Source organism: Monodelphis domestica, chromosome 7, assembly GCF_027887165.1.
Source record: "Monodelphis domestica isolate mMonDom1 chromosome 7, mMonDom1.pri, whole genome shotgun sequence".
NCBI lineage: Eukaryota > Metazoa > Chordata > Mammalia > Didelphimorphia > Didelphidae > Monodelphis > Monodelphis domestica.
In genome coordinates, this window is record NC_077233.1 from 288,437,602 (window position 1) to 288,581,780 (window position 144,179).

At 38.6% G+C, this 144,179-nt stretch overlaps 1 protein-coding gene across 1 annotated transcript; it reads left to right on the top strand.

The window, feature by feature from the left end:
• Nucleotides 1-10,407: 10,407 nt before the first annotated feature.
• On the top strand, nt 10,408-85,794 carry ZNF474 (zinc finger protein 474). The gene is given in 11 exon segments (XM_056803952.1): nt 10,408-10,426; nt 18,058-19,235; nt 23,804-24,175; nt 26,778-27,149; nt 30,409-30,780; nt 33,378-33,749; nt 36,587-36,958; nt 38,900-39,247; nt 83,138-83,293; nt 83,295-83,319; nt 85,630-85,794. Coding segments are annotated over 10 exon segments (3,510 nt in total). The 5' UTR covers nt 10,408-10,426; nt 18,058-18,266; the 3' UTR covers nt 85,782-85,794.
• Nucleotides 85,795-144,179: the final 58,385 nt, after the last annotated feature.

The window sequence follows — 144,179 nt, forward strand, 5'->3', positions numbered from 1 at the left end:
TACTTTCATGGCTCCTGATATGGGGAAGTTTAGCATTGCAAGGATCATGAATAGCCACAATGAAACAGGATCATTTGCTCCAAAGCACAAAAGAAAGTGCTATTGAAAATGAAGCACAACACCAAGAAATGACAAGCCATTTTTGCAAAAGAGCCTAATTCATCCCCAGACACAACAGAACACTTGCAGAGGTAACTGATATTTGAAGGGGTTCTTATTCATTCTGCTCCAGGACTGCATTGACTTCCAGTCATTGGACCTATTCTTTGCTTCTCTCTGATCGCCCTCTTTTTGTTTCTACTCGGCTTTTGGGGGTGACAGTCCACACTTTCATTCATTCAAGAGGTCTGGTTCTGAAAGGGTTAAATTCCCCTAAGACGACGGAAAAGAAACTTCAAGAAGCCTTTGCAATTGTCTCCTCCACCTTTATCTCTCTCCTTCAGTTCTCTTCCCGTTTCTTCTGTATGAAAGTTTTGTAACCAGAGCTTTGTGCTCCTAAACCCTTCCCTCTTCCACCGCCTTGTCCCTTGGGCTCCAGACTCCATTCCAGTAAATCTCTTTCTTTCCCCCAAAGTTTAGTGGCTGGTCTGACTCACAGGTTTCATGGGATTCCTCTTGAGACACTTCAGTGGTATTCTCCTTTAAAGTCTGTGTCCCAAACTGAGGTATACACAAGGAATTCAGTGTAAAACTGGAAATAATGTGGGCGTATCAAGGGGCTGCTAAACTAACTGGTCCTTAGTCCTTTTTTCTACATGAATTATTGTGTGGTGGCTTCTTTCACTTTTTTCTCTTCTATCATCATTGCTTGCGTCTCATTTTGGTGTGTTTTTCTTTTTGAGTTGATGTGATGGAAGAGGCAAGATTCCCAGGTACAGTCAGTTCTATCATAATGTGTTCTAAAAATGTGAATTCATTCCAACGTGATTGATATAGTAAGGAACAACTTGACCATAGTTAAACTTTCAGGTTTGCTTATGCTAAATTTATTGCTCAAAAAACAGCAAGAAAACTATCTCCACACTGCAATCCACTCATGCAAGCACTCATGTCCACAAGCAATCTTCAGTTCTTTGTCAAGATGAAATGTAACAGTGAGCAGAAAAGAACTGGTTCCTCCAAACCCTTCCTCCATTCCATCTAGCCTCCAAGTCTGAAGCTGTAGCAGGCTGCCCAACTTGCTTGTGAAGCCTCGGCTAGACCACTTTTTATTATAGTAGTGTGATTGATTTTACTAGGATAAAATCTTTCTTTACTGTGACGTTGACAACGCTTTTGAACATTGTGCTCTGAACACCATTTCCCCCATAATCCCTTGTGTTTTTGTTATGTAGTTTTGTGTAATGATGCTTTTGGGGAATAAATCTTTCATCATAGCAGAATTGCTTATATTCTTTTAGGATGCAAATAGAGTTCAGCAAGAAAAAATCATAAGAAATAAATGAACTAGAATAGGATTGCTAGAAAAATAAGATATTGAAGATTTTTTTTTCAAAATGATAGGAAAAATCATGATTTATTTTCTACCCACATGCCTCTATATTGAATGTTTTCAGTGGGAGCTCATGGTCTTCCAATTCTGAGAATGTTTTAAAATAAAAATATTTAACTGCTTTTCTGTTTACCAAAAGTGAAATTTTTTAAAAGGCAGCTCATGATATGCTCTCATTTGTAGCCTCAAGTTCATTAATTTTCCTTTTTTGATAGCTGAAGGCATATCCCAAATTTTTAATAAATATTAAGCAACTACAAAACTTTGGCTAGAAATAATAGTCAGGGTTAAGAGATTACAAATAAAATGCTGTCGCCATGGTTCACATTTTGTTTGAGGGACACTGAGGACCAGCATGTTCCTTCTAATCGGCAGCAGACCAACACTTCATTTATGCCTGTACAAGATAAACACTTAGATTAATTTGACATCATGGGATTTTCCTACAGGGGATTTTATGAAAAACGCAGACTTTATTTAGATGGAGGCTTCTGAACTGTCAGCCAATTCCAATTTCTAGCGAATGAAAAAATAAACTTTTTCACAGGATTCCAATGTATCAGATAGGAGTGACAACAGCTTTTTGAGGAGGTTTTTTTGTTTTTTCCATAGGAGAATCCAGAAAGATATAAAGGTTCATTGTTCAGGAAAAAGCTTTGGACTAATGGGGAATGCACGTTTCCAAAGCACCACCAAAGAAGTCATGATGAACATGCAAAAACAGATTAGCATCAATTAAAGGAAGGCCCAAAACACTAATATCAGCACTCTGAGTTCTGCCCTATTTGACCTCCCTTTTAGCATTATGCTGGTGAAACAGCTCAGGGTAGAAAAGAGTTATTAATGAAGAGCGTTGATATCATTGAGGCAAAGTGTAACGAAGATCAATTAACATGGTTGCCAGGCTCCGGGTGGCCCTGACCTTGGGATGGGATGAGTGATGTAAGACTCACAGACTTTGGGACCAACATGCCATGAAGTTGGCTGTAGTTCAAAATGTTCTCCCAGTTTACAGAGGCTCCTTCTCTTCTGTCAGTTAAGTCTTGCCAACACAACCCTCCTGAACCCTGGGCATGAAGCTCGATGTTCCATTCCTATTCCCTGGCCTCCCTTGGTCTCCTGACTATATCTCTGACACTGCCAGTCTGAAATTTGGAATTTAGAGCTGGTGGCTTAGGGTGTAATAAGAATGAACAGATAGAACTCTAAAATAGGGAAAATTTAGAGAATGAGTATCATGTAGCTGGACTAGGTTAAAAAAAAAGGATACTCGTTTGACTCTTTCCAGTTCGAGAAAAACGCTTTAGGGGGATTGCTGAGGGGCTATTTTTAAAGCGTCTTTCATCATAATGAATAAATTCTAGGCACTCGATTCACATTCAATCTTTTATCCAATGTTGAAAGCGAGTCGCTGAACCATTCCTATATATTTTTGGTTTTTACTGATTTATAGGTGTTGTCCAACAACTTGGCAGAAAGAAAAGTCAACCAAGTAGTGTAATTCCCAAAAGGAAAGACAATTCAGTTATGAAGTATTTCCAGTCCCAATCTTGGAAATCCAACAATAGGCTGTGTTGTTAATAGCTTGCTTAAGGCTTCTTTTATTGACTGATTCATTCTTTCAACTAATAGTTTGAGTCACCCAACATTCTTCATGTGGAGAATCAGTGACTATTTAATGGAGAACCAAGGTCCATTCGCAGAGGGGAAGGATAACACTTGGTATATAACAGATTTATAATTAGATTATTATATGTATTATATTTCTATGTACATTACATGTTTATATAATATATGGAATTATAAGTATATAAGGGTATATAACGGATTTATAATTAGATTATTATATGTATTATATTTATATGTACATTACATGTTTATATAATATATGGAATTATAAGTATATAAGGGTATATAACTGATTTATAATTAGATTATTATATGTATTATATTTATATGTACATTACATGTTTATATAATATATGGAATTATAAGTATATAAGGGTATATAACTGATTTATAATTAGATTATTATATGTATTATATTTATATGTATATTATATGTTTATATAATATATGGAATTATAAGTATATAAGGGTATATAACTGATTTATAATTAGAACACCTCCAAAAGGCTACCTGAGGTATTTCCTTCCCCTCTGTTCCCACCCCATCATCTTTCTATGCTTTATCATAAAATAGTGGCTACTGAAATGCTTATTTGTTCCAGTGCAAAGATGCACGACCTGAGATCTGCTATTAAATACACACACATACACAGAGTGATATAGTTATATATATTCACATATACACATGCATATACTTACACATATGTACATTTACATATAGAGGTGTATATGTACATATATTGATGTAGTGGAGCCTTGGATATATGCATATATATATATGCTTTTGTATATATGTTTTAAATATAATATCTACGTATGGATATAGATATAGATATAGGTATAGATGTAACAGGTCCTTTGGAGCATGCCCTGATTGCCTAGCATGGAAGCATGCTGTTTCTCAGTGTTCCCTTACCACATGGGTGAGTCTAGTCTTCTTTGATTAGCTGCAGTTAGATTTTTTAAACTGTTTTTTCAAATTTACTTTTACTTTAAAACAAACTATGTTTTTTAAAACTGCCTAGAATTGTCTTCCTACACACTCTTTTCCCATCATGTGAAGTGAAAATGACATTTTGCTTACAATTCAAGTGCCATAAACTGAACCAGGAAGAGGACTTCCCTTCTTTGCTCTCCCTTTAATTGATTGTCTCTGAAAAAAACAAAACAAAACTCTAAGGCAGTGATGGCGAACGTTTTAAAAGAGACCAAATGCCCAAACTGCAACCTTTATGCCATAGATTTGCCAACAGAGATCTAGCATGTGTATTTCGATTGCACCACTGGTCTTCAGTTTCAGGAGCTGGTCGCAATTCCCACTGGAACATGAAGTTGCATTCATAGTGACCTTGGAGTCAGGATTTGAAGGGGGATATTTCAGCCAGGAAGCCTGACAGGGAAGGACAAATAATGGAAAAGAAACAGAACAGAGGCCCTTTTCTCAGAACCAAGCAATAAAAGGGAGAGTAAGGGAACGAAATACTTCTGTCACCATTTTCAACCTGTTCCAAAAAAAAACCCACTCATGTGGTAAGGACACAGGAAGTTTCTCTTCCCCAGAACACAGTTCTATGACCTAGACATGCTCTAAAGACCTACAACCCTATCATATCAATAAGCAGTTTTCATCATAATTGGTTTCTGTGCATTTTTAAAAACATTATTTTGAGAAGGAGGCAAGGACTTCACTAAAGATTAAAAATCCTAATATCTCCAGGTGATCCTTTCCCACGAGTCTCTTTTATCTTTTTGCCTTTGTTTCTCCCCCACTCTACATCTCACTAGTTCATATTAGACCAACACTGCTGAGAAAAGGTTAACGAGAGACCCTCATCAGCTAGTCACCAGTTTTAGGCTACTTTTAGGGGGGAGAAGAGGAAAAGGAGAAATCAGAAGGGGTGTAGCTTGAAAGAATAATTCCTTTAGATTCTAAATTCACTTTAAATAGGCACTTATATACTGGACTTAAACACTGAGCAAAAGACCAAAAACCTGCCACTCTGTCTACCCCCAGGGTGGGCAGCAATAACCCCTTCCCAAATGAATATATTTCTATTTCCTGGGGGTCGGAATCACTAAATTTAGCAAGATAATGACTTACTTCTCCTTGGTCCTAGCTACCTTCTTGGAGGCTGAACTGTTCTTTCCTATTATCTTCCCTGTAAGCATTTCCCTGGGCACTTCGCCTCAGTCAATATCTTCAATCTATCCTCCAGAAGTTGTGTCTTCTAGGACCTGCTCAGGAAATGCAACAAGAGGGGCAGAAGTTATTGGAGATCAACGGTCCCAATGGGACTTAAAAAGAAAGCTGCTCTCTTTCAAGCTTCTTTTCTGCATGATGCCACTCATTTAGTATTTAGGACTAGATTCACTTGAATTCTACTTTGGAGGAGCTGAAAAACGTGCTTTTAATAAAGACCTTTTGGGCAATCCCTCTTTGCCACCCCCATCCTTCATGTACCAAGGAGACAGTGTCTAGGTCTTTTTACTTTTCCCCAAAGACATATTTTTGTACACATACACATAATTAATAAATGCATCCCAAACCTATAAAATAAACAGATAACAAAGACAAAATGGGGACAGGGTATAGATTTCTCCTTTGAGAGAATACAAAAGCAACAAGTGAAACCTAAAATTAAAAGAGTCTATAGGACAGTAATGGTGAGCCAAATGGCACATAGAGTACTCTGCCCCTCCCCCCCAGTACCTTGCTAGAACGGCAGAGGTTCTCAGGCAGAGCTGCTCCCCTCCCCCCTCCACTGTGCCTGTAGGCATTTTTTTTCAAATGCCCCTCTACCCAGCAGCTCAATGGCTTTGCTCAGTGAGCAAGGTGGGTGGCTCACAGGCAGCAGAGCTGGAGAGGAGCAGAGCTCTCTGGCCACTCTCCTCCCCCTCTTTGCCTGCACTGAGGACATTTTTCACTTTATCTACACCTCCACCCAGCCATCCAATGGCAGTGCTTCCTCCCTCACCTGTCTGGGGAAAGGGGCAGGCAGGGGCGAAGTGGGGGGGATGACAGAGCACAGCACTCAGTATGGGGGGTGGAGTGGGGGCAGGGACTGTCACTCCAGCTCTAAAAGTTTCCCCATCACTGTTATAGGCAATGCAAATGTTACATTTCCCTGCATCCACTCTTTTCAGCCCATTTCTACAGTCCGTTGTTCAGCTGGCTGTGTCCTTTCCTGCTGTAGTGGCATCCCCCAGTCAGTTCACAACATTATAGCCAAAATTTCCCTCCAGTGCACTGGCAGTTTTTCCTGGGCCTTACCCAACTTACCTTTTTACTCTAACATCATTCCCTTGTTGAAAGTGGCAAGGACTGCTCCCTCTTCTCCTTTTGGAGAGCAGGGTCTGAGCTTTCATGTAGAGGGAATTGGTGCATCTCTGGTTACTCCATCGCTGCACAAATTTCATTTTGGAGAGAGAAAAAAAAGGAGAATCGAGTCGATATAGCTCTCTCAAGCCTACTCTTCTACTCACATTGGAGTTCTCCATAATCCTTGGCTATTATTGGACAAAGAGGGTGGGGCAAGTTCAAATTTTGGGGTCAAGAACATTCCTAGGACCTACCACTACTTCCTGGTTTCGATTTTGACCTGTAATTGTAATTCTTTTCCTTTGATTTCCTCTCTGAAAATAGCAACATGCTGGTTTGCATATATGTAGGGGGGAAATAGCATATGAGGTTTACAGAGTTTATAAATAGCATATGAAATGACAGGGTTCCCTCCATGATTTGGTTCTGTTAATAGGTAGAGTTTATAGTTCTTAGAGCTTACCCCAGGTGAAAAAAATGACTGAGTATGAGTGTCAGTGATGAAAATCAGGACCAAACCACACTGGAACATTTTCAGGATATTGTCCGATTTAAAAACGCACGGGTGCTAGTTGAAGGTGGTTTTCCCATTCTCTTCCATCCCAACTCATGGTGTCAAGGAAGTCCCTAATACACCATCCAAAGAAGAGATTGATTTCTGTCATTTTAGTTGGTCTCCTATGATGATGGACGTTTATTGGTAGTAATCAATATGGTCTTCAACACTGGAAGGGGGTGGGAGAAGAGGAATCTATCTAGTATTTCTTTGAGCCCTGTCAATAGCTACTAGCATAGCTATCTATCAATCAGTCTCCTAATACTAAGAATGACTAGATGATTGACAGTTCAGCAAGCTAGTGGCATTAAAGGAAAAAGAAAAACATGGCAGACATCCATGGTTTCATAGGATTTCATGTTTGAAGGAACCTTAGAGGCTATTTAATTCATAACTTCATTTAACAGATAAGAAAGCTGAAACCTATAGATGGAAAGTGAGTAATTTGGTCAAGGTAATATAGATAGTAGTAAAATAGTATTTTTCTCTCTACATTTTCATATGACCAATAATCATAGGGCTCTATTAGTATAATTTCCCATATGCATCTTTTCAACATTTTACATTAAGTTATATGAATTTTATATTTACTTTCCAGGACTCACATAAATTTTGTTTTGAAATTTATTTTAATAGACATAACATGTAATTGATCATAGATTTTAATTTTTATACCCTGGCGGTGATGTATAAGCCCTTAAGAAAATCAAATATACACCCAAAAACAAATGAATGCCTACCAAATAAATAACTATCTCTGATGGGTCATGGGAAAAATATAATTTTATTCTAAAGTATGATATGTCATTTCATTATATATGGTAAAGGAAGCTAATTCAATTTCTCTGTATTTTGGGACTCTATATAAATTTAAAATTTCTTATTTGCAGAACAAAAACTGTTTCCAAATTTCCCATTCTGGGCTAATTCAAGCTTTACTGTCTTAAGACATCTAAATCTCACCATACCCTATCTAGGGATGACCTTAAAGGTATTCAAAATATGGTGGTGGGGTTGTTACCAATAAAAAACGGGATCTGATTTTCTCCACATCTTCCAGTCAATTGTGTAACAGGAAAGATATTGATGAATATCACTTTTGAAAGTCTTTCTCTAATTATATCTTTACTGAAGATGCCTGCATTTTATGTTTAGATGATTAATATGTTTTCTATAAAGGGGAAGGGAGAGATATACAGTGGTAATTATTATATTTTCTCATTTGCCTTTTTTGGGGAGGAGTTTTGATCTATGATTTTTCCATTGTTTTTTCTAATCTTTTAGACACCTTATATATAGATCTCTTGGTGATCTTAAAATTGTGTCACCTCCAGGCCAGTTCTCCTTTTGTTCTGATTTGACTACTTTTCTTATTCTTCTCTTTAGTGGCCTTTTTAGCTCTGATAAACTCATCTGAGCCTATATTAGCTAAGGACCAAATGTGGTGGAGAAAACCATTTGTTAAGAGTCATCTTTACAAATACTTTCCAATTTTCTTCTATTTTCTATCCATCCATTTTTCTCTTTAAGTGTTGTAGGGATGATTTTGCTCTTTCTCTTGAGAAACTAATATTGGTTCATAAACTACAGTTATTTTCATGGTTGCCTTTTTGGAAGTCCTCATCACCAGTTACGTAATACAATATGGCCAGATATCCCATAAAATATTTCTTATTTCCTTTTGTCATACAATAAAGACAATTTCTCCAGTTTTTTCCCTCTTTTTACTCTATTGGAAATACCTGATATTCTTTCATTTCACTGCAACTTTCTTCTTTTATATTACTTTATAACAAAGATTTCAAGACTGAAATTACTTCGCTCATCCAGCATCTTTTGGTTACTGGAAGAAAAGATGTTACATTTAGCATATCAAGAGTAAAGTGAAAATTTGTTGATAGTCTAATTAATAATAGATGATTCTTGGACCTCCTTGTCTGCTTTACCAGCACTCTGTCATGATCACTGCAAAAATGAAAGGGGGTATGTAGGGTCAAGCATAGTTTTCTATTTTTTTATGTGTCGTGGGTTGCCGTAGCCAACACATTCATCCTCAAATAATCAGCCTAGTGGTGATGAACCGTTCCATACTTAGCTGGGCTGGTGTTGGGAAGATAGACTCAGGCTGTTCTCAGGACCATACTGAAGATTTTCTAGCTAGTAGAACCTGCCAGAATTTATACTGTGCTGGCACCAATTTTGAGAACCCAAAGCAACTTCTGTGTCACTATTAGGCATTTAGTATGATTTTGTGGAGCATTTTTAAACTATCGAGACTCAGAATTCATTCTGATTTTTAAATAGAAATGTTAACTAAATAGTTAGATAAGAAACTTCACCAAAGTCGCTTTTGTAGACTTGAAATATACCTCTTAACAATAAAGCCTAACATGATAGCCCTGCCCAGGTACTCACATTATGGATTTTTGTTGGATGAAGAATGGATTCAATCCAGTTAGAAGGGAAATAACTTTCTCTAGTTCCCTAAAGGTCGCCTTCCAGTTATGAGCGAGTGCGAAGCCTATGGACTGTAGCTATCTCAAAAGTCCCCATGTGCTTTTCACCCTATTCTCTAAAGTATTCCCTGGAGAAAGATGAAGTCAGAGAAAACTTGAAGAATTCAGACCACTTTCTAAGCAGAAAAAGAAGCTCTTGTGTGCTTTCCCCCTTCCTGCTTACTACCCCTTCGTGGTCAGCCAGATGCCATGTTCAAGACAGTCTATAAAAATTCAGTTTTCAATCTCCCCAAGCCCCAAAGCTCTCAAGTATCCCTAGCCTTGACTTTGAGTCAATAACTCTATCTGCCTGCGTTTATCCTGCAGCTTCTGGAAGTCTGGGAGGGAACCTGCACTTCTTAATTAGAAATGAAGAATTCTACTCTGACAGAAGCTAGCCTAAGGGGCTCATTAAATAGCGGAGATGCAATGATAAAATTAGTTCAAAGCAGGCAGCCTTTTAGCAGAAGGTTGCTGGAAAGAGAGAGGAGCAAAGTCCACCATCCGCCATTCCTTTTACTTATGGCTTAGTCCTAAGCCCATCCTTCCTCTTATTTTTATTGTCATTTGCAGGCATATTGATCCTCTATCCAATGAACAGTGGCCTTGTATTAGTGTAGATTTCTTTTAATTTCTTGGTATGAAACAACTTTTTAAAAGTCTAAATAAATGTTTTATTTGTGTCTCCTCCCCATCCCCCAATCCCGTTTCGCCTTTACAGAACTATTATCTATTGCCAATATGCAATCTGGATTTCCATATCCCTTCCAAATGTGGATACATGAAGTTTTCTCCCTAGTCCCAGGACCAGAAGAACTTGGAAAATCAGTGTCACCTGGATTCAGAAGTAAGATATTTCAAGACATGTTAGAAAGGCCATACTTGTAGAAATAGCACAATTTTTAAAATATCTATTTGGATAACGGGCCAATTTGGTAAGCTTTTTTTTAAGTGCATGTACTTGATACTTCCTAATAGTCATTTCCTTTTTCCTTTTTTATCTTTGCTTTTTCATCAGACTTTCTTTTGACTTTCTAGCATTAAATTCCAATAGTGTAATAGATTGTTTAGTTCTCCACATGATTTCCAATTTTCTCGGTCATGACTATATCATATTTCAATGATAAGTAATATGCAGTGGTGGTTTGTCATTTGTAATAGTGACAATAATCTTCTTGTCATAGAAGATGCTGCTAGTTCTGTCCTCTTGATTCAAAAGTACAAGAAGAGGCAGAGCCTGACTTGGGTATGAATTCTGATTCAAGAATGGAAGTTGAAAATATGAGCCAACAAATAATAAAGAAATAATTGAGGGGATCTCTAGGTAAAATCACAGAGGAAGCTGTCCTGGGGAGAGTTTTGTCACTTTCAGGGAAAAGCTGGCCTAACCCATGTGGTAGGAGAGAGGACTTCGAGAATCCTCATAGAGTATCGTTATTTCACACATCCTCTGGGCAAAGAAATTTGTACCATCTCTAAGCACATATATGTCAGGCTCTAATTAATATTTAGAAAAATATTGATTCCATTTCCAAAGAGAACATTTTAGAAAAGATACCTAGAGTCGAGGTTGTCCAGTCTTCCGGACAAGGGACAGAGTACTAATCCAATAAGGATCTCAGACTGAAAAAAGGAGGAGGAAGAAGAGGAGTGAGGGTCAATGGGCATGATCATGTTTTCAAGTATCTGAAGGCCAGTCTTGTGGGCCATTAGACTTGCTCTGTGCAGCCCCAGGGACAGAACCCAAAACAATAGGTAGGTGTTTCAGGAGCAAATTTCAGTTCAATGTGAGGAAAGTCAACGTGGAATGGAAAGAAGGTAGTGGGTTTCCTGTGTGTCACTAGAGGCCTTCACTCTTGTTTGTGATGTTAGGTAACAGTTGAACTAGAAGACCTCAGACATCCCCCCCAATACTGACATTTTGTGTTATCCTATAGGTTTTTGAGGCCATGACACTTACATAGCATTCTTGGTGAGAGGCAGCTAGGTGGTACAATGGATAGAGCACAAGGCCTGAAGTCAGGAAGACCCGAGTTCAAATACAGCCTCAGACACTTACTAGCTGTGGGGCCCTAGGGTAAGTTGTTTCAACTCTCTCTTCCTCATTTTCCTCATCTGTAAGATGGGAATGATCATTCCCAATAACTGCCTCCCATGGTGGTTCTGAGATGAAAATGGGAATACGTTGTAAAGTGCTCTGCAAATCTTAAGTGCTTTCCTCTAAAGGTAGACCAGGCAAACCTTTGTGAAAAAGTAGGAATTGCCACATAGAACAGTACCCTTCTTCTCCCATTAGCCAGCACCCTTGCTGTGCCCTAGGATGAGGAGGAGCAAAGGAGTGGAACACTAGCACTAGAGCCTACTACTTTAGGTTTCATAAGACTAGACTGAACAGGGATTGGCATCATTTCTCCAGCCCCTTTTCAACTTTAGTTACTGAGATCCACATTCCCAAACTAGCACTGGAGGATGTCCAGGCAGTGTGAGCGACCTGGACACAGAGTTAGCTTTGGAGTCAAGGAGACCCGAATTCATACCTCAATGATAACAGTTAGAAGCTGTATTAACCACAGAAAAATCACTTCAGTGATAGAGGATACTTCCTGTTGTGGAGTTGCTTATCTGCTTTGGTGGGGAGACTTACCGTGCTGGGAGATCCCAACACTAATGAAATCATAGCTCAGGATCTTGCCTCTATCAGGAAAGGAAAAAATAAAAGAAAACGATGCCTCAGAGATTTGCGTGTGACTAGAAATCCTTTTAACGGTTGATTGAAAATGTATCTGCTCTTTGTGAGTGTGCCTCCAATCCCCTTTCTTTCACTGGAATGTTTAAGTTTCTTAATTGTCCATGACAGAGTGAAGAGTTCAAGTTGAATTCTTAGTGTAAGCCCCAGATCTGAGATAATCCTGATGAAGTGTTACGGGAAGAAGACTTTGAAAAGAACATTCAATACTGAATAGAGAGGAGCAGACATTGAATGAAATGTACAGACATTTTGTGCCCGCCCACGACATGATTTTGGCTGGCAGAAGAAGATGTGAATAGGAGAGAAAATTGGATGAAGAGCCCCAGACCCCCAAAGATGTGTTCTTACTCAGGAGTAGGAAAGGGGGGTAGAAAAAAGGAAACAGGTTCATGAGAGGAGAAAGAGGGGCCAGAGCTTCTGTGGAAATCTGGGTAAGGGAGGAGACAGAACACCAAGGACATCTTGACATGGTGAAACATGTACAAAGAAACCTTTCTGGAATCTATCTAATTCCACTTCATTTTCTAGTCTCTAACTCAAATATAATTACATCACAGAATCCGTTAGGAGGAACCTTAGAGCCCATTAGATCTAATTCGTATATAAATAGTGGTTCCCCCTATAATATGCTCAACAATTGGTCAGGCAACTTTGCTCGATACCTTCTGGTAGGAAGAGTTGGAGGGAAGGGGTCACTATTTTTCAGGGCAGTCTTTCAGTTTGGGATTTTTCTAGTTGTTAGAAAGTTTCTCCTTACTTTAAGCCCAAATTTGCTTGTCTGAAACTTTCCCTCATTGCTTTCAGTTGTACCCTATTGTCTAATTCCTTTGCCACACAAAATCCCTTAAAATAATTGAAGAAAATGCACATGTCCCTTCTCTCTCTCCCAGTAGTCTTTTCTCCTGGCTCAACGTCCTCAGCTTTCTTCAGCTGATCCTCATATAATATGTCTACAAAGCTGTTGTTCATTCTTTAATGTACCAGTGTCTTTCTTGGGAACCAGAATGCATCACTGGTATCGGCAATCATCACATAACAATGGCAAACATTTTCCAAAAATGTTAATATTTATTTTATTTTTGACATTAAAATGCTGTCCTCTATTGCTAATTGGTTAGAGGAGGCCCATGTCTCTGTGGCACAACACTATTAAAAGTACTTATAGGCTATTATTGTTTAAATTACAACTTATATACAGTTCATAGTAGTGCTGGGCCAGGCTTGATTCAGTCCAACCTCATGGTTCTGCCCAAGAATTGGAATGAAGTGAGACTCTTATAGATCACATTTTATTTTTCAAGACATTCGGTTATGCACAACTCTTGGTGACTTCATGGATGATAACATGTCAGGCCCTTCAGTCCTCCATTCTCTCATCTAATGTCTGTCCAAACACATATTTGTTGCTTCCATGACACTTTCCATTTCATCCTTTGCTGTCACCTTCTCTTTTTGCCTTCAAACTTTCCTAGCATCACAGTCCTTTACAATGAGTATGAAGAAGTCAGTCGTTAAGCTTTGGTTTCAATATTGGTTTTGAAATGAATTTATTTCTTTTTTCTTTTTCTTTCTTTACTTTTTGACTAATTTGATCTATTTGTTGTCCAAAGGATTCTCAAAAGTCATCTCCAGCACCACAATTTGAAGACACTGATTTTGTGGCACTCACCTTTCCTAATAGCCCAACTCTCACAGCCATACATTACCAATAGGAAAATCTTAGCTTTGATTTTATAGATTATATGTTAGCAAGATGATGTCTCTGCTTTTTAGTAGGCTGTCAGATTTGCCATAGCTTTCCTTCCAAGAAGTGTCTTTTAATTTCATAGCTGCAATCACCATCTATAGTGATCTTTGAACCCAAGAATATATAAAATATGATTCAGCTTCCATTTTTTCTTCTACTTTACAGGAAGTGATGAAATCATTGTTGTAATCTTAGTTTTTAAGTTTTTTTTTTTTAAGATTAAGCTCCAATTCATCTTTTACCTCTTTTTACCCTCCTCTTTCATCCTTATTAAGAGCCTTCTTAATTCTTTTTTCACTTTTTGCTAATAGAGTGGTATCATCTGCATATATGAGATTGTTGTTATTTCTTCTGACATCCTTAATTCTGGCTTTTGATTCATCCAATCTGGCATTTTGCACGATGCACTCTGCATGTAAGTTAAAGATAAAGGTGACAATATACAGCCTCATTGTACTCCTTTCCCAATCGTAAACCAATCCATTATCCCATGTTTGATTCTAACTCTTGCTTCTTGACCCATATACACGTTCCTTAGGAGATAAATAAGATGATTTGGTACCCCCAACTCTTTGAGGACTTGCCACATTTTGCTGTAATGCACAGAGTCAAAGGTTTAAGTATAAACACAACGGAAACAAATGTTTTTCTGGTACTTCTTTGTTTTGCCCATAACCCAACAAATGTTGGCAATTTGGTCTCTAATTCTTATGCCTCTTCAAAAACAAGCTTTCACTTCCTCACATATTTCTGAAGGGATCTTATAGAATCTTAAGTCAGTATTTTGCTGGCATGTGACAGGTGTACAATTGTTTGGTTATGTGAATATTCTTTAGCATTACCCTTCCTTGGGACTGGGACATAAACGGATCTTTTCCAATCCAATGGCTACTGCTGAGTTTTCCAAATTTGTTGGCATATTAAGTGCAGCACTTAAACAGGATCAACTTTTAGGATTTTATTTGTTATTAGTATTATTATTGTTATTGTTGTTGATTATTATTATTATTATTAGGCAGAAGAGCAGTAAGAGTTAGGCAGTGGGGGTTAAGTGATTTGCCCAGGGTGACACAGCTAGATAGTGTCTGAGGCCAAATTTGAATCTAGGACGTCCTCTCTCTAGGCCTGGCTCTCAATCCACTGAATTACCCAGCTGCCCCCAACTTTTAGGATTTTAAGTAGCACATCTAGAAGTCTATTGCCTCCACTAAGCTTATTGTTAGCAATGCTTTTTAAGACACACTTGACTTTATTCCAGGATATCTGGCTTTAGATCAATAACCATGCCATCATGGCTATTAGTGAAATTAAGTGCTTTCTTGATATCAGTTTTGTATATTCTTGCCATCTCTTATTAATCTATTTTACTTCTTTTAAGTCCCTACCTTTTTGGTCTTTTATCATGCCAGTTTTCATATGAAATGTTTCCTTAATATGTCTAATTTTCTTCAAAAAAATCTCATCTTTCCTATTTTATTGGTGTCTTCTATTTTTTGTTTTGCTCATTTAAGAAAACTTTATCATCAAGAATATCAAGGGAACTAATGAAAAAAAAATGTGAAGGCCTACCAGTATCAGATCTTAAATTGTACTATAAAGTGGTAATCATCAAAACAATATGGTTCTGGCTAAGAGATAGAAAGATGAATCAATGGAATAGCCTCAGAGTAAATGACCTCAGCAAGATGGGTTTAATAAACCCAAAGATCCCAACTTTTGGGACAAGAACCCACTATTTGACAAAAAGTGTTGGGAAAATTGGAAAACAGCATGGGAGAGACTAGGCTTAGATCATCTTCTAATACCCTATACCAAGATAAATTCAGAATGGATAAATGACTCAAATATAAAGAGAGAAATTACAAGTAAATTAAGTGAACATAGAATAGCATACCTGTCAGATCTATGGGAAAGGAAGGAATGTAAGATCAAGCAAGAGATGGAGAATATCACAAAATATAAAATGAATAATTTTGATTACATTAAATTAAAAAGGTTTTGTACAAACAAAACAAATGCAAACAAAATTAGAAGGGAATCAACAAATTGGGGAAAAGATTTATAACAAAAACCTCTGACAAAGGTCTAATTTCTTAAATGTATAAGGACCTAAGCCAACTGTACAAAAAAATCCAGCCATTCCCCAATGGACAAATGGTCAAGGGACATGAATAGGCTGCTTTCACATAAATAAATCAAAACTATCAGTAAACACATGAAAAAGTGTTCTAAATTTCTTATAAGCAGAGAAATGCAAATCAGCACACTGAGGTACCACCTCACACCTAGCAGGTTAGCCTATATAACAATAAAGGAAAATAACAAATGTTGGAGGGCTTATGGCTAATGCATTGCTGGTGGAGTTGTGAATTGATCCAACCATTCTGGAAGGCAATTTGAAACTATGCCCGAAGGACTTTAAAATAATGCATACCCTTTGATCCAGAAATACCACTACTAGGTTTCTACCCTAAAGAGATAATAATGAAAAATATTTGTACAAAAATTGTAGTAACAAAAAATTGGAAAATATAAGGGTGTCCCTTGATTGGGGAATGGCTAAACAAATTGTAGTATAACATGGTGATGGAATATTATTGTGCTGTAAGGAATGATGAACTGGAGGATTTCTATATGTACTGGAAGAATCTCCAGGAACTGATGCAGAGTGAAATGAGCAGAACCAGGAGAACATTATACACAGAAAGTGAAACATTGTATAACAGTTCAATGTAATGGACTTTGCTATAATCCTAAGGGACTTATGAGAAAGAATGTTATCCATATCTAGAGAAATAATTGTGGGTGTAGAAACACAGAAGAAAAACAAATGATGTTTATATGGAGTTTTGGTTTTAAAAGATTGTTTTATTGCAAAAATGAATAATATGGAAATAGGTTTAAGTGATAACATTTGTATAACCAAGTGGAGGTGTTTATTGGATTCAGGAGAGGGGAGGAAAGACAAGAGGGAAACAAAACAAAATATGAAAGCATGGAAAAAATTTTTTAATAAAAAATAAAATAAAATAGCAAAAGAGCCCAAAAAATAAAGAAAAAGAAAACCTTATCTCTCTCTGCAATTCTCTGGAATTCCGCATTCAATTGGGTATATCTTTCCCTTTCTCCTTTCTTTTTTGCTTTCCTTCTTTCCTCAGTTATTTGTAAAGCCTCATCAGACAGCCATTTTGCTTTCTTGCTGTTTTTTCCTTTGGAATTTTTGTTGTTGTTGTTGTTGCTGCTGCCTTTTTGCAATACTGCAAACCTTTGTCCATAATTCTTCAGGCACTCTATCTACGAGATAAAATCTTTTGAATTTCTTTATCACCTCACCTTCATATTCATAAGAGATGTTATTTATGTCTTTTCTATATGATATGATGGTTTTCCTTACTTTATTCAATTTGGAAATCTAAATTTTGCAATAAGAAGCTCATGATCTGAGCTGCGTTGAGCTCCAAGCCTTGTTTTAACTGACTGCATGGGGCTTCTCTATTTTGGCTGTCAAGTAAATAATCAATATCAAATCAGGTATTGACCATGTGATGCTCATATGTAAAGCCACCTTTGGGGTTGTTGAGAATCTGCCTTGCTTCAGGTTGTGCTCCAAGGTCAAACTAGCTTGTTCCAATTATCTTTTCATTTCCTACTTTAGCATTGCATCCCCTATGATAAGTAGGACATTCTCTGAATCATGCCCAGTGGTTTATGTAGCCAGTTTCCCTCTTTTGGGGGGGGGGGGGGTTAAGAAACGACTCTATTTCTTACCTAATGCTTTATGCTTGACTAGGGGTGGGGAATCATATTAGATGCGGTGGATCTTCATAGAGTTCTTCACTTCTGCTTGGCAGTACTAGTTGGAGCATCCACTTGTTTCCCTGTGATTTGGAATCATTTGCCTTGGATTCGAACAGAAATAAGGCATTGCTCCCACTACGTGGTGGTCGGGTTTCGTTCTTCAGGTTTTCTTAAGGGCTCTCAAAGCTCTGAAAAGCCATGTATCCCGCCAGGGCTTCTATTTGCTACCTTTGCTATATAATGATAATCATTTGGTCTACATTTTCTTTTAGGACTCAAAGACTTCTAAGGGTTTGATGGAGACTTTACAACTCTCCAGACCATTGCTCTGCAATGACGTTTTGAATACTAGATCTTTGGGATTATGGTACTTGCAGCAACATGGGGCTTCAGCCAACATCAGCAGCCGTCATACTAAGAAGCCCACCCTAAGCCCTGCCTTAAATTAAAGCAAGCAGTACAGGAAGAGAGAGCATCCTGAATGGAAAAATCGAAGGAAAAGAGTATCCGTGGCTTAAGACACAGTATAGCAGGGCCTAGCCATGCAGTCCTTTCTAGTGATTCCAGTGATTCATCAGAAACCAAAAGACTTCATACTTCTAAGGTCATTAAAAAGGCCAGTCAGGTAAAGAGACCAAGTACTGTCATTGTACGTAAAAGATCCAGTAGGGAAAGTGCATCTAGTGGTACAGACAGCCATCCTATCATCCCCCCGCGAAGACCAGCTTTTAAACTGTGCTATATCTGTGGAAGAGAATTTGGCTCTCTGTCCCTTGCCATCCATGAGCCCCAGTGCCTGCGGAAGTGGCATAATGAAAACAACAAGTTGCCCAGACACCTAAAGAGACAACCGCCCAGAAAACCCCAACCCCTCGGCACGGCTGTCTCTAACAATCTGCACTCTCTCCAAAAAGCTGCCTTGCAGAATGGTCAGCCTCAGCAATTGCCTTGTGAATACTGTGGGCAAACTTTCTGGCCGGTTGATCTTGCCATCCACCAAAGAACTTGTAAGCAAAGTCCTCCTACCAAGAAGGACATGTTTGTTGAATTCATGTTCCTACCCAGGACTGCCATCTGTTACATCTGTGGCCAGAAGTTTGTCAGCCAGGACCTTCCTGCCCATGAGGCCGAGTGCCTGGAGAAATGGAAAGCAGAGAACGATCGACTCCCCGAAGAGCTTCGCCAGATGCCCCCTCAGAAACCGCAGCAGTTTCCAAATAATCTAGACAAGCCTGAGAAAAAAGCAAGTTCCAACGACCGTCCCAAGGACGAGCCCATCGTTTGCTCCCTGTGTCACAAGCCCGTGAAGGCAGATCGTTTTCAAGTACACCAGAAATTTTGCAAAGGGCAAGTGTCTGGGACTGGCACCTATGAAAGTGGGGCCAAAATGGCAGAGGCAGTCAAAATACATCCACAAACCAGCAAGGCAGGATCCTCACCACCTGACAAGGTAATCCCTTGTCCCTAAAGCATACTAATGGGGCCTGGTGACTCTTTCATGACTCTGAAAGAAACTCTTCTCCTGGACAACTTCTTAAAATGTCTAACTTGTCTCTTAAGGGACCCTCGGTGAGCCTGAGGGGAGGCGTCATGCTTTCTATAGCAGAGAAATCATGATTTGCCTGTTGTTTCTTCATTCTCCGAATCTTTACTGTCAAAAGGAAGAAGAAGAAGAAAGCTGGACACTATCCCTTGGTATTGCTCTTTATCTCTGGGAGAGGCTGTTGTTGGCAAATGAGTCATTGATGCTGTGTCTGTGTCGAGAAGTTATAACGCCCATTTCAATAGCCAGGATTCACTGTGGTTTAGTTCAGTATTTGCTTTTGGCAAAACTTAGTTATGTTGAGATTATTTGACTAAAATAGAATCTGTGTCAAAAATCCCAGATGACTAAAGCAATACACACTAGAGGACTTTGGGTAACTCACAGACCTACATTTTTGAAAATAGTCAACAGACAGTTAAATAAAATGAAGGCTCTGCTTTGACACAGCCATTATTTCATGTTCAGGAGGAAAGGAAGCTTCGAGGAAGGGAAGAAGCATCTGTACAGTCCTACTATGTTCCAGGCACTTTGTGCCTTATAAGTGCTGCACAAATATTATCTTGTTTGATCCTCACAGTAACCCTTTGGTGTAGGTATTGTTACCCCCCTTTAAAGAAGAAACTGAAGCCTCCTGAAGGTCAGCCCAGTGACATAGCTAGTAAGATTCTGAGGTTGGATTTGAACTTGGGTTTTCTTCATTCCAGACCTCGCACTATATCCACTATGCCATCTAGCCAATCTGGCAGGCTAATATTAAAGACATTCTGTGTACTAGCTAAGTGCTCTCTGTTGCTATAAGAGAGAGCCCCAATCCCTCCCTTTCACTGACTCTCATGCTCCTAGATTGGGAATGGGCCTTGTTCTCCCCTGGACTATGCCCGGTGGTTATTACATCAAGTTTCCCTATCTTTGGGGGCTAAAGAACTACAGTGGTACCTTTACACATGAGTTTGATTCATTCCATCGCCAAGCTCATAGCCCAATTTGCTCATGTGTCAAATCAAATGTCCCCATTTAAATTAATGGAAATGCAATTAATCTATTCTGCCCCCAAAACAAAATTGTTTGTTTATGCTTTTAAATATGAAAATGTATTTTATAAATAACAAATAAATATATTTATAGATAATAAGAAAGAATGTAAAGAAATAAACTTGCTTTATGAAATGTTATTTACACACTTAACACTATATTTAAATGCAAAATTGACCTTACACATTACTTGTGATATGCAACTTTATTGCTAGCCTTAATTGCTATTTTTTTACTTTACTTATCATTTTCTTCAAATTTTGGCTTTTTTGCCACACTTTCCTCTATTTCACTTAGAGGCCGTTTCGACAAAAACCTTTCCTTGGAAGTTTGTTTCTTCCTCCCTTTCAGAATGTTTCCATGTGTGAAACAAGTGTTGTCACACAGCTCCAATGCATGACCTGTTGCAACTTTCTCTAGGTGTGTCTTTTTTTTCTAGTGCTCTTATTTATTTATTTATTTAAAATCTTTTGCCATGATTACATGATTTACAATTTTTCCCACCCCTCTTCCCTCCCTGACAAGCAGTTCCACTGGGCTGTACATGTATCATTGTTCAAAACCTATTTCCATGTAATTCCTATTTTCAATAGAGTGATCTTTTAACATCAAAAGCCCAATCATATCCCCTTCAAATTACATGATCAATCATATGTTTTTCTTCTGCATTTCTGTTCCCACAGTTCTTTGTCTGGATGTGGATAACGTTCTTTCTCCCAAGTTCCTCTGGATTGTCCTGGGTCATTGCATTGCTGCTAGTAGAAAAGTCTATTACATTCAATTGTGCCACAATGTATCAGTCTCTGTGTACAATGTTCTCCTGCTTTTGCTCCTTTCACTCTGTATCACTTCCTGGAGGTCTTTCCAGTTCACATGGAATCCCTCCAGTTCATCATTTCTTTCAGCACAATAATATTCCATCCCTATCAGATACCACAATTTGTTCAGCCATTTCCTAATTGATGGACACCCCTTTATTTTCCAATTTTTTGCCATCACAAAGAGCACAGCTATAAATATTTTCGTACAAGTATTTTTCCTTATCTCTTTGGGGTATAAACCCAGCAGTGGTGTGGATGGATCCAAGGGCAGCCATTCTTTTAAATTCCTTTGCTCATAATTCCAAATTGCCTTCCAGAATGTTTGGACCAATTCACAAATCCACCAGCAGTGCATTAGTTTCTCAATTTTGCTACATTCCCTCCAACATTTATCAATTTTCTTTGCTGCCATATTGGCCAGTCTCCTAGGTATGAGATGGTACCTCAAAGTTGTTTTTATTTGCATTTCTCTAAACAGGAGTGATTTAGAACACGTTTTCATGTACTTATTGATAGTTTTGATTTCCTCAGTGAAAACTGCCTAGTCATGTCCTTGGACCATTTGTCGACTGGGAAATGGCTTGATTTTTTGCAAATTTGAATTAGTTCCTAATGTATTTGGGAAATTAAACTTTTGTCAGAGAGTTTTAGTATAAAAATTTTTTCCTAGCTTGTTTCTTTACTTCTAATTTTGGTTACATTGATTTTGTTTGTAAAAAACTTTTAAATTTGATGTAATCAAATTCATTCAGTTTACATTTTGCAGTGTTCTCTATCTCTTGCTTGGTCTTCAATTCTTCCTTTCCCACCAATCTGACAGGTATACTAGTCTATGTTCACCTAATTTATTTATGATTTCACTCTTTATATTTAAGTCATTTACCCATTTTGAAATTATCTTGGTATAGGGTTGATGTTGATCAGGTATCTCTTTTCAATAAACTGTTTAATTTTTTCCCAAATCTTCAACATTTCCTTAATCTCGCTTGTACTGATTACCTCATCCATCTCGGGCTCCTCCCCACTAATTTCCTGCAAAACCTCTGTATGCTGCTGCTGCTGTAACTCCTTCAATTCCTCCATAGTCAGAACACATGGTAAAAAGTTAAGAAATTTGCCCAAATAACTGATAAAAAAGACAAAAAAAAAAGAAGAAACCAAAAGCAATTCAATACAGATGCTCCCACGGCCAGATAAACACTGAACTAAATGAGACAGCCTCGTGTAACTTGTGAAACCGAAAATTCGGCAGGCTATGTAGTGGAGAGTGGCGGAAGCTCGTGATTCAAATATCCTATCCTGACTTAAAGCAAAAAATCCCGATCGTGACTGCTCATGTCTCAAATTGCTCGTGAATTAAGGTGAGCGTGTATCAAGGTACCACTGTACTCTACTTTTTACCCTAATCCTTTATGGTTGACTACAGATGGGGGAATCAAATTGTGAGGGCAGGGGGTGAATGTCCAAAGGGCCCTACCCTCCTTCCATGCCATGGTGAGCCTCAGCTTACCTTCTATTGCTTGCTTGCTGAAATGCTGACTAGCAGATCAGTCAATAATCAACCAAATTGGGTGATTTGATTCTTGGGGGAATCCTGAAATGTACAAGTAATTTTTCAGAATAAAATAGTAATGATTTATGATTTTTTCATCTCCATGGTTTTGTTCTTCTTTAGTAGTTTTCTGTTTCTTTGGGTCAAAGGTATTCCTTTTCTTCTAATTTTTTAGAATAAAAGCAATATGTTTTTTAATTAAGAAAATCCCCAAAGGATTACATTGAAATACCAGAAAAAAATTAAGATAATATATAGTTTTGAAGTGAACACTTATGAAAGACCTGGAGTCAGTACAACCCTGTGACCCTGAACAACTCATTTCACTGTTTGTCTGTTTCTTCATCTGTCTAATGGGGAAAATAAAAGCGCCTACATTCCAAGATTGTTGTGAGGATCAAATAAAATAATAATTGGTGGCTGGGTGGCTCAGTAGATTGAGAGTCAGACCCAGAGATGGGAAGTCCTGGGTTCAAATCTGACCTCAGACACTTCCTAGCTGTGTGATCCTGGGCAAGTCACTTGACCCCCATTGCCTAGCCCTTACCACTCTTCTGCCTTAGAACCAATACCCAGTATTGATACCAAGACAGAAGGTAAAGGTTTTAAATTTTTTTTAATAAAATAAAAGAAATAATAATTAGGTCAGTTAGGTCTGGTATAAATGAAGTGCTATATAAACATTAGTGATTGTTATTATTATTGTTAATTTTCTTTTATACCAAAAATCCCAAGTTCAAAGTGTGGCACACAAAGTCACGGTAGAAAGGTTGCTTCTATTTTTTCCTTACTTTTTTAGAATTTCATTATTCATCCATGATATTATATAATGTGAATTCATCAAGAGACAGAATCAGAGAGGAAAGATGGGTAAAAAAGAGATGTAGAGAAAATGACAGGCAGAGATGGAGAGAGGAAGGGGAGAGAGAAGGGATGAAAAAAGATAGAAAGGGAAAGAAAGGAGAGGAGAAACAGAGAAAGAGTTAGAAAATAAGTTCCTGTATATATTATATAGAGAGAGACATAACTTCATTCTTTGTACTTTTCTCCCCAAATACCTACTACAGACTGGTCCTACTGAGCAGGAAATGTTTGTTGAATTCATGTTCCTACCAAGGACAATCAACTGTTACATCTGTAACCAGAAGATTTTCGTGGAGGCCTTTCTTGCCCATGAGGTGCAGTGTCTGGAGAAATGGAAAGAAGAAAACGATCAACTCCCTGAAGAGCAACGCCAGACACCCCCTCAGAGGCCAGAGCATTTTGCAAGTGAACTAGCTCTGTCGAGGAAAAAACCAAGTCCCAATCCTGAGGATGACCTGGTTGTTTGCTTCCGTTGTCACAACACCGTAAACCGAAATGATTTTAATGAACACCAAAAAACTTGCCAATTTCAAGGCTCTGAGTCTGCCAATGCAGAATCCTCACCACCCAACGAGGTAATCCCTTGTCCAGAAAGCATACTAATGGGTGCTGGTGATACTTTTCATGACTCTGAAAGAAACTCTTTTCCTGGACAACTTCTTAAAATGTCTAACTTGTCTCTTAAGGGACCCTCGGTGAACCAGAGGCAAGGGTGTCCTGCTTCCTATAGCAGAGAAATCATGACTCCTCTTGTTTCTTCCTTCTCTGAATCTTTACTGTCAAAGGGAAGGAGAAGAAAGATGGAAACTTTGTTCTTTATTATTTTTATATATATTTTTATATATATAATTATTCTTTATCTCTGGGAGAGGCTGTTGTTGGCAAATGAGTCATTAATGCTGTGTCTGAGTTGAGAAGTTCTAGCTCCCATTTCGATAGCCAGGAGTCACTGTGGTTTATTTCAGTCATCTGGATTAGGAATTGACTTTTGGTAATACTTAGTTACTAATACTTAGTTATGCTGAGTTTAATAGCCTAAAATAGAATCTGTGTCAAAAATCACAGATGACAAAAGCAAAACACATTAAAGTACTTTTGGTAACTCGCAGACCAAAGTTTGAAGCCATTAAATTTTTTTTTTAAATACTCAACAGAGAATTAATAAAATGAAGGATATACTTTGACACAGCTGTTACTTCATGTTCAGGAGGAAAGAAAGGGGAAAGGAATAAACATCGATATCGTCCTACTATGTTCCAGGCACTTTGTGCTAAGTGCTACACAAATGTTATCTCCTTTGATCCTCACAATAACCCTTTGATGTAGGTATTGTTACCCCCCTTTAAAGAAGAAACTGAGGCCTCCTGGAGGTCAGCCCAGTGACATAGCTAGTAAGATTCTGAGGTTGGATTTGAACTTGGGTTTTCCTGATTCCAGACCTTGCACTCTATCCACTATGCCGTCTAGCCAATCTAGCAGGCTAATATTAGAGACATTCTATGTGCTAGCTAAGTGTTCTTCATTGCTACAAGAGATAGCCCGAGTCCCTCCCTTCCACTGAATCTCCTGCTCCTGCAACATGAATAGGTCTTGTTCTCCCCTGGACCAAGCCCGGTGGTTATTACATCAAATTTCCCTATCTTGGGGGCCTAAAGAACTACTCTACTTTTTACCCAACCCTTTAGGGTTGACTAGAGATGGGGGAATGAGATTGTAAGGGCTGGGGGTGAATGTCCAAAGGGCCCTGCCTGCCTTTGATGCCATAGTGAGCCTCAGGTTGCCTTCTAGTGTGTGCTTGCTGAAATGCTGATTTGCAGATCAATCCATAAACAGTCAAATTGGGTGATTTGTCTAAGTGGGGAATCCTGGATGTACAAGTACATTTTTGGAATAAAATAATAATGATCTATGATTTTTTATCTATGTTCTCCTTTTATTCCCATGTTCTACACTGAAAGCTATATATTTTTGAATTTAGAAAATCCCCCAAAGATTACATTGAAACCCCAGAAAAAGTTAAGATACTGTATAGTTTTGAAGTGAACACTTAATGAAAGAACTCATGGAACGACTGAGTGGTATAATGGATAGACCATTTGGCCTGGAGTCAGGAAGACTAAGACATGTATAAGCCCTGTGACCTGGAACATACCACTTTGCCTCCATTTCTCTCAGTTTCCTTTTCTGAATAATGGGAACAATAACAGCACCTACTTTCTAAAATTGTTGTGAGGATCAAAGGAAATAATAATTAGGACAGTGTCTGGTATATGTGATAAACTATGAAAATATTAGTTATTACTAGAATTATTATTAATTATTTGTATACCAAAAAATCCCAAATTCTAAGTGTGGCACAAAAAGGCACTGTAGAAAGCTTGTTTCTCTTTTTGTACTTAGGTTTTTAGAAGGTCTTTATTCATCCATGATATTATGTAATCTGAATTCAAGAGAGACAGTATCAGAGAGGAAAGAAGGGGAAGAGAGAGGAAGAGAGAGTCCAAGATCTACCCCCCAGTAGTGAGAGTAGGCCCTAGTAAAATCTAAGCCATAGTCTGGACAGAATCACTCATCACATGAGGCCCCCAAACCCCTCCTTTTCACTCCTCCCCGATGTGCCTGGTAAATAACTGGTTGTTCTAGACAATCCCACTGAAGCAATTTTTTTCCCCCTGGGAATCTGGACTAGATGGTTACATATTTACCTGTCATGTTTTATCTATAGAAAACTCTGCTTAGAGCCACTGAGGTAATCTACATCCATTGTCTCTACTTTGTAAATCATTACTGACCATTATCTATGCAGAAGGCATACCTAATCTAATCCCTTGGCATATGTCACTTTCCCTATAAAGTGTGTACCCCAAATCATTAAACTTTGTTACTGATCAGCCAAGTGTTCTCTGTCAGTCTGTCAGTTTGAGCCTCCTGTAATACCAGAATGATTTCTCTCATCCAGGTTCATCTACCCATCATTAATTTGTTGATCAGATCTCAACACTGAGACAGAAAATGATGGAGAGATGGAGAGAGGAAGGAGTAGAGAGAAGGGAATAAAGAAAGAGATATAAAGGGAAAGAAAAGAGAGGAGAAACAGAGAAAGAATTAGAATAGAAGTTCCTTGTGTATAGATATTATTTCATTCTTTGTACTTTTCTCCCCAAATACTTACTACAGACTGGTCCTACCGAGCAGGAAATGTTTGTTGAATTCATGTTCCTACCAAGGATGATCACCTGTTACATCTGTAACCAGAAGATTGTCGTGGAGGCCTTTCTTGCCCATGAGGTGCAGTGTCTGGAGAAATGGAATGAAGAAAACGATCAACTCCCTGAAGAGCAACGCCAGACACCTCCTCAGAGGCCAGAGCATTTTACAAGTGAACTAGCTCTATGGAGGAAAAAACCAAGTCCCAATCCTGAGGATGACCTGGTTGTTTGCTTCCGTTGTCACAACACCATAAACCGATATGATTTTAATGAACACCAAAAAGCTTGCCAATTTCAAAGCTCTGAGTCTGCCAATGCAGAATCCTCGCCACCCAACGAGGTAATCCCTTGCCCAGAAAGCATACTAATGGGTGCTGGTGATACTTTTCATGACTCTGAAAGAAACTCTTCTCCCGGACAACTTCTTAAAATGTCTAACTTGTCTCTTAAGGGACCCTCGGTGAACCAGAGGCAAGAGTGTCCTGCTTCCTATAGCAGAGAAATCATGACTCCTCTTGTTTCTTCCTTCTCTGAATCTTTACTGTCAAAGGGAAGGAGAAGAAAGATGGAAACTCTGTTCCCCGGTATTATTCTTTATCTGTGGGAGAAGCTGTTTATTACAAATGAGTCATTAATACTGTGTCTGTGTTAAAAAAGATATTTTTCATGTTTCAATTTCAATTTTATTTCAATAGCCAAGATTTACTGTGGTTTGTTTCCATTATAAGCAGTAGGAATTGGTTTTTGACCCCATTTAGTTAGTCATACTTAGTTATATTGAATTTAATAGCCTAAAATAGAATCTATGTGAAAAATCACAGATGCCCAAAGCAATACACATTACAGTCCTTTTGGTAACTGGCACACCTCTTTTTTGAAGCCATTTAAAAATATTTCTTTTTTCAATAGTCAACAGAGAATTAATAAAATGAAGGATATACTTTGACACAACTGTTACTTCATGTCCAGGATGAAAGGAAGGGGGAAGGGAATACAGATCTATATAGTCCTGCTGTGTTCTAGGTAGTATGTGCTAAGTACAGTACATATATTATCTCAACTAATCCTAACAGTAACCCTTTGGTGTAGTTATTGTTATCTCCCTTTAAAGAAAGAATTGAGTCCTCCTGAAGTTCAGCCCAGTGGCATAGCTTGTCGTTTTGAGCTTGGATTTGAATTTGGGTTTTCCTGATGCCAGACCTTGCACTCGATCCATTATGCCATCTAGCCAATCTGGCAGGCTAATACTCTCTGTGTTAGCTAAGTGCTCTTCATTGTAACAAGATATAGGCCACGTCCCTCTCTTCAGTGAGTTTCGTGCTCCTGGGAAGGGAATGGACCTTGTTCTCCCCTGGCCCATGCCTGGTGTTTATTAAATCAAGTTTCCCTATCTTTGTGGGAAAAAGAACTACACTACTTTTTACCCAACCCTTTAGGATTGACTAGAATGGGGGAATCAGATTGTGAGGGGGGAGAGGGGGGTGAATGCCTGAAGGGCCCTGCCCTCATCTGATGTCATAATGAGCTTCAGCTTACCTTCTTAGGGCTTGCTTGCTTGCTGAAATGCTGATTAGGAGATCACTCAATTGAATTGGGTGATTTGACTGAGTGGGGAACCCTGAAATGTGAAAGTAATTTTTCAAGATCAAATAGTAATGATTTAAGATTTTTTTTCTGTATAGTTTTTTCTGATCTCCTTTTCTCCCAGTTTTTACACTGAAAGCCATATATTTTTGAATTTAGAAAATCCCCAAAAGATTACATTGAAACACCAGAAACAGTTAAAATACTGTATAGTTTTGAGGTGAATACTTAATGAAAGAACTGAAGGGACAACTAAGTGGTACAATGGATAGAACATCTAACCTGGAGTCAGGAAAACCTCAGACATTGTCAGGGGCAAAATTTAGGGTTGAGATTGAATATATTATTTAGTTGGTTGCCAGGAATATAAATTCTAAGTCCCAATGAAATATTCAAGTCAGAATGGAATTTTATGGTGCTTTATTTACAATAGAAAGAAGAAATTAAGAATGAAGGAGAGAGAGAGAAAAGGGAAGAAGATCTTCTCCAGCCTGGTCTGAGCCAGGGGAGTGCAGAAACACTTCCTGTGTCTCACATGTACCAATGGTGGCTTAAACTTAGCTTTGGACAGCCCAGGGGGTCAGTCAGTTGTTTCTGATTTATAATTTGCTAGCATACTCAGGTCATAGACCTTCCCCCCCACACACACACACAATCCTTAAATGGGGGTGTATACACTCCTGGTTGGTAAAATTCTAAAGATTAAGCAGGGTGGAGTACAATTCACAACATGTGCAAGCCATGTGACCTGGAACAAGACATTTCACCTCTGTTTATCAAAGTTTCCTCTTCTGTATAATGGTGACAATAAGAGTGTCTATTTTCTAAGATTGCTTTGAGAATATAATGAAATAATTAGTACAGTGTCTGGTATATATGAAATGCTGTATAAATATTTGCCATTACTAGAATTATTATAAATTTTCTGATATACCAAAAAATCCCAAATTCTTTTTTTTTCTTTAACCCTTACCTTCTGTCTTGGAGTCAATACTGTGTATTGGCTCCAAGGCAGAAGAGTGGTAAGGGCTAGGCAATGGGGGTCAAGTGACTTGCCCAGGGTCACACAGCTAGGAAGTGGCTGAGGCCAGATTTGAACCTAGGACCTCCCATCTCTAGGCCAGGCTCTCAATCCACTGAGATACCCAGCTGCCCCCAAAAATCCCAAATTCTAAGTGTGGCACAAAAAGGCACTGTAGAAATTTTGTTTCTCTTTTTGTACTTAGGTTTTTAGAAAGTCTTTATTCATCCATGATATTATGTAATCTGAATTCATCAAGAGAGACAGTATCAGAGAGGAAAGAAGGGGAAGAGAGAGGAAGAGAGAGACCAAGATCTATCCCCCTAGTAGTGAGAGTAGGCCCTAGTAAAATCTAAGCCATAGTCTGGACAGAATCACTCATCACATGAGGCCCCCAAACCCCTCCTTTTTACCCCTCCCTGATATGCTCAGTAAATAACTGGTTGTTCTAGACAATCCCACTGAAGCAATCCCCCCCCCCCCCGAGAATCTGAACTAAATGGTTACATATTTACTGGTGACTTATTTTACTATAGAAAACTCTGCTTAGAGTCACTGAAGTAATCTACATCCATTGTCTCTATCTTGTAAATTATTACGAACCATTGTCTATGCAGAAGGCTTACCTAATCCCTAGGCATATGTCACCTTCCCTATAAAGTATGTACCCCAAATCATTAAACTTTGTCACAGATCAGCAAGAAGTCTTTGTGTGTCTGTCTTTCAGTCTGTCAGTTTGAGCCTCCTGTAATACCAGAATGATTTCTCTCATCCAGGTTCATCTACCCATCATTAATTTGTTGATCAGATCTCAACACTGAGACAGAAAATGATGGAGAGATGGAGAGAGGAAGGAGTAGAGAGAAGGGAATAAAGAAAGAGATATGAAGGGAAAGAAAAGAGAGGAGAAACAGAGAAAGAATTAGAATAGAAGTTCCTTGTGTATAGATATTATTTCATTCTTTGTACTTTTCTCCCCAAATACCTACTACAGACTGGTCCTACTGAGCAGGAAATGTTTGTTGAATTCATGTTTCTACCAAGGACGATCAACTGTTACATCTGTAACCAGAAGATTTTCGTGGAGGCCTTTCTTGACCATGAGGTGCAGTGTCTGGAGAAATGGAAAGAAGAAAACGATCAACTCCCTGAAGAGCAACGCCAGACACCTCCTCAGAGGCCAGAGCATTTTGCAAGTGAACTAGCTCTGTCGAGGAAAAAACCAAGTCCCAATCCTGAGGATGACCTGGTTGTTTGCTCCCGTTGTCACAACACCGTAAACCGATATGATTTTTATGAACACCAAAAAACTTGCCAATTTCAAGGCTCTGAGTCTGCCAATGCAGAATCCTCACCACCCACCGAGGTAATCCCTTGCCCAGAAAGCATACTAATGGGTGCTGGTGATACTTTTCATGACTCTGAAAGAAACTCTTTTCCTGGACAACTTCTTAAAATGTCTAACTTGTCTCTTAAGGGAGCCTCGGTGAACCAGAGGGGAGGGTGTCCTGCTTCCTGTAGCAGAGAAATCATGACTCCTCTTGTTTCTTCCTTCTCTGAATCTTTACTGTCAAAGGGAAGGAGAAGAAAGATGGAAACTCTGTTCCCCGGTATTATTCTTTATCTCTGGGAGAGGCTGTTTTTGGCAAATGAGTCATTAATGCTGTGTCTGAGTTGAGAAGTTCTAGCTCCCATTTCGATAGCCAAAATTCATTGTGGTTTATTTCAGTCATCTGGATTAGGAATTGACTTTTGGTAAAACTTAGTAACATTTAATTATGTTCAGTTCATTTGTCTAAAATAAAATCTGTGTCAAAAATCACAGATGACTAAAGCAATACACATTAGAGTTCATTTGGGAACTCACAGACCACTGTTTGAAGCCATTAAATTTTTTTTTAAATAGTCAACAGAGAGTTAATAAAATGAAGTACTTACTTTGACACAGCTGTTACTTCATGTTCAGGAAGAAAGAAAGGGGAAAAGAATAAACATCTATATAGTCCTACTATGTTCCAGGCACTTTGTGCTAAGTACTGAACAAATATTATCTCATCTAATCCTCATGATCATCCTTTGATGTGGGTATTGTTATCCCCATTTAAAGAAGAAACTGAGGCCTCCTGGAGGTCAGCCCAGTGACATAGCTAGTAAGATTCTGAGGTTGGATTTGAACTTGGGTTTTCCTGATTCCAGACCTTGCACTCTATCCACTATTCCATCTAGCCAATCTAGCAGGCTAATATTAAAGACATTCTGTGTGCTAGCTAAGTGTTCTTCATTGCTACAAGAGATAACCCGAGTCCCTCCCTTCCACTGAATCTCCTGCTCCTGCAATATGAATGGGTCTTGTTCTCCCCTGGACCAGCCCAGTGGTTATTACATCAAGTTTTCCTTTCTTTGTGGAGTAATTCTTTAGCGACTCTACTTTTTACCCAGCCATTTAAGGTTGACTAGAGATGGGGGAATGAGATTGTAAGGGCTGGGGGTGAATGTCTAAAGAGTCCTGCCCTCCTTTGATGCCATAGTTAGCCTCAACTTACCTTCTATGACTTGCTTGCTCAAATGCTGATTAGGAGATCAGTCCATAATCAAATAAATTGTGTGATATGACTGAATGGGGAATCCTGAAATGTACAAGTAATTTTTTAACACAAAACAGCAATGATTTTTTACTTTTTCATCTCCTTGGTTTCTGTTCTTCTTTTCTTCCAGTTCTTTTCAGAGAAACCCTGATATTTTAAAATTCAGAAAATCCCCAAAGGATTACATTGAAACACCAGAAAAAGTTAAGATATTGTATTAATTTTAAGTGAACACTTAATGAAAGAAGTCAAGAGCCAACTAAGTCATACAAAGGATAGAACACTTGACCTGAAGTCAGAAAGACCTCAGACATGTACAAAAATGTGACCTGGAACAAGTCACTTCACCTCTGTTTACCAAAGTTTCCTCTTCTGTAAAATGTGGATAATAATAGAGCCTAATTTCCATGTATATTGTGAGAATATAATGAAATAATTACTAGGACAGTGCCTGGTATATATGAAATGCTATATAAATATTTGCTATTGCTATAATTATTATGAATTTTCTTGTATACCAAAAAGTCCCAAATTCTAAGTGTGGCACAAAAAGGCACTGTAGAAAGCTTGTTTCTCTTTTTGTACTTAGGTTTTTAGAATGTCTTTATTCATCCATGATATCATGTAAACTGAATTCATTAAGAGAAACAATATCAGAGAGGAAAGAGGGGAAAGAGAGAGGAAGAGAGAGACCCCCCAGTAGTGAAAGTAGACCCTAGTAAAATCAAAGCCATGGTCTGGACAGAATCACTCATCACATGAGGCCCCCAAACTCCTCCTTTTCATCCCTCCCTGATATGCTCAGTAAATAACTGGTTGTTCTAGACAATCCCACTGAAGCAATTCCCCCCTCCACACCCCCCCCCCGAGAATCTGAACTAAATGGTTACATATTTACTGGTGACTTATTTTCCTATAGAAAACTCTGCTTAGAGTCACGGAAGTACTCTACATCCATTGTCTCTATCTTGTAAATTATTATGAACCATTGTCTATGCAGAAGGCTTACCTAATCCCTTGGTGTATGTCACCTTCCCTATAAAGTATGTACCCCAAATCACTAAACTTTGTCACTGATCAGCAAGAAGTCTCTGTGTGTCTGTCTTTCAGTCTGTCACTTCGATCCTCCTGTAATCCCAGAATGATTTCTCTCATCCAGGTTCATCTACCCACCAGTAATTTGTTGATCAGATCTTGACACCGAGAGACAGACAAAGACAGTCATAAATAGAGAAAAAAAGGGGAGAGAAAAGGAAGTAAAGAAAGAGATGGGGGGGGGGAGGAGAGGAGAAAGACAGAGAAAGAGTTAGAATAGAAGTTCCTTGTGTATAGATATTATTTCATTCTTTGTACTTTTCTCCCTAAATACCTACTACAGACTGGTCCTACCGAGCAGGAAATGTTTGTTGAATTCATGTTCCTACCAAGGACAATCAACTGTTACATCTGTGACCAGAAGATTGTCGTGGAGGCCTTTCTTGCCCATGAGGTGCAGTGTCTGGAGAAATGGAATGAAGAAAACGATCAACTCCCTGAAGAGCAACGCCAGACACCCCCTCAGAGGCCAGAGCATTTTGCAAGTGAACTAGCTCTGTCGAGGAAAAAACCAAGTCCCAATCCTGAGGATGACCTGGTTGTTTGCTCCCGTTGTCATAACACCGTAAACCGATATGATTTTTATGAACACCAAAAAACTTGCCAATTTCAAGGCTCTGAGTCTGCCAATGCAGAATCCTCACCACCCAACGAGGTAATCCCTTGCCCAGAAAGCATACTAATGGGTGTTGGTGATACTTTTCATGACTCTGAAAGAAACTCTTCTCCTAGACAACTTCTATTTTTTTTTAAAAACCCTTACCTTCCGCCTTGGAGTCAATACCGCCTTGGAGTCAATACCGCCTTGGAGCCAATACTGTGTATTGGCTCCAAGGCAGAAGAGTGGTACGGGCTAGGCAATGGGGGTCAAGTGACTTGCCCAGGGTCACACAGCTGGGAAGTGTCTGAGGCCGGATTTGAACCTAGAACCTCCCGTCTCTAGGGCTAGCTCTCAATCCACTGAGCTACCCAGCTGCCCCCTAGACAACTTCTTAAAATGTCTTACTTGTCTCTTAAGGGACCCTTGGTGAACCAGAGGCAAGGGTGTCCTGCTTCCTATAGCAGAGAAATCATGATTTTCCTCTTGTTTCTTCATTCTCTGAATCTTTACTGTCAAAGAGAAGAAGAAAGATGGAAACTCTGTTCCCTGGTATTATTCTTTATCTGTTTTTGGGAGAGGCTGTTGTTGGCAAATGAGTCATTAATGCTGTGTCTGAGTTGAGAAGTTCTAGCTCCCATTTTGATAGCCAGGAGTCACTGTGGTTTATTTCAGTCATCTGGATTAGGAATTGACTTTTGGTAAAACTTAGTAACATTTAATTATGTTCAGTTCATTTGTCTAAAATAAAATCTGTGTCAAAAATCACAGATGACCAAAGCAATACACTTTAGAGTTCATTTGGGAACTCACAGACCACTGTTTGAAGCCATTAAATTTTTTTTAAATAGTCAACAGAGAGTTAATAAAATGAAGTACTTACTTTGACACAGCTGTTACTTCATGTTCAGGAAGAAAGAAAGGGGAAAAGAATAAACATCTATATAGTCCTACTATGTTCCAGGCACTTTGTGCTAAGTACTGAACAAATATTATCTCATCTAATCCTCATGATCATCCTTTGATGTGGGTATTGTTATCCCTATTTAAAGAAGAAACTGAGGCCTCCTGGAGGTCAGCCCAGTGACATAGCTAGTAAGATTCTGAGGTTGGATTTGAACTTGGGTTTTCCTGATTCCAGACCTTGCACTCTATCCACTATGCCATCTAGCCAATCTAGCAGGCTAATATTAGATACATTCTGTGTGATAGCTAAGTGTTCTTCATTGCTACAAGAGATAGCCCGAGTCCCTCCCTTCCACTGAATCTCCTGCTCCTGCAACATGAATAGGTCTTGTTCTCCCCTGGACCAGCCCAGTGGTTATTACATCAAATTTCCCTATCTTGGGGGCCTAAAGAACTACTCTACTTTTTACCCAACCCTTTAGGGCTGACTAGAGATGGGGGAATCACATTGTGAGGGCTGGGGGTGAATGTCTGAAGAGTCCGGCCCTCCTTTGATGCCATAGTGAGCCTCAGCTTACCTTCTAGGGCTTGCTTGCTGAAATGGTGATTAGGAGAAATGCTGATTAGCTGATCAATCCATAATCAATCCATTTGGGTGATTTCACTGAGTGGGGAATCCTGAAATGTACAAGTAATTTTTCAGAATAAAATAGTAATGATTCATGATTTTTTCATCTCTGTGGTTGTATTCTCCTTTTCTTCCATTTTTTACACTGAAACCATATATTTTGAATTTATAAAACCCCCAAAGGATTATATTGATATACCAGAAACAGTTAAGATACTGTATCAGAAGCACTTAAGATACTGTGTAGTATTGATGTCAACCCTTAATAGAAGAACACAAGGGAGAAGTAAGTGATACAATGGATAAAATATTTGGCCTGGAGTTAGGAAGACCTCAGACATATACAAACCATGTGACGCAGAACAAGTCACTTGAAGTCTATCTCAGTTTCCTCATCTGTTTATTGTGGATAGTAACAGAGCCTACTTTCTAAGATTGTTGTGAGGATATAATGAAATAATAATTAGGACAGTGTATGGTACATATGAAGTATTATATAAGCATTAGCCATTGCTATTATAATTATTAATTTTCTTGTAAACTAAAAATCCCAAGTTCTACGTCTGGCACACAAAGGCACTGTAGAAAGTTTGTTTCTCTTCTTTCTTTAGCTTTTTAGAATGTCTTTATTCATCCATGATATTACGTAATCTGAATTCATCAAGAGGGACAGAATCAGAAAGGAAAGAGAGAGGAAGAGAGAAACCAAGATTTACCTCCCCAGTAGTGAGAGTAGGCCCTAGTAATATCAAAGGCATTGTCTGAACAGAATCACTCCTCACAAGAGACCTGAAAACCCCTTCTTTTCATTCCTTCCTGATGTACTTGGTAGACAACTGCCTGTTCTAGATAAACCCACAGAAGCAAACATTTCTCTGGGAATCTGGACTAGATAGTTACATATTTACCTGTGATATATTCTATAGAAAACTCTGCTTAGAGCCACTACATCCATTGTCTCTATCTTGTAAATCATTACTAACCATTGTCCCTGCAAAAGTCTTACCTAATCCCTTAGCCTCGATCATTTTCCCTATAAAGTATGTACACACAGTCATTAAACTTTGTCGCTGATCAGCCAACTGTTCTTGGTCAGTCTGCCAGTATGAGCCTCCTGTAATCCCAGAATCCTCTTTCTCATCCACATTCATCTACCCACCAGTAATTTGTCAAACAGATCTCAATACCAAAAGACAGACAAAAACAGGCGGAGATGGAGAGAGGAAGGGGAGAGAGAAGGGAAAAAGAAAGATAAAAAGGGAAAGAAAGGAGAGGAGAAAGACAGAGAAAGAGTTAGAAGTTACTTGTGTATAGAGATAATTTAATTCTTTGTACTTATCTCCCCAAATACCTACTACAGGCTGGTGCTACTGAGAAGGAAACGTTTGTTGAATTCATATTCCTACCAAGGACGATCAACTGTTACATCTGTGACCAGAAGATTGTCGTGGAGGCCTTTCTTGCCCATGAGGTGCAGTGTCTGGAGAAATGGAAAGCAGAAAACGATCAACTCCCTGAAGAGCAACGCCAGACGCCCCCTCAGAGGCCAGAGCATTTTGCAAGTGAACTAGCTCTGTCGAGGAAAAAACCAAGTCCCAATCCTGAGGATGACCTGGTTGTTTGCTTCCGTTGTCACAACACCGTAAACCGATATGATTTTCATGAACACCAAAAAACTTGCCAATTTCAAGGCTCTGAGTCTGTCAATGCAGAATCCTCACCACCCAACGAGGTAATCCCTTGTCCAGAAAGCATACTAATAGGGCCTGGTGGGAAAAAAGTGATTTTCCCCTCGTTTCTTCCTTCTCTGAATCTTTACTGTCAAAGGGAAGAAGATGGAAACTCTATTCTCTGGTATTATTCATTATCTGTGGGAGAACCTTTTTTTTTTTTTTGCAAATGAGTCATTAATGCTGTGTCTGTGTTGAGAAGTTCTAGCTCCCATTTTGATAGCCAGCATTCACTGTGGTTTAGTTCAGTCCTTTGCATTAGGAATTGGCTTTTGGCAATATTTAGTAATATTTAGTTAATTATGTTGAGTTCATTTGCCCAAAATAAAATCTGTGTCAAAAATCACAGATGACCAAAGCAATACACATTAGAGTTCATTTGGGAACTCACAGAGCACCGTTTGAAACCATTAAAAAAAATTTTAAGTCAACAGAGAGTTAATAAAATGAAGTACTTACTTTGACACAGCTGTTACTTCACGTTCAGGAGGAAAGAAAGGGGAAAGGAGTAAACATCTATATAGTCCTACTATGCGTGCCAAATATAGTACATGTATTATCTCATCTAATCGTCACAATAATCCTTTGATGTAGGTATTGTTATCCCCATTTAAACAAGAAACTGAGGCCACCAAAAGGTCAGCCCAGTGACATAGCTAGTAAGATTCTGAGGTTGGATTTGAACTTGAGTTTTCCTGATTCCAGACCTCGCACTCTATCCACTATGCAATCCAACCAATCTAGCAGGCTAATATTAAAGACATTCTGTGTGCTAGCTAAGTGCTCTTCATTGCTACAAGAGATAGCCCATGTCCCTCCCTTCACTGAGTTTAGTGCTCCTAGAACAGGAATGAGCCTTGTTCTTCCCTGGACAATGCCTGATGGTTATTACATCAAGTTTCCCTATTTTTGTGGGCTAAAAAATTACTCTACTTTTTACCCATCCCTTTAGGGTTCACTGGAGGTGAGGGAATCAGATTGTGAGGGCTGGGGGCGAATGTCTAAAGGGCCCTGCCCTGCTTCAATGCCATAGTGAGCTTCATCTTACTTTTTAGGAAGTGCTTGCTGAAATGCTGATTAGCAGATCACTCAATAATCAATTGAATTGGGTGATTTGACTGAGTGGGGAACCCTGAAATGTATTTTTTTCAGGATCGAATAATAATGATTTATGATCTTTTCATCTCCGTGGTTTCTGATCTCCTTTCCTTCCATTTTTTTATGCTGGAAGCCATTCATTTTTGAATTTAGAAAATTCCCGAAGGATTACATTGACACAACAGAAACAGTTAAGATACTGTATAGTTTGAGGTGAACACTTAATGAAAGAACTCAAGGGACAACGAAGTGGTACAATGGAGAGAACATTTGACCTGGAGTCAGGAAAACCTCTGACATGTACAAGCTGTGTGACCTGGAACACATCACTGCACCTCTGTTTGTCTCAGTTTCTTGTTCTGTATAATAGGGACAATAATACCGCCTACTTTCCAAGACTCTCGTGGGGACCAAAGGAAATAATAGTTAGGACAGTGTCTGGTACATATGAAGTGCTACATAAGTATTAGCTATTGCTATTATAATGATTAGATTGCGTATTTGCTGAAAATCCCAAGTTCTCAATGTTGCACCCAAAGGCACTGCAGAAAGCTTGTTACTCTTCTTTCCTTAGCCTTTTAGATTTTCATTCATTCAATAGATTATGTAATATGAATTCATCAAGAGAAACAGAATCAGAGAGGAAAGTGGGGGAAGAGAGAAACAGAGAGACCAAGAGACAGACTCAGACAGGCAGAGATGGAGAGCAGAAGGGATGAGAGAAGGGAGTCGAGAAAAATATAGAAAGCAAAAGAAAAGAGAGGAGAAACACAGAGAAAGAGTGAGAAGATGAGTTCCTTGTGTATAGACATAATTTCATTCTTTGTATGTATCGCCCACTACAGAATGGTCCAAGGAAGAAGGAAAACATTGTTGAATTCATGTCCCTCCCAAAGATGATCAGCTGTTACATCTGCGGCCAGAAGATTGTCACTCAGGTCTTTCCTGCCCATGAGGCCGAGTGCCTGGAGAAATGGAAAGTAGAAAATGACCAACTTCCCGAAGAGCAACGCCAGACGCCCCCTCAGAGGCCCGAGCATTTTGCAAGTGAACTAGGTCTGTCTGAGGAAAAACCAAGCCCCAATCCTGAGGAGGAGCTAGTTGTTTGCTCCCGGTGCCACCAGTCCATTCACCCAGATAATTTTCATGAACACCAAAAAACTTGCCAAGTTCAAGCCTCCGAGACTGTCAAGGTACGATTCTCATCACCTACAAGGTAACCCCTTGCTCATAAAGCACCCTATTAGGGCCCAGTCTTACTTTTCATGACTCTGAAAGAAACTCTTCTCCTGGACAACTTCTTAAAATGTCCAACTTGTCTCTTAAGGACCCTCGGGGAGCCTGAGGGGAGCCGCCATGCTTCCTGTAGCAGAGGAACCATGACTTTCCTCTTGTTTCTTCCTTCTCTGAATCTTTACTGTCAAAGGGAAGGAGAAGAAAGATGGAAACTCTGTTCCCTGGCATTATTCTGTATCTGTGGGAGAGGCTGTTGTTGGCAAATGAGTCATTAATGCTGTGTCTGAGTTGAGAAGTTCTAGCTCCCATTTCGATAGCCAAAATTCATTGTGGTTTAGTTCAGTCATCTGGATTAGGAATTGACTTTTGGCAATACGATACTCAGCTAGTTATGTTGAGTTCATTTGCCTCAAAGTGAATCTGTATCAAAAATTACAAATGAGGGGGCAGCTGGGTGGCTCAGTGGATGGAGAGCCAGGCCCAGAGACGGGAGGTCCTGGGTTCAAATCTGGCCTCAGACACTTCCCAGCTCTGTGACCCTGGGCAAGTCACTTAGTCCCCATTGCGTAGCCCTTACCACTCTTCTGCCTTGGAACCAATACACAGTAGTGATTCTAAGATGGAAGGTGACGGTTCAAAAAAAAGTTACAGATGACCAGAGCAACACACACTGGAGTCCTTTTGGTAATCGACAAGTTTGAAGCCGTTTTTAAAACAAAAAAAAAAATTTAAATAGTCAACAGACAGTTAATAAAATGAAGGATACACTCCATGTTTAGGAGGAAAGGAAGGGGGAAGGGAATAAACATTTATATAGTCATGTTCTATGTGTACCATGTGGACTAAGTACTGCACAAATATTATCTTGCTTGATCCTCACAATAACCCTCTGGTGTAGATATTGTTATTCCCCCTTTCAAGAAGAAACTGAGGCCTCCTGGAGGTCAGCCCAGTGACATAGCTAGTAAGATTCTGAGGTTGGATTTGAACTTGGGTTTTCCTGATTCCAGACCTTGCACTCTATCCACTATGCAGTCTAGCCAATCTGGCAGGCTAATATTAAAGACATTCTGTGTGCTAGCTAAGTGCTCTTCGTTGCTATAAGAGATAGCCCACGTCCCTCCCTTTATTGGGTCTTGTGCTCCTGGAACAGGTATGGGCCTTGTTCTCCCCTGGACAATTCCTGATGGTTATTACATCAAGTTTCCTGTCTTTGTGGGCTAAAGAACTATTCTATTTTTACCCAACCATTTAGGGTTGACTAGAGATGTGGGAATGAGTTTGTGAGGGCTGGGGTGAATGTCCAAAGGGCCCGGCCTGCCTTTGATGCCATAGTGAGCCTCAGCTTACCTTCTAGGGCTTGCTTGCTGAAATGGTGATTAGGAGAAGTGCTGATTAGCCGATCAATCCATAGTCAACCCATCTGGGTGATTTGACTAAGTGGGGAATCCTGAAATGTACAAGTAATTTTTCAGGACAAAATAGTAATGATTCATGATTTTTTCATCTCCGTGGTTTCTGATCTCCTTTTCTTCCAATTTTTTACATTGAAAGCCATTTATTTTTGAATTTAGAGAATCCCAAAAGCATTACATTGAAACACCAGAAAAAGTTAAGATGCTATATAGTTCTGAAGTGAACACTTAATGAAAGAACTCAAGGGACAACTAAGTGGTATAATGGTTAGAACATTTGGTCTAAGAGTCAGGAAGACCTCAGACAGGTACAAGTTGTGTGACTTGGAACATGTCACTTCACCTGTTTTCCTCAGTTTCCTCTTCTGTATAATGGGGATAATAATACTACTTACTCTCCAAGACTGTTGTGAGGGTCAAAGGAAATAATAATTAGGACAGTGTCTGGTACATATGAAGTGCTATATAAGTATTATCTGTTGCTATTATTATTATTAATTCTCTTGTATAGCAAAAAATCCCAAGTTCTAAGTATGGCACACAAAGGCACTGTAGAAAGTTTGCTTCTCTTTTTTCCTTCGCTTTTTAGAATTTCTTTATTTATCCAAGATATATCTGAATTCATTAAGACAGAATTAGAGAGGAAAGAGGGGGAAGAGAGATGAAGAGAGAAGCCAAGAGACAGAGGAAGACAGGCAGAGATAGAGAGAGAGAGAAGAAAGGGAGGGAGGAGTAGAGAAAGAGAAAGGGAAACAAAGGGAAGGAGAAACACAGAGAAAAAGTTAGAATATAAGTTCCTTATGAATAGAAATAATTTCATTCTTTGTATTTATCCCCCTAAATACCTACTACAGATCCTGGCACAGAGTAGACACTTATGGAAAGTTTTTCATTGATTGAATGTGGATGTGTCTGTGTTACATATCAGACTCCTTTGTTTCTTAATTGGATCCATTTATTTCAAATGTTCTTATCATGAGATATGGAATACTTTGGTCGGGGGTCTTGTTCTTGCTGCTGTCATCCTAAGAATGGATCCAACAAGCAGAGCACATCTTGTGCTTCTTTGTAATTCTAACTACTAAAACAAAGAACCTGAGTGGATGGCTTATAATACTTTGTTGATTCAGGCTGAAGACAAATCAACCCTAATATAGGCCCATTGGTGGCACACACTCCACTAGGCTAAGGGGAGTCCCATGAACCAAATCAGAACTCTTTAGGAGATGCTTTAAGTTGTGGGCATCAAAGCATGTGAATCACAACTCCCAGCCTTGAATAAGTTCGTCAATAGCAAACCGTCATCCTTCGCTCTTAGGCATGCACATGATGCTCCTAGGACCTCTCATATTTTCAGAGAGGGTATAGGACGGCCATTCAAGATAGATCCTTTAGTTACATGATTTAAAAAAGCTTCAGTTTGTTAGGGAGGAGGAAATTCTTTGCTTTCTGAAAAGGAAGAATTACTTTTACAGCGATTGGACATTCATTCTTTCCCTTAGCTACATTATTTCTCATTTCAATAAAATTATTCAGCAAGACGTCATTTTCCTCCACTTTGGTGCAATCTGCTGAGTCTTATTCTTTTGTTGTCATTCTGATACAACTCAACTCTGCAACTCTGCTTAAGAGTTTCTGCCCAGACTTCCTTCTTCTGGACTGTGATAGTGTCCTTTCAGTATTCTTTAGTTTCTCAGTATCACCCTACTTTCCTATCTCCTAATAATCTACTCTAGAAGACTCCCCCAATTCAGTTTTGGTCACCAGAGTAGTGTTGATTCCAGGGATCTTGGGCTGTACTTTGTTATTTCCTTAGCAAACAATCAGGAGACTCAGCTTTTAGTAGTCCTTTACTAAGATATTATAAAAGCAATAATTACAGTCCTATCCCAATACCCCTCAACACATACACACACTCACTCACACACACACACATGTATACACAAGGTCCTTAGGTGTATTCTCCAGAAAAATACATATAGGATTCATGGAAAGAGAGAGCTCAAATTTATAATGCATATGAGCCATATGTGTGAGGAATAACATGTCGAAGATACTACAACTCCTAGTATTGGAACTTTTTTCTCCCTTTCTAGAATCCATAGATAACTCACTTTTCTGTAATGACATTGATGTCAGGCAGGCTTCTTAGCTCCTACTTTGAATTGGCTCCCCAAATTTGTAATTTTCTTGAATCTTTACCCAATAGTGGTAGTCTCTCAGTGACCGAAAATGACCATTCTCTTTGTGCAGTTTCATCTACAGTGTACCCTCCTGTGGCTTTGGAGTCCAAAGGCTGAGGCGCACAGTTTGTGGCACATGGGGCCTGGGACGCCAGTTGTGACGGGAGGTGCGGCTGTGGCCTGGTGTCGGCGTTCACGCGCAGCGGCAAGACGTCGACGTTGCTCCTCCTCAAAGGTGGTGGCGGCAAGGTTAATGTGGGTTCGCCAGCTGCTTCTGACAGAGGCAGCGAGTTCTAGTTGCTTTGGTGTCATGCCAGCCCACTTCAAGTTGGACTTTAGCTGATCCTTGAATCTTTTCTTTGGTTGGCCTTGTTTCCTGAGTCCAGCTGACAGTTCACCATAGAATACCTGTCTTGGTATTTGCTGTGGGTCCATGCGGATGACGTGTCCAGACCATTGTAGCTGGGCTTTGAGGACCAGGACTTCGATGCTGGTGGAGTTGGCTCTGTTGAGGACTTCCTGGTTGGTGATTCGGTCCTGCCATCGGATCCTCATGACTGACTGGAGGGAGCGTTGGTGGAATTGCTCCAGCTGCTTCATGTGCTTCCGGTACAGTGTCCATGTCTCACACCGTACAGGAGCGAGCTGAGGACCACTGAGTTGTACACTTTGAGCTTCGTGGCAGTGCTTACACCGCTGTGTTGGAGGACTTTGCAGCGCAGCCGCCCGAGTGCCTGACTGGCCTTTTGGATCCTGGCATTAATCTCGTGGTCTCGGGACCCATTGTTGGCGATGGTGCTGCCCAGGTACTTGAAGGTGTTGACATTAGAAAGCTGCGTGCCGTCGATTGTAATGCACGGCTGGTTCATTGGCCTCCCTGGTACAGGTTGGAACAGCACCTCTGTTTTGCTGAGGCTGATTGTCAGGCCAAACAGTTTTGTTGCGGTGGAGAACCTGTCCACAATGGTTTGGATATGGTTTTCTTGGTGGGCTATGAGAGCACCGTCATCTGCAAAGAGAGCTTCCAGGAGGAGTCTCTCTGTTGTCTGTTTTTGCAGCCAGGCGGCGAAGGTCGAATAGTGAGCCATCCAGTCGGTATTTGATGTAGATGCCCAGGTCTAGATCCATCACAGCATGTCGTAATACTTGGGTGAAAAATAGGTTGAATAGTACTGGAGCAAGGACACAGCCTTGTTTCACGCCATTGGAGATGTTGAAGTGATCGGAAGTCTCTCCACCAGATAGGACTTCCCCTGTCATGTTGACATGAAAGAGCTGGATCAGTTTGACGAATTTTGCTGGGCAACCGAGCTTGCTGAGGATCACCCACAATGCGTCCCTGTTCACTGTGTTGAACGACTTTGTCAGGTCTATGAAGACAATGTAGAGACTCAGGTTCTGCTTGAGGCATTTTTCCTGCATTTGCTTCACCGTGAAGACCATGTTGATGGTGCTGCCATCTGGTTGGAAGCCACATTGTGATTCAGGCAGGTTCTGCTCTGAAACAGATGACAGGAGTCTGTTGAGTATAACATGGGAGAGGATCTTTCCAGCAGTGGAGAGTAGTGAGATGCCTCTGTAGTTGTCACAGGCTGCTCGTGAGGCTTTGTTCTTATATAGGGCTATGATGGAGGTATCTCTGAGTTCTGGGGGCATGTCTTCCTCTTCCCATATGCTGGTCAGCACTATGTGGAATGCCTGGAGCACCTTTCCATTTAAGGCCTTGTACACCTCGGTTGGGATCCCGTCTTTACCGGGTGCCTTGCCTGCACTCATTTGTTTAATGGCTTTTTGGACTTCCTCTATTGAAGGAGGGACATCAAGTTGTTCAATGGTGCGGTTTTGGAGGATCTGGTCAAGGGTGCTTTGGTTGACTGAAGAGGGTCGGTTGAGAAGCTGACTGAAGTGTTCTTTCCACCTGTTGCTGATGCCTTTTTTATCTTTTATGAGAGTGTCACCATCAGAGGATAGCAAGGGAGTGGTGGTGGGTTTTAATGGCCCATAGACAGTCTTGAGGGCACTGAAAAATTGTTTGTAGTTTTTCGTATCAAGAAAACGCTGGATTTCTTCTGCCTTTTTTCCCCACCATCGGTCTTGCATCTTCCTGATCTCATGCTGTGCCGTGGCTTGGAGAGACGTGAATCTGTCCTTTTTAGGAGCAGAGTTTGGGTTATTTTGCCACTCCATAAAGGCTTTGTTCTTTTTTGCTCAATAGGTCTTCAATAGCAGTGTTGTTCTCATTGAACCAGTCCTGGTGGTTGCGTTGTTTCGGGCCTAGGACTGCCTTTGATGTTTCCTTCACTGCATCTCTGAACTGGTTCCATTTCTCGGTTGAGCTTCCAGTGAGTAGTCCCTTGGCAGACAGCTTGTCGTCCAGGCAGACCCAATACTTCTCTATTATAAGAGGTCACACCTGAAGCGATCTTCTCTCTTTCTTTCTCCATATATCTGTCCTCACTCTCTACTCCCAGAAAGATGCATTATCTCCTAATGGCTAAGTTTTTCTGGTGATGTAGTCAAAAGGAATGGGGTTATTTCCTTTCCCTACCTTTTTGTTTCTCCCTTATATAGGTAAAAGCAAGGATCTGCCTCATAAAGCACCCCTAATCCCAGCTTCTCTTACTGCTGAACTAGGCATACTCCCTAGTCTCATTTTCTACCTTTATACATATACCAAAATGGGTGAATGATTCTTTCAGCCAATAAAATTTATTTATTTCTTATCTGTTTTAGAAGTTTGCACCTGAGGAAAGAATCAAGATATAGAAAATTTTGTATGCATATTAAAATATTAGGAATCAATCTGTGGTTCAATGAAAGTCAACTTCTCACCCTTCAGATAAAAAATTAAACCACTTTTGTTTAGTGCTTGGGTAATAGCACTGGGCCTGGGACATTCATTCTTTCCCTCTCCTTCTTCTATACTTTGCACTGGGTTCTTTCAGGTAGTAAGTTCCATAATAAAGTGGTATTGGATCCAGGGAAACTGGAGTACTTGTCCTCTCTCTGAGAACCCCTAAGTATTCCCCTTCTCAGTTAAATGAGCCCCCCTCTTCCCTGGGTCCACACATGTAGCCTGGACTTAATCATGTTAAATATAAGGCATCTATAATTTCTCTAGAGATCCCTGAAAAATGTGGCAAATCTAATTGCAAGTCTAGACAAAACATTTCCACGTGTCCCATCACACACAAAGCATACCAAATTTCTAGGGATTACTTCATACAAAAGGCAATTCCTTTGAAGGGAATTGTTATCTCTGATTCCCTATACCATATATCATCCAAAATTCCTGAAACACATAGGGAATCCATCTATTGGTCCAAACTCACCCCTCACTAGGACAAGTAGATAAGAAAGAGAATGAAAACAAACTCAGAAAAAAGCTGAAGAGGTTGATGGGTCCTCAAAGGGCTAATTATTGAGGATTTCTAGATGAGAAAGCAAACCTTATCCTATTTACATTCTAATCCATAATGATAAAAGAAAAGCTACATATATTCACACTTCAGTAAGGAAAACAGTCTAGAAGTGCTTAAAAGTAAAAGTATAAAGTGAATATGTATGATCTTTTATATAGCCTCCTCCATGTGAACTGCTTAGCATCAGTTATTTTATTGACACAAAATTCATCCTGCTCATATTAGCTACAATGCTCATAATGGGAGGCAGAGTCAAGATGGCAGCTTAGAGGCAGTGAAAGTTCAGATCGATTTACAACTAAATGCTCCTAGGGGACTGAAAACCAGACCTAACAACAGGACAGAGCCAAGGAACCCTCCTGCTGGACTCAACTTAAAAGGTACTCCCCAAAAAAGCCTGAATTCAAGAGCACTCTGGGTTTAAGGGGAAGGAAGAAGGAACTTCCCGGAACCTCTCTCCCACTTAGAGTGCTAAGCCTCCAGTGGTGGTTGAAACCTCTGGGCCAGCAAGGGTGCTGGTCTAGAGGGAGTTTCTTGTGGGCAAAGCTGTGCTAGACTCAGAGTTCCAAACACAGGTGGTGTGGAAGCAGTTGGAGAAGAAGTGCAGAACAGGAAGCTTAGTTGAAGCAGTGGAGACACTCCATATTGCACCCCCCTTCCCAAGGTTTTGGCCTCAGGGTACACCCAGATCTGCAAAGTCAACTCAGCTGGACTTAATATCATCTAGCTCTCAGAGGGCCAGGAAGCTCGAGCTCCAACACCCCTCCCCCACAGACTGAGCTGAGAGATTTGCTCACTAAGCTCTAAGGGTGAAGGCTGACAGAAAAGTTCAAAACCAGATATCCAGCACAAAATGAGAGGAGTAAGAGTGCAGGAAACTACAGGGAGTAAAGAAGGGGTAAATATGAGCAAACAACAGAAAAAGAAAAAGGAAATTACAATTGACAGCTTCTATACAGGCAATGAACAAATAGCAAAAGTAATAGAGAAGGATTAAGGATCACCAAGCAAAAACACAGAAACTCTAGCGAATTGGACACAGGTTTTGAAAGAACTCAAAATACAATTCAAAACACAATTAAGTGAGGCTGAAGTCAACTGGAGAAAAAACTTAAAAAGCAAGATTAGTCATCTGGAAACAGAAACCAGTGTCTTGAAAGCCAAAATTAATAAGCTTGAAAATGAGGCAACGGAGATGAAATGAGACAAAGAAGATGAAAAATGACTTCCAAAGAAAATCAGATCAGGAGGAGAAGGATGACCAAAAAGCCAGGGATGAAATCCAGTCTTTAAAATCCAGAATACAATAATTAGAAGCAAGTGACTTCACAAGGCAGCCTGACAGTATAAAACAAAATTTAAAAAAATGAAAAAATTGAGGAAAATATGAAACACCTCATTCACAAAACAGAAGATTTAGAAAATCATTCCAGGAGAGACAACTTAAGAATCATTGGTCCACTAGAAGACCATGAGAAAAGAAAAAGGCTGGACATCATACTACAGGAAATTATCCAAGAAAACTGCCCTGATATTCTAGAACAAGAGGGAAAATTGGAGATGGAAAGAATCCACAGATCACCTCCTGTACTTAATACCCAACTGACAACACCCAGGAATGTTATAGCCAAATTCAAGAACTATCAGACCAAGGGAAAAAATATTACAAGCTGCTAAGAAGAAGTCATTCAGATACCATGGAACCATAGTGAGGATAACACAGGATCTGGCTGCATCTACACTGAAGGACCAAAAGGCATGGAATATGATATTATGGAAAGCAAGGGAACTAGGTCTACATCCAAGAATCAACTACCCAGCAAAACCGACTATATTCTTATAGGGAAAGTATGGTCATTTAACAAAATAGAAAAATTCCAAACATTTGTAAAGAAAAGACCAGACCTGAATAGAAAATTTGATACCCAAATACAGAACTCAAGAGAACCATCAAATGGTAATTAAGAAAGAGGGAAAAAAGAAAAACAAAACAAAACAAAAAAAACTTTTTTAAGAGACTCAATAAGTTAAAATGATATGTATCCCTATAAGAAAAGAGGTCATTAGTAACTCTTAAAAATTGTTATTATCACCTGGGCAGCTAGAAGAATTATACTTAGAGGGAATAGTGACAAACTGTATAGGATGAAATGCCAAGACATAAATATGTATAAAGATATATATATATATATATATATTCATAAATACATATATGTGTATGTACATATGTACATATATAGAACTAGAGTTAAAAAAGAGGTTAATACTAAGAGAAATGGGAAAAATAAAATGGGATAAATTTGTATGTCACAAAGAAGCACATGGTGGGAGGGAGCAAAAACATCAATGCAATGGAAGCATAAAGAGGTTGGAGATAGAAAATACTCAACTCATAGTTGCATTGAAATTGACTTAAAGAGGGAAGAACAATCAAATCTATTGGGGGCAGAGAAATTATTTGTGCCATATAGGGAAGTAGAAGGGTAACAAATGGACTGGTGGGGAGGGAAGCAATACAAGGGAGGTTGAGGATGGTGGTGGGTAGTTTAAAAAGACTTTAAAGAAAATAAGAGGGGAATAAGAAGGGAGGGAGTAGAAAGGGAAGTAGGGGGACTGATTAAAAACAAAATACTGGTGTAGAAGGAAATAATGAAAGAAGCAAGGGTCAGACTAGGAGTGGAAATCAAAATGCTGGGAAATACACAGCTGGTAATCATAATTCTGAATGTGAATGGAATGAACTCACCCATAAAACACAAGCAAATAGCAGAGTGAATTAGAAACCAAAACCCTACCATATGCTGTCTACAAGAAATGCACATGAGAAAAGTAGACACATACAGGGTAAAAGTAAGAGAATGGAGCCAAATCATTTGGGTATCAACTGATAAAAAGAAGGCCAGAGTCACAATCATGATATCTGACAAAGCCAAAGTAAAAATAGATCTAGGCAAAAGGGATATGGAAGGTAGTTACATCCTAATAAAAGTCAGTATAGAAAATGAGGAAATATCACTACTCAACATGTATGCACCAAATGGCATAGCATCCAAATTTCTAAAGGAGAAACTAGTGGAGCTCAGGATGAAATAGACAGAAAAATTATACTAGTGGGAGACCTGAACCTTCCTCTATCAGAACCAGATAAATCAAACCAAAAAATGAATAAGAGGTGAGAGAAGTGAATGAAATCTTAGAAAAATTAGTGTTAGTAGATATATGGAGAAAAATAAATAGGGACCAAAAGGAATACACCTTCTTTTTAGTAGCACATGGTACATTCACAAAGATTGACCATGTACTAGGGCATAAAAACATTGAAAACAAGTGCAAAAGAGCAGAAATAATAAATGCAACTTTCTCAGACCAAAATATAATGAAAATAATCATTAGTAAGGGTACATGGAGAAGCAAATCAAAAATTAATTGGAAATTAAACAATACGATTTTCCAAAATCGGTTAAAGAACAAATCATAGAAACAACTAATAATTTGATTGAAGAAAATAACAATGATGAGACATCCTTTCAAAATCTATGGGATGCAGTCAGAGCAGTACTCAGGGGGAAATTTATATCCTGGAGTTCATATATTAACAAATTAGGTAGGGCATAAGTCAATTAATTGGGCATGGAAATTAAAAAACTAGAAAGTGAACAAATTTAAAATCCTTAGATGAAGACTACATTAGAGATCCTAAAAATCCAAGGAGAAATTAATAAAACTTAAAGTCAAAGAACTATTGATTTAATAAATAAGACTAGAAGCTGTTAATTTGGAAAAAAAACAAATAAAATAGACAAAGTACTGGTCAATCTAATTAAAGGAAGGAAAGAAGAAAACCAAATTGATAGTATCCAAGATGAAAAAGGAGACCTCACCTTTAATGAGGAGAAAATTAAGGCAATCATTAAAAACTATTATGCCCAATTACATGGCAATAAATATGGCAATATAGGTGATATTGATGAATATTTACAAAAATATAAATCACCTAGACTAACAGAGGAAGAAACAGAACACCTAAACAATCCCATATCAGAAAAAGAAATTGAACAAACCATAAGTACTCCCTAAGAAAAAATCCCCAGGACCAGATGGATTCACAAATGAATTCTATCAAACATTCAAAGAACAACTAATACCACTATTATACAAACTATTTGACAGAATAAGCAAAGAAGGAATTCTACCAAATTTCTCTTAAGACACAAATATGGCATTGATTCCAAAGCCAGGCAGGTCAAAAACAGAGAAAGAAAGCTACAGATCAATCTCCTTAATGAATATAGATGCAAAAATCTTAAATAGAATACTAGCAAAAAAAAAAACAAAAAAAAACTCCAGCAAGTGATCACAAGGGTTATTCAACTATGACCAGGTAGGATTCATACCAGGAATGCAAGGTTCAATATGAGGAAAACCATCCACATAACTGACCATATTAACAACCAAACTAACAAAAATCACGTGATTATCTCAATACATCGAGAAAAAGCCTTTGACAAAATACAATATCCACTCCTTTTGAAAATACTAGAAAGCATAGGAATAGAAGGGCCTTTCCTAAAAATAAAAAAAAACTGTATATATCTAAAGTCATCAGCAAACATCATCTGCAATGGGGATGAACTAGAAGCCTTCCCAATAAGATGAGGAGTGAAACAAGGATGCCCATTATCACCTCTATTATTTAACATTGTACTAGAAACACTAGCAGTAGCAATTAGAGAAGAAAAAGAAATTGAAGGTATTAAAATAGGCAATGAGGAGACCAAGCTCTCCCTGTTTGCAGATGATATGATGGTCTACTTAAAGAATCCTAGAGAATCAAAGAAAAAGCTAGTAGAAATAATCAACAACTTTAGCAAAGTTGCAGGATACAAAATATACCCACATAAGTCATCAGCATTTCTATATATTTCCAATATATCTCAGCAGCAAGAATTAGAAAGAGATATTTCATTTAAAATCACCCTAGACAATACCTTGGAATATATCTGCCGAGACAAACACAGTAACTACATGAACACAACTACAAAATACTCTCCACACAATTAAAACTAGATCTAAACAATTGGAAAAACATCGATTGCTCATGGATAAGATGAGCTAACATAATAAAAATGACAATCCTACCCAAATTAATTTACTTATTTAGTGCCATACCCATTGAACTACCAAAAAACTTTTTTAATGAATTAGAAAAAAACCATAACAAAGTTCATTTGGAAGAACAAAAGATCAAGGATATCCAGGGAAATCATGAAAAAAAAATGTGATGGAAGGGGGCTTTGCAGCACCAGATCTCAAACTATACTATAAAGTAGTGGTCATCAAAACCATTTGGTACTGGCTAAGAGACAGAAAGGAGGATCAGTGGAATAGACTTGGAATAAATGACCTCAGCAAAGCAGTCTATGACAAGCCCAAAGATCCCAGTTTTTGGGTCCAAAATCCACTATTTGATAAAAACTGCTGGGAACATTGGAACAGTATGGGACAGATTATGTTTGGATCAACACCTCACACTCTACACCAAGATAAACTCAGAATGGGTGAATGACTTGAATATAAAGAAGGAAACTATAAGTAAATTAGGTGAACAAAGAATAGTATACATGTCAGAATTTTGGAAAAGGAAAAAATTTAAATCAAGGAAGGGCTAGAAAAAATCAGACAATGTAAAATCAATAATTTTGATTATATCAAATTAAAACATTTTTGCACAAACAAAACCAATGCAACCAAAATTAGAAGGGAAGCAACAAATTGGGAAACAATCTTCATAACAAAAACCTCAACAAAGGTCTGATTACTCAAATTTATAAAGAGCTAAACCAATTGTACAAAAAATCAAGCCATTCTCCAATTGATAAATGGGCAAGAGTCAAGAATAGGCAATTTTCAGTTAAAGGAATCAAAACTATCAATAAGCACATGATAAAGTGTTCTAAATCTCATAATCAGAGAGATGCAAATCAAAACAACTCTGAGGTATCACCTCACACCTAGCAGATTGGTTAACATGACAGCAAAGGAATGTAATGAATGCTGGAGAAGATGTGGCAAAGTTTGGACATTAATTCATTGCTGTTTGAGTTGTGAATTGACCCATCTAGAGGGCAATTTGTAACTATACCCAAGGGACACTAAAAGACTGTCTGCCCTTTGATCCAGCCATAGCCCTGCTGGACTTGTACCCCAAAAAATAAGGAAAAAGACATGTACAAGAATATTCATAGCTGTGCTCTTTGTGATGGCAAAAAAAAATTGGAAAATGAGGGGATGCCCTCCAATTGGGGAATGGCTGAACAAATTGTGGTATATGTTGATGATGGAATACTATTGTGCTAAAAGGAATAATAAACTGGAGGAATTCCATGTAAATTGGAATGACCTCCAGGTACTGATGCAGAGTGAAAGGGACAGAACTAGGAGAACATTGTACAGAGAGATGGATACACTGTGGTACAATCGAATGTAATGGACTTCTCCATTAGTGGCAATGCAGTGATCCTGAACAACTCTGAGGGGTTTATGAGAATAAACACTATCCACATTCAGAGGAAAAATTGTGGGAGTAGAAACACAGAAGAAAAACAACTGCTTGATTACAGGGGTCGAGGGCATATGATTGGGTATCTAGAGTCTAAATTAACATCCTGTTGCAAACATCCACAGCATGGAAATAGGTTCTGAACAAGGACACATGTAGAATTGCATGTTGGCTATGGGAAGGGTACGGGCAGGGAAGGGAAGGAAAGAATATGATTCTTGTAACCAAGGAATAATGTTCTAAATTGGCTAAAAAATTCAAATTCAAATTAAGGTAAAGTAAATCACCCCCAAAAAATACAATGCTCATAATGGTTACAGTAATATAATAGATGTTAGTGTATAAATATTAAAAGAGACAAAAGCTATCTCAGAGAACTTGGTTTTATTTAGAAAGACAATATCCTGGAAAAATATCTTATTACACTTTAAAACAAAATAAGAGAGAATAAATTATTATTTTCTTCATTCAATCTCTACAAATTTTGGTACATAGGAACACAAGTCCAATGTGATCCTCTTCAATTCCTGCACTGAGGAGGGGATATAGGAGAGATTCATCTGAATTTCATATTTTAATTTCACAGGACTAAACCCAGGCTGCATGTATGGGCTTGAATAGAGTGGACCTTTAAATAGAGAGGCAGAGGACTTAAGGGTGATTACTCAGAGAGAAGATAAGTGCTTCAGCCATTCTGAGTTCAATGGCAGTTTAGTATGGCACCCATGTCCAAACTCATATTTCCTGACCAAGCTTTTCTAAGATATTACTTCAACTTGCACAAATAGTTTGGGGTCCTCCAAAGTGCAAGTGTTGACTTGGGGTAGCTCTGTGGAGCTTCACTCTTGAAATTACAATTCTCAAGCCCCTATCTATGTGCCTCCTATTAACAACCAACCACTAGACAATTAGCTTTTAGCAAAAGGAATTTGCTTTGATGATATAGTAAGAAAAAATTGATATAAACAAACAAACAAAAAAACAATTTCTCCCAAAGCTTGGAAAACACTTTCCCCCAAATACATAGAGTATCATTGGGAAAAGTGGGCTCATATGTACCAAAAGGATGATTCAAAATGCCTTGTACAAGAAATCCTTTGCCCCTCTTCATTGCACGCTGATGCAGTTTACTTCTGGGCCCCAGTATGGCTTGCTCTTTTCTTGGGGCCATAACTAGTAATTGTCTCCAAGGGCTAACAGTTCTTGAAGTTGCCTCCTTCTTCAGATGATTCGCAGCATCTGTCCTCAGCATGTGTCTCTTTTCCCAGATGGATCTATTATCTCCTAAAGCTTCAGTTTCTTCAGTGACATAGTGAGTGTTGGGTGGAGGAGAGAAATACTTCTTGGGAACACTCCCTCTCCATGTCCCTCCACCTTGCTGCACTCTGAGACAAATAGAAGGATTTGCCTCAATAAAGTGTTGCTATGCGTGGAACCATCCATCAACCAGACTGGCTGAACTCCTAGAAAAACTTAATGTTTTGATTCATAGACCCAAGGGGTTTAACAGATTGTCTCAGCCAATCATGTTGTTCTCTTGATCTTAGTAAAGAGAATTTTGCACCTCATAAAGGAATCAAGGCTTATTTCTCCATCAAAACCTAGCCTTGTGTTATTATTTTATTGTGAGGTTGTTGGAAAATGCCTTAATACCTTCTACTTTGTGATTACATTCTGGGATTTCATGTGTTCATGGCAGTGTCTGGGCCTTCCGCGATTATATTCATTGAGGTATATATTGGGAATGGGTGGTGAGTGGGGAAGTGGGATCCCATTCCCTTATGCCAGAGTTCCCAGTCTGGTCTAAACCAAACTGGAACATAATAATACAAGATCCGATTTGCTAGGCATCCTCGTCCCATAATAAATCATCCGGAGGAACATATTTTCCAGACCGCTGCTCCAATAATTCCTTTAAAGTGAATCATATCTGAATGGGAGACAATGACTGCTCTCCTGGAAGAACAAATTCCCTTTCTAATGTTTCACTTCCTTTCTCTTCCACGACTTCTGCAGTTCTCTTAGTTTTTCCTGCAAACAGCTAGGCAATTTACTCAAGAAGTCATTGTAGCCTGATTATGGCCATGAATCAGTTCAATGGAGTGGAGCAAGTTACAGTTTCTCCATCTCGCCCCTAAGTGTCATTTTACTGTCTAAGGAAAAATCTGTAAAGGTGGCTTTATACAAAAAAGGAAGAGAAGAAACAGCAAGAGCATGGAATGGAAGGCTAGATTCGTTTCTTAACTGTATATATTCTACCTGCTAAAACAGCACCTTTCGTATGTATTTTAGACCATGTCCAAAATAATCCCCATTTCTAAATAAAATGAAGAAAGGTACTCAGACACTTGAAATGATTTATTTCTCTTTCACTCTTTCATCAGTAGCAGATCCAGTTGGAAATCCATTTTAAATGCTGGCAATTTAATATCTGGTAAAATTTTTGCCCTTTCCTCAAAGAGATTAATTTTTATTCTGCTATCTTTACACTCTTTTAGACCATTTGGAGTGAAGATAGAATCTGTAACATTTAACTAGAAACCAAAACTAAGCCTTCACTTAATTAATGTCAAATACGCATATGCTACTTGTGTAATTATATTCACACGTGACACGTGAGACATTTTTTAGACAATCCTTTAAGAAAAATATTCATTTTACATTTTGATGTTAGTCACCGTGAATACAATTTTAGGACTGATTTTGGAAGATGCAATGTGTTGGATTCTAAAACCTTGTAGCATCTGGTGCTGCCATCTGCTGTTTTTCTCCTAGTGCAACTTTCTTTTAGAATTTTTTAAAAACCTCTCATTGATATCTTGCAATTATAATCTCCATTAAAGACTCTCTTTTAATGGATTCTCAAGTTTACAAGTAAATCTGTCTAGATGAGGAGGAGCTCATAGATATACCTCACCTAGATTTTATTAAAATATTTGAAAGGTGTCATATGATTCTTGTGGGGAAGATATAAAGTAAACACGAATATAGAAAAACCTCTTCACCCACTGAACACTACAGTCAAACTGGAATATTCACAGTTACTTCCCTTCCCTTTCCTTGCTGTGACACACTTGTGGAGGCCTTTAACTGTCGGTCCAGATGCTAGTTTTACCAGGAAGTATTTCCCTGATCTCGTTAGGCAGGATTGATGCTTTCCTTCTCAAATCTCTTGGGCATTTAATCCGTATTTGGAAATAGATTTTTGTTATTTGTGTACATGTATCATTCCTTTATGCATATATAGACAAAGACAGATTATTAGCTCCCTGACAGATTTTTATTTTCATCTCTGCATCGCCAGCATATCGTATAATGCCTTCAAGATAACAGATGCTTAATAAATGATTATTGAATACATCAACAACCTACGAAGTATGTTGGCAGAAGCAATCAGAAATTGTCCCCCTGCTAAATATGTTCAAGGGTGTGTTCCCAGATAGTAAATCTAGGAAGTCCTTCATGTAAATCGAACTATTCATTTAAGAAAAAGTTATTAAACAAACTATGCAAATAAGAAGTTGGGTCTACGTAATGGGAACTTACCGTATGTATGTCTGTGTTTAATGAAATGGGGGTCTGGTGCATGTGCAGAACACCTGGAATAGCACGCCTCCACCTCAAGAACTTGGAAACCCTGCATCTAGAAAGAAGAACCCTAATGACATACAATGGAAGTAACGTGGAGAGACAGACTGGGGAACCTGTGAAGACACTTCTGTAACCACTTCCAGGTGGCTGACCACATGCTGGAGCGGAGGCAGTTTGATTAGCTTTCTAGGCATTCCCAAAGGTCTCTCAGCTTCAGCTACCATCTCTTTGTCTCAGTGCTCTTTGAGGAGCGTTTGAACTGAAAAAGTTGTGAGCTCCAAATGGAGCTTCAGTTCAAATGGTCCAGTGGGCTCGTCTATTTCCCAGCACTCCAGCCAGTACAGCATTATGCTTCAAGTGGCAAGCAGCGACCTACGGTGCTCCAGCTCAGTGGTGTCTGGGATGACTTTTGGTGTATACTTAGTGAGAACGACGTTTTGTAGGAACTGAGCCAATAATCTGATGAGTTTTGTTGAGCTTACTCTCTCCAGACACCAAGGTCGTATGAGGAAGAATATTTCTAGGGGGAACGTTTGTAAGTTATCTTCTCTGCGTCTCTGAAGTAAATATTCCTTTGTAAAAGCTACCTTGTTAAATGATGGATGGAGCAGGGGCACTAGTTAGAGGCCCCTAACAAAAGGAGGAGCTTAGCTAGTGGGGGCTTGAGTCAATGGTGGGGAAGGAAGAGAAAGAACCACAAATATCTCAGGTTATTCACGAAAGGGAAATTTAACCAGCCTTGCTCTGAGATAAAGGGCAAGAGCACTTGGTTACATTTATAATGTACTTTAAGACGTATACAGTCCTTTCTTCAAACTACCCCCCTGTGGGGCATTAATGAGAAAACTGAGGTTTTGAGAAGTACGATGACTTTCTGATATCACACAGTAAGCAACTGGTAGAATCATAATTTGAACCCACATCCTTAGACACTTGGACCATTATTCTTTTCACTTTATCACTGCCCTTAAATCTAATCCATTGTCTTTTGCCCTTCACTTTCCCTAAAAATTAGTGGCAGCTGCTCACATAATCATAGAGTTCACATATATATATGATAGATAGATAGATAGATAGATAGATAGATAGATAGATAGATAGATAGATAGATAGATATAATTGGCACATTTGGGAACATCCAGTTCAATGATTTACACATACCTATGGCTGTTTATAACCTTTGAAGGATAATACATTTATTGTTTCAAAAATAAGATTTACCTTCTCAGATCTCAACATAATGACAAACCTAAGGAGGAATAAATGGCACTTTCAGAAGTACTTGCCTTACCTGTTTTGTCTTGCCTCATTTATTGTTTTATGAACTTTCATGCTTGGGATGCTCAGGGAGGGGTAGTACCTCTGGTATGGAGGGCTTGTCATGCCCTCCTAGGGCAGCTCTCCAGCCTCTGACCCCCACCTGACACCCAGCTCTCACTTGTAGCTCCCAGTAACTGCTAGCATGCGGCAGCGGCCACACCCCGGGCAACAGCTTCAACAGGGAGGCTAAACCTTGTGAGGGTAGCCATCGGGTCGTTGACCCCTGGTGAACCAGGGCTTTGCTCACCCAGCATGTGAAGACTGCTTTGGCGGAACAGGCGGAAGAAACCAATAAGAAGGTTCAACGGCTGAGAGGGCGACACAGCAAAGCACTGTGGAGTGCTTTGGGCATGTTGGAGCACAAAGGACAACACGGCCATCCAATGCAGCTGAAGAAATCTCCAGGTGTAACGATTTTTCGTGCCACTGGACCCAGGCTTCCAACGCTGAGAGAGTGGACTGTCTCTGTGCATCGACTTTTCCACTTAAATCTCCTTCACGCACAAGTGTTTTTGTGCACACTCATCTATCCCAACCATAGATGAAAATGCACAAAGACAATCATCATTCTTGGTACCGAGAGACTACTAATCATGCTTGCAAAAGGCAACAATTTGACCCAGAGCAATCTGGGCCACTGACATTCATATACTAATACCAAACAATAAGAAATGTCTCCAGACTCAATCTCTGCAAGGAAAAGTTACTGGGGCCAAAAGGAAGGTTGAGAAAAAGTTTAATCAAAACCATTCCTTGACCCCTCCCTCCACTTTCCCACCGCCAACCAATATCCTGCTAGGGAATGAATCAACCTCAGTAACTCTGATTTTCACAAATTTAAGAGGAAAAAAAATGAAACTTTAGAACATCTTAGAAACTGAGTTCCTTTCAGCAACATGGATTTTTAATTTAGAAATTTTACTTGGACATGCATTTTTTAAGCTCTTTCAGGATGAACTGTTAAAATGATTAAAGTCATTGTCACATACTCACAAATGCCAGTAGCTCTTATTTTCAGGTACAGAGAGATGTTTTTAAGTGAATGAATTTCAACATCAATGGGCAAAAGTCTTTCCTGTTGTTAAGTCTCTCTTAAAAGGAGCAAAACAAAACACCAAGTAGTAACAGACAGTCTAGTTACTGTCCAATAAGCAGTCTGGTTTGGAAAATTCCTTTACATGGCATCCAGTGAGTTCCAAAAATAATTTAATTTCAAACAATGATCCTTCCAGATGTGACTTTTGGGTAGAATAGTTGAAGAGTGCTAGAAAGAATGTTAAATTCTAATGGTGTATAGAATCCTGAGCAACCTCTGCTATTGTTGGAATTTTTAAACTTAAGAATCCAATTCTTCTTATTCTTTACATGAAAAAATTTTATTGTATGAATATGTAGAAGTTCATGGAAAGATGGAAGGAAAGGACAGAATTGCTAGTATATTTTCAAACTACATAATTTCTTTCATTGTTCCTCACATAACATTCTTTTTTGGGATTCTTTTCTCCCCTTTTTTCTCTCCCCCCCTGAGAAACCCATGAATTTCCCTTCCTGGTGACTGGAAAAGGGTGTGAAGGAATGGAACATATAATTTATAGATCTCTGATCTTATGATACTATGAAAACATTCACAGGTAGTGTTATAATTCGGCTCTAGGGTACTGTTACAGTTTAAAAAAGTGCTTGCCTTAAACTGTGACTGCAAAAATATGATTTCAAGACAGTCTTGAGTTAAATCAAAAATAAGGTGGTCGCCATGGGAAAAATTTCCAAATATGAAATACCCAAATCAGCTGGGTTTTATGGAGATTTTAATTAATACAAATTAAGGAATTAATGAAAGGGAGAGAGAGAGTAAGAGGAAATAATGAGAAAAGGGCTAGGCCAGCCTAGGCTTAAGCCTTAAGAGAGAGATTAAGTCAGTCTTTTATCAACTCACCACAAGATCCTTCCAAGCAAAACTCTAGTGTTCAGAGAGACCCTCCAGTATAGCTCAGGAAGCTTCACTTCAGCTTCCAAGGCTGAATTCCCTTTCAGCCACCGAGACAGAGACCAGCCTCCAATTCAGCTCCATAGCTGAATTTTCTTTCCTCAGAGGCCTTTCTGACCTCCTTTTAAAGAGACTTTTTTTCCTATATCACCTCCCCTAAGTTCTCACATCTACCAATCACAGTAGACGTTTTCCAAAGGACAGACCATTCTTAATTCACACCTGAGTAAACTAAAACTTTTGAGTATTTCACACCGGAGTAGACTAATCTTGTTATCACCTTCTCTGGGTAGACTAAAACCTCACACCTCTTGCTAAGCTTGCTTGAACTTTTAGTGATTCATTTGACCTTCATAGGTACTTAGCACCTTTTTGTATTAGATCTAAAAATAGACCCAGCTTAAGGGTTTTAGCTTTACTTTAAGTATGGGTTAAGTACTTTTCATTGTTCAGTAAGGAGTTTACAACTTTATCTTCCCCTAAAGTATGCCTAAGTATGGGTGGAGTAATATTAAGTTCTCACATACATTCCTGACTAAGTGCCTCCATTTTTTAAAATGGGGAATGGCCTTAACCAAATGTTCTAAGGTAGAGTCTGAGAATTTTTAAGATTCACAGTACTGACTTCTGGAAGATTATGCTCACACTCTAGAGTAGTCCTCTTGGCCTACCATCCCTATGCCTTGGGTCCTTCATTGGTTCATATCATGTCCCACAACCACATTCATCCACAGGATACAGCCACTATGATATCATTTTGGAGGCATTCTTTTCCTTACCATCATTACTTGTAGGACAAATATACCTCCCTCTTCCTCCTCTCATGGGTTCAAGAATGATAAATGTAAGTTGGACTTTCTGGGGTGGGGAGCATATATTCTTTCCATGTGACATATGTCTGTCCCCTACGTCATTACAATCCACTAGTTGAATTGTCCCAGATGAGAGAATTCCTTGTTATGGCTCTATTCAGATTATAATGATGCCTGGAGATGGTAAACTTTAACCATGAAGGAATAGGAATTTGATAAAAAAAAACAACAACAACAATAGGGTACATATTTAAGGGAAAGGAACTCTCTCAAGTCCTATCAGATAAATCTCTACTTATTTTGAAAAGCCATCATGTAAAATAAGGAGTCTGAATTAGATTATCATTAGAATCTCTTATAGCTCTCAATTATTATAGGGTGGGTTAAAAGAAGAGTTAAAATAGCTATATATATGTATATATATGTATATAAAATAAAAGGTTTATTTAACTAAAGGGAGAAAGGAAGGGAAGGGAATCAGGGACTAACTTACTTCTAACCCATACCAGATATTAAAATCCTAAACTTTCTCTAATTATACTAAACTAACTAATAAATTAAAGTTAAGGAAAGATTGTTAGAGGCAAGGATAAAGGATTCAAAGAAATCTCACAACACAGGAGTCCTTTCTTTGATCAAGCAGAAATCCCAGTGACAGCTCTGTAGGTCCACACAGGATTAGACGAAAAATTATGATTAACCTACACACTGTCCACCAATGTGAGGAAATCACTCACTCAACCACTTCTTCAAGATGGTCCAATTTCCTGGCAGCTTCAAAGGTTTTTTTTTTCCCCTTCAGAGAGAGCCAACTCCATTCCCTCTCCTTCTTCTTCCAGAGAGACGACAGTCAGTCCCAACTGTCTTTCTCCTTCTCAGTCCTCTTGGAATGTTGACTCAGTCCTTGCCCTATAGGATCTCCGTGCTTCTTTCTTTTTGAAAAGCTAATCCTTTACAGCAGTTCCCCTCTTTGCACAAAGCCAAAATCATGTTAAAAACATGATTTTGGCATTTGTGCACTTAATATACTTAAATTTTCCTTAAACTAAAATTTCCATCCAAAATAATAAACAACCTACACTCAACTATCTTATCCTATCTAATTCTATTCTAGGTATTTAATCAAGGAAAGGAAAAGGGGAATTATAAAATGAGCAATACAAACTTCAAAATACATATCAAACATATGCAAAATCAAAACAAGAAAATAACATCAAAATCAAAAGATAAACATAAATAAATGCAAAATGTTAAAGTCATAAAATACTACTCTTATCAACTAATACAGAAAATTCTACTATATTGCAATGCATAAACAGTAAACTTAGACAATTTTTAAAAAAAAATTTGAAAATTATAATAAATACATTGCACAAATTTTACAAAAAAATTAAACCAGTAAAACTTACTTATGCAAAATACATTTAACCACAGAAAAAAATTAAACATAAGTGATCTATTTACATAGGTTTTACATATATATACACTCAATACATACAATACACACATGCATGCTATATGTATACACATACATGCTTCATATCTACACGTGTGTTACATGTATACACATGCATATATTATAATATAATTAATTTTCTATTCCTAACTATAATACACACTATTTACATATATTTATATGTGTATATACATTTGTGTGTGTGGTGTGTGATATGTGATGTTATATCATATGTACTATGTAATGTATGTTGCTATGTATGTTGCAATGTATTTTGTAGTGTAAGTCAGTATCTTACCTTTATCTATCAATCTTGAACTCTAATCTATCTACCTATAGCCCCATCTTAAAATCTCCTAAAACGAATCTTATCTACCTATATTATTACTATTCTAAACTAAATTATTACTATTCGAAACTAAGTAGCTAATTATTTTTTGTTAGTAACTAACTACTTTATAAATAACTATAATATTGTTAGTATCTAGCTCAATGTATCCTAACCATGTTTATGTTTTTGTGTATATATTTTTGTTATTCATGCTATGTTATGTTGTTTTGTTAGTGTTATGCCACTGTTACTGTTGTGTTACTGTTGCATGCAATATACTTACCACACCTTCAGATTATTCCTTCTCTTCTCTACTTGTTTGAAGAATTCTTCCTCTCCAAAATTCATGGTAGTAAAATGTATTGATGAATGCTTATGAATATATGTTATGTTATGTTACATTACCCAAATACCTTAGAACAATTAGTCCAGAAATCACTTGATCCTCTTCATTGAAAATTCCCTTCAAAGTCTTTATCTGCTTAATATTTATGTCTTTCAGTCTTCTTACAATGTCCATCAATTTTCTGAATCCTTCTGTTCATCTGCAATGTCCTCTTCCATCCAAACATTCTCTTCCACTGGAATGGTCCACTTCTTCCTGATCGTTTTGACTACAGACTCTATTTGACTGATGAATCTCAGCTTTCCACAAACTCTTCTTCATTTTCATCTTCAACAATTTCTACATTTTCACTATTAATTCCAAGAATTAATTTAGTATGTAAGCAATGATACCATGAATCTCTTTCTAATACTTTCACTGAGGAAGGTGAAACTAACACAATTGTATAAGGACATACCCAACTCTCTTGAGTTGCTGATGTTTTTTCAAAATTTTTCACATATACCATATCACCTAGTTGAAAATTATGAAGAGAATAATCCAATGGACCAGATTGGATCAATACTCCCATATCATGAAATTTCCTAAGCCAGCGGTACTCAACCTCTCAATTTGTAGCAATGAGAATACATAATGCATATCAGGTATTTACATTCCGAATCATAACTGTAGCAAAATTACAGTTTTGATGTAGCCACTAAAATAATTTTTTGGTTTGGGGTCACTGCAACACGAGGAACTGTATTGCAGGGTCAGAGCATTAGAAAGGTTGAGAACCACTGCTCTAAGCCATTGTTGTAATGCACTTAGATATAAAGCAAGTTGACAGTCTCCTCCTAAGAGAGATGTATACACAGTCTTACGAGTTTTTGCCTGCAGTGGAACTTGTCCAAAGAGGATTTCATAAGATGGTATATGTAAGTCTGCTCTTGGTCTTGTACGTAGGTAAAACAAAGCCATGGGAAGAATATTTGGCCATTTTAAATGAGTTTCAGCACAAATTTCCCCCACCATAGTCTTGAGTTCCCTATTCACACGCTCTACTTGACCTGAACTTTGTGGATGATAAGGAAGATGATATTTGGGTTTTATTCCTAGATTCTCATAGACTCTTTTCAGGATATCTTGTGTAAAATGAGATCATTTATCAGAATCTATGGTAAGTGATATATCAAACCTAGGAACAATTTCCTTAAGCAACACTCACCACAAAACTAGCTGTATTAGTATTAGATGGAAAAAATTCAGGCTATTTTGTTAATATATCCACAATTACAAGACAAAACTTGTATCTTCCAGCTTTTGGCATGCTGATGTAATCAATTTGCAAACTCTTGAATGGATAATATGCCAAAGATATTTCTTTCTGAATGCACCTTGACTGAATGTTTGGCAAACAGAACAACTTGTACAGATCTTATTTCCAACAGTACTTATTTCCAGTGCTACCCATTGCCTTTTTATAAAGTCTACTACATCTTGAGTGCCAAAATGACCCTTTGTGCGGATCACTTGACACAAATAGATATACAAATATTTTGATAACAGTGCTTTTCCAGTGTCTGCAACCCATATCTTTCCTTGCTCCAAATTTCTCCTTCTTCTGAATTTGTGAGTCTACATAATCTCTTTCTAAATCATCAGACTCAATAGTCCTTGAGCACTAAGGTTACTAGGTAATGATCTATACCACAGTGTCTCAAATTCTGTGACCACTGCAGTAACTGAACATTGAATTCTATCATGCAAATATGAAGAACCATCTGTGAATAATGCTAAGGCTGGATTTTCAATAGGAGTGTCTTTCAAATCCATCCTAGGCATATCCACTAGATATACTACTTTTACATACTCATATAATGGTTCACTATTCTTTGGCAAATCGGGAAGAAATGTAGTTGGATTTAATACACTACACCTCCTCAACTGGATGTTCTCATTACCTAGGAGTATAATTTCATACTTAGATATTCGTTGGTCTTAATATGCTTGAGTATGAAATTTCCTCATTAGTGCTTCTATTTGATGTGAACAATATACAGTGGACATCCCAAAACTAAATCTGCTGTCTTCTGGACTAACACAGCTGCAGCTGCTATATCCCTTAGATAAGGAACAGTCCCTGTAGCTATTGGATCAATCTGACAACTATAATATCCAATTGGATGATAACTTTGTCCTAAAGTCTATGTCAATACACCAGAAGCAATATTTTTTGTTTCATTGATAAACAGTTGAAATGGCTTTGTACAGTTTGAGATACCCAAAGTAGGGGCAGATAAAATGTCTTCTTTAAGCTTACTTAAAGCTTGCAGATATTCAGGTTTGAGTTTCAGAGGTTCTGGTTCTGTATGCCATGATGATCCAAATAGACTGTTAGTCAATAAACATTTAACTTCCTACTATTCCCAAGCACTATGCTAAGCACTGGGAATACAAAGAAAGACAAAAGTCCTTGAGATCAAGGAACACACAATCTAATGGGGAAGACAACATGCAAAAGATTATGTACAATTTACACACAAGATAAAAAGGAAATAACCAATGGAGGGAATGTATTAGAATTTAAAAAAGGCTTCCTATAGAAGATGGTATTGTAACAGAGAGTTGAAGGAAACCAGGGATTTCAGGAAGCATAGTAATAATGAAAAGCATTCTAAGCACAGGAGACAGTCAGTAAAAATGCCTGGAGCAAAGACATAGAGTGTCTTTGAAAGAGAAAACTACCTCCAAAAGGAGATAATTTAATGGAAAGGACCTAGAGGGATTGGAAATGGGGGAGGGGGAGGCACAACGAGGAGCCTCCCAGGACCATTGAAGCACAACCCTTGAAATTATTTTTAAAAATAAGTTTATTGAGGGTAGGGAAATGATAAAGTCCTAAATCTACACAACTATAACTCCTCCCACCAATCTATGCTCCCTCTCTTGGGGTTTGCTCTTCTGGTCTTCTCAAGCCCTTCCTATTCACTCCCTGTTCTTATCTAGACCCTCCAAAAAAGCATCTGACTACCTATATACTACAGATTGTCTTTAAAAGGCTGAGGATCTCCTTCCAGAATCTTCTTCCAGGACTTTTTGTCTAAGTTCTCCTCCTTTCCTCTTAAAGACAATCTATGCATTTTTCTTTATCTCTTATCACTTATCCTTTTATATCTTGTTTGTAGGACAGCAAGAAAACCATTGTTATTGGAATGAGGAGTAGATGGTGGAATGAGGGGTTTTTTAAAAGACTTTGAACACCAGAGAATTTCTTTTTTTTTTATCCTGAAGATAGGGAGCCACTGGAGTTTACTAAGCAGGAGATGTGACATGGTTAGACTTGAACTTGAGAAAAATTGCTGGTGGCTATATGAAGAAAGAATCAGAATAGGAAGAGACTTGTAACAAGTTGTCTGATCATAAAGCTATTCCAATAATCCAGGAGTAAGAAGATAATGGCATATGGTAGAGCTGTGGCATTATCAAGAAGGGGATATATTTGAGAAATATTTCAGATTGAGAAATGATTTGATTCCAGTAAAATTGATGAGGCATGGCAACAGATTGGATATGGGAAAGGGGATGGAAGAAAAATGCATAATTAGAAAAGTAGCCAGTAGACAGGGAGAGGTTGAAGATGAATGGAAGAGCTGGGATGATACAGGGAATGGATGGATGAGATGGGGTGAAATGGGATCATTTGTGAAAGTTAGAGGCATTGCCTTGGAAAGCAGGACAATTTCTTCATGTGAGATAGGGTGAATGAGGAGATAATGAAAGAAGGCATATAAGTGATATGAGATGAGGAATATAGGATAATAAAGAGGTCTTCATGGATGGCCTGAATTTTTTCAGTAAAGTAAAACTTACAAGTAGAATTATTTCTCAATCTGAAATATTTCTCAAATATATCCTCCTCTATAATGCCACTCCTTTAGTGCATGCCCTCATCTCACTCCTGGATTATTGGAACAGCCTAATGGTTAGACAACATTTTTTCTTTTGTCTTCAACTTCTCTACTGTAAGGTAGTCTATTGGCTGGTTCTCTATTATCTACAAACATGCTCATGTTTCACTCCTACCCATAAAACCTCACTTGATCCCTCTACCTCTGTTAACTATCATTGCATTTCCTGTCTTTTGTAGTTAAACTGTTTGAGAAATCTGTCTGGAATAGGTACCTTCACTTGCTCTCTAAACTCTCCATAATCTGGCTTCTAAATTAATTTTCAGTAAAATAGGAAGCCAAGCTCTCAGCTAAGTAGTTGAGTCAGAGCAATATGAGAGACACAGAAGTTAGGGCAACAATGACTTAGAATTCATTTGCAAAATATTAAAGATAAGGTTATAAGCATCAGCAACACAAAATAGGATAGAAACAATTCTGAAGAAAACTTGATGCAACACATAATATCCTTATGAATCATGAGTAAAACAAAAGATAACAAATAGATTTTTAATGTAATAGATCCAAAAGCATTTTTATAATAACTTTCTTCATCAGTTAGAATGGTTAACGAAACTGCTACATTTGTCCTCCATCTGTCACTGAGTGATGGGGACGGAGCAAAGATTGCAGCATAGTAGCAGTGAAATCCTGAAACTGCTCTGAATATTCTTCTAAACCAATCTTTAAAAGGCATCTCAAAAGGACAGAAGTCAAAGCAAGATGAGCATGGGGTGCTCTCCCACTGAACGTGATGTGAAAGATAGGCAGAGAGAGTGGATTTCCATGATATGAGGTGTTATAGCTAAACTAAAGCTGTTATAGGTGATCAATATTATTGGTGGAGGTCAATTAAGTTGAAGAGAGCTATTTGGAAAACCAGTGTCCTTATTTATTATGGAGGAGAGGTAGGAAGAGGAAACTGGAGGTGAGAGATAGGAATTATATCTATTAATCTTATATTATATCTAAAATTACTGAAGTTATATTAAAAATATCTAAATAAACCCCCAAGATCTAACTGTTCTCTTTTCAATTTCTTCTTGTCTGACAGAGCAGATCTCCTTAACCTTACTCTTACTAAGAATAATATTCTCTAACTAAACTGTTCTAATTAATAAAATCTTCTTTAAACTCCTTAAAGTAATATATGAACTCAAACTGTCAGATATTACTGTCAGAATCTCTTGGCAGAGAAACACTGATGCAGGCCCACTCCCAAGTCAGAGAGAGTAGACAAAGCCCCTCTGACAGCTCCTTCTCCCTCCAGGATTAAAGCTTTCCAGAATCAGACTTTAAGTCAAATTCATAGATGTATCCCAAATTCTCAAAAGTAACTGTCTAAAAAACCTACATATCTTCTTTGTCTGAGAGAAAGATCCAGCAACCCTGCTCCCAAGGAAGTCTGAGAAACTGCCCACAGAATTAACTGCATTCTCTCTTTTATGATAGGCCTCTTAAAGTAACGAAGTGCAAAGAGCTATCTGATCTGGTTTTTAAAGTAACAGAGTGATATTAATAAAACTTCCTTTAACATAGAACTTCTGCTCTTAATGAGACAGAATGAACCTAATAAAACTCATAACAAAATTCCCCCCTGAGATCCTTTTGGGAGAAATATTCTCCCCAAATGGATCTTTCAAACTAAAATTATTCTATGTTCTATACTAGGAACAGGGAGAAGTAAAAAGAAAGGAAGAAAGAAAGCAAAGCATCTTGCAAAATGCAAGTCACACATTATATACAGATATTTACAGTTACAGATATGCACAGTTACAGAATAATACATTTCTAACTACTCTTACAGAAAAAAACCCCTAAAGATATTCATCTAAATTCACCTTATAATTACTATATAAAAAAACATTGCAACAACATTATATCCACATTATTACATTATTTACATATAATAGAGGGAACCAACCAGAGGAAAAACCGCACAAGGAAAAGCACAGACTGACTATCCCCACACCCCCACCTACTGTAATAGATGTAGAACCAGGACCTGGTCAACCTCAGGATTCTGGGACACAAGATACACCAACAAAAGAGTAACACAGACCTACCCCCTGGAAATCCTAGGCTCTAGATGTGAAGTTCAGAGTTCCATAATATGGGGCACACACAGGCTTCTGGGGTGGCTGTGAAGATAGCCCCAGGGCAAAATCCTGTCCACCAGAAGCTAAGACAGAAATGGCCAGCAACTTGTAGAAATCCTAGTCCTTGAGTAGGAAAATGAGCAAACAGCAATTAAAAAAAAAAAAAGAACTCTTGACCCACAAAAATTTCTATGGGGAAAAAGAACCAAAAAACAGAAACAACAGAAGATGGTGAAAAATAAGCAAACACATGCAAACTTTCCTAAAAAATGGAAATTGGTCACAAGAAGAACTGGGAAAGAGTTCAAAAATCAAGTAAGGCAAGTAGAAGAAAAATGGGGGGGGGTGAGAAAAAGAAATGAAAATAATACAAAAAGAAAATAAGTTTAAAAAACAAAATTGGTCAAATGGAAAAAGAGACACACAAATCAAATGAAATAAGCAGATAAAAAACCAGAATTGATCAACTGGGAGAACAGGTAAAAAAGTCCAATGAAGAAAAGAGTGCCATGAAAAGTATAATGGGCCAAATGGAAAAGGAGGATCAAAAGATTAAGGAAGAAATTCAGTCTTTAAAACTAGCATTGGGCAAATAGAAGCTAATGGTTTCATGAGACATCAAGAAATAATAAAACAAAATCTAAAAATAATAAAAAAAAATAGAAGAACATATGAAATTTTCATTGGAAAAACTCACCTGGAAAAAAGATCCAGGAGAGACAATTTAAAAATTATTAGACTACCTGAAAGTCATGACTTGATATATCACTGAGGTGATTGAAATGGCATATAAGGAGGCAGCTAGGTAGCTCAGTGGATTGAGAGTCAGGCCTAGAGATTGGAGGTCCTGGGTTCAAATCTTGTCTCAGACATTTCCTAGTTGTGTGACCCTAGGCAAGTCACTTAACCCCCATTGCCTAGCCCTTACCACTCTTCTGCCTTGGAACCAATATACAGTATTGATTCTAAGACAGAAGGTAAGGATTTTAAACAAACAAACAAACAAACAAAGAAAGAAATGAAGAAATGGCATATAAGACTAAATTGTGAGAAAGAAAGCAAGTACGCAAAGAAATTTAAGCTGGAAGGAACACACTCTTGAAAGGATTAAGAAACTTGTTTTCTGGATAGCCAAAAGAATAAAAAATTTTAGTAATTTGAAAACAATCACAGATGGCATTGTTACCAAAAAGAATTGATCAAGATGACATTGATTAAAAACAACATGCCTTTCTCATCTCTGTAAAATATTCATAGTATTGATCTATACACACAAAAGATATCTGAGCAAAAGATAAAGTTTTGAGGATGCTTTTTAAAGAAAAATTTCAGACCACATAGTCATAGTCTCAAAATTGAATGAAAGGTGTCAAGAATATATCTTATATTTATTGTTCAGTATAGAGTAAAAGTACAGTAATAACTCTCCTACTTACATCTGATTTGTTGGACAAAAAGATCACCTGAGTGCATGTTTTATCCTATAACTTTGAGTCCTCTCAAATGCAGAAACAGAGCGGAACCTGGGAATTTTTCTGTACCCCTGAGATGATGAATCTGTCATTTAATTTCCACTGCTTATAGTCTCCTGGACTGCTCCCTGTCTGGCTGCATGGTGGGGCTTGGAGATAAGTAATTCCATTCTAGACTGTAGAGAGGGAGAGGGAGTGAAGGAAACTCAGTAGAGGAGAAAGACTTTCCACTGAAATTCTCAAAGACAATATAGGTTATTCTTGATGTTTTCAACCTTTCCCCTTTCTGGAGGGGGAGAGGTAAGAGATTTGAGAAACAGTTGGCCACTACAGCTACACTTGAGGCTACATATACAAGTCTCTTTTTTATTAGTATATGTTATTTAAAAGTAAGGACAATAAATCTTTTTATTGTCAACTGAAACTACCGAAATGCAAATAGTAAGGGGAAGGGAATAAGCATTTATATAGCATATTATTTCCAGGCAATGGGCTAAATACTTTACAAATATTATCTCATAGTTACTGCTTAATAAATATTTGTTAAATGAATGAATAAGTGAATATTTTAAACTCTAGGAATTCCTTATTAACATGCAAATAATCACATGAAATGATGCAAAATGAAGTAAATAGAACCAGAACATTGTATGCAATAGCAGTAATAATGTACAGTGATCAGCTGTGAATAAATTAACTATTATCAGCTATGTAAGGATCCTGGACCACCTCAAGGGACTAACAATTAAAAAGGCTATCCACTGTCATGGGAGAAATTGATGGAGTCTGGATACAGATTGAAGCATACTGTTCTTCATTTTATGTCTTCCATGAATTTTTCTCTTGTATATGTAATATGTGCCTTCTTTCACAATATGATGAATGTGGAAATATATATTGTGTAATATATATTATTTAATGTCTTGGGGAAGGGGGAGGATGGGAGGGAAAGGGAGTACATGAATCACAAAATGTCAGAAAATGATTATTTAAAATTGTATTGAGGGGGAAACTGGGCAGCTCAATGGATTGAGAGCCAGGCCTAGAGATAGGAGGTCTTAGGTTCAAACCTGGCCTCAGACACTTCCCAGATGTGTGACCCTGGGCAAGTCATTTGACCTCCATTGCATAACCCTTCCCACTCTTCTGCCTTGGAACCAATACATAGATTTTTATTCCAAGATGGAAGGTAAGGGTTTAAATATATATAAGTGTATTAACATAAAAACATGCAAATACTCCTGGTAGGCTAATAATGAATGATCTTTATATGACAATTTTACAAGCATTGTCTCATTTAAGCCTCATGAAGACCTATTGAAGAAATATACTATGGATATTATTATCGTCATACAAATGAGGAATCTGAGGAATGAAGGAGTGAGTGAGGTAACTCACTTAAGCTATTTAGCTGTTAAGTATCAGAGCTGAGATTTAAGCTCACATTTTTCCTGACTCCAGATCTAGTGCTCTCTCCACAATAGTATTCTGCCTCTTCTAAAAATATGACTTTTTTTAGTTCACTGTGATTTTATTGGAGTAGGAAACTCCCAGTGCTGAACTTTCACCAGAGCTCTTTCTCAGTAGATTATAATTATAGAGAACTGCCTAGGATGCAGAAAGGTAAAAAGCATTACAATTGGTTACATGACTGCTATGCAAATGAAAAAAAAAGAAAATCATTGAATTAATATAATAGCTGGTTTTTATGAAAAACAATAAAATAAATAAACCATTAGTTAATTTGATTTTTTAAAGGAGGAAAACCAAATTACCAGTATAAAAATGAATATATATATATGTATATATATATATATATATATATAGTAGTAGTAATTAAAATAGTGGAAGACATAAACTGTTGCAGATAAAAGAGTGTTTGGCTTAAATTGTGACTGCAGAAAATATGGTTTTAAGACAGTGTCTTGTTTTAAATCAAAATATAAGGTGGTTGCCAGGGAAAAATTCCCAAATATGAATATACCCAAGTCAGCTGGGTTTTATAGAGATTTTAATTAATACAAATGAGGAATTAATGAAAGAGAGAGAGAGAGAGAGAAAAGGAAATAATGAGAAAAGGATAGGCCAACCCAGGCCAGCCCTGGCCAACCCAGGCCCAAGCCCTAAGAGAAAGATCAGTCAGTCCTTTTTCACCTCACCACAAGATCTCTGAGAGGGAGTGCCAAGAGAGACCCTTCAAGGCAGCTTTGGCCAGCTCCCTCCTCCAATTCAGCCTTTCCCAGCTGAATCTTCAGCTCCCTTTCTGAACTCCTTTTAAAGGGAATTTTCTCTTATGTCACCTCCCCTAAGTTCTCACATCTACCAATCACAGTAGACGTTTTCCAGAGGACAGACTGTTCTTAATTCACACCTAAGAAGGCTTGAACTTTTGAGTAATTCACACCTGAGTAAGTTTCTCACCTCTTTGCTCCTTGTAAATTCACAGGTTGCCTGACCTTTATAGGTACTTAGCACCCTTTTGTATTAGATCTAAAAATAGACACAGCTTAAGAACTTTTGCCTTACTCTAAGTATGGGTTTAAGTATTTTTCATTGTTCAGCAAGGAGTTTCTTCCCCTAAAGCAGGCTTAAGTAGGGGTGGAGGAGAGGTCTCACATTCCTCATCTAAGTTCCTTTATTGTTTAAAATGGGGAATGGTCTTAACCCAACCTTATGAAGTAGGGTCTGAGAATTTTTAAGATTCACAATTCTGAGAAATTTTAAGATTCACAATATATACTTAAAAACAGGAGAGAAATTAAAGCAATTTTTAGGAGTTATTTTCTTTATTTTTATGCCAAAAAATCAGACAAGTGAAATATTTTAAAAATACAAATTGGTCAAATTAACAGAAGAGGAAATAGAATACTTAAATAACCCTATCTTAGAAAAAATAAATTGAACAAGTTGTAAATGAGCTCCTTAAGAAAAAAATCCATAGAACAATATGGATTCATGACTGAATTTTATCAAGCATTTAAAAATAATTAATTCCAATATTGTATAAACTATTTTGAAAAAATAGGCAGAGAAATTATTTCTAGGACAGAAATATGGTGCTGATACTTAAGGAAGAGCAAAAACAGAGTAACAAAACTACAGGCCAATTTCTCTAGTGAGTATTGATTGTTGCAAAAAAATTTTAATAAAATACTAATAAGGAGAAATATATCACAAAAACCATACATTATATAGCCAGATGTTCTCCTGGTTCTGCTCAGTTCACTTTGCTTCACCATATATCTCTTCCCAGATTTTTCTGAAAACATCTTGCTCATCATTTCTCATAACAAAATAGTATTCCATCACAATCATATACCACAATTTATTCAGCCATTCCCCAATTGATGGGCATTCCTTCAATTTCCAATTATTTGCCATCACAAAAAGAGCTGCTATGAATATTTTTGTGTACATGTGTCCTTTCCCTTTTCTACTTGTGGTGTTGTTGGGTCAAAGGGCATGCACAGTTTTATAATCCTTTGAGTATAGTTCCAAATTGTTCTCTACAATATTTGGATCAGTTCACAACTCTGCATTGATTTCCAGTTTTTCTACAACCCCTCCAATGTTTGCTATTTTCCTTTTCTGTCAAATTGGCCAATTTAAGAGGCATGAAATGCTACCTCAGTATTGTTTTAATTTGCATTTCTCTATTCTAGAGTTACTTAGGAATTTGGGGGGGGGGGAACTAGGTATAGACCAACATCTCATACCAAGTACCGAGATAGGGTCAAAATGGGTATATCTTTTAAATATAAAGGGCAATATTATAAGCAAATTAAGGATAAGGAAATTATTTATGATGAAATAGAAATAGAGGATCACATGAAGTAAAATGGGTAATGTTGATTGCATTAAGGTTTTTTTTTCTTTTTGCACAAACAAAATCAACTTAGCCAAAAAAGAAGGAAAGTAGGACATTTGGAGGGTTACAGCAAATTTATCTGATAAAGCTCTCACCTCTCAAAAATGTAAGGAACTTAATCAAATCTATAAGAATTCAAATCATTCTTTAATTGATAAATGGTGAATGATTTCAGACAATTGAAGAAATCAAAGTCATTTATTGTCATATAAAAATGCCCTAATTTTTTTCCCAGCAATTTTTGTCAAATAGTGAGTTTTTGTCTCAAAAGCTTGAATCTTTGGGTTTATCAAACACTATAGATTATTATGTTCATTTACTACTGTGAAAACGTGTTTTGCATGATTTCACATTTATTGCCTTCACAATGATTGGGGGAGGGATAGAATTCCAGAAATAAAAATATTTTAATGCATATTAAAAATAAAGAATAAATTAAAGAATATATTTAAATTAATAAATCTAGCTTGGAAAAATGTAAATCTTTATATAGAAAGGCCAAGATTGGAGCAGCTAGGTGGCACAATGCATAGAGTGCCCAGCCTGTCATTCAAATCTATCCTCAGATCATTACTAGTTGAGTCACCCTGGGAAAGTCACGAGGCCATATTTGCCTTAGTTTCTTCATTTGTAAAATGAAAGAGAAGAAAATAGCAACTTATTCCAATATCTTTGTCAAGAAAACCCCACATTGGGTAATGAAAAGTTGAATGCAACTGAAACAACAAAAAACCAAGAATCTAACAGGAGACACCATGTAAACACATATATACAAAGCAAGCAATGTACAGGATAAAATTGGAATGCACAAGAATTAAGAGGAGTTGGGGAAGACTTCCTTTAGAAGGTGAGATTTTAGTTAGGGTTTAAAAGAAGACAAGGAGATCAGTAGTCCAAGCTGAGGCAAAGGGGGAAATCTTAGGGAAAAAAGATTTATAACCTATGAGGAATAAAACCAATTATAAGCTATACTCAAGAACAGCTTAGATTCTAAGGGAGAATTAGAGGGCAGGTCAGTAAATACAGTCTATAATCAGATTAATACGATATTTCAGGGCAGACAGAACTTTGTTGTAACTTTCATGATGGATGGCACGCCAACTTTGCCTCTGCATACAACTGATCATGAATATATAATACATGTGCAAACATATAAGCAGAATGACACCAACATTTTTTATATTTGGAAAGTTTGTAACTTAAACTGAAACTTTAAATTAATTAACTTATTTATTTGGAATATTTTTCCATAGTTACATGATTCATGTTCCTTTTCCCCCTCCCCTCTTCTCTCACCACCCCCAGTTGACAAGCAATTCCACATGTATCATTGTTCAAAACATATTTCCATATTATTAAATTTTGCAATAAAATGATCATTTAGAGTCAAAATCCCCAAACCTATTCCCATCAAATCACATGATCAGTCATATGTTAAACTGTAACTTTAAACTGCTACTTTGTCGTGTGGCGCTGTAGCCATGATCCATGCTTCTTCTCCCTGAATATCTGCATGTGAAGAAGGACCTTGGGTTCTTGGCTAGCATCCCCTTCTTCTTTGTTAATTTCTTCCTAGCTCAAAATCATCCAGAAGTTCTCCTGACCCCAAGGCATGACTGAGAGCTCTGTACCAGACTGTTTGGTCTCCAATAGTTCCTTTGTAATAGGCCACAGCTGTAGCTGATGGTCTGAAGATGTGCTCTTCCCCTGCCCTCCTTGTTGTGGTTACCTCACTTCGTCCTGATGCAGCAGTTGCTAAGTATACGGTTGTCATCTATTCCCCACATGTGTCCTACTCAAGGAAATTGTGTTTGAGCCATGCATTTTTCAGTGTTAGTGAGGCCAATTCCATTGTACAACTTGGTCATTTGTAATCCTGGCTCACCATCTAATAGCTCAACTCAGAAGTGATGTACACAAGTACAAATACACACTTGAGACAAAAATGTGAAGCAGATTGTGTTTCCATTCGTCTTCTCTTAGGGCATGAGTCATATAAGCTCTTACTATGTTTTTTTTTTAAATTTCCCTTTAATTTGTTAAATACTTCTCCCACCAGCGAGCCTTTAATTCTCTGTAGTATATGGTAAAATTAAAAATTCCTATAGAAGGGTGATTTCAGGAAGCACTGAATTGGCACGAGTGGCTCTAGCATCTCTGGGGTGGTGGAGAATCCAGGAACTTGGTGGCAAATAATGTCCTGGAGAAATGTCTTCAAAGCAAGTCCAGAGTCTTTGCTGGCAGAATAAGAGTAGGATTCCTGGGGGCCCACCTTTGAACAGTGTTTAATGTTTAGGCAATGACTTGTCCCTGTTGGAATTACTAGGTGACAATATAGTCGCATCGACTTTTCCACTTAAATCTCCTTCACGCACAAGTGTCTTTGTGCACACTCATCTACATCACAGATGAGTGCGCACAAAGACGATCGTCATCCTCGGTTACCGAGAGACTACTACTGTCTTTTTAAAAAAATTATTATTTCAGGCACTGTTTTTAAATCTGTAAAAGACACTAGGCTCTGCTGCAGGGTTTTAAGCCACAAGGTTATGAATCATTTTGGAATGTCAGTCATATAGTAGGAAAACCTGAGACATTTAATGTTTTCCATTTTTACTTGTCTCATCTGTATACTAATTAAGATAATAATGGCGCCCATTTCCCAGGGTTGTTTTATAGCCCAAATGATATATTCCAGTGTTTTGCAAAGTTCAAAAAGCTAAATAAATGTCAGTCATTATTAGTGTTACTGCACAACGGATGAATTTATATAACCCAAAACAATGTGGAGAGTTAACAACTAGTGTTTTGGGGGGTAGCTAAATACCCAAACTGGATAATTCAGGACAAACTAGATTTGTCCTCCACTGCATTCACCAGAAAAATTGCTAAATGTCCCCTTTATTTTATATTGAATATACCTTGCTGAAGAGAACAAATTCTAGCATTTCATGGCAGTATAAAGCAAGATAATTAGCAGCAAGAAAAACATTAGTTAGATAATATAAATTATGAGCAGCAGCAACTAAGGAAAAATTAACAACATATGAAGAGCAAGTGGTCCAAGTCTATGGAACTATGTCTATGAAAGCTTTCTGTGGAGTCTTCAGATCCCTCTTTTCATATTCTAGCGATGGACATGCCCAGTAGTTGACAGAACAAAAGTAAAGCCGTGAGCCGTAATAATAATCGGCTTCTGTATGGAGGGGTATCATATATCTTCCGTTGGCGTGGGTCACACCTGTGATCCAGGAAACACAGCTTATGCAGATTCAGGAATAATGACATTTTCAGGCATCCTCAACCCTGTCACGAAGGCTGCACAGAGTTCCTTAAATATCATCTGAAGTGTTGACCCTTTCAGTCAAATCCTTTGCCCTACAGTAACTTTCCATGAGACTTCTCCTCTGCCTTGCTTTGATTACACTTTCTATGCCTTGGCAAGCTCTAGCCAAAGCAGATAAAGACCTGGTTCCCTCGCTCTTATCAACTTCCTCCATACCCCAAACTTCCATTGGCCTGCTTGTCTGCAATGGCGTATCCCAGAGGGCCAGGAGACTGAACATTAGGAAAGAAAGGCTGTGTGTGGCTTTTGGCTAGACCTATCCCCCCTCCCACTCTTGCTGTGTTCCCATTCACACACACCCATGGGCTTTCCAAGCACTGGAGGGCGAGACTGGAGACCAAGCCTTGACAGCTGGCAAAGTCACAATAGCCCCACGTTGAGAATGACTGAGCTTCTGACTGGCAGTTATGACACTGATGAGAAATACGAGGTGCTTTTGTCTTCCTCCAGATGGCCCGGGTTGTATGCTCTGCAGCAGTTGGGACTGCGTTGCCTATAGTTCCCCAGAGCATAACTTGGGAGTTAGGATGTTCAGAACAACAACAACAAGAACAACAAATAGAACAGGTTCCAAGTTCAGTTGCATTTCAACAAGTATAATGCCTAGATCTAGCTCTTGAGAATATAACGTGGGTCACATTAACCTTTTATGATATTAACTTTCTCTACTTTGGGGGTATGTTTTCTGGTCTCTGCCTCTTCTTTGAACTTTTTCTAACCAAAAAGTCTTTGACAGGATGGCATGAATGACTTCATTTGTGAACACCTCACTTATTTCCTTGCATACTAAGCTTAATACTAGCTTTTGGTTCATTCTTTTTCCATTTGGAAATTTAATTTAAAAAATTGTTCTCCAGAAAAAGGTTGCTTCTTCATTTCCACCTAACCTAGCTTTATCTCAATAATCCTGTGAGCAAATAAACACATTAAAATGAGTGTTACTAAACATTTTTGAGAAAAAAAAAAGCTTTTGACATTCTCTGTCTTTGGGTTTCTAATTGCCTTAGTTTATAGTTTTCCTTTTGCCCCTTCATGTTTTCACAAGTTTTAGTCCTGGATTTGTTCATCTCTTCAGCTTTATCTTTTGAAAGATCTGTGCTATGATTATGAAGGAAAAGTAAATGGTGAGTGGACCAGTTCTCCAGTTTGGTCTATGTATTGGCATAATTATGTAGGCAATTTTTCCCCCTCAGAGCATTTTGACTATAATATTTGACTATTAACTTTGCTCTCCATTTGACTTGGCCATCCTAGATATGGAGCATGCCAAGAAGTCAAAATCCTGTGGTGATTCTGCTTAGGGGAGCGGTGATTGCAAACTATTGATTTCCTCTGGATCCAAACCCTTTAAGGCAGTGGTATCACTCTCAAATAGAAATGGGGGAGAGAATTAGGTCAAATATATAAGAATTCAAACCATTCCCCAATTGAAATCAAAGGACATGAACAGACAATTCTCAGAGGAAGAAATTAAAAGAATCTCTAGTTATATTAAAAAAATGCTCCAAGTCACTGCTGATTAGAGAAATGCACATTAGAACAACCCCAAGACACCACCACACACCTATCACATTGGCTAACATAACCAAAAAGGAAAATGATAAATGCTGGAGGGGATGTGGGAAAATTAGGAAGGACAGTAATACATTGTTGGTGAAGCTGTGAACTGATATAACCATTCTGCAGAGCAATCTGGAAGAAGGCTTAAATGGCCACAAAACTAAGCATACCACTACTGGGTCTGTATCCCAAAGACCAGAGACAAGGAAAAAGGACTACCTGTAGCAAAATATTTTACTAGCTCTTTTTGTAGTGTCAAAGAATTGATAGCTGAAGGGTTGTCCATCCTTGAACAAATGACGGCATATGATTGCAAGGGAATACTATTGTACCATAAGAAATGATGAACAAGATGAATTCAGAAAAACCTGGAAAGACTTTAATGAATTAATGCAAATTGAAGTGAGCAGAACCAGGAGAACAATATATACAATAATAGAAATGTTATAACATGATCAATTGTGAGTGACTAAAATATTATCAGCAAAGCAAGTTTCTGAGATAAATATAAAGGGACGGTCATGATGAAAATGTTATCCATCGACAAAGAAAGAATTGTTGGAATAGGAGGCAGATCAAAGCATACCATCTTCCACTTTATTTCCTTCATTAGACTTTTATTATATGTGTGATATGTGCCTTTTATCATGACATGAGCAACGTTGCATGATATAACCTCTATCAAGGCAGTGACGGAGAAAATCTTAATCCTAAAATGTCAGAATGCAATTGTCAAAAGCTGCTTCTGTGTGTAACTGATATTAATTAATTAATTAAAGATGAAATAGGGGTCATTAATCTGTATATAAGGATACCTGTGGGCAAAATATTGACAATTTTAAAATGTGACATTACCTGTGTTTTATTGAATGTTTTTACTTATTTTGTTCAACATTTTCAAATTACATTTAATCTGGTTCAGTGTGTCTGATGTAAAGGCTTTTATTCCAGGTATCATCTGGAATTTGGAATTCCTAGAGAGGCCAACTTGACAGAATAACAATTATCTGGACAATTTAGATGAAATTCTTCTCCCCTTCTCTAACCCCATTTTTTTTGGCTGATCCTTACAATCTAAATTATCCAAGTTGACTCAAATTCCCCAGATAACACTTTTTATTTCATTGTATTCTTTGTAAACCTGCAAAAAAGACCACGAGTATAAATGATCTCCAAGACAGATCTATGTCTTTTTTCTTGTGTTGAATCATCTATTGCCTTTTCTGATAAAAAAGAAAACTTTGCTTTTTTCTCTTGGAACCCTTTTGCCAATTCTGTCCTCCTGAAGGAGAATTAAATTTAATCTGTCATTATCCCCATTAACCCTTTAAACCCTTTTCCTATCATGCCAAATTTCAATATACCTCAGACTTTGACCTTAATTCATGAAACCTTGGCACTGTGCTTTTGTTCTCCTTGGGATTCGATCTCAATTTTAGCCATATCCATCTCTAGTCCCTGTTCTCTGCTGTCTAGTCCTACTGTTAATCTCGTCTCTAAAGTCATCCTATTGTTAGCAAAATGCTCTTTTTCTGACATCTTTTTCTCTCATACTTTTGCCATCTCCTGGCAGTAACTAAAATCCCACATTTTCCTGGAAATGTGATGGCTGTCACTATCCACCCCAATGCTATCCACTCTTTTGCTCCGGCCTCTGGATCCTTAGGGCCAAGCAAGTTTTCCTTTAATATATTGTCTTCCATATCTCCTTCTCTCCCATTATGAGATGACATCTTTTAGCCAATTAGCTCTAAATAGCTTTTTAAATAGGTATTTACTATGAGAGTATAATTTGTGCAGTTGATATAAAATATCCCTCCCCAAAGCTGTGACACTGTTTTTTACCAGGACAGAATGAATGAATCCAAGAGAAAGTGGGCCCAACTCAGAGCACCTGGGCCAAAGATCTGATCCTGGAATTCCTTTTGCTCCAGTCTTCCAGACGTTCCCCTTGTGTATGCTGCACTTTTGTCCTGGACTCCTTTAGTCTTGGATTTTCTTGCTTGAATCTTCCTATAGTCCATCTTCCCACCTGGTTGGAGACGCTGATAGCCATTATTCAGGATACCAGCCAGAACTCTGGAGTCCAAAATCTTCTGGACTACTTGAAATTCACGAAGCCTTCCTCCAGCTAAAGTGGCGTCTGGGGCACAGAAGGAGATGGGAGCCTCGGCTGGGCAAAGGACTTTCTCTTTGCCTCAAATCCCCCAAACAATTCCTTTTCAAAGACTTGGCTAGTGGCTTCCCCTATGCCAAACTCTCAAGTATTCGGAGTTCCAAGTTCTTTTGTTTTAGACAAGTGACATAGCATGAAGTTTCCTCCATGAATGCAAACACACTTTCGGTGTAATATCCCTTCAGTTATCCTGGTGACCATCAAGGATGTCTAAACTGATCAAGGGCTTTTTCCCCATCTTGGTCTAAAACCTTAAAGAAATAACTGTGTGGCCCCCCATTTTAGGGAAAGGATCTAGGTCAGGCATGCCTTCATTCCTCCCCACGCTGTTGACTCCATAGGATATTCTTTACCGTAAAATAAAAACTCTTCATCCGGGAAGGTCGCTCCACCCCTGCATGACTTCTCACATTGGAACTGCAATCAGCTCTGCTATCAAGCTTGCTTTGAAAATTCAAATTTGTTCCCATACAATTGATACTGTAGGAAATAGTTTGAGCAGAAGGCCATCTTTAAAAGCCCTCACTTTCTATCTTAGAATCAATATTTTGTATTGGTTACAGGGCAGACGAGTGATGGGGCTAGGCAGTTGGGGTTAAATGGCTCAGAGCTAGACAGGGTCTGAGGTCACATTTGAACCCAAGACTTCCCATCTCCAGGCCTGGCTCTCTAGCCACTGTACCCTCTGGGCATAATACAAATTTTGAATTTGTTTATATTTGCTTATGCTCAATTTCTTTCTTGAGGAACAATGAGGATGAAGAAGACTGCAGCACTTCCCAATTGCTGACAAGCTGCAACCTTTCTCATGCCCACTTTTACAAATAGATCTTGTTCAAAGTCATATTTATTATAGGACTCGAGGGCAGAAAAGGACGGATCCCAACCATTCCCCACACTACCCTTCCACCATGGACTCCGAAGCTCAGAGTTTTAGCCTACTCAACTTGCAAGAAATGTTACCCAGTCTGATCTTCTAGCCCCATTTCCCCCATAAATCCTGTGGTTTGTCATTGTACTACTTGGCAAAGTAGAGTGTTTTGTTTGGTTTTTTAAAAACCTTTATCCTCTGTTTTAGAACTGGTACTAAGTAATGGTTCCAAGGCAGAAAAACAGTAAGGGCTAGGCAACTGGAGTTAAGTGACTCACTCAGGGTCACATAGCTAGGAAGTATTTGAGGTCAAATTTGAATCCAGGACCTTCTGTCTCCCGATCTGGCTACTGAGCCACCTCGCTGCCCCAGCATAGTGTTCTGAAAGAACATATCTCATTATAGTAGAACTGCCAAACCCTCCTCCCCTTTAGTCTTTCTTTTTAGTAAACTGGTTCCTTTTCCTTTCCCACCACTACCATTTAGCACCAGAGACTCTCTACAGTAAGGATCTGCCCAGCCTTGGACTCTTCCCTTCTATTTAGATGATTAACTCCTTGAGGGTGAGAATGAGACCCTTTTTAATCTAGGTATCACAGAAGCCAGTTGAGTGCTTTTTACATACTAACGCCTCACTCTTTTAATTACCCTGTGACTTCCTCACTGTGAGTGCTCATTCAAATTATGCAATCATGACTAATTCTCCATCTTTTGCTCTGGGGAATTTTGTTCTGCATTTAACAAATATTTGTTCAGAAGAATTGAATTGAATTGAATTGAATTGAATTGAATATGGTCACAACTATTCAGTTTTTCAAGCAAATAAAGTTACTGTCAAAAATAGAGTGCTTCCACCTAAATTGGCCACTGGCGTGAGTGAAAACACTCTAAATCCGTCTGGATCAATGTTTGTTTTTTGTCATGGTCCAATGAACTGAAATCTCCGTTTGAATGTCTTATCCAAGAAGTCCAAGCAGATCGCAGAACTTGGGGTAGGTAGGGCAGCTGAAAGAATTCGTTTGGTCATGGTAAGGCAAAACATGCAAAGAAAAATGGCAACTGGCAAACCTGAATTGCATTATACCAACTTTTCTCTTCTTGTAGGCCCCCCTCAAAAGACCTCCACCAACAGTCAAATGCTACATTTGCGGTCGTGAATATGGCACCAAGTCCATCAGCACCCATGAGGCACTGTGTCTGAAGAAATGGCATAATGAAAACAATTTGTTGCCTAAAAAGTTACGGAAGCCAGAGCCAAAGAAAAACAGAAGTTAAGACCATCACAGGTGAGTTACTGAGAAAGACAAGACGAGAATAACATAGAAAACAGAATTCCTTCCATCTTTCCTAAAATATGACGATACTATTTATTCACACTTTTATTCGTTCATAATTCTAAAATCAACTCCATTTCCAACATCAGAACCTGTCGTGTTGCAGTCTTAAAAATTGTGACTTCAAAAAGGAGAGAGAGATTTTTTCCTCCAGACTAAACTGAGAAATGGGACCTGCATCGCCTGTTTTACATGACTTTACTGAAGGCTCATCTTTCAGATAGCACTTCAAAGTGTCCTCTCAAATGTAAACCATCTTTTTGGTTTACATCAGACCCCCAAACTGTCTCCTCATCTGGAAAAGAGCAAAAATAAACTTACTGGAAGTTTGTTATGAGAAAAGTACTTTATACACCTGACAGTATTCTGGAAATGGGAGTTGCTGTTTTTATTGTGGCCATCCAGCCTTCAAACACGAGGACATACCTTAGGACTTACAGAGAGCCTCATCTTTAGCTAAATATGGTGGCAAAAAGTCCATTTCCCTCATACGTGTGCCAAATTGTCTCATATCACTTTTCTAATTAAGTTTCGTTTTGATGCAAAAGGTGACGTCATTCCTCAAACCCTTCCAGGAATAATGCAAAGAGGTTTGTGAGCTGAGTATTGACTCTCACGATAGGACTGTTGCCATTACCCACAATTATTAGGCCTAGTCCCTTCCTAGAAGACAAATACATACACATGAATGCATGTATGTCCCTGTATATACTTGTACATATACATATGTGTATATAAAAGGAGTTGACCAAAAGATGACAGCATTCATGTCCTCGTGGAGCCTGTTTAGACTTCTGCCCATCATCATGCTGAGCTGTCTTCTTTGATTGAATGAATTTCTTTTTCTCTGCTTCCCACTCTGCATCCCCTTCTCTGCATGAACAGAGAAAGCAAAACTTTCATGAGTCTAGGAGCGAGGATGGAAATAATTTACTCTGAAATCCACGCTAGATGACTGTGAAATCATACACATGCTTGTTGGATGGGAAGGTCATTGTGACTACATTTCTTAGCTTCCCCCTCCATCTGTGCTGCCTCACTTCTATCATGGCTGATGCCTCTTCTTAGTCAAAGAACCTTCATGCTATGAACTCCCGCCATTTTGATTTCACTCTTAAAGTTGAGGGGTCCAGCCTCAACCAGACACATGGGCCCAATCTGGTAGGCCAACGCAGAACCTTTTCCAAAATGATGTAAACCCTTTTCAGTGATGCTTCCACATCGAATCACCGAACCAAAATGATGGTGCTAGTTACCAGATCTTTTGTGTTTGGCTTAAAACTGACCCAGGTAAAGAGAAAGTGATGCCCATTTTGTAAAGAGGCTTTTCAAGGTACTCAAAAATCAAAATCATTCATTTTCTGCACAGACACTAGCTTCAGCCAAGAGAGAAAAAAGGATTGTGTTGAAAGTTACTTATTCAGTAAGAACAGGCATATTAAGAAGTCTAGAGTTTGCTGGGTTCACATGAGCTATTACATGTGAATTAGATGAAAAGGATCTGAAGCCTTCGTGAGATATGCTATACTTGAGTCAGAAACTACATAACATATATGTACATATAAAAAAGATGTAAAATTCCAAGTGAAAAATTTGTTTAGAAGTGGGTCATTTGCTTACAGTTCCAAGAGAGTCAATTATTACATGTAAGATTGTTTGGCTGAGGAAGAATCCCATCCCGTTTCTCTAAAATAAAGCTAGATGCTAGATGCGAGTGTGCATTTAAGGGATCTTCTACAAGAGCCGTTTAGTTGTTCCGTTTGGAATGAGTCCCCATTAGGACTTAGGAAAACTCATTTTCAAGGCAAGAGCAAAGATATCAGGATGAAAACCAGTCGGAAACTCATGCCTAGCTGGAAATGCCAGTTTTCCCCAAATGCTTGGAAGTAATATGGCGGGGAAGTCGTGTGAAGAGATGCACTCTCCTAGGGTAGGTTCATCCGAGCTCATCAATTATCTCCTCAAAGCTGGATAAAAAGCAATATTTGCTTGCCATGGATGTAGAAGATATAAATAATTAAAACAAAGAATGCTTCTCACAGGCTTTCCCCCCTCCCCTTCTTTAAGGCAGCTGAATAAGTGCTCTAGTCCATAGTTAGCTTTACTCAGCCCTTGGGACATTGTGCAAAAGCAATATGATTTGGTTAAGAAGGCTCAGGCAACAGGTATTTCCTGAAAATATTTTCCATAAAGAGTTGAATATGATTCTCCAGAATGAAAACTGATTCTATTTTCTCCCCCCTCCCCTTTTTGACTTTTCAGCCAAAGGTTACTATGATCTCGATGCTATAAATGAAACTGCCTGGACAAATGCCCAGAACCCATTGGTTCCATGTGATAACTGTGGGCGTACCTTCCTGCCAGACAAACTAGTCATCTACCAGAGGTCCTGTAAACCCAAGCCAGCCAAGTAAAGCCTTCTCTACACCAGCGTTTCAGAATTCAATTCCATTCAAAGCAATGGTCCAGAAGTGGGATGGGGATTTGGGGGTAAATGGGAGATAAAGGAGATGGGATAATGGGTTCAGAGGCTGATGAAGTAAAGGGGAATTAGGCAGAGGAGAGACTTGCCCAAAGACCATCAAGGCATAACCCCATTCAGTATTATTTTTACCCATGAATACTCTTTTTAATACTTAGTCATTTGCTTAGACTTCAGGATTAGTCCCTGGCACAGGGATGCTTTGGGATCTAGTTCCCAACTTCGTCAATCAACATTACAAAGGTACGTTTATTCAGCAGAAGCTGGACTGAGCTTCCACAAGAAACATGGGAATCAATACCAGCCATTTCCTCATTGACTTTTTCATGAACAAGACAATTTGACCTCACAAGTGAACACCATTATTTAGCTGAAAAGAGCTGTGTGAGCAGTGTGGGGTTCCAGTGCTCCTAGAGACTATTTCGTAGTCTTCTTCCTTTTCTCACCTCTCTGTTTTCCTGAATTATTCTGTTACTTTTCCCCCTTGGGGTCCAAGCACAAATGCTATTTGAACAGAAGACGTATTCAGATGGGGCTGTGAATTTAAATTATTGTATCCAATTTTCACTCACAGCTCTGGTCCAATAGTTCGTGGGGGAGAATATTTATGGCTTCTTCCACCAAGGAAAGTCACAAAGAAATCATAGAATAAGAACCTCCCCGAAGGTTTAGGAGATTATCCAATACCCCTGTGTCAGAAAAGGGTGGAGATTAACCCCCTTCCTTTCAACAGGAATCAACTTCATCAGAGCTCCCAACTCTTTCAGTATAGGTATGTCATTATTGAGCTCCAATGGTCCTTCCAGGAAGCCGCATGCTCCCCACCCATGGTTCATACACAAAGTGCAAATTGTGAAACTTTTATAACTCCTAGAGTCATGTACGTGCACACACACACACACACACACACACACACACACACACACACACACACAGAGTGGTCTTGGGAAAGGTCCAGGTCCTGCAAGGAGACTAGCACAGGAAACTCTGTTCCCCTGGGCAGCTCTACTTCTTTTTTTCTCTAGGCTTTTCTCCTCATGCCTTTGTTTATTGTATGTCTCCCTTCAGGGGTCACCCTAGACCAGTGATGGAGAACCTTTTAGAGACTGAGTGCCCAAACTGCAACCCGCAAGCCACATGTGAGCCCCTCGCCTGACCCCAGATGGGAGGGAGGAAGCACTCCCATTGGGTTTCTGGGCAGAGGGGTGGATGATGGGAGGGGGAAGGGATCAGCCCCCTCCAACACACGTGCTATAGTTTTGCCAACACAGCCCTAGAGCAGACCCCACCCAGATATAGCATATGCAATTCCAGAGTATGTAGACAACTCCAAGTCCAGCCCATCTCACCCATGTTTCTTCCTTCTGTGATGAAGCCAGCCAGGAGAATGAGGCCAACCATTCCACTAAGAAGCAGGACAAATTAACAATTTTTGTTTCTTACTATACTCTAGCAAGAGACATAATTCAGAGAGAATGAAATGAATGTCCATAGAACTAAAGTATTGCTTGATAGAGAGCTGACCTAGGGTTTAAGGCTTGCCTCTGACAAGCCTTTAGTTCCCTAAAAACAGCGAAATCACAGGTCCAGTTCTTATCCCTGCCGTATACTCTACCACGTGCTCTTGTTCTTCTTTTTTTAACCCTCACCTTCTGCCTTAGAATCGATGTGTTTATGTGTTTATTCCAAAACAGAAGAGTGGTCAGGGCTAGGCAATAGGGGTTAAGTGACTTGCCCAGGGTCACACAGCTAGGAAGTGTCCGAGGCTAGACTTGAATTCAGGACCTCCATCTCTAGGACTGGCTCTCAATTTCCCCTGTGTTCTCATTCTTAACCATTCTTCATATCATGAAAGTCTCTTGTCTGTATGGGGCTTTGTTTAAGATGGTGTCTTTGTAAGGTTATAAAACTGGTTTTAAAGAAGATCTTCATTTGTAGTTGGAGGGAAGAATATGAAGTAGCTTTGATTAGTGTTAGTCACTTATATGTCTAAAGTTGCACATGACACGATGACAAATATTAAAAGGTTACATATAATATTTAGTAATTTTATCAAATAGGGATTCTAATATTCAAATCTTGACTTCGATTTACTACTTTGGTGGCCATGGGTGCATCACTTCAATCCGAGCCTCAGTTTCCTCATCTGTAAAATGAAGGTGTTCTAAGCTCTCTTCTAGCCTTCAGTCTATTTGTGTGTGGTCCCTGAATTTGACACTAACTAGTTGTGATCTTGGGCAAGTTACTTGACTCCTCTGGGCCTCCGTTTCCTCATTTATAAAACGAGAGGAAAGGATTAGATGATCCTGAAGGTTCCTTAGACTTCTGATGAACTACGTGGTTGCCTATTTTCCAGGATTCACTTAGAATGAAATGAATGTCCATAGAATGAGACGATGTTGTTGGATATTTCAAAGGTTTGTGCTGTATCCTGCTTGAGCAAAAAAGCCAAAAGCAGCAACAAAAAACATCTGCTCTGGCTCTGTCCTTTTACTGCACTTGGCAATTGGAAAGAATCTAAGTTACTTTATTCCCAACATATGTTAAAAAATAATTCTTGATTCTAAAGTGTGAGATCCCATGAAACAGTGAAAAGGCATGAGAACCCTCAGCCTGGCCCAGTTAATGCCCTCCATAGTACAACTCAGCCTGGAGTTTCTGCCTCGCCAGTGGAATTAAGGAAGAATGTATTGAAATCTGGAACTGAACAACCGACTGTAATGACATCAATGCACAATTGTTGGTGGGGTAACAAAACACTACACCAGAAATTTACTAAGAGGAAACAGTTTGCCTGCAACTCCCTCCAATCAATTGAGGTGGGGGGAGAGGGAGGAGGAGAGAAAGTGGAAGAATGGGAGAGCTGAAGAGCAAGAAGAGGAAAAATCAAGAGAGGGAGGGAGAGAAAGGGGTAAAGATGAGAGAGAGACAAAGACAGAGACAGAGACACAGAGGAAGAGGCAGGGACAAAGAGGGTGGCTTTCATCTGAATAAAGGAGCTTCTTGCAGTGGATGCCTGCAGGAGTGAGGAATTCCCACCAAATCAGATAATCTGAGAGATGCACAGTAACAGTTTTCAAGGTTACTTCTTATTGATGATATAAAACAGAAGTTAAAGTATTTAGGATTAGGGGAATGAGCTAAGCTGTTACTAGCTTCTTCTTATTGTTATCGTTAGTCCCGGCTTTTTATTTGTTTGGAGGTACTCCTGTTGTGGAAACAACTGTAGAGAGTCTCCTAGGGGCACTGAGAGGTTAAATGATTTTTCCATAACCACATAACTAATATGTGTCAGAGACCAAACTTGAACTCAGGTCCTTCTGATGTCACCCCACCATCATGCCCCACTGTGTCTCCATTTTTAGGCATTGAAAAAATGCCATGGACCTTTTCCCTCTTAATTTGTGCTGTGTAAACTTTAATTCCCCTTTCTGGTATATGCAGTTGTTGGGCTGCCATGTCTCCCAGGATTCCTCTAATACTGGGCTGAGATGTCATTAGCATCATTATCAAGGCAGGACAGCACGTTCTCCCCGACAAAGAATGATGGGATTGAATGTTGAAGTTTCTTAGTGCTGAGGGGGAGAGAGATTCTTTTCTGCTTGGAAAGACACCATTGAGTCTCTGGTTTAACCTGTACGTTCTCTAAGAAATGGGTTATGTGAGCTCATCCATTGATTTAGTAGCCACACAAACCTCAGGCTTGCAAATGGCTATAAGCTGGCTCTGGGCTAGGAGCTGAATGCGAGTTCTGTTGAAGTTGACATAAATCCAAAGCCTCATAGCTTTTACTGGTGACTGGATTGGGGTGGGCATTTAGGGGCAGGAAGCAGCTCCTCTATTCAGAATACTTTCTCAGGAATATCTCAGCCTGGAAACTATCTCCTCCTGAGAGAAGCTGCTGATCTGGCTGCTCCTGGCCCAAAGGATGCTCTGAGACAGAAGAAGAAAGAGCCCCACTACAGGCTCTGGGAATGAAATCAGACCTGGGTGTCTCTAAGCTTGACTCATTCTGGAATGGAGCTACTTGTGCCTTTTCATTCATCCTGCTTCCCCCCACCTTTTGCCCCAGAAGCATACTAGAGAAGGGGGAGAAGCATGACCTTTTCTTTCACCTGGCTCAGGGGTGTATTCTTTCCTTTGGCAGCTACTCCTTTTCCCTTATCACAATGACTCATTGCCCAAACAACATAAATGGTTTTACTTGTTTCTTCTGGCACCGTAGATTCCCTAGGAGTTCTGTGGAGAGAATTGAAAAATGTTTTCCTGAATTAAAAACAAAATACACTGCAAAGCTTGTAGATTCATAGCATTTTAGGGTAACATCCCCAATTCATTTTTCAAATGAGATTGAAGCCCAGTGAAGTGATAGTACTTGCTCAATGTCAAACAGTAAGTAGTAGCAGACACCCAATTTCACATTCATCCCACCACATGATGGTTTATTTGCTGACTAAAACTCAAGGAAGGGAAGCTATCTGGAAAGATGGTGAGAGGGAAATTAATCTATTGCACCAAAAATACTTTAGACTAGTCAAGAGACCTGAATTCTAGTTCTGACTCTACAACTAATTTAAGTCATCTAACGTCCTTTTCAACTCAAAGTCCTTCACTAGAATCTTGGGTGATGCATCCTATAGGTCTCAGATTCATGAGTATAGGATTAAATTATAACATCTTATTCATCTCTAACTTTCCATAGTCTATGATTTTATATACAAGAATTTATTCTCATGTTAAGCTCCCATATTTTAAATTCCATTGAAACTCAAGTGGATAAACGTTTATTAAGCCCTTACAAATTGTGAGGCACTATGTCCATTGTGGTGAACCTATGGCACACATGCAAAAAATGGCATGCAGAGCCCTCTCACACAATGTTGCCCACCAGAGTCCATTATTAGAAAATCAGAGGAATTAGGGGCCAAGCTGCTCCTCTCTCCTTCCCCACACACCCAAGGACATTTTTTTCACATCACCTGGGACCCCTCTGCTCATCAGCCCAATGGGACCACTTCTTCTCTTCTCTGTTTAGCTTACGGAGGCAGCTCACATGCAGGTACAGTTGGGGCAGCAGTCTGTTGAGTCTGTGGGGAAGGTGATTCCTGTGGGGTTGGAGGGGAGCATAGGTCATAGCATAGCATATAGATGAAGGGGAGCAGAGCACTAGGGACATCCCCTATCCCTCTCCAGCACCTAAGTAACCCACTCTTCTGCCCAGCCCAATGGGAGCACTTCCTCCCTCCCTTGCCTGGGATAAGGGGGTGGGGGGGTGCAACACTCAGTCTAGGGGGATGGAAAAGGAGACACAGGATGGCCAGGCACAGCACTTGATCTCTAAAAGGTCTGCTATACTCTCACTATGCTAAGCACTGGGAAGGCAAATAACAAACAGAAAGATAATTCCTGCTCTTTAGGAAGTTACATTCTAATAGAAGAAAAATTGTAAAGATATTTTATTTTACCAATTACATGTAATAATTTTCCACATAACTTTTCTAAAGTTATATGATACAAACTGTCTCATTCTCTCCTTTCCCTTTCCCTTCTGGAAATGGTAAACAATTTGATCTGGGTTATACACACATTATTATCATGCAAAACATTTCCAGATTGTTCATTTTTGTAAGAGAATACTCAAAACCTCAAAATAAAAACCCAAATAAAATAAAGTGAAAAAACATATGCTTTGAATCATTTCTTTATCTGGAGGTGGAGAGCATTCTTTGTCCCTCAAAATTGTCCTGGATCATGATATGGCTAAGAGTTACTAAGTCTTTCACAATATTGATCATTACACAGTATAGCTGTTACTATGTACAACATTCTCCTGGTTCTGCTTATTTCTCTCTGCATCCGTTCACATAGGACTTTCCAGCTCTTTCTGAAATCATCCTGTTCATCATTCCTTGTGTCATAATAGTATCCATCACCATCACATGCCACCATTTCTTCAGCTATTCCCTACTTGATAGACATCCCATCAATTTCCAATTCTTTGTCACCATAGAAAGAGCTGCTATAAATATTTTTGTACAAGTAAGTCCTTCCCTCCTCCCTCTTTTTAACTCTCTGGGACACAGACTTAGTAGTGTTATTTCTGGATCAAAGTAATGCATTGTTTTATAGTCCTTTGTACACAGTTCTAAATTGCCCTCCAGAATGTTGTATTAGGTCACAACTCTACCAACAACACATTAGGGCCCCAATTTTGCCACGTCTTCTCCAAAATGTATCACTTTCCTTTACTATCATATTAGCCAAACTGATAGGTGTGAGGTGGTACCACAGAGTTGGTTTAATCTGTATTTCTCTAATCAAGAGCGATTTAGAACATTTTTTCATATGACTATTGATAGCTTTGATTTCTTTTTGAATTGTTTTTTCATATCCTTTGATCATTTACCAATTGGGGAACAGTTTGTATTCTTATAAATTTGACTTATAGAGAACCTTAAGTTCTCTATATATTTGAGAAATGAGACCTTTACCAGAGAAATTTGTTACAAAAATTTTCCCCAGTTTGTTGTTTCCCTTCTAATCTTGTTTACATTGGTTTTGTTTTTACAAAACCATTTAATTTAATACAGTCAAAACACATTTTACATATTGTAATGTTCTATATTTCTTGTTTGGCCACAAATTCCTCCCTTTTCACAGATCGGACATAGATGCTATTCTAGAGAATCACCCTTTATGGCTAAATCAGATACCCAATGTGACCTTATCTTGGTATAAGGTGCAAGAAATTGTTCTATACCTAATGTCTACTGTATAGTTTTATAGTTTTCCCAGAAGTTTTTGTCAAATAGTGAGTTATCATCCCAAAAGCTGAGATCTTTGGGTTTGTCAGACTTGAGACTGCTATATTCATTTGCCACTGATCTATTCGATTGATACATCATTCTATTTCTTAGCCAGTACTAGATTACTTTAAGGATTATTTCTTTATAGTATAGTGTGAGATCTGGTATTCTAAGTCACCATCCACAGTTTTTTCCCATTAATTCCCTGGTATTCTTGACATTTTGTTCTTCCTTATTAATTTTGTTATTTTTTCTAGTTCTATAAAATAATTTTTGGTAGATTGATTGGTATGGCACTAAATAAATAAATTTAGATAGAATTGTTTGATTCCACATCTGGGGGAATTCATTATGCTGAGATGTACCAAGAGGCACCAACATGACAAATATTGCTTTAATTCAGTCAAGAAGAAAATAACCATGATTCTGAACATCTATACACATTATACAGAATAGAAAAGTTTTGGAGATAAACTCTTAGATTTCTGGAGAAAACCATTATTTAACATTTTTTAAAAAACCTCACAATTATGAATCTGTCATATGCTTCTATTTTTTTCCAAAATAAAATGAATAAATGCAATTCTTTTACTTGGTGATTTTCTTTTGGCACAGATGATCGCCTCCTTCCTCCAGCCCTGGTTCTTTTAAGAGTGCAAGTCCTTGTTCCCATTCCTTTTATGGAATTGCTGAAAGGATGTAATTGTTTAATCTGAAATGTTAGATGGCTTCATTGTTTAAACAACCTACAAATAAGTCATAGATTCCACTCTTTTGAGACACTTTGTCCTTATACCTATCAATATGTTCTATATCAAGCTCAAAACTCTTTTGTGAAAGTGATTTGAAGGTCTTATCCAGGTATATAAAAAGGTGAGAAGAACATGCACACAATGACGAACATTCATTGGGTAAAACTGAGTACTGGTCAGATTTTTAAAAAATTGGGATCAGGACCCAACCCTCACTAAAGTGACAGATTCTGTAGTTTATTTGGCATCAGTCTATTTTACTTTTTGGTATACTCTCCTGACCTAAGTAACTCAGTCAACAGGATTACAATATTGTAATGCCCTCATCTGACTCTCTAAAGCTGTACACTGTAGTGTCTTGCCCAGGTCTGTTGTCCCCAGGCAGTGTTCAGGCTCCAAACTTTACACTCCTTTTCCCTCTCATAGAAATTGACCTGTTCTTTGCCAGATTCTCACAGTTCTGTAGTCCATTATGCCACTGAGAAACATAAAACAAATTCGTGATGCAGTGTTTATGGCAGACAATAATTTAGTGTTACTTCTCAGGGTTCTTTTCATCTTTAGCAGAAGAATACTGACGTTGAAAGGTCTTAATCCAAAGGAATTTAAACTATAACTTGGGATTTCAGGCCCTGCGTAGGGAAATGGGGGAAGAGACCTTCCCAGTATGTCCTCAACTATATTAACTGTAGCCTACTTCCCCTTCATGTAATCTCAGGATACTATTTCCATTTCTACCTCTGACGTACCCATATCAGCTTTGACAAATCACCTAAATCTATTTCACATCTGTAAAATGAAGGAGTGGAATTAGATCTCAAAGATCCCTTCCAGATCCAGCATCCTATGAATTTATGATGACTAATATGTAACATGGGTGAATTGGCTGATGGAGAACATTCTTTAGAACATGGCTCAGATATTCCTTCCTTGGTTCCAACAACCATGTGGAAACTTACAGGGAGATTGTTTCCAGGCATTTGAGGACCCGCTACTAAAAGAATTTGTGATTTTAATATGGTTTAAGCAACCCAGAATGATCCATTGCTCATCCTAACAAACTGTGACAGCAGTAAGGGAGCATCTTAAAAAAAAATAAAAGAAAGAAACAGTTTCGGGCTGGTGCTCTCTTGGCTATCATTTTCTAGGAGAGAAGATATGATTTCTCTGAGAAGTGGAAAGAGTAAGATCATCATCTTGCTGTCATGGGGGGCCACGAACATGGCAAACAATGTGAAAGGCTTTACTCAGGCCCTAGATGACATTAGCTGCCTTGACCTTTCTTTGTGATGGTCTTTCCTGATTTTAGGTAAAGAAAGACTCCAAGATGGATGGATGGTCTTGAACTCGACCTCTTAAGTTCATCTGGAGGGCTGCAAGTAGCATGGCGAAATCAGCAATGTCCACCAGACTAACTATTGCAGTATGCTTGGAGAGGGTGGCCCCCGCTTGAGAGAGGATTTGAGACGGGTCCCTTTACCAGCTGGAGGAAAAGTTTAAACGGCCAGTGAGTAGCCCTTGGAACTGTTTTATGTCTCAGTGAAGCTTAGCACCCAGCCTCCCAGAAAATAAGTGATTCTCAATTCTCTCTATTCCTTGCATAATCCTTGCTCCTCACTACTATGCTCACACACTTTCTCTATTACTGCACTCCGCAAGAGTCACTCCATTCCATTCATCTGATTAAGACCCTGCTTACTCTCTCTTTTCCTAAAGAGTTCAGGATTCGGGTCCCAAGATTCCTTTGCCCACCCAACACCTTGTATTTCGAGGATTGCGACATCCATGTTAATGCGCTGTCACACCGCGGGTTCTTGGCTCTTCCCAGGATTTGTGTTCTCCCTCAGTCCCTCCTAGAGGTAAACCACACCTTGGATCTCATAACTCAGAAGTGTCCCACCTCGATCACTTTGCACTCTGAAATTCCCTTTTCTGAGCCAAATGGCCTGAACTCATTGCCGTTGCTTCCCCTTTCACTCGCTCTCTATTTCCATTGTAACAGGAATTTCAGGTCCAGGACCACAATGTGGTTTGGATTCAGCGCCATAGTCAAATTATGCCTCCATCTAGTATATTCTCTACCAAAAGAGCTACAAGAATAAAGACTTCAGTAGCAAAATATTACTTAGAATGGAATACCAAATAAATGACAAGCAATGGAATCAGTATCAGCACCTCATCTTTTCTAATCACCCCCATCACACACACACACACACACACTCACACACTCTCACACACACACACACACACACTCACACACACACACACACACACACACACACAAAGATGTGCAATCTTTCACAGTTTTATGTACCACCAGGAAAAGAAATACCTGGAAAAATCATACACCAAGAAAAGCATTTGTGGAAGCCATTTGTCTTATGAGATAGTGTGGCATAGTGGATAAAGAGTTGTCCTCAAACCTGGACTGACTTGAGTTCAAATACTGCCTCTGGCACATAGTGGTGCTGATACTGGAAAATTAATTTAAGCTCTAGACAATTCTTTAAAAGTTGCAGAGAGAAGGTGTCAACCTACCTTGATAAGTCAGGCTTCTTTGTCTTCCAGTTCTTTATATCAATAAATCACAATCTCTAGTCCCTATCCAAATTCTAGCTTCCTTAACTGATAGCTAGACTACGTCTCCTACTTATATCCTCTTACCATGGCTCAATTTAGGTGCTATTTTTTCCATGAATTTTTCCCTTATTCTCCCAGGTGTCAGTGTCATCTTGACCCTCAATTTACCTTGTATTGTATAAATGTGAATATAACAGCTCTTTGGAACAAATTATCCTCCACCTCTACAATTAAAAGTTCTGGAGTTTGTGATATTGCCCCTTTTCCTAGCCCACTAAAACTTGGAAGGAATATCTTTAGATTTGTGAGGGAATTAAAATAAAGGTGCTGAGAAGCAATTTAGTAACTTTTCCCCCTTAAATTTTCCTTACCCAGAAAATGAGCAGATCAATGAGGATAGTGTTGAAGAGGTAGCTTGAATGGAGATGAGGGCTCCTAGACCCCACCAAAGTGCTTAGCATCATCATTCACTGCAGACAGGCCGGGCATCAGCAACTAAAGTGGAAAATCTACACAGTTGGGAGTGGATTTTCCTCCAACCTTGCCATGAAGTTAAGTGACTGAGGGAAGGTCTTCTTTTTCCCTTCTCTTCTTTCCCCTCTGCCCCCTCCCTCATTTTGGATAAAGATTTAAACACATTGCCCAGGAGGACCCTCTTCCTGCCCTTTCCTTGCTGGGAAGAGGAGTGAATCAGGTCCCCTATTTACTTTAATATATAGTAAATATAGTCCTATTTACTTTCCATAGCAACACCCAATGGTTACAGTACATGTTGTTTATGATTGTTTAAATAGAATGCAAACACATTGACTGTTGTTGACTCTTTGTATCTTCATTGCTTGGCATGTTGCCTAGAGCAAAGCTTGTTTGTTGAATTAAATCGAATCACCCCGTGCATTTTTTCATTATTCTTGTATCTGATATATTTTCTCTACATTTGGACCATAGACAACTATAGACTCTCTACGTCTGCTATTAGGGAATACAGCAGGGCTACTTCCAGCAATTGTACTCGTAGTAAGTAATTTATCTAATGAATCGACACATGTTTTCTGACCATCTAATCTCAAGATATTCAAAGTATATTTGATTGAACAAATTGTATAACCAAATCAGGGAGAGTAGTGAAAAGATAAGTGTCAAAGGAATAGTGTAGAAAATAAATAGGAATTCATACATGTGAGTGAACATTTCCATATAGGGTGGTTATAGAGTCATAGAACTTAGACCTGGAGAAGACTTTAAAATTAAAAATATCTCTCTATATGTAATATATAAAATATATAATAAAATATAATCGACTCTAAAAGGTAGAAAACAGTAGATCAGGATTTGTCTTTTCTCGTGCTCTTTAATAACTCCTCCCCACTCAAAGTCTTGGAACATTAAGTAATCAATCTCTACCAAGGAGCAAAGCGCCATGAACATGAACTTTGAGACACTAGGAATTTCTGTGGCTACTAGAATTTAAGAGCTTTTCCTAACCATATTCTGCTACCAAAACATACAAAATAATCTAAGGGGAAGAGAATAGCCCAAGTCTGAAGAGTTGGGACAGCGTTCCAGGTACAGGGATTAGAATGAGAAAAGAGGTATGTTCTGAGGACAATGATTAGGCCCAGGAAATTGTGTTATTAGAATAAAGGAGGTCACGGAGCATAAGCAAGTAAGACAATGAACATAAATCCTAAGATTTTGACTTCATCTCAGTAATAGAGAAGAAAAGAAGGAAGAACAGGATGCAGTTGAAAGTGATACTAGCTGCCAAGTATGACCGCAGAAGACTAATGATGAAGTCTTTCACCCTAGAATAGACTACATATGTAAAATAAAGCATATATTTTCAGACATTTCATGCAATTCATTTTTGCCTGACTACAGTAATTTGTAATTAGAAAGGATCTTATGTAGGGATAGATGAAGGGAATTGTCAATGGAAAGTGATGAATGTTTTTTTTTTTTTAAAGAGACTCAATAAAACACTTTCTATAGTAATACTAGTTGTTTGGTTTATTATAAATGTACAAAAAGTAGTTTAAATAAATTCAACAATATTTTATTTCTAGATATGGCAAAATTGATGCATTTCATTTATGTAGACACAATCTAATAATTTGTTTTCTTTGGCATCTTAGAAATGAGAAAAAACACATCATGCCAATTTTGTGGAGGGGGTATCTGAATCTGTGATATTATTATTCTATCTGTCAACAGCTCATCCTCAGCTGGGAGTATGAAAGAGTTTCCTAGGGCCACAGAGGGATTGGGATTTGCCTTTGATTACCTAGGTTTGATGTTCCACAGTGAGGACTAAAACTTGAGTCATCTTGTTTGCAAGAATAACCCTCTATCCACTACAACATACTGTTATTTTATTTTTGTAACTGTTACTTTCTTAGAATTCATACTAAGTATTGGTTCCAAGGCAGAAAAGCAATAAAGGTTAGGCAACTGGGGTCAAATGACTTGTTCAGGGTCAATGTGTGAGGCCATATTTGAACCTAAGACTTCCCATCTTCAGATCTGGCTTTCTTCTCACTGAGCTACCAGGCACTGTGCTAAGTGCTCTACAGATATTATCTCATTTGATAAGCAAAAGAACCATGGGAGGTAAGTGATCTTTATTATCTCCATTTTACAGTTGAGAGAGAAAAAAGCCAAGCCATTCAGGCAAAAGTTGGTGTTTTATTTCAGTTCATAATAACCTCATTTTGGGGATGTAAAGTTTGCTTTCTTTTCATTCATTTAAAGATAATGATCCATAAAGGAACCTCAAGAACTTAGCACAGTGCTTGACACATAGTAAGCACTTAATAAATGCTCAATTGCTTGATTGATTTATAATATTATGAGAGGAAAAATAACAACTCCATTCCAAAATGTGTTAAGCCACCAAGATTTAAAATCCACCCAGTCTGACTGACTATAAGTTTCAGGAGCTGTAATATGAGCTATCAACATAAAGTGGGTTTCATTTCCTTGTTTCTGTGTGCCAAAAGAAAACTAATTAAAAACAAAATTAGCCACAAAGGGAGTAAAAGTCAAGATTGCTATATGAAATGGAGTGATTGAACTTCATTAAGTCCTTCATAGTACTAGAAAATACACCTTTGATGCCCTTCAGGTAGTAATAATCTCAAAAATTCTACCCAGAAAAATAAAATTGCTATAAAGCAATTTCTTTATTATTTTCAGAAAAATATCACATTTAACCATTCCAGATTAGGTTGGTTATTTATATTATGTTACCCATTTGGATCAAATTTCATTTTTAACATTTAAACATTTAAGACCAAGATCTAATTATTCCAATATTCCAAGGAGTTATGATCTTCTCATTATGGTCTCTTCGCTAATACGTGTCACAACCCATCTATGGTTGAATGTATCTCTTTTCCCATCCTTTCAAAAATCCACCTCAGAGTGTTTGAATTAGGGCAACTCACTGGGGCAACGAAATGAAGACTCTCAATATAAGTCTGAGAATTTTTAAAATGAGGAGACAATCAATTTCCCCTATCCATTTCCATCCCTAACCTAGGAAGCAGCTGCATCCCCAAATCAATGATTATGTGGTGATATAGCATCCATGCTAGGTTAAGAAAGGAGAAAGCCTACGTTGAAGTCTTCTATGTCCAAAAGAACTTTATTAAAGCAAATTGGAGGAAGATGCTGTGGCCTTCCATATCCCAATCAATCAAATTAATTGATCCAACCTTACTCAAGGATGTGTTGGACAGCACACTAAATGCTAAGGATACAACAGGAAAAGGGGAAACGTGTCTCTGATCTTGAAAAGTGTGCGACCTAATGCTATAGTCTAATATCGGCATCCACATTTGCATGATGTGATAGTATGTTATCTCCTCTTCTAGGTAAGAAAAGCTCCTTCTCTGAAGACAATCCTTCCTTCATAGGAGATGAGAGAATGATGACAGAATGTTCTCAGTTTCTGGAAGGTTAGGTAGCCAAGAAGACAGAGAGAAATGGATACTTGATCTCAGAAGCTATAGGATCTTTTGGATCCATTTGGGCACATCTATCAAGTTACAACTGGGAAAACCAGAAAACCTCAGCTGATTTTAAAGATGAAACCAAAAGAAAGAAATAAGCAATTATACATAGATAGCTGAAGAGTAGGGCAGCTGAATGGTGCAGCAGATAGAGCACTGACCTGGGAATTAGAAAGATGCATCTTGAGTTCAAATTTGGCCTCAGACCCTTACTTGCTCTGTGACCCAGGGCAAATCAATTAACCCTCTTTGCCTCAGTTTCTCTTCTGTAAAATAAGCTGGAGAAGGAAATGGCAAACCTCTTCAGTATCTTTGCCAAGAAAATTCCAAAACAGGTCAGGGAGAGATGGACACAACTGAAACAATGGAACAACAAAATTTCAAAAAGCTGATGAATATGACATGGGATTTCTCAAGGAGTTCTACTGTGTGTGTGTGTGTGTGTGTGTGTGTGTGTGTGTGTGTGTGTGTGTATAAAATTTGATGAGTCATCAAAACTACAAACTGGACACTATGAAATGAAACATGGTAGCCAAAGGGCCTTAGAACAGGGTCCAACACAATGTTCTATAAAGTGTCCTCATTTTTTCTTGAAATTTCAACAATTACTCTGTGGCATCTCAGTTAGTTATTCCTTGCTTTCACACAACACAACTTCTTTTAAATTATGAATTTTTGCAGTGACATCATTTAATCTATCAATGTCAATCTCAACTTGAAAAGGGGCAACTAAGTCTTACATAAGGATCCCTGATGGTGAATACTAACTTAGAAAACCACATATTAACATTATCTATATTCTATTGTATTTTCTTATTTTGTTGAATATTTTCCAAATATAATTTAATCTGGCTAGCTGCCTGCCCTTTCTTGATATCTCTACTTTAAACCATTTCATCAGTCCAATTTCTTATTTATATTATTAATTTATTATATATTATTATTTTTATTATATTATTACATATAATATAAATTATATATTAAATTCAACAATTTCAGGCCCGCATGCTTCTTTTCATTGTTCTTTGGAAATTCTTACCTTCAATTATTCCAAGATTGTAGTGTTCTGAGTTGTGACCATTCGACATCATCACAAAAATGTTTGTATTTAAAAGATGGACCTTTGGGTCTTAGAGGAATTTGGGTTCTTTAAAAGAATTTATTTTTCTAAAGGTAATTCATCCTGCTCCCTCCCTGCCTCCTCCTGGTCAATTCTGGCTCTTGGTCTTTTCCTTTTTCTTTTTCTTTTTTAGAAACCCTTTAAAAATACTGTGTATTGGCTCCAAGGCAGAAGAGTTGTAAGGGCTAGGCAATTCGGGAGTCAAGTGACTTGCCCAGGGTCACACAGCTAGGAAGTATCTGAGGCCAAATTTGAACCTAGGACCTCCAGTCTCTAGGCCTGATTCTCAATCCACTGAGCTATCCAGCTGCCCCCTTGGTCTTTTCTTTTAAAAAGTGTCCAACCACATAGTAGGCACTTTAGAAATGTTGACTGATAGATGAATGGATGAGAAGGGACAGAAGTATTTCTTATTCTGCAGTCTCACTGTAGTATAAAGGTGTCTCTGGGCTCTTGTAGGCTGTGCCAATGGAAAATGAAATCTGATAGTCTCCACATTGCTTGAAAGACTTCAAGTACAATTGGAACAGGATCTATCTGCTTTCTGAAGAGGATGGGAGGGCATGCTGATAAATGTGTATGAACATACTTTTAAATTAAATTTAATCTGCCCGATTAACATTTTATCTATCATGTTATCAAGTCCAGACAATAAACAAAACAATATATCAAGCCCTGATTTATAATTGTCGATGTTGGCAGACTTCTATGGCATTCTTGCTCCCACTGGAAATTTAGTAGTTAACACTTGTAAGCTGGCCAGCCCAAATAAACACAGAAGATCAGCACCAGTAGCCTTGCCATTTAAGGGCGAGATTTTTGGTCATCATAAACTATTTTTTAAGAAAAAGCCTTTATTAATATGAAGTTAATCAACTTCTCTTATAATACCTGAAGACTTAAAGCAGGTGTATAGTGGCGAAAGACAGGCTGTGTGCATTTGGCAATTGTCTAGCACTGCACTAGTCAAGACAATTGTAAAAGCCTCAGTTATAGTCTCCAAACCATATCTAGTAGGAAAATGCTGTAAATCAGAAGAGGAAACGAGGTTACTATTTGTGATTAAGTAGCAGCAATGCTGAACTCGATTGGCCCCACTCATCCTAAAGTTTTTGCATCTATCTCCACACCTTGTATCTATGTACACCTCATATTTTTCTGTAAAAGAATTCAAGACTATGAAAAAGGAATATTGAAACATGCAGCCCTAAAGAGATAGGAAATACAATCCTGAGGCATACGTGAGAGAAACAGTCGTCTTTTTAAAGTTTCTGATGATTGTGATATTTCTGCCCATCTTTCTAAATCTAGAATTTTAATCGGAACCCTCTCTTCTTCCCCATATCACTGAAATCTTTGAAGAATTATGAAGGAGATTTTGAAGATGCTGGGCCCTTGCCTTAGACACTGAAGCTCTCTATATCATTATGTCCTCCACTTTTTGATAGTTTAAGGCTGGAGCAGGATGAAATTAACTATCGATTAATATTAGAAATCAAAATAGGAAAACAAAGTCCACCGTATTACCCATCTTTGAAAATGAGGGGCAGTGGTGGGCTACAACTGACTCATAAAGACTTGCAAAAGCTGATTGTTAAATTCTCAGTGTGAGCCTTCACACCTTGGAAATCAGCAAAATCTGCAAATCAGAATTTGGTTTATTACTTTGTGAATTGTCCAGAGTCAATATAGTAATGGAAAGAGTGTTAATCATGTAGATTAAACTGAAAAGTGTCTCCTGTTTTCCTCCAGAGATTCAGGTTGTTAAACATCTATCAGGACACTGTTGATGAGGCATATCACAAAGGAAGAGAAATAACGACAATGAACATATTTACAAACATTATCTCAAAGACAGTCTTTTGGGGAAGCAGTTCTCCCTTCCCCGACTTACCAAAGGACATGATTAATAATATGCCGTGAGGAAGTGTACTTTAGGACGTGCTTCCACTTAGATTCTGATGAAAAGCACATTGGGAGTGAACTGAGGGCTGCAGGGGAATGGTTAGTTGTTGGAATTGTTTGGAGATGGACAGAAACTTAACGTAGTGCAAGTCTCTGGTATGGGGGTTAGCTCCAAAGACTGAACTCTTATTTCTTCCCTGTCACAGTTCCATCTTGTCCCCAACCTGAACATGGATCAATCTCAAAGTACACTCGACTCCAGAGAGGCCAGAGAGATTTGGAAGCTTGAGAAATTCATAGAATCCAGCAGGTGGCAACATAAGCATTTCTCTCTTGCTTATCTTCGTCCTATCACTTGCATTACATCTGAAATTGCTAAAACGTTTACAAAAGCAAACAGCCTTTCAATTATGTCTAGTAATCTGCTTTGTCATGAGAACCAGGAGAGACGTCCCAGGGATGGATCTGGAATAAAGTCATAGAAAAAGGTGGCATCGAGATAAAAATGTGTTTCGTGGCCTTCAATAATTGGTTTTCAGTAAAGGGGAATGAATGCATGTTTCCATGTCCAAAGTGAAATCATAATCAGCAATAGCGAAGAGTTTGCTCCCCTACCACTAACCCTTTGCAGCCGACCTGTTAGCAAGCTAGTTACTATCTCTTGATCACACCACAAATGGCATGTTCAGGTCAGGGGATGGCATTTTAGAAGGATATGGAGAATCCAAACTGCATTCAGAAAAGGCCAATTAGGAGAGAGAACATGAGGATCAGGGGAAGGAACAGTTTACAGAAAAGAAAACTTAGCTGAGTCAAGCTCTCTTGTATATAAGATTATTTATAGCGTAATACAGCATAGTATAGTTTATAAAAGACTGAAAAGGGAATTTCATTTGTTCAGATTTTGCCTGAAATAGAAAGAAGGGTAGAAGCTAGAAAGAAACAAATTTAGGCTTGATGCAAGGAAGAAATGAACAAAAAGAGTTATCTCAAAATGGGATAGGCTAACTTGGGAAACCATAGGGAACTCCTCCCTGAAGACCCTCAAGCCAAGACTAGATAACCATTTGTCTATGATAGAGAAAGGATCTTATTTAGTTACAGTGAGACGGGCTCTATAGCCTATGAGGACCCTTCCTATTGATGCGTTGCTGTGATAGTTTATATAATGTCAAAAGGAGCTGAGATATTTGGACCTGAAGAAAAAAGAAAGGAATGATGGTAGATGACTGATACAGACTAATATGTCACTTCCCACTCCTGCTCAATAAAAAAAGTCCCATGACTATCACTTCCAGAATCAAATACGAAATTCTCTTTTGCATTCAAATACCTTATCCCCCTCTTACTTTTCTATTCTTTTGAAACTTCCTCCTCACCCTCTCTTACAATGACTCAACCTCTCCACTCCATCTCTCCACTCTGGGCATTTTCTCTGACTATTCCCCATGCCTAAGATGCTTTCTCTTCTCAATTTCCCATAGTGACTTCCTTGGCTTCCTTAAATCCCAACTAAAATCCCATCTTCTACAGGAAGCCTTTCACAGCCTCTCTTAATTCACATGCCTTCCCTCTCTTACTTATTTCTTATTTATTCCATATATAGCTCGTTTGTTTATATTTGCTTGTTGTCTTGTCTTCTCTATTAGACTGTAAGTTCCTTGAGGGCAGGGGTTATACTTGGCATTTTTTGTATCCCTGGCACTTGGACAGTGCCTGACATATAATAGACACAAATAAATATTTGCTGATGACAATGATGATGATAACCTGTCCTTTCCCACAATTCTTCCTGGCTCAAAAAAACTCTTTCCTTAATCTCCACTCCACCCTGACTGAGAGCAATCAGTCCCACTTCAATCAGTCCCACTTCCTATATCCTTTTAGTTAAATAATACTTTTGATGTTTGGGCTACTCAGCCAGCCCATCAGAGTTGCACTCTCATGAATTCTTGGCACTTCATCTCAAGAGTTCTCCCTTCACTTTACTCTTGACTTTTAGCCTTCTCAAGTTAGTTTTACATTAGAGTGGTAGCTGACCTTGATGCTCTTTTAGTCCTCACTGAAATCATCTGGTATCACAGAAAACACCGCGCTAAAAAGTATAGGAGGAAGAAGGCAGTCTCGATTCATTCCATGACTGGGAAAGTATGAGAGCATCATCCAGAAACCATTGCAAGCCTGCCAATATGAAATTGGCATGCAACACTGATGAACTTCTCTGGGCAATCCAATTCTGCCATGATCTTCCACAAGCCCTCATGACTGACAGTGCACTTCTATTATTAACACAGCTCAAGATTGCATTAGCTTTTAGGGTTGTCAAGTCAGTCTATTGACTCTTCTTAAGCTAAAATCATCAGGGCTCTTTTCATATGAACTGTGATCTGGATATGTCTGTCCTATCTTGTATTTATCAAGCAGTTTATTTTTTCAACTCAAGCATAGAATTTTACATTTATTTCTACTAAGTTAATTAGTGTTGATCTATTCCTAGACTATTTAGATTTCAGAACTGGTCATCAAAAAAATCTTATATGTTATCTATCTCTCCCAACTTCATGTAATTAAAAAATTTGATTAGAATATGATCTGTAGCCTAATGAAACACAACAAGGGAAGAGTTTCTCTAGTTGCATAAAGGACCTGGATTCATACTTGGAGGAAACCAACCTTAAACAAAAGAGTAAAGGTCTCTTCTCTTCTCTCCGTCTCTCTCTCTCTCTCTCTCTCTCTCTCTCTCTCTCTCTCTCTCTGTCTCTCTCTCTCTCTCTCTCTCTCTGTCTCTCTCTCTCTCTCTCTCTGTCTCTCTCTCTCTCTCTCTCTCTCTCCCTCCCTTCCTTTCTTCCACCCCCCTCTCTCTCTCCCTGTGTGTGTATGTCTGTCTGTCTGTCTCTCTCACACCAAGTCTAAAAATCCTAAAATCTCTATGCACTTATATTAAAAATATATGAAGACTAAAAGCCACCAGATTTTTACTAGAATAAACTGAAAGGTCAATGAGCAAAGAAAAAGGGAACAGTTCCCTTGAATGGAAAGCAGCCTGAGTGTACACAGCTAACTATAGGGTAGAAATTGGCTTCTCCTGCATTTAACTCCTTTCTCTTGGGAATGAAGGAGAGACCAAACTTGGACTCCTTGGACAATTACTGGGACTTGTTTCCTCCCTCACTGTAGACACTAGAAGATGCCTCAGTGGGGTCCTCACAAATGATCAAGATCAGTTCCTCCTAGTCTCCCGGAGAACCAGCAAAATGCTTCACTCTTCCTGAACTGAACCTGATTCCCCCCCAACCCTCTCTCTTTCAAACTTTCCTATTTCTCCATTTTCCACCCAGCTGCTCTCCTGCACTTCATCATGGTCTACAGGAATTCATCATCTTGCAAGATTATGTTAACTCAGAAGTACCCGCCATTTCAGGCTCCCTACCTCGGGGGCATCTCACTCTTCCTCCCAACTCCAATTTTTAACTTCCTTTTATGTGTTTCTGCCCCATTGAGGTTGTGCTCCTTGAGGGCAGGGACTCTCTTTTGCCTGTCTTTGTATCCTTCGGCTTTAACACAGAGCCAGGCACACAGTAGGCCTTTAATAAATATTTCTTGACTCACTGTCACCATCCTTCCAGTATCCCATGTTCATAACCTTACAATTATCTAAGGATCCACTTTCCTTCAGCCACATATGGAATTAAGATGGCGTCTTTTTATTTTCATGTTCTTTCTCACATTCAACTCCTCTCCACTCACACAGCTACCTTTGGTTCAGGTCCTCATCACCTCTCACTTGGTCTATTGCAACAGTCTCCTAATTAGTCTCTCTTCCCTCCAGTCCACCCCACACACACTACTGCCAAGGTGATTTTTCTTAAACCCAGGTACAACCATGTAACTGTCCTACTCAGTCAACTCCACTGGCTTCACTAGAACCAATGATTGCTTCTAGGATACAATGCAAAGTCTTCTAGTTAGCATCTAAAGCCCCACAGAACCTGGCCCGGCTCTCTTTCCAGTCTCATTAGGCTTTGCTCCCCCTCCTCTACTCTGAGATCCAGCCAAACTGGCCTGTCGTCTGTTCCTCACATTTATTTCCCATCTCTATGCCTCTGGAATGGCCATCCCACATGTTGGGAAAACTCCCTTGTGGCCTATATCTCAAAGCAGCTCAAGTCCTGCCTTTTGCAGAAAGCCTTTACCAATGGCCCTTGCCGTCCAGCTCCCAAACCATCTCCTCTGTGATGATCAGATATTTTCATAGATTTCTATATTTGCATTTATTCACATGATGTTTATACTGTCCCTGTCTACATATGTACTTGTTCCCCCCAGATTCTAATGTGTATGACAGGTCACGCGCTCACGTGTCAATTCCTTGTGAGCAGGGATTGCTTTATTCTTTTCTACTCATATTCTCAGTACCTGGTGCAGCTCTTGGCCCATAGCAGGCTCACTGATGGATTGGTTGGCTGATTAATTTGGGGCCAACATGGCCCCAGGATGGAGAATGGCATCACCAACGCCTTCCTTCTGGTTCTTCCTCCCCATCCCCAGAAAGTTACACCCTTCCAGAAATCGAAGTTCAAACTGTGAGAGCATCTAACTGAGTCTCTTGTCTCTAGAGGAAAGCAAGTGCTGCACACATGAACACGCAAAGAAAACACGAGACCCCTTAATCAGGCCGTTATATAACTTTACTTACCAACAAAGTAGAGCAGATAGCACATATTCACATTCATCCAACTAGTTATTTCACTCTCATGAGCAATTTACAAGGTCTAGATCTTCTGACCAGACAAGACACAGCTTGGAGGTTCTAGAACTTTCCATTACGGGGTGTTCCTGTCAATGGCCATCTTTTTTTCTGTAATAAACCTTGTGTTATGATTGCAATAACTTCCTGCTGGTCAGCCAGTATCCAGCATTGGAACGCTAAGACTCAACAAAACTACAAAAACTGGCTGCTAGTTGCTAGCCTGTACCCAGAGAAGGAAGGAGAAAGCAGAGAAAGACAACCAAGGGCTCAGGCTCAGCAAGGCTGGCTCGCACACACTCATGCTTCCACGCAAAGGACTTTCACTCACCATCACTGTCCCGGTCACCGTAAGCCTCCCTCTTCCCTCCCCCAACCCAGTCACTCCCAAGTGTTGCACAAAATCCTGGGGAGAGAATCTGGACTGTTTAGCTCCAGCGTTTATAAACTACTGAAGGCACAAGTTCCTTCACAAGACTGCCGAAGCCAACGAAGAGTTCCTGCATCATCTCAGTAAGAGGTATGCGTGTCAGCAAAAGAGTCCATGGAAATTGCTGCCATCTAACAGATAAGATATCCTTGATGAGTCATCTCTTTTTTCTAAGAACAGTTTTTAATTCAATAAATTAAATACATTTATGAATGCTTATGCAAATGATACTAGAGATATTGGACATAAATATGAATAATAACACTACGAAACACTGCTAGGAAAATCTGGAAGGCAGTCCAGCAGAAATGAAATATTTATACATGAACATTTTACATGGTATGCCAAGATAAAGTCGACATGGATTCATAGCCTAGACACAAAAAATATGCCATTTACAAATTAGAAGCACAAAGAATATGGGAATTATATTTTTAAAACACTTGCATATCTATTGAGATTATCATGTCATTTTTAAATCATTATTCGTATTTTGTTAGTAGATATATTTTGTAAAACCTTACCTTCTCTTTTAGAATCAATATTGATTCTAAACAGAAGAGCAGCAAGGGCTAGGCAACTGGAGTTAAGTGACTTGCTCAGGGTCATATAGCTATAAAGGTCTCAGGCCACATTTGAACTTAGGTTCCCCTGACTTCAGGCCTCTTAGCTCTCTACTTAGCTCTCCCCCCGCCTTTGATATTTTGCTTAGTATTGAACTTAGCTCTCCCCCCCCCCATTGATATTTTGCTTAGTATTGAACTAAGCCTGACTTTCTGACATAAATTCTACCTGGTCACATTTTTAATACATTGCTGTCACCTTTTAACTAATATTTAACATTTATCTAATTTAACTAATTCAACATTCTATATCAATGCACATTGAGGATATTTGTCTATAGATTTCTTTCTGTGTTTTATCTCTGTGATTTAGGTATTCTGGGCTGTATTTGTATCTTAAAAAGAAGGTGGCAGAGATAATTTTGGCTCATTTTTAAAAACAAAATTTATGTAATATTGGAATTAATTGTTCTTTGTATGTTTGGATTAAGTAATTTGTGAATCTAAATAATCTTATTTTTCCATTTCTTTCTTTGAGTTTGCATTATAGCTTTTACTAAGGAATATTTACTTCAAAGATATAAAAATATAGAAACACTCCTCCAACATTTGGGGACATCATAACTCTCTACATCACCTCAGTTTCTGGAGAAGGAAAGGGAACTAAGTTTATAATTTAGTTCAATTCCTTTATAGCACAGTCACACTGAATTTTAAGTCTGAAGCCCCTACATCAGGTTTAGTCCTGGACATTCTAATCTGCCCTTAGGAAGCTTACAGTCTAATGAAGGAGACAACAAGCAAACTCATATTATATACTGAAAGAAAATGAACCAGAGAGAAGGCACAAGAATTAAAAGGATCTGTTTGAAACTGACCAAATAAAATAATGTTTAAATTTATAAAATAAAATAAAATAAAAAGAATTAAAAGGATCTGGGAAAGACTTCTTAAAGAAGATGGAATTTTAGGTAAAGGAATGCAGTGAAACAAGGAAGTACAAATTGGGAAGGAGAAAATTCCAGGCATGAAGAATTGCCAGAGAATGTCCAGAATCAAAAGATGGAATGTCTTTTCCAAATCATAAAGAAACTGTCCACTGTTCAAATCAGTGGATCAAAGAGTACATTGTTGGGAGGGGAAAGAAGCAGCAAAATGTAAGTGGAACAGATTCTTTGAATGCCAGAGGATTTTTTTTTTTATCCTGGAAGTGGAGCTTTTTTAATTCATTTTTTTAGAATTAATTTATTTAGTCAATTTAGAATATTATTCCTTGGTTAAAAGAATCACATTATTTCACTCTGTGACAGAGGCTGGCACTAGAGAAAGGTGCCAGGCTGAAGAGTATGTGAAATTGATCACCTCAATGAGGCAGGGACCCCAGGAGTGGATTCCGGAGGAGGAGAAGACTCTGACTGGGAGAGCAGTGAGGCTCTCGGTCTTGAGAAGCCAAAGAGAGAAGTTGGGGAAAAGCCTTTCTCTTGAGGGTTACCCATTTTTCTTGCTTGTGACTGAAATCCTTCCCTCCAACACTTCCCAATTGAAGGGACTTTCTGAAGAGAAACCTGAGCAGACTTTACCTCAACTCCTGTTGCCTAGGGATGAGTCAACCTGACTTTCTCTCAGGAGGCTCAGGCTGCCAAGGCCTGAGTTCCCCCCAAACTCAAGGAGGGAGGGGAAAGGATTTAGATAGAGACAGGGACCCCCTTTTCCCTACTTTCCATTTCCCATTCTTCCCTGCACATTATTTCCTTTTGTATTACCTGATTGAGTTAACATTAAAAGTTATCTGTTCCCCAAGCTGAGTGTGAGTGAACAGATCAAGGGGAGACCCTTTTGTCTTGAGTAGTGGAGGGGGGACAAGAGAGACAAGAGTGAATTGGGGAGAGCAGCTTTAGCTAGGGAGGGAAGGCAGAAGGGGGAAAATCTACAAACCCCTTCTCCTCTCTCTGAGCCAACCCATTACAACTGCTGTCTCCCCGAACCCTGCTTTGAGAAGGCGGTTCTCCTCTCTTTCCCCCTCTCAATACTGAAAGTCCAAACTTCCCTCGGGGTACAAACTTTGTAGCTTACTAGGCATGTTAGCATTTTGGAAGTATGGTTGATGTATTCATATACCAAAACTCATGGTCAGGTTACAAGGGACAGTCCAAAGGACTAGCACAAAGTACGAGCAAATTCCTGGGATGGGCGTTGACAGCCCATAGTGTCCTGGCTCAGACTACATTCCCTTACAAAGCATGGGTTGGATTAATCTCCTCCTCTTTGATTCCATCATTGTCAATTCTACCAATGTAAAAACCCATATCATATCATGTATTCATTAATCACCTCTCACTTGACATTCCTAAGGTCCCCAATAAAGGCTGGGGAACATGTGCAAGTCTCCTCTCTACTCTTCTCTCCTCTTACACCTCTTGCTCTCACAACCCTTCCTCTTGCTCTTGCTCCTTGCACCTCTTAATCTTGTTATGGCCTATAATGGACTCCTCACTTCTGACTGACTGATGCAGCGCAGCTGCCCTGCACATCTCCCATTAATCTCTTGACTACCTGGTCCATGGGGGATGTCCCAGAGTCCTCTGCTCCATGCAGGTTCTCTTGTTTCTCATACTTATAATTTCTCCACTTGCTTTCTCTGTATAGAGAGATAAATTATGGAGCTCGCAACTCCCCAGGTGTTTTAACTTGTGGTCTCTGAGTCTTTATTCCTAGGTCTCTTGCCCTGACTGCCTTATCTATCTCACATCCATATTCCTCTATCCTCCATTCTCCTTCTCAGGTCACCACCCACAGAAAAATTATATAGGAACCACAGGCGGATCCTACAACTTCTTCCTTTTATCTTTTTTTAATACACCTCCCTCCCCTCCCCCAACCCTTCCTGTAGCTGACACGCAATTTCATTGGGTATTACATGTGTCCTTGATCAGAACCTATTTCCATGTTGTTGATGTTTGTATTAGGATGTTCATTTAGAGTCTCCATGCCCAATCATATCTGCTCGACCCATGTATTCAAGCAGTTGTTTTTCTTCTGTGTTTCTACTCGCACAGTTTTTTCTCTGAATGTGGATACTGTTTTTTTTCTCATAGATTCCCCCCAAGTTTTTCAGGATCACTGCATTACCACTAATGGAGAAGTCCATTACATTCAATTGTACAACAGTGTATTGGTCTCTGTGTACAATGTTCTACTGGTTCTGCTCCTTTCGCTCTGCATCAATTCCTGGAAATCATTCCAGTTCCCATGAAATTCCTCCAGTTTATTATTCCTTTGAGAACAATAGTATTCCATCACCAACATATACCACAATTTGTTCAGCCATTCCCCAATTGAAGGGCATCCCCTCATTTTCCAATTTTTTGCCACCATAAAGAGTGCAGCTATGAGTATTCTTGTACAAGTCTTTTTCTTTATTATCTCTTTGGGGCTACAAACTCAGCAGTGCTATGGCTAGACCAAAGGGAATACAATCTTTTAATGTCCTTTGGACACAGTTCCAAATTGCCCTCCAGAATGGTTGGATCAATTCACAACTCCACCAGCAATGCATAAATGTCCCAACTTTGCCACATCCCCTCCAGCATTCATTACATTCCTTTGCTGTCATGTTAGCCAATCTGCTAGGTGTAAGGTGATACTTCAGAGTTGTTTTGATTTGCATCTCTCTGATTTATAAGAGATTTAGAACACTTTATCATGTGCTTATTAATAGTTTTGATTTCTTTAATTGAAAATTGCCTATTCATGTCCCTTGACAGTTCTTGAATTTGACTATAACATTCCTGGGTGTTGTCAGTTGGGGATTAAGTACAGGAGGTGATCTGTGGATTCTTTCAATCTCCAACTTTCCCTCTTGTTCTAGAATATCAGGACAGTTTTCTTGGATAATTTCCTATAGTATGATGTCCAGGCTTTTTCTTTTACCATGGTCTTCTGGTAGACCCATGATTCTTAAGTTGTCTCTCCTGGAATGATTTTCTAAATCTTCTGTTTTGTAAATGAGGTGCTTCATGTTTTCCTCAATTTTTTCATTTTTTTTTATTTTGTTTTATAGTGTCCTGCTGCCTTGTGTAGTCACTTGCTTCTAATTGTTGTATTCTGGTTCTTAAAGACTAGATTTCATCCCTAGCTTTTTGGTCATCCTTCTCTTTCTGGTCTGGTTTTCTTTGGAGGTCATCTTTCATCTTCTTTGCCTCATCTTTCATCTCCTTTGCCTCATTTTCAAGCTGATTAATTTTGGCTTTCAAGAGACTGGTTTCTATTTCCAGATGACTTATCTTGCTTTTAAAATTGTCTTCAACCTCTCTTAATTGTGTTTTGGATTGTATTTTGAGTTCTGCCAGAGCCTGTATCCAATTCACTGGGTTTTCTGAAGTTTCCTCGTCCTTCTCTGTTCTGTTTGCTCTTTGTTCATTGCATGGAGTCAATTGTAAATTATTTTTTCTTTTTCTGTTGTTTGCTCATATTTAACCCTTCTTTACTCCCTGCTATTGCCTGAGCTATTGCCACTCTCATTTTTTTGTATGGTTTTGGGCTTTTATTTCTGCCTTCACCCTTGGAGTTTTGTCAGTAAATCTTTCAGTGCAGTCTGTGGAGGAGGGGTGTTGGAGCTTGAGCTTCCCTGTCCTCTGGAGGCTTTGATGGGATTAAGTCTTGCTGTGTTGCTAGATGTGCCCTGGGCCCAAAACCTTGGTGGGGGGTGGGGAATATGAAGTGTCTCTTCTGTTGCAACTTTGCCTCCTGTTCTGTGCTCTGTGTTTCTCCTTTATCTGCTTCCCCACTGCCTGTGTTGGATGCTCTGGGTTTGGCACAGCTTTGCCCACAAGGTCTTCCCTCCAGACCAGTGCCTTTACCCTCCCAGATGTTACAGATCCAGCTGGAGGCTTAGTGCTCTAGGTGGGAGAGGGGTCCTGGGACCTTCCTTCTTCCTTCCCCTTAAACTGGAGTGTTCTTGAATTCCAGATTTTGGGGAGTACCTTTTAAGTTGAGTCCAGCAGGAGGGTTTCTCCTCTCTGTCTTGTTGTTAGGTTTGATTTTCAGTCCCCTAGGAGCATTTAGTTTGCAATCAGTAAGAAAGGGTTTTTAAGAGGTCTGAAAGTTTGCTGACTCTATGCTGCCATCTTAGGAAGTGGAGACTATTGAGTAGAGGAAGAATTAACATATTAGGGATTGTGTGGATGACATGATCATATTTGTACTTTTAGATGGTAGCTGAATGGGGAGAGACTTGAGGTAGGCAGATGCACCAAAAGGCTTTTACTCCAAGAGTGAGGTGATAAATGGTGATAGTGTCAGAGGAGAGAAGGGAGTTCGTTCAAGAGATGTTTCAAAGAAGAAATCAATAGGTCTTGCCAACAGAATGAATACAGAGTGGGGGTGAGAGATGGTGAAGAGTTGTGAATGACACCTTAGTTTTGATCTTGGGGGACTGGCCCTTAAGTAATAGAGATGTAGGAAGTAGAGAGAGTTTAGAGGGAAAGATAATGAAGCTGATTTCGAACATGTTGAATTTAAGAAGTCTGCTGGACATCCAGTTCAGGTATGAAAGGCAGTTGGAGATGTGAGATTAGGGGTCAGCAGAGCAGATTGGGCAAGATAGGTAGATTTGAAAGCCATGAGTATAGAAGTGGTAATTAAATGTGTGAAAGTTAATGCGATAACCAAATGAAACAGCATGAAATTAGAAGAGAAGAGGGTCCAAATCAGACCCCTTTTGGACACCTATTGTTAGAGGATATGATCTGGACAACCAAGGAAAACTAAGGAGTGGTCACAGAGGTAGGAAAAATCAGGAGAGTCACCAAAACCTAATTTATTAATATCAATTTCTGACTTTGAAATGCCAATATTCTCATTATACTGATTATTCTCATATATATATATGTATATATATATACATATATATATATATTTGTCTCTATTATCATGCAGGTGATATGGACGTTCAAATTATTCAGGGAGCAGATCTTAGCTTTTTGTGTATACTATTTTGCCAATATTTAAAGTAAATTGGAATTAATCTAAGAATATATGACTTCACTTAGGGAAACAGTTTAATACATCTTTATCAACTCAAGATAACAAACAAAATTTCTTTGTTAAGAAAGTTCTTCATCCTCTTAAAAATATAAAGGTTGGGATACTTTCATAGAAGAAAGAATTCCTGATACAGACATTCTGGAGAGCAATATGGAACCATAAAACTATTCATTCTCTTTGGTTCAGCGATACCACTACTAGATCTGTATTCCAAAGAGATCAGAAAGAGGGGGGAAAGGACCTACTTGTGCAAGTCAGAGCTCTTTTTATAGTGGCAAAGATTTGGAAACTGAAGAATGTCCAGCAATTAAGGAATGGCTGGACAAGTTGTGGTGTATGTTGTATTGAAATACTATTCTGCCATAAGAAACATTGAAATGGATGAGTCCAAGAAAATCTGAGAAGATTAATGCCAGGAGAACACTGTATACAATAAAGGAAATAGTGGAATGATCAACTTTTGAAGTACTAAATTAACATCACCAAGCTTTTGGGAGAAGAACTTTGACCCAAAGAAGACATTTTACATAAACTGCTGGGAAAATTGGAAAAAAAAATATGGAAGAAACTAGGCATAGAACCACATCTCACCCCATACACCAAGAGCAAAAAATAAAGGGGATATCATAAGCAAATTAGGAAAACATGGAAAAATTTACTTGTCAGATTGTGTATTAGGGAAGAATTAATGAACAAACAAAACATAGAGAACATTACAAAAAATGAAATGGATAATTTTGATTACATTATATTAAAAAACCTTCTATATAAACAAAACCAATCCAACCAAGATTAAAAGAAAAACAACAAACTGGGAAAAATAATTTATAGCAAGTGTCTCTGACAAAGGCCTTCTTTCTCAAATATATAGAGAACTGAGCCAAATTCATAAGAAAATAAAACATTCCCCAATTAACAAATGGTCAAAGGATAGGAATAGGCAGTTCTCAAATGAAGAAATTAAAACTATCCAAAGTCAGATGAGGTAATGCTCCAAACCACTATTAATTAGAGAAATGCAAGTTAAAACAATTCTGCCATATTACCTTATACCTCTCAGAGTAGCTAATATGACCAAAAGGGAAAATGATATTGAGGGGAAGTAGGAAAATTGGGACACTAATGCATTGTTGGTGGAACTATGGATTGATACATTCATTCTGGAAAGCATTTTGAAACCATGCCCAAAGGACCATAAAACTATGCATACCCTTTGATCCAGCATTACCACTACCAGGTCTGTATCACAAAGAAATCAGAGATAGGAGCAAAGGACCAACAATGTACAAAAATATCTTTAGCATTTCTTTTTGTAGTGGCAAAGAATTGGAAAGTAAGAGGATGTCCATCAATTGAAGAGTGTCTGAACAAACTGTGGTATATGGTTGTGATGGAATATTATTGTGCTATAAGAAATGATGAACAGGATGAGTTCAGAAAAACTTGGAAACTGATAAAAAAGGGAATGAGCAAAAATAAGAGAATAATAATACAGTAACAGAAACATTACATGACAATCAACTATGAAAGACTAAATTAAAATCAGCAAAACAAGGTCCCAAAATAACCCCAAGGGATTTATGACCAAAAAGAATGATATCCATAGCCAAAGATAGACCTTTTGGAATCTGATTGCAAATGAAAGCACACTGTCCTTCACTTTATTTTCCTCATGAGTTTTATAATGCATTTTATATTGTATATATGATATGTGACTTCAGTCATGACATGAGAAATATGGAAATACGTATCGCATGAATGTACTCATATAACCTCTACAAGACTATTTTACTATCTCAGGGAAGTGGAGGGGGAGAGAGAAAGAATCTGAATTGCAAAATGTCAGAAAACAATTGTCAAAAATTGTTGTAATTGAACATGTAATTGAAAAAATTAAATTAAAAAGAAGAAATTCCCAATCTTCTTTGTTAATTCTCTCAGTTTCCCCCTACATATCATAGGAAAATAGTATATTAAGCTTTACTTTAGACCTTAATAATCTTTCTCCACATTCAAGGCTCCTCATAAAATTCTCTTTATAAAGCTTCTTCTCAAAATTGTAGTTGACACAAATGGCGAGAATGAAGTTTCTTCTCGCTGTATTTTACTCTGTCTTCTCTATCAATTCCTCACAAGATTTAACTCCTACAAACTATGCCTTACCCCATAGAAAGAAGCCCTTTAAAGAATGACAGTTACAAATTTGAGTGACTATTCTTTAGAGAGAGCAAACTTCTCTAGCCTTTGTGGGCAGCTAGGTGGTATCATGGACAGAGTTCTTGACCTGACGTCTTCCTGGATTTACATCTGGTAGCAGACACTGGCTATTGACTCTGGGAAAGTCATTTAACCCTGTTTGCCTCAGTTTCCTCATATATAAAATGAGTCAGAAAGTAAATGGCAAACCACTCCGTATCTTTGCCAAGAAAACCCAAAGTGGGGTCACAGGGAGGTGAGCATGCCTGAAAAATGACTGAATTATAACAACATAAGCTTTTGGAAGAAATATTATGGTTGAATTCAACTACATTTTCAAACGTTTCTGTGTTTAGACACAAAGGTCCTTTAGTCAGTCTCTTTCTCAACCTGGTACTGATATCTTTTTGCAAGAGAAACCTTCTATCAGTGAAGCTGAACACAAGATGAGGTCAATATTCTATTTACAAACCAGGCCAGCTTTTTCCTAAGCATGGCTATAAAGTTTTAACAGGTTCTTACTTTGGGATGAGTCGTTAGATCCAGGGCTGTCCATACTGGTTTTACTTTTTGGGTCTTCAGTACACTCCCGGCTCTCCTCCTGTTCTGATCCAATTTCTTCCTCAGGTATATTTCACTTCCTGAATTAAATGTGTTCTTAAAAAGTGGGATGTGTGAGTGATGCGCTCAGGACTGGGGTCATGTGTTTGTTGGGTCCTGAGTATGCCCAGATTTACCCATCCAAACGGGCAACGCGCCTCCCTGCTTGGTCTACTTGCTCCCTTGTCACTCGTTTGAGCATCATCCTCATCCTGGATTCTTTAAGTGCTCAGGAGGCGGTGATGGTTTTACAGAGAAGGTGGGGAGAGCTTCAGGTTAAGATCCAAGTCCATTTGGGATCCTTCATTTCTTCAGCATCTGGCAAGCACCCCCTTGGAAGTGGGAGGGCAGCCTTGGCGCTTCTCCAACAAGCAGTAAGAGAGAAAAAAGAGGAGAAGCCACAAGTCATCTGGCACAGGAGGAGCTCCAGAAATCATAAAGGCTTGTGACAGATAATGAGATGAAGGTTCTCCTTTTAAGTCTCACCAGTGAGATTCGATGGAAAGAAAGGAGGGCTTAATGGTCAAAACAATGCTGACTTTCACTTCACTTTGTCATTTGTGTATGGAAGTAAATGGGAAAGACTCAAATAAAAGTGTAATAAAGGGATAACTGAAACTGCCTATTTTTTTCATTCTATTTGGCAGACACAAGATAAATAAAAGCCAGCTTCCAAGTGGTGAAAAAAAGATAAAGACAAGACTAAAGAAGGCTGAGTTGATAAACACAGGAGGCAATTATTGTTCTTATTTATTGGGTTCCAAAGCTCATCTCACTTGTTTTGATATGCTGACATGAAGGAAAACAGGATGCCAGTTCCAGCACTGAAACACACAGCAGCATCATGCACAGAGATGCATTTTAGGACCCGTTCCTTCCATGCTGGAATGGATAGGCTACACTGGGTTCAAGTCAGAAGAGCAGTGTGGGCCCTCCAGTGAGGGTGAAGTTAAAACCAAAGTCACACAGCTAAGAATTATCTGAAGTCAAATTTGAACCCAGGACCTTCTGTCTCTAGGCCTGGCTTTCAATTGACTGAGCCACCTACGTGCCCCCATAGAGATACAGTTATAAGTGAATTTAGAAATGGAGTCATTGACAGATTGGGCAGTTTGTGTAGCAAGCAGTTTGACCAGGTAAGGAGTTATCAATCTGCAATGAACCCTCTGCTCCAAGTCCCAGCAGAATAACAATTAGGCTGTGAGTGATCAAAACCTGTCATCTGTAAAACTGGATAAGGCCATTTCTTCTAGAACAATGGGGGGGGGGGGCGGGAGAGAAGAGGGAAAGCCCTGGCAGAGAGAAGTGCCAGGATCCTCGGAGTTCAATGACTTAATTGAGTTGATGAAACCACACAGATTAGCTAGGTGGGAGGTCTAAATTACAGTTTTCTGCATTTCTGAGATAAACCAGATTGGGTGGTTCTCTTTCTTTTCCTTAACTGGCAGCCTTCAGTGACTCTCCACCCATCTGCTCCCAATAGGCACGTGGACATTCTAGATACCTTTAAAAATTGTCTCCAGAATAGGTTGTTAAATGGATTTATTGGATTTTACATCATTGCTAAGAAAAATGGAAACGGAGGGGACAGACTACTTTTTTAGATCAGGCTATTTGGGGACTGACATTAGTAACAAACCTTGAATTTAAGTTAATATCAGTTTGGGATGGAATTCTCATCTTTCCACCAGTTTCTCTACTCAGTTTAATCTGATAGCCTCTCGAAATAAATGCTTATGGCCTAATAAGGTGTTAAAGGGAAGGAAGGACAAAGGAAAGAAAGACATTTAAACAATTATAATCAAGGTAACCGAGTAACTAATTATATGATATGATTTGAGACATGCCTTGATAATAAAAAGGACATTCCTCACTGGATCACTGGACCCAGGGAATACATAGAGATTGAAGGGGTGGGAAAAAGACTTCCCCCATCACCTTTCTTTTCATGATTTACTCAGTTTCCCCTGGGAACATTAGAATACAGTTCAAGTATAGGTCACCCCAGATGTGAGTTAAATACGATCAGCTCCTATGTAAGCACACAAGCCAATAGTTTTTTTCTTTCATCCCACAGAAAAGTGCAAAACCTGAAAGAACTATGAAATAGCAGTCTCTATATGTCCATGATAACTCACCTTCTGCTGCTCTGTCTTCCCTACTCGCCTTTCCTCCAGGGACCTATATGGTCCACTAAACTTCTGAGATTGTGATACCCTCAGAAAGGAATCGCCCTTGAAAGATGATTTCCTTGTCATCCACTGGCCGCTAGGCTTGCCTAGAAACTTTAGTCCTAAAGCTATGGTTCCCCCCAAACAAACTTTTGTATTTGAGGTTGCTAGGGAGTCAAACTGTGCCTTCTGTTACTTTAAGCTTTGGAGATGCTCCCCCATCCCCCCAAAAGAGCATCTTGTTCGTTGGGTTGCAAGAATCAAGAATACTTTCCAGCCACTTTCTTGCAGGGAGTATAGAAAACTACTATTAGCCATGATAATTACTGGAGGAAAAGGTAGGGGTTTGTTCCTTCCCATAATGGCTCGTTTTCTTGCTCTTTCTCCGGATCCAAGACCACAAACTTGACATTTTTGTCCTTTGTTGAGAAAACTAAGTAGAATTCCTCTTTCCTCGAGTAGGCTGAGTACAGGAATTTAATGTGGTCTAATGCAATGCCTTTCCCTCTCTCATCCAAGCAATCCTATTTCTTTCTGTAGAAACATGGGCCTACGAATTTTAACTGCTCCATCACTCCCTTTTCCTCTTCTTCATTGGTGCCATTTTTAGACCACCAGGTTTCTGCCTGAGAGCTTTTACCATTCTTCACATCGTCTCTTAGCTTGCCATCTCTGTAGCTAAGCAAGTCACCTGAGGATTCTTCCGATGGCCAGGGCAACTCCATTGAAACTATCAAAGAATGTTTTCTAACTATTTCAAAATGTTAATAGGGATGTTCCCAGCTTCCAGAAAGACAGACACCTTTTCTTTTCTTCCAAACGTAACTAGGGAACATGCACAAAGAAAGGGACAGCCTGAGTTTGGAAAATACAAAAGCCAGAGAAAGAGTTAAAAGATGGAACAACTGACAAAATGTGTTCATTCCCCCATTTAGCTTAGAGGCAGCAATAGTTGGATTGAGATGATGATAACCGGAGTCAAAAATAGCCAGGGGAAGATAAAGAGGGAAAATGATGACCTCTTTTGAAAGCAATCACAGGCTCTGCAAGACTAGAGGCTAAGGCTGTGTTTACAACAAAATATCTTGGCAATTTAGACAATTTAATGAAAAGATAAGTTGATTCAGTGGGAAAAAATAGTTAAACCTGTTGCTTGGCATCATGCAAGCAAAATAGCTTTTGGATGGATGGAAATTTTTTCCATAAATAAAATGGCTTGAAAACTAAAAGGAAAAGAAATAGAGAAGGATCAAGTAGAGACGGGTTCTATAGGAAAGTTGCTTGATATTTTTAAGAATGTTTGAAGTGGATGCTTTGAGAAAATGAATAGAAATCATATTCCTATGCTTTGAAAAAATAATCATAAAGTCTGCATTGTTAATAACAGTCTTCAGAAATGTGTTAGATTAGACAGAAAGGCATATAGATGCACCTCTTCTTTATAAACAAATTCTGGGTACAAACTTGCGTTTTGGTACCTTTGCAGGATTGGTTGAATTCTTCATCGAGAAAGGAGAGTTTAGCAAATGTCAAGTTTTCCAGATTTCTACATTCACAAAAGCAGTAAGTTTCTGTTTGTGTTGCAAGCATGAGAAGTATCCTGACAAGCAATCTCTCCGTCAGGACAACCTGGAGCCAAGTCCTGACTCTGACACATTCTGACTGAGGTCCTAGTAATCTCCACGACTCTAACATGCAGGCCTGGAACTGATTTGTGTTCAGGACAAAAATTCTGGAAAAAGACATGGGAACGTTCAAGGGTGGAGCAGTTTGGATTTGTGTGCCAACATTTGGCATAATCTGGTAGTCTAGTGGCTGGATAGCCGCACATCCTTAGGCTGCGGCCACAAAGATGGACAGACTTCACCCTGTTCTCCTTTTCTGCCCTCATGGCTTGATCTACATTGCTCCTCCAGAACTTATCTTCTAGAGCGGGAGTAGGCTCTCAGTGCTTTAACCCCACCTTCTTCTCAGACTCCTAAGGAGCAATCCTATTTTTGACATGAGTCTAAAAGACTCTCCCAAGAAAAAGCAAAGGGAGGAAATACAAATGGTACCCAGAATGCAAGGAAGGGGAAGGAATGGACCAGGAAATTGTAATTCCCCACACAAAGAGAACAACACGAAGTAATATGATTACAATCAGATGAGAGGCTAGGATACAAGCCTCACTGGGATGTTTTCTACAGAGCTGCTCATTAGCTATTTTACATATTACCTCCACTGAGTACAGCTTGATGAAGCCAAGCAGGCTCTTTTCTTCCCAGTGGTTTCTTTCTTTGTGGGTGGTCTATGCTCACCCATTGTTCTAGGACCCAGGAAGAGGGAAGAAGCCAGTTGCCTTTAGAGATCTTATAAAGCCCTGTACAGAAGGGAAGAAGACACAAGCAGAAGGCTGTCTCCCCCAGACCTATAAGCCTGCCCAAGAGGCTTGGCCAACGAAGTGAAGGAAAGTACACACCCAGATCAATCCTCTCGGGCGTCCAGAGCTATGCACGCACTCCCTTGCCAGCAAGAAGAAGAGACCTGTGGAGTAGGAATTACACCATTGGTATATCCACTGGGTTCCACTTCAGCATCCAATTAAATGAAGATCTGTGCTAATCTGAAGTGGAGTCAGGGAAAAGGCCCCTCCATCAAGCACCTCCAAGGGTGTGTTAGAATAGAATGAAATTGTATTTTCCAAGTGAAAGCCAAGATGCCTAAATAGCGAAGGATTTCAGGATTGTTTTGTTTACTCAAAGTTCTCTCTTTTCAAGCATAGCCTTGATGATAAAACATCAAAGATTTTCACTGACGTTTATGCCATTCCAAATAGCACGTGTAATAACTCCTTCCATGGAAAACCAACCCAACTCTTTTGGGGGTTTGTTAAACTAACATTTTATTAGACAGCATTTTTGTCTATGACTCTATGAGTACACACTATAAACACTCCGAAGATAATGGTATACAGACATTTATAAAGATAAATCAGCCAAGTTCATTTAGCCCAAGTTTATAAAGCAGTTGGAATAGAAAGAGGCAATAAAATAAGATTCACTATTCCTTGCTCTTTTATTTATAGATTATATTTATCATTATTCCATGAAATAATATTCAGCTCATGAGAGTAAAAAGCTTGCTTGAGATAAACAGAAACAATACCAGCTGAACAAAGAAATCCGATCATTTAATGTGACCCCCCCCCCTGCCACCCCGGTCTTTAACAGCTGTAGAGCTCAAGAATGACAGGGAGGTTATAAAATTTGAATATAAACTTCAGGGCTAAATTGTATAGAACTGGATTTAAATATATGATACCATAAGTAAAAGCAAGGAACTGCAATGTTTGGGCTTTTTCCCTTCGGACCTTCCCATCAGGCCAGTGTCCTAAAAAGTGACTGTGTCCATGAATCACACAGTAAACACAAGGGTTTGGAGAAGGCCCTGGCAGATATCTCTGTGGTATAGCAGGAACAGATCAATAAATTTAAGCATAGACTAAAACAAGTGGAAAACCTTGGTATATATCAGCCTAACTGGCAGGACCCAAAGTCCATTAATGGAAGAGTTATGGGGAGACATCATACATGAGCCCAGATCCTTGCTTAAATTAATCCAAAGAGTGACAATGTTGTCACTGAAACCACAGTCGGAGTATAATTCATTGGATCTTTCAGTGACCACGTCACTCCTTGAGCCACTGGGACATTTTTTTCCTGCTGTAGGAATTTAGTTGAAGATGAAAGGTGGAGGTCCCAGTTCATTTTACCCAGTAGTCATGAGGCATTTTTCTGGAGTCTTTGGGGTGGGAGAGGGATTGGGGGAAATAGATCTTTTCAGAAGCTTTGCCACTCTGGACATGAGCCAAAAAACACAAACCCAACCACCATTCCTAACTCAAGGGATTCTATGAGGCCAGTCCTTGCATTTCCCTTTTTTGAATTAGAATAAGTATGAATTTAAACCTAATAAAGTAATCTTCCATTGTTATCGCCATCAGCAACACCTCTAAGAGGTTTATTCATCTCTTTTCTCCTGGCCTCAGATTCCGTTTGGCTTATGCCAGTCACCACTACTGCCCATGAGAAGCAAGCAGCCAACCACGCTCATAAAAATGGAGGCCAGTCCTTTGAAAGTCTGGCCAGAAGTGCTTGGTGAAGTGATTGTTCTCAGCAAGCTGTAAGGCTACACAATGAAGTCTGGAGGAGCAGTAAGGACCATCCTGTGGCTGCTATTCGGAGATGCTTTAGATAGAAGTGATGCCAGTGCCAGCTTCTAGGACTTTTCATAATAGAGATGAAAATGCCGAAGGAATCATGGTTGATGTATCCATGCGCTCTGCTTTCCTGCTTTATTACAAGTAGCAGCTATCTGTACTAACAACCCCAAAGTCTCCTCTGTTCAGTCAGTGGTGACTTTGTTCTAGAGATGAATATAAAGTTTGGCCCTGAGTGCTTTCGAAGCCAAAGAATACCTTTTTTCCTCAACAATATTAGCAACTGGCTGACGATGAGAATTCTGTGACTGAGCTCTGGGCTGGGGTCCATTTTTTAATGCAGACTGTTTCGTGTCTGTACAAGGTCCCGTCTTTACATACAAACAGAGGACTTGATCATACTATTTTTATGGGATCGTTAACAAAGTCACATTCTATTGCTCTGAGAAGCCACTTATCTCCTCTTTTATTTTCTGAGGGACTCTGATCTAGGGGTTCTTATATCTGATTAATCTCTTAAAGTGCCCCATTTGTTTTTTATTTTCATATTGTAAGAGGGTAACAGACATTCAATGACAATTATGATAAAATATTAAACGGCTTCTCTGGCACTAAATCTTGAGGTCTGATCGTTACAAAATACTCAAGTGGAGCTGTGACATGATCATAAGCCAGACTCTTCCCTTCGGTTCTCTGAAGATAACCGCCCATCCATACTTGCCCATCCTGTCTGACTCTTGGCCATGTTTTCCCAGGGATGTGTTACAGAGCACCCTCCTAACAACCTGCCAGGAGCTTTTCTTGTGAGCAAATCAGTAGAATATTCTGGCTATCCATCTGTCCTTGCTTGTTCTCTCCATGTGGCCAGCCCATTTCCTCCTCATTCATCATACAATTCCTTAATGAAATCGTTTACTCTTGTTCCTTAGAGTTCCTCATTGGCTATATGTTGGAGCTTGTTCATACTTACCATGTGCCTTTCCATCTTGCTCTGTGTGATACTCATCATTAGTTCCTTGAAGGCTGACATAAGGTAAGATTGGCAAAAGTATGGCCTACACCACACGCCAGGAGAGAGTCAACATGGATACTTGATCTAGAAATAAAGGGTGACACATAAACAAATTAATGGAACATGAAAACGTTTACCTGTCAGACTTATGGATAAGGGTAGAATTTATGACCAAATAAGACATGAGAACATTATAAGAAAAATGAAATCGATAATTTTGATTGCATTAAATTAAACTGAGTTTGGGCAAATAAAACCAATGTAACAAGATTAGAAGGGAAACAGCAAATTTGAGAAAAAATTCCATAGCAAGTATCTCTGACAAAATATTCATCTCTCGGATATGTAGAGAATTGCAGCAAATTTAGAAGAAGAGTATTCCTCAATTGAAAAATGGTTCAAGTATACAAACAGGTAATTCTCAGAGGAAGAAATAAAAAAAGATATATGAAAAATGGTCCAGATCACTACTGATTGGAGAAATGAAAATCAAAAACAACCAAGAAACAACCTATCAGATTGGCTCGCATGACCAAAAAGGAAAATATTCTTAAGTGCTGGTGGGGATGTGGAAAAATAGGGACATTAATACACTATTAGTGGCTGTAGAGCAATACGGAACCATGTTCAAAGGGCCACAAAACCATACCCTTTGATCCAGCAATACTGCTACTAGGTCCATATCCCAAAGAGATCAGAGATAAGGGAAAAGGATCTACCTATTCCAAAACATTTTTAGCAGCTCTTTTTGTAGTGGCAAAGAATTAGAAATTGAAAGGTAGTTCATGACTTGGGGAATGAATGAACAAGTTGTGGTTTGTGGTTCTAACAGAATACTACTGAACCATAAGAAACAACGAACAGAATGAGTTCAAAAAATCTAGAGAAACTTATATGAACTGAAGGGCAAGTGAGAGAACCAAAAGAGCACTATATAGATTACTAGAAATATTACATGATGATCAACTGGGAAGGATTAAAAGCAAAGCAAGTCTCCAAGATAACCATAAGGGACTCCAGATGAAAAGCTATCTACAGCCAAAAAGAAACTGTTGGAGTCTGAGTGCAGATCAAAGCATGCCATCTTTCATTGTATTTCCTTCATGAGATTTCTGGGATGTGTGATTCGTGTCTTCTATAACCTATATCAGACTGTTTACCATCTTGGGGAGGCAGGAAGGGTAGGGAGGAAGAAAATCTATATTCTAAAATTTCAAAAAACAATTATAAAATTTGTTTCTACATCTGAAAAAAATTTAATTGAGAAAAAAAGATGACCCTTTGCTTGCATGGGAAATTCAAGATTAGCAAAAGAGTTTTATAATTTCCTGAAAGTAAATTAGCTTGTTCTCCTCTTCCTTTCCAAGTCTGAGTTCAGCTCATTGTCCCTCAGTACTGTTTCTCTGATTGATACAAATAGTTGGATGAATTCTAAATAGTCCTGTTCCAAATGCACGGTTAAAACCAAGCAATAGATACCTTTCATCCACTTGGTCTTTCCTATTTGAATGGTCAGGACAAACTTCTTTGAGTAATCACAGCTCTCTTCTAGAAAGTTCTTCAATGTCTTAGGGCTTAACACAATCAAAATATCATCTATAAACAGGAGCTTCTACAGGTATATTAAAGCTATCAGGTCAGATTAAAATCTCATGTTTTAAAAGACCAGCAGTTGAATGTTTTCATTGTCTGGTGGGGTATCTTGGAATCATTTTTCCCTTAGCAAAATGAAGAAAGTAGCAAAATATTTTTAAAATACTGCTTTTGCGCTTTAACATAAAATTCAATTCCAATTTCCTCAATTGGTTTGTTACACTGGTCACATTTTAGACTTTCAGTCAAAAAGATCCATGTTCAAATTCTGAATCAATGACCTTTAGCAAATCATTGACGTTCTTTGAGCCTCATTTTTCTCAGAGAAAAATGGGAATAATGAAAATCTCTACCTCACACAATGGGTAGTTGTGAGCATCACAGGAAATATTATTGTCTTTGTTCAGTTGTTTCAGTTTTGTTCAACTCACTGTGATCCCATTTGGGTTTTTTTGGCAATGATATTGAACGGATTTGCCATTTCTTTCTCTGGTTTGTTTTGTAGATGAGGAAACTAAGAGGAAAAGGGTTAAGTGATTTGTCCAGGGTCATAAAACTACTAAGTGTCTGAGGTCAGATTTTAACATAGAAAGATGAGTTTTCTTGTCCATTGTCTGGTACTTTATCCACTGTGTACTGCCTATATAAATATTAGTTATTATTATAAAACTAACTGTATTGGACACCATTTTAAAAGTTTTGTGGAGCAACTAGGTGACTCAGTGGATTGAGAGCCAGGCACAGGTCCTGTGCTCAAATCTGACTTCAGACAGTTCCTAGCTGTGTGACCCTGGGCAAGTCACTTAATCTCCATTGCTTACCCTTACTGCTCTTCTGCCTTAGAACCAATACACAGTACAATACTTAGAACCAATACATAGGGTTTAAATAAAAAACAACTTTTAACACAAAGCCAACATGAAGCTCGTGGACATCCAGTACCTGATAATACCTGGTAATGTCTTTTGAATCTCTCCTCCAATTTAACGTTGACCCTTTAACCATCAGATGAAACCCCCCAACCCTGATAACTGATGGCAGTTAAGTAGCAGCAGCTACCAATCCCTTCTCCCAATGGCAGTAGTTAGAATCTCCAGCCAACGTCAGAGTGTGGTATGTGTGGTTCTCACCAAGCTGGTTGCCTCTAGCTCCCTCCTCTACTCTTTTTTGGGGTCACTAAATTCCTCTCAGTCTAGGGACGTGATGTATCTGTGGATTTATCCAATCATGTTATTATGGGTTGTCTTAATTCATTAGGATGCTTTCTTCCTTCTGACCACTAAGTTTCAATGAAATCCAATTTCACATAAGTATGGCATAACGAAGCCAGTTATACAATATGAACATGTTTTAGCAATATGTTTGTTCGTAACCAGAGAAGAAAAATAGAGATACATACTACACACATCTATAGAATAGTATTTATATACTGCAGGAGCATGTGAACGTAGACCTGCCCAGAGAGATGCAGATGCAGACACGCACACAGGAACTCCTCCACCCCCAGTGTTTACACTCTCCTCCAAACCAGATGGAACGTCTGAGGACCTCTAATTGAAATGAAGGTCCAACAAGTGGTCCCTGAAGAGCAGAACATCATTTCATGTTTACTATTATTTTATCTTGGTCAGAGGGAAAAAACACCATTGATTCAGATGAATCAGAAATCCAAATTCAAGATTTTTTTAAAAACATAACTCAATTCCATCTAAGTGTATGCTGTTGTGTGCTAGATTTGGACACAGGGGAGCTGGATTGGAATTCGGGCTCCTGCTCACTGTGTGATCTTGGACGAGTTCACCTCACTCTTACGGGGCTCTTCTGGTTCTAAACCGATGATCTGAAGTCTGTAACTCACATACATATAACGAGGGCCGTCCCTCATGGGGACTCACAGGTGCCTTTACTGCTTCTGACTGGGTACATGTGTTGGCTCAGCAATTGGGCATTTTGGAAATGAACTCTATAGTTGCTTCTGGCCATGAGGTTGCTCAAGCACTGAAAAATGCGAGTGCTGTTAAATGTTGAAGCAGTTCCTTCATCGCCTGTTAAGTCAAGAGGAGCTGATAATCCAGCGGACCTCTAAAAAGCAAGGGGAGACTCCACCTGGGACCTCGTTTTGATTTTCCCATTAACAAGTAGATGCTCTTTAATCTAGACTCCGTCGAAAGAAATAGGTGAGGTGGGCTGCGGGCTTTCATCTCACTCCGTCAACGTTCATATGGAACAGAAACTCAACTGGGTGTGTTCCAGCCTGGGCCATTTGCGATTTTTTCATCTTTCTGTTTCTTTTCCTGAGAAGACCCATTGTTCATTACATATTGAGGCTGAGAACTCCACTTTATGAATTTAAGCGTTCCAGAAGAAGTCTTGGGTTCAATGAGTGGCGCTAGCTATGGCCAGTGAAATTGTGCACTGCAGAAGAGAACCAGGAACCAAAGGAGGCTCGCAATCCTCTGGCCTGGCTGGACACGAAACGTAAATCTGGAGGGAGACCCGGCAGGGCTGAGGCAAGACGTCAACTACAAAGAGCTTATCATCAGTGTAGTGAAGGGCTGCATGTTTAGATGAGATTGAAGTGCCGTTTGCCAAGAGATAACCGTAGTGATGTTATAGGATTTTGTTTGAAGGTTTCATCGAGTCAAACTGAAACTTTTAGTCTCTTAACATTTCTTTTGTATGTAAGAAAGAAATACTTGTTTCACCTTAATTTAGATGGTGCATTAAGTAACTTCTTACTTCCCCTTTAGGGAGCTCTACACAAGAGTTCAAGGGCACGCTTTAACTTCTTTGCCCCAATGGCACCAGGGTGGGAGTTGAATGAGATCTTAAACAAAGATTTTTGCTGTTGTCCAGTAGTTTGAGTCATGTGACCCCAAACAAGTCATGTGACCCCAAACAAGGTATAAGAATGTGAAAAAAAGGCCTATCCCCTTTCTCATTAAAGGCCAAGATTTCCCAGACCTGAACTCAATAAGGACCACGTGCTTGATCCCAGAGCAGAGAGGCTCCTTAGGGAGGGGGAACGGGCACAGACTCCAGTGCCTTAAACCCAGTAGTATCTCCCAGAGTGATATAAAAATATCTGTACTTAAATCATCCCGAGCCATTGCTAACCTTGTTCATTCTTAAAACATGTATATGACTTAAGAGAAAGGTCTTCTCTGTATATTAAAACTCGACTCAGAATTCACTATTTGCTGTCTTTGGCAGTCTAGATTTACCTCTCCTTTGCGAGTCATTTTTCTCTTGATTTAGACATTTCTTCCACCCCCACCTCCCCTCAAGTCTTCTGCTTGCTCTATCCATCTTTCAGCTGGGAGTTCCTATATCTCTCCCGAGTGGCTTGCTCAGATCTTTTTCCAGTATTATTTTTCTACTGGGGAGGACTAGTATTTTACCCTTCCCTATCAGAAAAAAATGCCCTTTTCTGACTTTCCATATCTATAACTCATCTCTGCTACTTTCTTGATTTTTGGATAGGGTAATTGGACTTATTGATTTATAGTGGCTTTGCCATTCCCCCAGCCACCATTCTAAAATACAGAGAAGGAATTTTTGTTAAAGGCACAGTATACCTAAAATCAGAAATTTTAACTGTATATATTTTTATTAAAGATCAACAAGTTGATTTTTTTCTTTTTGGGGTTTTTGGCTTCTAGACACAACTAATGCATGCCTCATAATACAATAAACAAAAATTATGAGTTAGCTGGAAATTTAGTAGCATTAGATCACAAAGGAAAGATTATCCATATAATAAATACTATTTCAGTGTTCTAATATCTAAAATTAAAATATAAAAATGGGGGAGGTTGGTAAGAGTAAAAAGTATTAAAATATTTATCTTAACTCATGAAAATCAAACAAAATAATTTTATAGCCAAGTCTCAGCAAATAATAAAGGAAGACTGACTCAGGGTTGTAGTATAACCATGTTGGCAAACCTATGACATGAGTGCCAAAGTTTTCCAGAGGGGGTTTTTACCTCCCCCTCTCCACATGTGCCTGAGGGCATTTCTCACATCACTGGCCCCTCTGCCCAATAGTCCAATGGGAGCACTTCTGCCCTCCCCGATCTGGGGTAAGGAGGGGTTACGGCTCACATATGGCATGAGGGTTGTAGTTTGTACACTCAGTCTCTGAAAGGTTTACCATCACTATATTATAAGTATCTGTGGCTTGTATTGTGAAAAGAAGGAATATTATAGGAGAAAGAGAATAGAGTTGGAATACTATCTTAGTTTCTTCATTAAGCATGATTAACAAAGAGGCATTTCTTTCTCAAACTAATCCAAATGAGATCATATAATGAGTGTTTTCCCCATCCTAACCACCCATGCTTATCAATGAATACTACAATAATGGTAAAGGCATATTCTTTATCATTAAGGTGGTTAAAACATGTTTTCCTATTATAAGAAATTAAAATTTCATCCGTCAGGAGAAAATGATTTTTGAAAAGGTTACAAATGAAATGATACACTATGAAACCCCAAAATGGAAGCTAATATTATAATACTTTTATTCATTGAATCATCATGTATCTATATGAATCTATATTTTTTTCGTGGACCTCTTTAGCAGTCTCATGAAATGCATAAAATGAGATATACAACACTTCAAAGTTAACCAGTTATATTGAAATACAATATCAAACATTTTAAAAGAATAAGTTTAGAGACCCTCTATTAAAATTTTTTTCTCTATGTTTGTCTGAATGGATGTGTCTCTTCCTTTCCCCCTCCTTTATCTCTTCTTTCTTTTCCTTTTCTTATCTTTCCTTTCCTCTCCTTTCTTTTCTTTTTCTCTCCTTTCCTCTTTCCCTTTGTTCTTTCCTTCCTTCCTTCCTTTTTCCTTCCTTCCTCCCTTCCTTCCTTCCTTCCTTCCTTCCTTCCTTCCTTCCTTCCTTCCTTCCTTCCTTCCTTCCTTCCTTCCTTCCTTCCTTCCTTCCTTCTTCCTTCCTTCCTTCTTTCCTTCCTTCTTTCCTTCCTTCCATCTATATCTCCCTTACTGAAGGAACCCAACTCTGAACAAGGATGAATTATTAAACAGGAGAAGCCCTCCCTCTCCTGCCTGAGAGGTAACAAAACTTAGAGCCAAGGCTCTGAGCGAGTTGGAAATGATATACTTTGGTTAATCCTAGGCTAAAGAACTCTGCCTTTTAAGAGAACAAAATAGTACTTTGGTTAAAACAAACAAACAAACAAACAGTAGCTCTCTCTTTGAAAAAGATATTTATTAGTAAAAGCTATAAGATGTCATGTTTAGAGTTAGATGGAACCTCAGAAGTCATAGAATCAAATCTCGTTTATAGATAACGAAACTGAGATGGAACGGTGAGTGTGTCTTGCCTTGGGCTTTCAGGTAGTAAATGTTTTCACAGGTAGTAAGTGTTAAAGACCAGAACTGAACAGAGGTATTCCTCATTCTACGTCCAGTGGCCTATCCGTTAAAACATGCAGCTTCTTGGGAGGACCCAGAGAGCCCAAGGAGACACGAGAATTGAAGCGCTTTGAGACCCCATGAAGAGTAAGCCAAGAGACCAAATGCTTGCCTAAGTCAAGCAATGAATTGATGAGTTCAGTAGAAACCACAAGTCCTCTCATAAGCAGTCTTATCCCTGCTGGGAATCTCCAGAAACAGAAAATTATGACTGTATTTGGTCATTCGGTTACCGTTGGACATGAGATTTAAAACCAACTCTTGTGATTCCAAATTAAGAGTCTTCTTACCACGCTGCTCTGGATGCATAACTCAAATAACAAATACAGGACAGAACGCCGTAAACACATAAGCAAAATACTGAATGCTATTAGAAGTTCAGAAGAGTACGACGTCTAACTTAAACAATTAGCAAACGTTTCAGGGAGGTAACATTTGAGTTAAGACTTAAAACTCTGGAAATAGGAAGAATATTCCAGAGAGAGGAAACAGCATGAGCAAAATGATCTACGATTTATAAAGAACTTCAGAAACTGTCTAGCTTAGTGCTCTGCCCAGCTCTTTCAACATCCCCAACAGAAAGCCACTGAGCTTTTTGTAAATACTCCTAATGACAAAGGATTCACTACCTCATGAAACAATCTGTTCCAATCCTTAGCAACAGTAGCTATTAAGAAACTACTTTTTGGGAGGCAGCTAAGTGACTCAGTGGATTGAGAGTCAGGCCCAGAGACAGGAGGTCCTGGGTTCAAATCTCACTTCAGACACTTCCTAGCTGTGTGACCCTGGGCAAATCACTTAACTCCCATTGCCTAGCCCTTAACACTCTTCCTTCTGCCTTGGAGCTAATACACAGTATTGATTTTAAGATGGAAGGTAAGGGTTAAATTTTTTTAGATAAAAAAAAGAAACTACTTTTTGTATTGTATTTTATTTTACTTTCCATTGTCTTCAGTCTCCTGGATCTAGTTCTGCTTTATAGAATAATACAAATGTACTCCCTATTCTAACATGGAATACAGCTGTTATGTTTCTCCTTAGTCTTCTTTTCTCTACTATAAATTACCACAGTGCTTTCCAATATCCCACTCATGAATCTTTAATGAATATCACTAGAGTCGGAGAGTCTAAGTTTCAATCCTGCCTGTGCTATTTACTAACTGTATGACCTTGAGATATCATTCAACATTTTGGTCCTCAGCCTTCTTGTCTATAAAATAAAATTGGTTAAAGATTCTCTGAGATCCGCCCCACTTCTAGAGCAATTATTTGATTCCTCATAATGGGACGCCATTATGCCATAAAAATTATGATAAGGGATTCAGAGAGGCATGAGAAGACTGCTGTGAGCTGACAGACTGAAGTAAAAACCAGGAAGACAAATATAAATGATAACACTGAAAGGCAGCCAAACTCACATCAACTGGAATGCCCAAACTTGATCATAAAGAACAGATGATGAAAAACTTCATTCCTCTGATTAGAGTAATAAGGGAATAAAATATTGCATGGTTTATTATTAATTTTATTAATTTTAAAAACTTTTCTTTTCATGTGGGCATTATAAGGAAATTATTATGGCATATTATATTATAATTTGGTACATCACATCACCTTACATTAATAAAATATTTATCCTAAAAATAGAATGAAAATAAATATCACTAAAACAGAAATGGAAAAATGCGTAAGTACATAGATATATTTTTTGGTTTGCTGTGACACAGAGAACTAAAAAAAGGAATTTGGCATAAAGCGTAGCAACACAAGAATTATAAATCATAACATAGTTGAAGGAAGATCCTTGTGATGGTTGGAGGTTTTTTACTCTTAAAATACAGAAGGAAAGCCTTGGAATTCTTTTCACTAGAGATTCATGAAAACAGGATAAATATCCATTGCTCTGGGACAGCCTTGTCACTGGCCCAAGGTTCATAGCAATTTATGCCAGATGAGATTGAAGCAATGTGACTTCATTCATTTTATGGATGTATGCTCCTCTGATGTAAGCAAGCTGGCAAATATTTTGAATTCGTTTATTTGATTTATAGAGTAGTATTCCTCAATAAAGTGTCAGAGGCAGTTTCCCTTAAACTTTTTGATTAATTGATTGGCCTAAATATTCATTTGTATTTGTCGATTATGTTGATTATTATTGTTATCGTTATGATGTTCATTTTACAAATATAGATCCAAAAACTAGGAACTCATGAGTGAAAGAGCTGAAAGAACTCTGTTAGCCTTGGAAAAATAAAATGGTGTAGGCAGACTGGCATTGGGGTGTAAAGATTTGTACTTAAATTCAGATCTAACTTAGTTATGTGACACTGAGAAAGTTGGCTGAACCTCTGTAAGCATCTTTCTCTACATAAATGGGCTCATTTTTATTATATTTATTATAATTAGCAATATTTACTATAATATTGCTTATGCTAACAACCTCATGTGGTTGTGCTGAAAAGCTTTAGAAGCCTTAAAAGTATGAGAGAAATGTCAGCTTTGATGCGTTTCCATGAACATATCTACATCTCAGCTTCATATAGGATGTTACAGTTTATATGAATACGTAGAGAGTATAGATAGACAGATAGACACATACATATGTCCAGCTAGCTGTGAAAAATCTCCATTTATTCCATCAACATCTCTGTGACACAGATAAGCAGGTCTTATTATCTCCATCACAAATGTAAAAACTGAAGTTCACAGAAAACAAATGATTTGCCACAATACTGTGCCTTAGTTGTTATTGCTACCAAGTGGAATAACCTTCTTGATCCCAAGTCTTTCAACTCTAAGACTGTCCGATACATACTTTTTCCATGCTAGTGCATGATCTCATCCTTAACATTGATAGCACTAATGATCTTTCACTCACATTTCTGAACTCTCTTTTCCACTTTTCCTCACCCACTCATTTTGTTCAAGGGTGCACCGATTCCTTTCTTGTGCAACAGTTTATAACCAGAGCAATGGTTTAGAGGGACAAAACCCACTGGACCAGGAATTAGAAGGCCCGTACCTTTATCCCCGCTCTAAGCCTCTTAACCTCTGAGGAACCTCTACTTTCTGATCTTTCAAATGGAAAAATAGAACATAGTCACTGCGCCATCTTGTTTCTTTATAAAGCGATACTGAAAAGAAATCAAACTCAGAGTAATTTTAATTTTAATTAATTTTTTTAATTAATTAATTAAGCTTTGGCCTCAGAGAGTAGATGATGAGCTGTTCCTCTCTCCTTTCAGTAGGAAAAGGGGATCACAGGTATCAAATGTTATATAAATTATATCAGTTGGCTTTGCCGAACTGTTCCCCAACCCACCTCCATATACACACTCTTTTCTTTTTTTTTTAACAAGGGACAGCTCATTTGGAGTGGAGGACGTATACCTGGAAATTAATGTGATATATTTTTTAAATCAATAAAACATTTTAAAAAGTAAAATACATTGTACAACATTACACTTAATGGCAGTTCTGATCATAATCCTCTAGTTTATGGTTAGCAACCACTTCTCTCCTCTATCTTTCTCCTTATGGACATCAGCACAGCTAGTTGGTTAGTGGGAGGCAGCCCTTTAAATGTTTTCGTCTATTGGGGAAGGGGTTACTTTAACACACTTACCTCCCCCCACCCAATATTCCTGGTGCTTGTTGAAATTCCTGTCATTTGTCACCCTTGTGCGGAAAGTTATGAAAGACCCTCGTTAAAATGTATAGATTCTATCAGAGGTGACGTAGCATTAACTGGCACACAGAAAAAAGTTCAGATTGGAATATGTCATAAACACTACTGCAGGCATCCCTCATATTTCCTAGTGTGAGAGCTCCAATCAATTGAGGGGCAGTAAAACTCCCAAACCTTCTCTGGTCAGATGGAAACGCTATATTCTAGTGCTTGGTAGAAAGTTATCCAACTGGTGCAGGGGAAAAGAGCCATAGTCGGGTACTTTTCTGCTTTCTAGGGCTAATACTGGTTCCTTTTGTGCAGCAGTATTCCTCAAATTTCCTTTTTCAGCAACTTGAGAACTCTAGACAGCAGACTTTCAGAGCACCATCCTCTTACTTTTTGCCCTGGCATTTTGTACTTCTCTTGTGGCTATTTCTCCAGGCCCCCTTTCCCCCCATAAAAAAGTTTATGTCTGCATGTGTTTATTTTTATTTAGTGGCATCTCTCAAGATATTATTATTATTTTTAGTTATTTATTTAGAATATTTTTCCATGGTTACATGATTTATGATTTTTCCTATCCCTCTTCCCTCCCCCATCCCAGAGCTGACAAGCAATTCCACTAGATCATATGTGTATCATTGTTCAAAAGCTATTTCTTTATTATTCATTTTTGCAATAGAGTGATCATTTAATGCCAGAACTTCCATCATATCCCTTTCAAATCATGTGATCAATCATATGTTTTTCTTCTGTGATTCTGCTCCCACAGTTCTTTCTCTGGATGTGGATAGCATTCTTTCTCATAAATTACTCTGGATTGTACTGGATCATTGCATTGCTGCTAGTAGAAAAGTCTGTTACATTTGATCGTGCCACAGTGTTTCAGTGTCTGTGTACAATGTTCTCTTGCTTCTGCTCATTTCATTCTGCATCAATTCCTAGTGGTCTTTCCGGTTCATATGGAATTCCTCCAGTTCATTATTCCTTTCAGCACAATAGTAATCCATCACCAACAGATACCATAGTGTGTTCAGCCATTCCCCAATCAATGGATACCCCCTCATTTTCCAATTTTTTGCCACCACAAAGAGCATGGCTATACATATTTTTGTACAAGTATTTTTCCTTATTATCTCTGGGGTACAAACCCAACATGGCATGGCTGGATCAAAGGACAGGTATTGTTTTAAAGTCCTTTGGACATAATTCCAAATTGCCCTCCAGAATGGTTGGATCAATTCACAACTCCAATGCATTAACGTCCTGAATTTGCTACATCCCCTCCAATGTTTATCATTTTTCTTTGCTGCCATATTGGCTAATCTGCTAGGTGTGAGGTGGTACCTCAGAGTTGTTTTTATTTACATTTTTCTAATCAAGAGGGATATAGAACACTTTTTCATGTGCCTATTGATAGGCTTGTTTTCTTCAAGTGAAAACGGCCTATTTACATCCCTTGACCACTTGTGGATTGGGGAATGGTTTGATTTTTTTTGGTAAATTTGACTTAATTCCTTATATATTTGGGAAATTAAACCTTTGTCAGAGTTCTATTATAAATATTTCCCCCAGTTTGTTGCTTTCCTTCTAATCCAAGATATTCTTAAAGAACAAGTCTAATCAACTCATTCAAATGAAGGTATTAAGCATCACTAGTGGTATTTATTTCTTTACCACCATAGGAATATTCATAAGAGGAGGCTGAAAGATTTAATGCTAAGAACATAGTTAATATCTATGTGACGTTGCTGCATTACCTTTGGTTTTCTCTTAGGTTTTAAGAGAAATTTTTGTGAGATAGTAATTGTCAGGAAATGCATTTTCTATAAATGATGACTTCAGATCTATAACTCAGAAGTTTCTATTGAATGTCTTTATTATAATCAAAATAATCATATACTCCCAAATATATTGAGTATGGATTATGTTGTCATTAGGGACTTTACCATTCAGTTAAAAATGTGCCTTTTGACTCCTATTTCAAAAGATTTAACAGAAGGAACTCAGACAGCCTTCACCTACAATTCAAACTAAAACTATGAAAACACGCTTTGGTCGATACAAACAAAATGGTAAAGGCAAAGACCGTGTGCATGTGGCTTTTTTTTAAATGGTTCACTTTAAAAAAAGAAAGTTTACTTGACCGAATGTTGAGTACCTTGCAGTTTCTGTTTCTAGAAGTATTTCCTCTAGAACTTCTAAATGCATTATTGCCAATGTGTCGCATGTACATGTGCATATGAAAGGCTCTATTTCTATACCTCTTGAAATCAATGAGAACCGCTTCTAGGGATGGACGATGAACCTTATCTTAGCGAAACTCACTGAATTAAATTGCGTGATCTCTAAGGTTCTGAAATGGTCCAGATTGAACTGTACGTGCTGGTGCAGTGGGAGAGAAAGAGTGAGAAATACTCAGGACTCCCAGCTCTTATCTCAAACTGATCTTCCTTTAAGAAGCAGCCCAGTGTGATGGCTAGAGCACCCCACTCTGATTAAGTAACATTTGGATTCAAGCTTTGGCTCTGCCTCATCCTGCCTGACTCATTTTGAGCTCCTCGAGTGATTCTCTATGATTATAAGCTACAACACAAGCCAAACTGCCTTGGCAGGAACTTTCTTGTGGGGGATTCCATGTGGCAAAGCAAGCACAGGTCCAGTGCTGGCCGCTTTCCCACTTACTTACCCCCAATCTTCCCATTCCAAATATTTGGGCATTCTTTCTTTATTGAACCTCAAAGATGGCAAAAAGGCGGACGCTCCCTAAAAGCAAACACTGTTTCATTTTCATCAGGATAATCCTGTTGGCTGGCTCAGTGCTTGGCATAATTTCCATTTTTTAAAAATGTCCCATATTTGTGCTTTACTATCTATGGGGTACCCCATGTGTAAACTTTCTTTATGTATGCAAATCATTACTATATCTGCAACTTATAGTCTTAAAGGGTTACTTGGGAGGGCATTGAGAGCTTGAATAACTTGCCTGTGATAGCCCAACTACCTGGCGAGTATCAGAGGAAGAACTGGAACCCAGGCTCTTCTGATCATGAAACTAGCCCTCTATCCATTATATCATGCTGCCTTCATATGACAAATGTATGTTATTTTAGTGCCTACTATGTGCCAAGTAAAATGCTAAGAACTTTACAAATATCTCATTTTATCATTACAGCAACTCTGTGAGGTAGGTGCTTTATGTCTCATTTTGCATTTGGGGAAAAGGAGAGCAAGCAGAATTGAAGTGACCTCTCCAAAGTCATATTAGCTGGCATCTGAAGTCAGAATTTGGATTCAAGTCTTCCTGACTCCAGGCCTAGCACTCTTGCCACCATAGCACCTAGCTGCAATTTTAAATAGATATAAATAAATTTGGAATTGCTCTGTTTTCTGGAGAGATTTATTGGTGGGAGGAAGAAGAGCTATAGATAAGGAAATTTTGAAATAGAAATAATCTATTCCTCCTGCTCCTTTGTTTTTGACAGCGAAGTCTGAGCTTGTACAACATATTTGTACTTCCCCAACAGATTTCTAGAAGGAAGTCTAGTCTTTTCACAAAGACTTTTTCTGATTTTATCAATTAAATGGTTTTTCAAAGAACCATGCAAATATAGATAGATTAGGAAGTTTCAGAACTCATTTGCTTATACAGACCAACAGTCTAATGATCATAGAAGAAATAGAAATGATCATAAACATCAGGTTAAATATAGGATGGGTCATTCAAGAACTTACAACATTACACTAAAACCCAATTTACTACATTGCCCCACAAATCTTTCACTGAACACATCAATCTCATAAACAAAGCTTTTATTGCTTAGAAAGAATTATTCCAATCCCCTTTCCTCTGCCCCCTAGTCCTCTATCCTTTTTTTAATTTTTAACATTTTTATTTAATTAATTAATTTAGAATATTTTTCCATGGTTACATGATTCATGTTCTTTCCCTCGACTCCTCCTTCCTCCTGCCCCCAGAGCCAACAAGCAATTCCACTGAGTTTTACTTGTATCATTGTTCAGAAGCTATTTCCATATTATTAATATTTGCAATACCGTGATCATTTAAAGTAAAATTCCCCAATCATAGCCCCATCAAACCATATGATCAGTCATATGTTGTTGTTGTTTTTTCCTATGTTTCTACTCCCACAGTTCTTTTTCTGGATACGAAAAGTGTTCTTTCTCACAAGTCCCTCAGAATTGTCCTAGATCATTGCATTGCTGCTAGTAGAGAAGTCCACTACATTCGATTGTGCCACAATGTATCAGTCTCTGTGTACAATGTTTTCCTGGTTCTGCTCCTCTCACTCTGCATCACTTCCTGGAGGTTCTTCCAGTTCACATGGAATCCCTCCAGTTCATCATTCCTTTGAGCACAATAGTATTCTATCACCATCAGATACCACAATTTGTTCAGCCATCCCCCACATGATGGACACCCTCTTATTTTCCAGTTTTTTGCCACTACAAAGAGGGCAGCTATGAATATTTTTGTGCATGTAAATAACAGATTTTAAAGTCAAGAAATTGACTGGGAAAATTAACAAACAACAAAAAGAGACTAACAATAATACTGACAATAGTAGTTTAGATTTGTATAGTGTTCTGTGACTATGTACTCTTGACATGTCCTGCAGATTTACTTTCCCTATGCAAAGAATTCTTCAGTGATTTCCTTTTACCTAGTGAATAGAATCCAAACTCGACCTAACATTCAATCTAATACACCACCATCTTTTACCTCTTTGTCTTTTCTTACCTTATACTGTGCCCTTCCACTTGTTCTGCAGTCATTCAGTGCTTTCTCACCTTTGTGCCCTCATTTGCTCCATTCTATTTGCCTCAAAAATAATCCCCAACTCCACTCCATCTGTCTTTTGAGGGATTAACTTTCAAGGATTAACTTAAATTCTTTGACTCTAGGGAACCTACACAGGCTATCCCAATCAGAAATTATTTTTCTTTTCCTCCAACTTCACACCAAATGTTATCTTTCTAATAAATTTACAAACATTTAAGTGCCTATTATATGCTTCTGGGCATTGTGCTTGGTAATGGAAATTTACAGATGAAAAAATATAAGGTCATCTCTCTTAAAACACTCACAATACTGTCAATTATACAACAAACACACAAATAAATACACGAGGTTGGCTTGACAGGGACAATAAAAAGATCTACATAAAGTATCACAGCAGAATTTGAGGATAACTGATCAAACAATCAGACAAGGCTAGAGGGATGAGGATGCAGAGCTCATATGGCAATTTAAGAGCAAATTGCTCTTACATTTAGTACTTTAGGAACTACTTTACATTTAGATGCCATTTATATTTAGTACTTACTATTCTAATAAAGGAAGAGGCCATATAGTATGATGGATAGAGGGCCAGCATTGTCTAATAATAACAGCTAATCTTTATATAATCCTTTTTAGGTGCCAGGCACTGGGCTAAATGCTTTACAATTACTTCCTTTGATCCTCAAAATCACCCTGAGATATTGGTGTTATTATTATCTTTGCCATTTTAAAGATGGCTGAAGCAAATAGAGGTTAAGTGACTTATTCACTCACTCAGCTAGTAAGTGTCTGAGGCCAAAAGTGTTACAGATTCCAGTCTAGTGTTTTGTCCAATACATGACCTTAGGAAATATACAAAGCCCTGGATTAGAATTCTTTCTTCAACATATGCTGGTTATACGACTAGTATTATCATTTAATCTCTTGGTAATCTAAGCCACCAACTATTTTAAGACAAAAAGTGGCAGAGCAGTTTGAGATTCACATCAGTGAGGGATGTTTCCATACCAAGAAGCCTCTACAGCAGTGAAAATTATAGGGTCTTGATACCTTATGCTCCCACCGCACCTCAGAAGAAAAGACTGGGCACCAGGCAATGGAATCAAGAAGGCAAGACCAATGTAGTCCGAGCCCTGAAAGAATTACTGGGGAAACACAACAAAACCATATATAAATATGTTATCGGCTTGAAATATCTGAATAAGCTCTTCAAATATATGCTTTACTTTACACGTACAACCACAAGTTCTGTGCCTATCACTGACAGAGCATAGTATTAAGGCAAAAGAGTGGCCTTTTGTAGACTTAACAGAAAGTTCAATAGAAGAAGGTCTCCCTTATCTAATCAATGACAAGCTGTTGTTTACAGCATTGATTTCAAAGTCTTATGGCTGCCCTAGGTCTTTTTCATATTGCAGTGAGCTTGTTCCTAATACCCTTCCAGGGACATTAAGATCCTCTGATTAGAGATTTATAACTAATGCCATTTTTATTACATTTCTTCAGCCTTAGAATTTTTTTCTGCTGTGTATGTTATAGATCTATCTCTCCTCTCTTGAATATGATTAGCAATCACACATTTTATCAATGCACTGAGTAGTAAACAAACCTTTCTTCTAAAGCTACTTCATCAGAGTTGAATTCAGCCTAACTGAAAGGTCTTCTTTTGTTCTTCCATCCTTGTAATCACACCTCAGAATACTTTAACTGTATGCAACACTGAACACAGAATGTGCTCTTATGTCTCCCTATGATCATCAAAAGTAGCAAAATCCTTAGCTAAAGAAAACATAGAAATCTAAGTATTTGGAACCAAATCCAGGTTCGAAATAGCCAGGAAAATCTCTTGTTAACAGGATATAAGGCTGACATCAGAGGTGGCTTTGTAAAAGGATTCAGAGTGAATTTGAGCCAGGTAATTATTAGCCACATAATTAACTGGGCCCTAACTTGAGGGAAACTCTAGCCATAGACGTATACTTGGTGAAATCATTGTTCACACATAACAGTAGTTTAGAATTGTTTTTCATCCGAATTCTAACCAATTCAATTCCCCGGCTTGAATAAAGACTGCTCTGCATTGCAACTCCAGGAGCAAGTCAAGTAGTTGGCTGAAATACCTTTTAGAATAAATAGTTGAAGGCAAAAAGAAGTCATAGTACACAACAGGAAACTTAGAGGAGTAGGATGGGTAGAGACAAATCTGATAATTACTGGGGAAAATGGGTTTTTCATCAAATAGAGGAATAATGAGAGAACATGTGGCAGAATGCATAGAGAGTTGGCCTCAAAGACAGAAAAATCCACCTCTGACACTTACTAGCTGGTCATATGACCCTATACAAGTTACTTAACCTTCTCCCCAGGTTCCCATCAACTCTCGAAGGCTCTACATTCCAGAACCCGTACAAATCTGAATTGGTAGAAGAAGTTATCACTTTGGAAGATCCCTATACCAATGTCAACACTTGGCCAAGTACGTAAGTATAGTTAAATGCATTAGCAAGAGCAGACCCAGATGAATTAAAAACCTTAACAAGACAATGCATTTTAATCATGAAGAGAATGCATTTGTAGAAATTATAACTGTCCTAACTGGTCTCTTCTGGTCACTATATGTTCATAATAAAAGGTTGCTTCCCTACTCTGAATATGCCATTCCGGGAACACAGAGTTAACCACTACATAACATCTATTATGCTCTGGTGGGTTATCTATATGATTTCTTGGTGAAGTCAAAATGCTATACCTTCATGTGGATGAAGTAGGAAGTAGCTTAGTCTAATTGGTAGTATCCTAGAAGGATTTTACTACTAGACTTAAGCACCTTTGGGGATGAGAAATTACCTAAAGTGTACATACTTTATAAGAGCTCTACAAAGGATCCCTTCCTCACTTTGGAGCACCCTCAGACACTATTTCTCATGACAGCTGCTTTTCATCCATTTATGACTCATCAATAAGTCCTCTAATTGACTGCTAAACTTGAAGAACACGAGACCTTTGAAAAGAAGAGATAGTTTCTATTTGGGGCCTCTTGACTCTAGCTGCCAGGTTGACAAGAGGTAATTCTAGAGTGATATGGGGAAGGACAGGGTCCTTTTTCTGCCCCCAGCATCATGGCAACCTCACTCAAATGGCAGGTGGTTGGGGACCACAGCTAGACAAGCTTACACCTGGGTCTGTAGGCGTCCCTGTCATTCAGCCATTTCAATCATGTCTTCTTCATGATTGCATTTGGGGTTTTCCTGGCAAAGATAATGGAGTACTTTCTCTTTCCTTCTCTAGCTCATTTTACAGATGAGGAATTGATACCAACAGGGTTAAGTATCTTGCCCAGGGTCATACCGCTAGTAAGTGTCTGAGATTGGATTTGAGCTAGGAAGATGAGTCTTCCTGACTTGAGGCCCGGTCTTCTATTCACTCTGCCACATAGATGCCCATATCTGGAGGCCCCACCTTGTTGGTATTTTGAGTTTTGAAAATTCTGTACGTCTGTGGTTACAATGGTAGCATTAACTCCTGGAATAGGAGCATTTAACAGTACATGCACACAAGCATCATTCATTGATGGCAAGGGAAATGTCTTCAGTTATATCAGAGAAAGGCCTTTTACTTTCCCCAAATTAACCACACTAGTGCAATTGGGAATATCTGACCCTTCAAAAATCTCTGTA